Consider the following 144179-nt stretch of genomic DNA (forward strand, 5'->3'; position numbering starts at 1 on the left):
ATCTGTCCGGCTCGGGCCGGACACGTCCGGTGGCGGCGGGGTGAATTAGGGTTTCGAGGATCCTGATTTTGGAGGAGGGAGCACATATATATAGCTAGAGGGAGCTAGGAGACTCCAAACGGAGTGCGGTTTTCGTGATCGAATGACCGACAGCATGGAAAAGATTTTGGTGGGTTTTGGGCTGTTTAGAGAGGGGTTTTGCTGCAACACACAAACGGACTTTGCGGATGCCCGGTTAACCGTTGGAGTACCAAACGACCTCCAAATGGAACGAAACTTGACCGATGGTCTACCGGTGGTATACCAAGGCCACATGGCAAGCCTCGGTCGACTCCGAGAGCGTTCAACACCCGCTCACGAAAGGAAAACAAAAGGGGTGCGCCGGAGGAGATGGGAGTGCCGGATTGCAAAACGGACAACGGGGAAAATGCTCGGATGCAAGAGACGAACACATATGCAAATGCAATGCACATGATGACATGATATGAGATGCATGACATGAACAAAAATGTAAAACGGCAAACAAAACCCTACCACGAAGGGAATATCATAACACATAGCCGAAAATGGCAAGAGTTGGAGTTACAAATATGGAAAGTTACATCCGGGGTGTTACAACACTCCACCACTACGAGAGGATCTCGTCCCGAGATCTAGGACTGAAAGAACTCCGGATATTCAGAACGGAGGTGGTCCTCGCGTTCCCAGGTGGCTTCTCGGTCAGAATGGTGCGACCACTTCACTTTCAGGAATTTGATTGACTTGTTGCGAGTCTTGCGCTCAGTTTCTTCAAGAATAGCAACGGGGTGCTCATGATAAGACAGATCTTCTTGGAGGTCAATCTCTTCGAAGTTCATAGTGCGCTCAGGCCTCTTGAAGCACTTGCGAAGCTGTGACACGTGGAACACATCGTGCACGTTCGCGAAGTTGGAAGGAAGCTCAAGTTGATAGGCGAGGTTGCCTCTTTTGCCAATGATCTTGAAAGGACCCACGTATCTAGGGGCAAGCTTCCCTTTGATACCGAAGCGACGAGTGCCTTTCATTGGAGAGACGCGAAGGTAGACATGGTCTCCGATCTCGAAAGCCACATCACGGTGCTTACTATCATAGTAACTCTTCTGGCGCGATTGCGCGGCTTTGAGATTATCACGGATGACTTTACACATTTCTTCAGCCTCTCTGATTAAGTCATTGCCAAGAAGTTGGCGTTCACCAGTCTCTGACCAATTGAGATGAGTATGGCACTTTCTGCCATAGAGAATCTCGAATGGGGCCTTGCCCGAACTCGCTTGGAAGCTGTTGTTGTAGGAGAATTCTGCATATGGAAGACAATCTTCCCATTTCATGCCAAAGGAAATGACACAAGCCCTGAGCATATCTTCAAGAATTTGATTGACTCGCTCGACTTGGCCACTAGTTTGAGGATGGAAAGTTGTGCTGAAGCGAATGTTGGTGCCCATGGCCTTTTGGAAAGAGTCCCAGAACTTAGAGGTGAAGATGCTTCCACGATCTGAAGAAATCAATTGTGGAATGCCGTGCAAGGAGACAATTCTGGAGGTGTATAGCTCTGCCAACTGAGCTGCTGTGATGGATTCTTTGATTGGAAGGAAATGAGCCACTTTAGAAAGCTTGTCGATGACAACGAAGATAGCATCATTTCCACGCTTGGACTTTGGAAATCCAGTCACGAAGTCCATTTCGATATGATCAAACTTCCACTCTGGGATAGCAAGAGGTTGGAGGAGACCAGCTGGTCGTTGGTGTTCTGCTTTCACTCTTCGACAGTCATCACATTCATTCACGAATTGAGCGATTTCTCGCTTCATTCGAGTCCACCAATACGACTGCTTGAGGTCATGGTACATCTTCGTACTTCCAGGATGAATGGAAAGAAGAGAATTGTGCACCTCGTTCATAATGACTTTCCTCAGATCACCTTTAGGAACCACAACCCGGTCCTCGAAGAATAAAGTGTCTTTGTCATCAATGCGATAGCACTTGTATTTGGAAAGACCCTTATCGATACCACGTTTCACCTTCTTCACCATGGTATCCAGGAGTTGTGCCTCACGAATTTGATCTTCCAAAGTAGGAGAGACTATGAGGTTTGCAAGAAAGCCTTGAGGAACAACTTGGAGATTCAGCTTGCGGAAAGCTTCACAAAGATCCGGTTGAAATGGCTTGAGGATTAAGTTGTTGCAATAAGCCTTCCTGCGCAAAGCATCTGCAATGACATTGGCTTTGCCTGGAGTATATTCAATGCTCGGATTGTACTCTTGAATCATTTCAACCCATCGAGTCTGCCTGAGGTTGAGGTTGGTGTCGGGTGGTTGGTGCGACATATGCCAAGGGATGGCTTATCATTGTGGGAGCCAATAAAACGTCGCCGGTGCCCGGAAACGGGATGAGGCGAAGACATGCACGCCGGCGAATCTTACCCAGGTTCGGGGCTCTCCGAGGAGATAACACCCCTAGTCCTGCTCTGCGGGGTCTCCGCATGATCACTAGATCGATAAAGGGTAGCTACAATCGCTCCTAGATCTGTTGAGGTCAAGGGAGAAGAAGAGCAAGGCTAGCTCCTGCTTCTCTCTATCTATGGTGTGTGTGCTATGCTTGGGTGCGAAACTAGAAGCGAACCCTTTGCATGGGTGCTCCGGGGGGTTTATATAGGCCTACCCCCCGGGGATACAATGGTAATCCGACTGGGAACCAGTCCCAGCCGTCAGTGTCTACGCTCGCCGGCTTCTCCGCCGGCTGGTGGGTCCCGCCGGCTGCCGGCTACTTGGTCGACAGGCCGGTCCCACCGCCTAGGGTCTTGTCGGCGGCTGCTTACTGTAGCCGTGCCTCCGATGATGAGGGCTTTGTCGAGGTAAGCGTGGCTACAGTGGGCCGCCTCGGGGGCTATCACTGTAGCCTTGCCTCGTCTTGTCTCCTTAATGGGGCTCCTGCTTCGAGGAAGGGAGTAGTCGGCTTCTGGAGGCCGGCTATACTCTTGGCCGACTAGGAAAAGCCGGGCCGCCTTCACGCCTCTCTCTGACTGAAGGGGCCCGCAGTCCTTGGGCCGTACAGGAGTGGGTCGTGGATGACGTCGAGGCTAGCGTGGCTACAGTGCCGAGCCGCACGGGAGACGTCCCTCCCGTACGGCCTCCTGTAGCCATGCCCGCCTCGGGCTTCGGGGGTCGTGGGCCGCACTGTGGCCACACCCCATCACGTCACCGTTTATGGAGGAGTGGTTGTGATCTTGGCCGGCTCCTAGGAGTCGGCGTCCTTCTTGGCCGGCTTCTAGGAGTTGGCCACCCCGTAGTCGCCCTAGGGAGGAGTCGGTGAGGCTGGGTCGCCTTCCGGGAGTCGGTTTTAGTGCTAGCCGGCCAGGGAAGGCGGCCCAAATGCTTGGAGTGCTTGAAGGCCCAAAGGCCTGATAAATTTTCCGAAGAGCCAGGGGCAGTCGGTTAGGCTACCCGTGGCCATTTACTCCGACAGTAGTCCCCGAAGCTGATTGGGCTTCGAGGTGGAGTGGGGTTCAAGAAGCTCGATCAGCTTCCTATCGTGACAAGCCGGCAGCTGGGAGCCGGCCTTGGTCAGGCGCGCCGCCTTAGTCGAAATCTTCTGGAGTCGGGGGGCGGGAACCCGCAGGCACGTGCACCGGGCCGCGGGCCTTCCTCGGGCCGTCGGCGTGCCACGTGGCCGGAAAGCCTGCCAGCCCACGCGCGTGACGGGGCGTCGCCGCAAGGAGGGGGCCCGCCATGTCCGCGCCCCGGCCCAGGCGCGGATCCTTTGCATCCCGAAACCACCCGCACGTTTCGTGCGGCAGTTTCGGCTCGCACTTATGCGTAATAAACGCGAGACGTGGGAGGAGTGGGCGCAGTTAATCCCACGTCTCCTCCCCACGTCCGGCCTCTTCGGCCTCGTGAGGCTATAAGTAGGGGGAGGCGGAGGGCGGCAGGCCCTCGCACGCTCCTCCTACTTCCACCATCTTCTTCCCTTGCTCGTTCTCGCGACAGCGCCTCGCCGCCGTGCTCTTCCTCCGCACGCTCCTCAGCCGCCGCGCTAGCCCTCGCCATGCCTCCTCACGTAGAGCAGCTTGGCGGGGATTGGGACGGCTCCATCGTCCATGACGACCACATCGACTTCCTCCGCGACACCTGGCGTCTGCCCAGCGTGGACAAAGTGGAGGTCCGCCTCGCGCCGGAGAAGGAAATCAGGCCGGCGCCGCGGGAGGGCGAGTGGGTGGTCTTCCGCTCGCACTTCCTGCGCGGCTTCGGCCTGCCAGTGAGCGCCTTCTTCTGCTCCTGGCTGGAATTCTATCAGCTCCAGCCGCACCACCTCACCCCCAACGCGGTGGTGCTGCTATCGGCCTTCGTCACCTTGTGCGAGGGCTATCTCGGCGTCCTCCCCACCCTCGAGCTCTGGGGGGAGTTCTTCCAGTCGAAGCTGGGCACGCGCGTGCGGGGCGTGCCGGCTCAGACTGGCGCCTTCATCGTGTCGCGGAGATCAGGCGCCGGCAACCCCTTCCCCATCATCACGCTGATCCAATCGGTGAAGAAGTGGCAGAAGTCCTACTTCTACGTGTGGAGCATCGCTCCCCAGGGCGACTACCTCAACTTGCCGGCCTACATAGCCGGCCCACCGGCGGGCAGGCTGCCCCAGTGGTCCTTCCGGGCCGTGACGCTGTCGCAGGCAAGAAACGCCGCCATCGCCCGACAGCGGGTGATGGTCCAGTCGGAGGGCCTGACGGGGCCCGACCTCCTGGCCGCGTTCGTCATGCGCCGGGTTCTTTCGCTCCAGAGCCGGCCTCATATGATCTGTCAGATGAGCGGCCAGCTCGATCCGAGCCGAATGTGCACCAAGGAGATGCCGCAGCACGACGCCGCCTCCATGGTGAATTACCTCGCCAACTGCCAACTTTCCGAAGACTGGCAATTCGGCAAGGAGCCATATAGCCGTGCCAATCCTCCGCCTGCGATACACTCCCCTCGTTTCTTTTTCTCTCTCTCTCTCAGCCTTGTCGCCGAGTTCCTCTGGGCCGACTCTAACTCAGTCGGCTTGCTTTTTTGACAGAGTCCTCTGCTTCGGCCGGCCGGCGGGACAGACGTGGAGCGCCGCTTCGTCCCCGACCGGACCGAACACGACCAGGAGGACCCCGACCTGGGGGCGGTCCATATGGAGGGCGCCGTCGAGCCGGCCGGTGGCCAAGCCGGCAGCGAAGCAGGCGGCTCCGGGTTCACCGCTACCTTCGACGATTGGCCGGACGAGGATGAAGCCGAAGCCGTCCCGCACCGCCAGCCGGCATCTGGACACGGCGCGGGCTCCTCCGGCGCGCAGCCTGCTCGGGGTAGAGGCCAGAAGCGCCGTGCCGCCCCGGGCTTGTTCGGCAGCCGAACGAAGAAGCCCTGGGGCGGGGCGGCCGCCACCAGGCGGGAAGAGGCGGCCGCGAAGGCGGCTCGCTTCCGCAAAGTGGTGAAGCAGCCGCAGACCGTGTCGGCGTAAGTTCTCTTTCTCTATGTACTTTCTTTCTTTCTTTCCTTTGGTGGTTCTTGAACCTTCGTCTTCTTTTTCAACGGTCAGAGCTCCGCTGTCACTTGAGCGGGCGGCTGCCGGCTCCGTCGTCGAGTCGCCAGGGGGCTCTGGGAGCACCACCCGCCGCGTAGATCCCCGCGCCGCCCTCCTGGAGGCGACGAAAAGGAACGCGCGGGAGGTGCGGGAGGAGAAGGAAGCGCGGGAGGCGGAGGCACGGAAGGCAGCCGCCGCCTAGGCAGCTCGGGAGGAGGAGGAGGCGAAGACGCTCGCCGAGGCCGCAGCCAAGGCCCAGGCAGAGGTCGAGGCCGAGGCGGCGGCAGGGGAGGCTTTGATGGTCACCCCCCTGCGCACCATGGCGCCAGGGGACGTGGATCCCTCGCCAGGGGGAGCCAGCGGTTCCCAGCCGGGGCTGGGAGGAAGCGGCGACGACGTCATCATCCTGGAGAAGGCGCCGGAGCCGACTCCTCCGACTAGAGTGACCCAAGGCCGCCAGCCTGAGCCTGCGCCCGCACAGTCGGCGGAGGGCGAGCCAGCCGCGGGGGCTGAGGTGGCGGTCCGGGTTCCGCCAAGACGGCGTGCAGGGAAGGCCGCGTCGGAGCCACAGCCAGCCGTGGGCTCCAGCTCGTCGCCCCGAGACGTGGAGGCGGCCAGTGCTACCTCGGGGTGGACACCAGGCGGAGGGACAGCCGTGGTGAATGTCGCTGCACAAGACGTCCGGACCCGGCTCCAGAGCCAAGCCGCGGCGCTGAGGCAGTTCACCGACGAATTCCTCGCAACGCGGGCAGCCATTCGGGTTAGCATTCCTATCTTGTTCTTTCTTGATCTTGATTTCTCTCGTGGGGGTGCGTCAGCGCACCCACTGGGTGTAGTCCCCGAGTTCCGAGTCGGCTGCTGAGCAGGCGGCTTGGAACTTCTTGGAGATTTTGTCTTTGCTGCTTTTGTTCTCACTTCGGTCTTCTGTCCGTCTTGCAGGACTACCACAACCTCCGAGTGGCCGCCTTCAACTCCCAGGCTCAGGAGCTGACTCAGAAGACCGCCGATCTTACTGAAAGCCAAGGTATGTGACTTGATCTTTATCTCATGTGGGGGCGCGTCAGCGCACCCACTGGGTGTAGTCCGAGAGATTCGGGCCGACTGCTGAGCAGTCGGCTCGGATCTTCCTTGATGATTTCTTATTGTTCTTCTTCTTCTGCCGTCTCTGCAGCGGCCAACGCCAGTCTGAGGGCACAGCTGGGGGAGTTCCAGACTGGTCTTCGTGCCAAGGACGCGGAGCTCGCCACCTTAGTGCAGGAGCGCGACCGCCTGGTCAAGAAGCTGGCCGACCAGGAGGAAGGCCATAAGGCGGCGCTGAAGGCTGTGCAGGATCGTGAAGCCACCCTCCAGGCCGAGTTCGAGACGGAGGCGGCCGGCTGGGTAGAGGCCAGGCAGACTCTGGTCTCCGGCTATAGCCAGATCAAGGATCTGGTTGACGGTAACTCGTCTACCCCTTCGTCCTTTCTTGCCATCTGCCACTTTGACTTGTTTTTCTGATTTTGGTGTTCTTCTTTTCTTTTCTTCTTCGCGCAGAGTACTTCCCTGGCTATTCAACTGCCGCCAACCAGGCCATCGAAGCCCGTCGCCAGGCGAAGAGGCAAGCCGGCTTCAAGATCTCGCCAACCGCCGGCCGCTCGCTGGAGGAACAGCTCCTGGCGATCCAGGCTCGCATCCAGTCGGCTCACAGGCTGCTCCGCCGGCTTCAGCGTGCCGGGTCGGAGGTCTTGGCCGCCCTCTGGCCCGGCCAAGTGGTCCCTCGCACCCCCAGTCGGACCGCCGACTGGCTGGAGGTAGCAGTCGGTCGCTTCGAGGCTTGGAAGGCGTCAGCGGCTCGCTCCGGTGCCAGGCGGGCGCTGGAGTTCGTCAAGGCCTAGTATCCCGGCTTGAACCTGGACCAGCTGGCTACCTGGCGGCAGCAAGCCGACACGGAGCTGGAGCCGGCGCGGCAGGCCATCATTCGGCGGGCTTCAGCGATCGCCGACTACACCGACATCAACGTCTTCGCCCCCGAGGTGGACGACAATGGAGTCGCCCAGCCGGAAGATTGGTTCGGGCTGGACCCGGCGTACGGCGAGGACTCGGCGGAGGAGATCGACTCCAGCGACGAGGGCGAAGAGGAGGAGGAGGAGGGTGAAGACGCCGAGCCGGCTGGTGGAGTAGCCGGCCAGCCTGACCGCGCCTCCAGCACTACGTCACGTGCGAGTGCGTCTCCTGCCGCTGGAGGTGGTCGAGCCGGGACCAGCTAGGTGGCCACTCCTTCAGCCGGCGAGGCTGCCTTCCCCGACCAGCTCGGCCTTCGTGTCGCGCCTTAGTCTTCTTTCTTTTGTTTTCCTGTCTTGTTACTTTTGAACAATGTTTGGTTAAGTCTGCACAATTCCACCTACTGGGTGTATTCAAACTCAAGTCTGCTGCCGGCCTATGGGCGGCTTTATGTATATAAGTTATGAAATCGGTCTTTCCTTGTACTTTCGCTTTTTGTCCTTCTGCTTTTTCCCTTTGCCGCCCTCCCTTGGTTGCCGCCTCCCCAGTCAAATAGTTGCTCTGCAATCTGTAGCCGGGGAGTGCCTGGCCGATTGGGGAGGGGGAAGTACTTTTAGCTCTGCCGGACTTAAGCTAAGTTTTTTAGGAAGCCGGCCAGCCGGCTGTTTTGATTGGCAAGCCATTCTGGAAAGAACACTTCCATGATGAAGCCGGCTGCAAGGAGCCGGGCTATCTCTTCTCCCACGATTCTTCGCTTCTCTTCTGATAATCGGCGGAGGGGTTGCTTGACCGGCTTCGCATCAGCTCGGACATGTAATTTGTGCTCGGCGAAATCCTTCGGGACACCCGGCATGTCCTTTGGGGACCATGCAAAGATGTCTCGATTCTCACGGAGGAAGTCGACGAGCTCGCCTTCCTATTTGCTGTCCAAGTTCACCCCAATCACGGCGAACCTCTCCGGGTGCTCCGGGTCGAGAGGTATCTTCTTCGTCTCTTTCGCAGGCTGGAAGGAGCTTTGCGCATCATAGTCCTTGGGGTTGGGGGACAAGGCCGGCTGCTTGCCGGCCATGGCCACAACCCGTTCCAACATTTTCTTCTCTTCTGCCACCACGAGGGACTCGGCCAGCCGGCTGCTGGCCATGGCACACTCGATGGACTTCTTGTAGTCGCCGGCCACCATGATGATCCCCTTCGAGCTCGGCATCTTCATCCTCAGGTAGGCATAGTGGGGCACAGCCATGAACTTGGCCAAAGCAGGTCGGCCAAGTAGTGCATGATAGGGGCTCTCCAAATCCACCACCTCGAACCATATTGCTTCCCGGCGAAAGTGATCTTTGTCTCCGAAGAGAACATCCATCTTGATCTTGCCGATTGGAGAGCAAGATAGGCCGGGTACGATACCATGGAAGACGGTGCGGCTCGGCATGAGCTGCTTCGCTTTGATGTTCAGCTTGTCCATGGTATCGCGGTACAGTATGTTGATACTGCTTCCGCCGTCTATCAGGACGCGGGAAAATCTGGCAGCTCGCCTCTCCGTCGCAATGGTGACGTCCAAGACCATAGCATAGGAGCCAGGCGAAGGCATCACCTCTGGGTGGTCGGCCTGGCTCCAGCTGACGGGCTTTTCCGACCAGTGCATGAACTCGGCGGTGCTAGAGGCGACTGCGTTTACTTCTTGGTGCTGCCGGCGTCGGCTGCGCTTGTCGTCAACTTGACTTGTGAAGACGACGTAGGCATCGTGCGCTTCGGGGAACTCGTCTTGGATGGCGCCGACTGCCGGCCGGGCCGCCGGCTGCTGGGGAGCTGGAGGCGGCGGGCCGGGAGGCGGAGGCGGCACCATCCCTTCACCCTTGGAGATGCGGGTGAGGCAGTGGCATTTCCGTGTTATATGGTTGGACGGCTTCGCGCCGCTATGGAACTTGCAGGGAGCATCGAGTGCTTGTTCGTAGGAGAAAGACGGCTGCCAGGGCGGCCGGCCACCCTTCTTCTTGGGAGCGGGCCGCTCTTCGGGCTGCTCGTCTTCAACTGTGGCCACCTGCCGACTGGAGGAAGTCGGCATGGGGCCCTTGCGCTTGTCGTCGTTCTGGTAGGGGCGCCGCTTAGGGTCGCCAGCCGGCGTCTTGGGAGCCGGAGCAATTACTTTCCCCGAGGCGTCTACTCGGAGCTCGGTCTTCATGGAGGAGTCGGCAGTGGCGTACTTGTCAGCGATGACTAGTAGCTCGTCGAGGGTAGCCGGCTCGTCGCAGAGGAGTCGGTGCTTGAGGAGGGTGCCCTCTCGGCACCCGGCAGTGAAGTACTCGATGGCCTGGACCTCGTGCACTCCCTCGCAGGAGTTGCGGAGCTCGGCCCATCGCGTGAGGTAGTCGCGGGTCGACTCGTTGGGCCCCTGGACGCAGAGGGAGAGCTGGCGAGGCTTGGGAGGCCGCTTGTAAGTGCTGGTGAAGTTGCAGACGAAAACTTCGGTGAAGTCCAGCCAACTGTTGATGCTGTAGGGCTTGAGGCTATTGAGCCATGTGCGCGCCGTGCCCTGCAGCATCAGGGGGACGTACTTCACGGCAACGCGCCAATTGCCGTTGGCGATGCTGATGGCTGTGGAGTAGTCGATGAGCCAATCTTCCGGCTTCACCGAGCCGTTGTACTTGGGCGTGTCTCTGGGAAGCGAGAACCCTTTGGGAAAGGGCTCGTCGCGGATGCGGGGGCCAAAGCATGGCGGGCCGACATCGTCTTCTTCTTCTAGCGCCAAGGATCGAGCAAGGCAGTCGATCCTGTGGCGGGCGTCGTTTTCGCCGACTCCTCGGGGGCCGAGTCGGTCGCCAAGAGTCGGATGGGTGACAGGCGGTGCAGTGAGGCGTCTTTCTCTTCGAGGCGGGGGAGGAGGCAGGTTTCCCTGGTGCTCTACAGCTCGAGGGCGGCCATCCGCGTCGCGCTCGATGGTAATGCGAGTCCGGCTGCGGCTGGCAGCCGGCTCCTTGTCTTTCTTCTGGCGTGCGCCGCTCGCAGTCGGCGAGCGGGACGTCGCGGCGTGCTCCCGGCGCGGGGGATGGCTATCAGCTCGGGCGCCGGCTTCGTGCCGTTCTGCAGCCGCGTCGATCAGCTGCTGGATCCGTCTTGTCATGTAAGGGAGCTCATCGGCTCCCAGCCCATTGAGCTCCTCTGCAGCCGCCTGAGCGGCTCGCAGGTTCTCGAGCGGGGTGGCGTAGACGGGGCGATCTGCGCCCAGCATGCTGGCAACGGCTGCGCCGCGCTTCTGGACGAAGCCGGCTCGGCTCGGGCCGCTAGGCGGCGGCGGCCCGAAGGCGGCGCGGTCGACTTCGCGCTGGTGGGCCTCGGTGAGGCGTCTTATCGAGGCTATCTTCTTGCCCTCCGCGATGAGGGCAAGGCGGCGTGCCTCCAGGGTCTCGGCGTCGGCGTCGGCCGGGATGGGGACGGAGAGGTCGTGCATCGCCGCTTGCTGAGCGTCGCGGGCGTTCTCGCCCGAGTTGGAGACGTGGCTGATGACCAGCACTTCGGTGACAGCGCTGCTGCCGCTGTCAGCTCGAGGGAGGGGCTCGTCGAAGACCACCACGTCGGAGGGGTAGGCGTCGAGCGACGCGGTGTCGGAGTCGATGAGCATCGGGTCGGTGGAGCCGACCGACTCCATGTCCGCAGCGGGCTCGCTGGAGACGTGAAGTTGGTCGAGGAGGCTAACGAGCCGGCTCTCGGGGTAGTCGGTGCCTGCGTCGGACGCAGGCTCGTCGGAGATGTGAGTCTCTCCGAGCAGACCGGCGAGGCGGCTCGCTGCGCAGGCGTCGTCGATGCCATGCAGCGCGTCGAGGCAAACGCCATCGGGCGCAGCAGGCTGGCTGCGCTCGCGGGGGAGGAAGAGGGTTCCCGTCCAGAACAGGTCTCCGGACGACGGTGCACCTGGCCCAAAGTGGGCGCCAAATGTCGGGTGGTTGGTGCGACATATGCCAAGGGATGGCTTATCATTGTGGGAGCCAATAAAACGTCGCTGGTGCCCGGAAACGGGATGAGGCGAAGACATGCACGCCGGCGAATCTTACCCAGGTTCGGGGCTCTCCGAGGAGATAACACCCCTAGTCCTGCTCTGCGGGGTCTCCGCATGATCACTAGATCGATAAAGGGTAGCTACAATCGCTCCTAGAGCTGTTGAGGCCAAGGGAAAAGAAGAGCAAGGCTAGCTCCTGCTTCTCTCTATCTATGGTGTGTGTGCTATGCTTGGGTGCGAACCTAGAAGCGAACCCTTTGCATGGGTGCTCCGGGGGGTTTATATAGGCCTACCCCCCGGGGATACAATGGTAATCCGACAGAGAACTGGTCCCAGCCGTCAGTGTCTACGCTCGCCGGCTTCTCCGTCGGCTGCTGGGTCCCGCCGGCTGGTGGGTCCCGCCGGCTGCCGGCTACTTGGTCGACAGGCTGGTCCCACCGCCTAGGGTCTTGTCGGCGGCTGCTTACTGTAGCCGCGCCTCCGATGATGAGGGCTTTGTCGAGGTAAGCGTGGCTACAGTGGGCCGCCTCGGGGGCTATCACTGTAGCCTTGCCTCGTCTTGTCTCCTTAATGGGGCTCCTGCTTCGAGGAAGGGAGTAGCCGGCTTCTGGAGGCCGGCTATACTCTTGGCCGACTAGGAAAAGCCAGGCTGCCTTCACGCCTCTCTCTGGCTGAAGGGGCCCGCAGTCCTTGGGCCGTACAGGAGTGGGTCGTGGATGACGTCGAGGCTAGTGTGGCTACAGTGCCGAGCCGCACGGGAGACGTCCCTCCCGTACGGCCTCCTGTAGCCATGCCCGCCTCGGGCTTCGGGGGTCGTGGGCCGCACTATGGCCACACCCCGTCACGTCGCCGTTTATGGAGGAGTGGTTGTGATCTTGGCCGGCTCCTAGGAGTCGGCGTCCTTCTTGGCCGGCTTCTAGGAGTCGGCCACCCCGTAGTCGCCCTAGGGAGGAGTCGGTGAGGCTGGGTCGCCTTCCGGGAGTCGGTTTTAGTGGTAGCCGGCCAGGGAAGGCGGCCCAAATGCTTGGAGTGCTTGAAGGCCCAAAGGCCTGATAAATTTTCCGAAGAGCCAGGGGCAGTCGGTTAGGCTACCCGTGGCCATTTACTCCGACAGTTGGGCTGAGTGAAGATGTACTTGAGACTCTTGTGATCGGTGAATATGTCCACTTGTCTTCCCAACAAGAGATGTCTCCATGTTATTAATGCATGGACAACTGCCGCCAACTCAAGATCGTGAGTGGGGTAGTTCTTTTCGTTGAGCTTCAACTGACGAGAGGTATAGGCCACAACTTTCTTCTCTTGCATTAACACAGCACCGAGACCTTGGAGAGAAGCATCACAGAAAACTTCAAATGGCTTGGATTCGTCGGGAGGAGTCAAGACAGGAGCTGTGACGAGTTTCTCTTTGAGAGTGTTGAAAGCAACGTCACACTCAGGAGACCAGTCATACTTCACATGCTTCTGGAGGAGGTTGGAAAGAGGCTTTGCAATCTTAGAGAAATTCTCAACGAATCTTCGGCAATAGCTTGCAAGACCAAGAAAACTGCGGAGCTGCTTGACATTCTGAGGAGGTTCCCAATTCACAATTGCAGACACCTTCTCAGGATTAATAGCGATGCCCTTGGCAGAGATGATGTGACCAAGGTAAAGAACTTCATCAAGCCAAAACTCACATTTTGAAAACTTTGCATAGAATTGATACTCTCTGAGCTTGTCGAGCACCAATCGCAAATGTTTGGCATGATCCTTCTTATTCTTGGAGAAGACCAAGATATCATCGAGATACACCGGGACGAATTCATTGGTATAGGGGTTGAAGATGAAATTCATCATCCGAGAGAATGTTGGAGGAGCATTGACAAGGCCGAAAGACATGACAGTATATTCATAAGAACCAAAGCTTGTTCTGAATGTTGTCTTGGGAATATCTTCTTCACGAATGCGAATCTGATGATAACCCATACGAAGGTCAAGCTTGGAGAATACTTTAGCACCTTTAAGTTGCTCGAATAGCTCATTGATGTTGGGAAGTGGATACTTGTTCTTGATTGTCTTCTTGTTCAATGGACGGTAGTTGACACAAAGTCGTTCCGTGCCATCCTTCTTCTGGACAAAAAGAACACCACAACCCCATGGAGAAGAACTCGGTCTGATCAAACCCAGACGCTCTTGTTCATCGAGTTGTTTCTTCAATTCCTTCAGCTCCTTGGGTCCAAGTTTGTATGGATGCTTGCAAACGGGTTCAGTGCCAGGCTCAAGATTGATAACGAACTCAACTGGCCGGTGAGGAGGCATACCCGGAAGCTCTTGTGGAAAGACATCTTGATACTCACAAACGCCGGACGGTTCTCTCTCAAACGGGGCTGATTAGAGGCAAGGGTATAATGGTCATTTTCATAGTGTGGACACCTAGTGAAAATGCTACCAACAGAAAGATCTCGAGGAGACGGAGAAGTGAGCGTTGGTTTCACCTCAATCGGAGTTACGGTTGCGGAGTTATGAAGTGTGGAAGAAGAAGGACCAATCTGTGAATATTTTCATCACCAACGGGTCCCTGAGTGGATAAGGCAGAGGCGCAAAATCAGAAATACGCTTTCCGAACAGGAAAACATACTTTGGGCCGAAAGAGGAGGAATATACACTTTCCGAAGGAGAAAACGTGTTCCACAAGAATACGGTTTAGGGAGAGAAAGCGTACTCCAGAGAATGTGTGTCTAGTCACGCTGAGCTGGCAAGGGGTGGGGGCGATGGGGTCGTCTCCTTCCTCTCGCTGTTGTGCTCCCATGAGCAGAGGAGAGGAAGCAAGGGAGGGGTGACAAGTGGGGCGGCCGGCTCAGGCCACCCCCCGGCCGGGGCGAGGACACCGGCGGGGGCGGGGCGGCGAGGCGCGCCCGTCCAGGAGGGAAGCGGCCACCGGGGAGGGAAGGGGAGGCGGCGACGGGAGGAGGCAGGGAGGAGCCAGAGGCGGCGGTGGTGGTGACGGGCAGGGGTCTCCCGCGACGGGGAGGCGAGGTGGAGGGCTTGGATAGGCACGACGGATAGTGGTGGACCTCGTGGGGGTGTCGGGAGGAGGAGAGGAGACCTAGGGCGACCGGACTAGCTCGGGATCCGGTGAACATCGAAAACGAACGGCGAACTCTAGCAAGATTAGGCGACTCCATGGGCAAATGAGGAATAGGGAGAGGCTTGGGAGCTGCGGGAGGGCTCGGGCACTCCTTAAATAGGTCAGGGGAGGGCTTGGGAGCGCTTGAGAAGCTCCGGCCGACATGCCAAAGGAGGGATGCGTCACGGGCACGGCGATGGCGACTAAACCACGGCGAGTCCGGACGGGGCATTGATGCACGAAGATGTAGACGAGCACGGGCGAGCTAGAGGACATGATGTGGACGCGAGAGGCGGAGGGGAGCGGACGAACACAACGCCGCGGTTTGGCAGAGAGCGAGATTTGGCCTGTTCGACCCATGGTCACTTCGTGAGCTGGCTCAAGCGGCGCGTTCTAGCCGAACCAACCTTGTCTATTACAATGACCTTAATGCCCTGAGTTCAAATGCGGTAACAACTCGGTCCAGGGGCAAAGAAGTGATTTGCAGGAGGAGCTAAAACATTTTGGCAGCAAGGTGTTTGATGCCATTTGCAGAGGATTGGTCGGGAGGATTAGACTGAGATTTGACTGGGGTTTATCACTCACTAAGGTGAGTAAGATGGAAAGGTTTCAGCTCATATAGAGGGATTTAGCTAGTACTTGTAGTGCAATGTGCCATACTGACCAGAATAGCAAACTTTGAAGTAGCACTCACATGCTAGCTTGTATTGAGCTGAAAATTGGCATAGATGGGTTATTTGATCATATGAAGCTACTGTAAAAGTTTCATGCCATTTGGAAATACCAAAATGGTACTTGCCTCACAATGCTTCATTCTGATCAGAATTGGTACTTGCCTCACAATGCTTCATTCTGATCAGAATTTTGGAAAAATTGCACACGGCAAATGGAATAATGGATTGAGCCAAAAGTTGGTGGAGAGAGTTGATATACATATGAGAATGTCCTGGTAAATGTTCAGCTTAATTGAGGCAATATAAAATATAGTTGCGTCACACACTAAAAATCTGACCAGAAACTAAGATTTGGAGCTGGGATCACATAGATGAGTTACATGAGCTCATATTTGGTGGATAGTCATGATTTGATCATATGAAGGAGCTTGCAAAATTTCAACTCATTTGGATATGCCTAGCTAGTACTTCCTTCACAATCACTTCCCTTAGACAGGAACTTTGAAAAATTGCTCAGGAATATTTACTAAGCAAATTGAGTTGAATTTTGGCATGGTGCAATTATATGGACAGGAAAAGATGTCCAAAAGGTTTGGGGTCAATCAAGCAAAGATAAATGACACTTCCTTCTCAAACCACCACTTATGGCAGAATCATAAAAGGAATGTTTGTGAATTACATTTGATGATGCCAAGGAAGGATTTTGACATATTTGTGGAAGATATGACCCAAAAGATTTATGAGAATTATTTGAGAAGTTTGGGAGTGACAGAAAGATGGGTTGCTTCACAACCTAGGGTTTAAAGGGTTATTCCTTTAATTGAAAAAGGAATATTCCCAATAAAAAGAATATTGGATTAGGTCAAGGATGGAAATGACATGATCTAGGGATGATAATGAGGATGACAAGCCACTATAAAACCAAGGAAGACATGATCTTCCCAAGTTTTGGAACCACATAGCCACAGAAAAGCAAGTCAAATCAAGAAATCCAAGAAAATGAAAGGAAAAAAGAAAAGGGCAAAATCCAAGGTGTTATACACCTTCCCCCCTTAAATAAATCTCATCCTCGAGATTTAGTTGCTCAGGGATAAATATTCTGACTTGAAGAAACCGTTTCGCACTCGGGTTTCTTTTATTCATTCTCATATAATATTCCCACTAAATTGGATCTGACTAACTGTCCTGATCTAGGGTGGTTTGCTTCACCGTATCTCACATTCTGACATGACTTACCTCATATCTTCCTATCCATACTGACTCAAATTTTTTCCTTCACATCTGCTGGCTTAGCTGAGGTCCGAAAAATTATCATTACTGACTTAGGTGTCCTTCTCGATACTGATCCTTGCTGGAGATGTTATTCTCGTATCGAGTACCGAGAATATCCACGGAGTTGGGAACACATCTTGCCGTGGAGCAAAGAATCTCTTCTATCCAGATATCAGACTGCTTGAATATATGCATACCTTCTAGGTTCAAAACAGTGATAGGAATCATACTTGGCCTTCGGATGGATTCTGACATCTTGCGGGAGTTTCTGACTAGCTTGACTAGCTTTACTGTCTTTCATCTCCAATCTGTACTAAAAGTTTGACTGTCACTTGACGTGACTGATAGAAGAATGCACCATCACGTGATGATCACATTCACAGACTTGACTGGCGGTGATCTAGGCAAAGAATCCCACTCACGGCAGGCTATTATTTAATTGCTTCCCATATACGAGAGATAACAATCCTCAAGGTATGTGCTCTCACACTGATTTTTCATGTTGCCGGTGTATCCATGGGGATAACAGTCTGTGCTATGCTTCAGCACGGTTGCTTAGCTGAGGTCAATATGTTGAGTTGTCCTGGGTTCGAACTTGACAGACTTGAGTATTCAATGCTGACAGTTCTGAGCATACACTGTTGACTGAGCTGGTTGCCTTGCTATGAGGCCCTTGCCGCAATGAAGTAGATCTCTCAGGCGTATCTTCACTTGGTATTTGATATGAAATATCATACTGTCTTGGGCATACATACCACATTGTTCGCAAAATACTTGGCATACCTGTATTGTTGGTCTTGCTCCTTCATTATTCTTTATCTGGATCCTTAACTGAAAGAGCGGGGCCATATATATCCTTGATTATTTTTGCGGCCCTGAATATTGTCATGTGCTATATCTTGCAGTCATACCTTGGTCTGGTTCATGTCTTGAGTCTCGGTATATTTATCCGGTTCACGTGTGCTTACACAGATCTCAATCATACGAGGCAGTGACCAGATTAGTAGCATCACCTTGTCAGGTGTGCGGGGCTGGTCTTGATATTTACTACCAAGATAATTGTCTCAGTGTTTTCTTTCTTCAAGACTTGCCAATTCTTGCATCACCCACTGGATTTCTGTCTCTTGAAGAACCGGTGAGGTTGTCGGATGTGTACTATGAATTCTTCCATGTGTGAGAGACTTGCATGAACTTAGCAGCATACTCATTGTATGAACAAATATCCGATTCTCGAGGTATGCCTTTGTTGTGACTAATTCTTATTTCTGACTTAACTATTGCAGATTTGCCACTTGGAAAACACCGACATATGCCGACAATCCATTGTTTATCTTCTTGTACCAGTGCCATATTAAAGAAGACTGGGTAGCTTGCTTCGGAATCCATCTGGGTATCGTGCTGCGGAAGACTGGACAGCTGGTGCTTGAAGCTTTCTGTGGATATCTTGCTGAGGAGGACTGCGTACCGTACCTCATAAGCTTCCCCTCTTGAAGGCTTGCTAGGGAAGGCTCGGTACCTTATGCCAGAAGTTGTTGCGGTATCTTACTGAAGACTCAATATCTTGCACTGGAATCCATTCATGTCTTCGTGATGCAGACTGGTAAAATCGTGTCTTGTACGCTTTGCTGATAAGCTGTGAAGAAGGACTGGACTGGTCTTCTTTGTGAATGGAATATATATATATATTCTTGTCATTCCGACTGTTGATAACTTGTATAACAAGAATTGTCTCAATGTCCTCCTTGCTGAATTCCTCGCATATCTGGACTGACCTCGGGGTGTCGCATGTTTTAAATCTGACTCATGGTAGAATCACTCATTATGTACAGACCATATCTCTGACTTGAAATGCACTGTTGGACTTGGATCCAATTTTGTTCTCCTGCTGGTTCAATCATTGCTGCAATAAAGGTGTATCTTTGACGGGTACTTGTTACTGAAAGTCTGAGCAGAATATAACTTGTATTCAGACCGGATGTCTGCAATACAATGCTGTCAGCTGAAAATCTCATTGCTTATAACTGAGTTCCTTGGTGTCTGTCTTTACTTCTCATGGCTTCCTCTGATTCGGTGTCGGTTGATGAGCACTTTTCCATAAGGGGGTAACACTGAAGATTCAAAACAAAGAAGCACGAGAAAAGGATCGATTGCACAAAGCACACAACAAACAAGCTAAACAAAGTACACAACAAACAAGCTAAATAAGGGACACAACAAACAAACTACAAAACTACTCCACACCAGCACACACAAGCATGATACTAGAGCGAATGCACATGCACTACACGAAGGAATACACCCTATGCTTGAGCAAACGCTCGGGAGCTGACGAAGAAGCTAAAGGAGTAGCGAGTGGAACTGCTGACTCCGAAACTCCGGAGGGACGAGGCGGAGGGGTTGGTGAAGCTGGCGGAGATTGAGGTAGGGTGGCACCAAGCAATCTCCTGGCTCGAATGGCATCTCGGACTAACTTGGGAATAAGAAGACACTCGGCCGTCATGGAACGGGACATGGCGAGGATAGCCGGGTCATCTTGAGGGTTGATAGACGGGAACTTGATCCGCTTAGGATTCTCGACGATGGTGGTATAGTATTGATAGGCACGGTTCTCTTGCATCATGCTCTCTTGATGATGAAGGCCGGTGATTCCTGCCGTTGCGGCAAGCTGAACGGCACGCTCGGGAGTAGCAACGTAACCACCATGGAAACTGTAGGTGTGCTTACCAACAGGAATCGAGGCTGACAAATGGACATGGGCAACATATTCCAGGATTCTTCCTCTAGCAAAAAACTGGAATACTTGATAATGGGGTGGATCTCCATGGGGATAAATGCTACGCCACATGTCGCCAAGGAGGGTGGCAAAGCTGAGAGGTGCAGGAGTGGGATTGAACGCAATAGGAACAGCACTGGGAGCTCTAGGGAGGGCATTGAACTCATGGAAGCTAGCCGCCATCTATGCATGAATTAGGGGTTGGGGGTAACCGAATAAGACTATATCCAGCAAACAAATGCAACAATCAAATGCAGCAAGCAAGGGCAATAACCAGACCCTATACTACCATTTTCTAACATTCCAGCGGACTAGGACGCTCTACAGCCAGACCTGCTCTGATACCAAGCCTTGTGGCACCCCAGCTCAGAGAAACCGGAATGCCCCGTATTCTAGCCTAGAGATCAAGATGAAGTTTTATGGAATACGGCACTGCTTAGCATAGAACAAACCAACTCTGTTTTACAATAGATTATGGATACAAGGTCTCCGATATTATAATGAATAACATCGGCACGGCGATGCTACGCCAACCACAATTGCTCTATGCGAGCAGCATAACAACTCGAGGCAGCGGAACCTCTACTGGCAGCGGAACAACGAACGACGACGATGGACTCCAATCCGCAGGGACTCTGACTGGAACGTTTATCCTAGCTTGCGAACACAGGAACTACACCAAACAAGCAAGCAATCCAGGCACGACCTGCAAACTGGCATGACACACCAGGTCAGTACATTGAATGTACTTGCAAGCTCATAAAAACCAAAAGTAGTCAAGACAGACATCAGCATGGCAATTACAGGTTAACAAGGATTAACATGATACTATCAGATCAATCTTAGCATGAACAAGATGAACATGATACAGCTAGCATAGTATGAGCACTTCTGAACATGATGATACTAGCATGCAACACGTTAACATTATCATGCACCAACTTACTCTGCTCGGGTTACCTCGTAACCAACACGTGCATCAACTTACCAACATCGGTATCCATGATACCTCCGTGATCCTCTCATAATCACAACCAATCTCTTTCTCATCCACGAACCGGGGTTATTATTATGCAAGTTATTATTATTGTTGGCTCATAGTGTGACCGACTACGAACTAGGCCCATATCCGTTGGCGCGGCTATCGATAGATTTAACACACACACTCTCCAGAGGTAGCGCACTTTACCCACACCACGGAACCCATGGCCTCACACTCCCATTCGGGTGGACCAACGGTATTCCAACAAAACTGATCTACTGCCATGACACTCTCCCGGCCACTCCGACCAACTCCCCTTTTTGGTCTAAGTCATGGGTGGCCCCGTGCCTACCAAAGTCATCAACGGCCACGATCATGGCAAAACATAAACGGTCCCAAACGGAGACAATGGATCCATACTCAACAACGGGCACACAAGGCTTATGCCGTCCTACCCGGCCAAGGTAGCGCCCGCGCATAACCTTCCCTCGTTGGAGGCACCGGCGAGAGGCATGACAATAGACAGCATTAGGGCCATCCCATAAAAGCAAAATGTGGTTGCATTGGTCAGCTCGATTCAGTGGCACCATGACTCAGCCAACAGTTGTTCAAGTTCATTATTATCTGAGTAAACTTGAATGCAATAAGCTGACCAATAATACAAAAACATGATGCGACTACAATGCATGATCATGATATCAACATGGAGGCGCAACATAATCATCGAGCATAACCACAATGAATCAAATATCCAAATGAGCATGGCATACTGACGAGCATGAAAAACACAAGTATGACTCTACCATAAGCATAGCATGACTACTGGCATCATAAATAAACATCATGCAAGAACATAACCAGAATACTACCAAGTGAGCATGTAACCATCTAGATGCAACGGAACAAACATAGCAACGGTACTAAATAACAAACTAAGCATGCATCCAAAGAACATCACGGCTACTAGCATGTATTACTACTACCAAGCATGACTTACGAACATGATACTAGCAAGTAGTACAAGATAACAAGATGCATCGGAACATAGCATGAAGGTGAACATAAAACCACAAGCATAACTGAAACAACGACAACAGTAGCAAACAAGCAGACAGATAACGGGCAAACATTAATTAAATATTCAAGTAGAAACCATGGGTATCATGCAAGTGGCTGTTGTGGCTTGCCTGGGGGTGACGAAGACTCCGGGAAGAATCGCGTTAAAGCCGTGGAACGAAACGCCGGACGGTTCTCTCTCAAACGGGGCTGATTAGAGGCAATGGTATAATGGTCATTTTCATAGTGTGGACACCTAGTGAAAATGTTACCAACAAAAAGATGTCGAGGAGACGGAGAAGTGAGCGTTGGTTTCACCTCAATCGGAGTTACGGTTGCGGAGTTATGAAGTGTGGAAGAAGAAGGATCAATCTGTGAATATTTTCATCACCAACGGGTCCCTGAGTGGATAAGGGAGAGACGCAAAATCAGAAATACGCTTTTTGAAATGGAAAACGTACTTTTGGCCGAAAGAGGAGGAAAATACACTTTCCTACGGAGAAAACACCTTAGGAAGAGGAAAGCGTACTCCAGAGAATGTGTGTCCACTTACGCTGAGCTGGCAAGGGGTGGGGCGATCGGGCCATCTCCTTCCTCTCGCTCCTGTGCTCCCGTGAGCAGAGGAGAGGAAGTAGGGGAGGTGCGGCAAGGGGGCCGGCCGGCTCAGGCCACCCCCAGCCGGGGCGAGCCCACCGCTGGGTGCGGGGCGGCGAGGCGCGCCCGTCCAGGAGGGAAGCGGCCACCGGGGAGGGAAGGGGAGGCGGCGACGGGAGGAGGCAGGGAGGAGGCAGAGGCTGCAGTGGTGGTGACAGTCAGGGGTCTCCGGCGACAGGGAGGCGAGGTGGAGGGCTTGGGGAGGCACGCCGGAGAGTGGTGGACCTCGTGGGGTGTCGGGAGGAGGAGACGAGACCTAGGGTGACCGGACTAGCTCGGGCTCCGGCGAACACCGAAAACGAACAGCGAACTCCGGCCAGATTAGGCGACTCCTGGGGCAAATGAGGAACAGGGAGAGGCTTGCGAGCTGCGGGAGGGCTCGGGCACTCCTTATATAGGCCAGGGGAGGGCTCGGGAGCGCTCGAGAAGCTCCGGCCGACATGCCAAAGGAGGGACAGAGGAGGGACGCGTCACGGGCACGGCGATGCTGACTAAACCACGGCGAGTCCGGACGGGGCATTGATGCAGGAAGATGCAGACGAGTACGGGTGAGCTAGAGGACATGATATGGACGCGAGAGGCGGAGGGGAGCGGACGAACACAGGTCGCGATTTGGTAGAGCGCGAGATGTGGCATGTCCGACCCGTGTTCACCGCGTAAGCTGCCTCAAGCGGCGCGTTCTGGCCGGACCGACCTTGTCTAGTAGAATGACCTTAGTGCACTGAGTTCAAAGGCGGTAACAACTCAGTCTAGGGGCAAAGAAGTGATTTGCAAGAGGAGCCAAAACATTTTTCCACAAGGTGTTTCATGCCATTTGCAGAGGATTGGTCCTGAGGATTAGACTGAGATTTGACTAGGGTTTATCACTCACTAAGGTGAGTAAGATGGCAAGGTTTCAGCTCATATCGAGGGGTTTAGCAAGTACTTGTAGTGCAACGTGCCATATTGACCACAATAGCAAACTTTGAAGTAGCACTCACATACTAGCTTGTATTGAGCTGAAAATTGGCATAGATGGGTTATTTGATCATATGAAGCTACTGTAAAAGTTTCATGCCATTTGGAAATACCAAAATGGGACTTGCTTCACAATGCTTCATTCTGATCAGAAATTTGGAAACATTGCACAGGGCAAATGGAATAATGGATTGAGCCAAAACTTGGTGGACAGAGTTGATATGCATATGAGAATGTCCTGGTAAATGTTCAGCTTAATTGAGGCAATATAAAATATAGTTCCTTCACACACTGAAAATCTGACCAGAAACTAAGATTTGGAGCTAGGATCACATAGATGAGTTACATGAGCTCATATTTGGTGGATAGTCATGATTTGATCATATGAAGGACCTTGCAAAATTTCAACTCATTTGGATATGCCTAGCTAGTACTTCCTTCACAATCACTTCCCTCAGACAGGAACTTTGAAAAATTGCTCAGGAATATTTACTAAGAAAATTGAGTTGAATTTTGGCATGGTGCAATTATATGGACAGGAAAAGATGTCCAAAAGGTTTGGGGTCAATCAAGCAAAGATAAATGACACTTCCTTCTCAAACCACCACTTAGGTCAGAATCAGAAAAGGAATGTTTGTGAATTATCTTTGATGATGCCAAGGAAGGATTTTGACATATTTCTGGAAGATATGACCTAAACAATTTATGAGAATTATTTTGGAATTTTGGGAGTGACATAAAGATGGGTTGCTTCACAACCTGGGGTTTAAAGGGTTATTCTTTTAATAGAAAAAGGAATATTCCCAATAAAAAGAATATTGGATTAGGTCAAGGATGGAAATGACATGATCTAGGGATGATAATGAGGATGACAAGCCACTATAAACCTAGGAAGACATGATCTTCCCAAGTTTTGGAACCACATAGCCACAGAAAAGCAAGTCAAATCAAGAAATCCAAGAAAATCAAAGGAAAAAAGAAAAGGGCAAAATCCAGGGTTTTACATGTATAAACCTATTTGGAGGCTAGTCGATCACTGTTTGTGAGAGAAATACGAGTCGGGGTGCGAAAGCGAGAGTTTTGTGTGTGAGAGAGAGAGAGACGGTAGTCAGGAAGGGGAGTGGAAGCAGGAGTTGTGTGTGTGTGAGAGAGAGAGAGGGGGAGTTTGTCTGATCGGTAAACAAATGAATAATGTCAGTTTGATAACTGGGATGGAGACGGAAAGGAGACCGAACCAAATGTTGTGTCTGCAGGAGAGAGTAATTTTTGTGGTATGAGTCATATCTAGAGACATATAGGGTGTGTGAGAGAACCCCATAGAGAGAAAGACAATGTGAAAGGCGAGTGAGACTGTGTGTGTGGCGGTGAAAAAGAAAGCTTAGGTACCTAGTGATACCAGAGAACGGTAGAGACGTGAGAGATAATGAAAACCGTGTAATGTATAATGATAGGGAGAGTTTGACACTTCTCAAGGGAGACGTCGAGAGACCATGTTTGCAAAGATAGGAGAAACATGAAGTGAGCGTGCGGGTGAGCTGGAGAAAACAGAGTGGGCGTGAAAAAAGTCAACATAAAAGGGATTCAAATATTTGAATTCAAGATGATGATACATGTAATTCATACTCGAACCAAAATTGATCTATCAAACATGCATACTCATATGAATTCACGCGCATCTATGTTATTTAATATGTATTATTGATCCATACATTTTAGTAGAACATAATTTGGTTTAAATTTCTTGAATTCAACCTTATGATTTTGAGATCATTGTATTTGTAAACCATATTATAAATATAAAGGAGCAGAATTCTTTGTTGTGCTTTTGAAAGTATATATAAAAATGATGTAATTTTATTCCAATCGAAAATGGATCCTACCCGAACAAAAATAGAATACAAACTGGATTTGAATTGAGTTGGCACAGTAAACGTGCAATCTTGCTCTGCAAAAATTTGAATGAAGCGGGGAAAGTCGCAGTAACCGCCCACAACCAAAATATGCGAGATGGAAATTACTGCCTATCCCTGCCACGCAAAGCCTATCGGCTCGATTTCTATAGGTTTTGATAGGGGTAGGTTTGTAATTTCACTCAAACGTGACATAACCGCCTCTCACCGGGATTCATACACGGTGGGCGCCAAAACACAGTGTCTCCTCGGCCAAAATTGACTCCCTCCCCGATTCATACACGGTGGGCGCCAAAAACAAACTCTCGTCGGCAAATATTTTGTGTATGCGAGATTACCGTCCTATCCCCAACAGACTAATATTGCTGTGATGTAGGAAATTTTCAACGGGGGCTAAGTTTGTAAATTTCCTCGCATTTGAGACAAGTGCGCCCTGAAGATATGGTTCCCCCTTCCTCTCTCCCTCCATTTCCCCATTCGTACTCCGTGGGCGCCAAAACACCCTCTCAGCCCCAGCCTCCTCTGTCCGCCACCCCATCCACCGCCGTCCTCCTCCACCATGCCGGAGCTGATACCCCGACGCCATCGTCCATTACAAGAGATCGACCTCTCTCATCCACGGCTTTGGACCGGAATCCTTGCATCCCGTCCTCTCCCTTCATCCCCGCCGTCGTCCACCTTGCCGGCGCCGCACCTACGACCGTGTCAAGACCCCGATTCCAGGTCACATTGATCTAGCCGGTAACACCTCATATCACTTTGCGGCATCACGCACGGTATTCCTACGGGTGTTGCCTTACCATGGCCCGGGACCATTTGCGCCTTTTGGCTCACGTATATGATAGTGTCGCTAGCATCCATATGACAGAGAACCCGGGCCGACATGACTAGTCGTGAACCCAAAGTGGCACTAACTTACGGGGACAGGCATACATGAATCAACATCGAGCATGTCGGTCAGCAGCGTGCGAATCCGGGCTATAGCACTGGGCTAACAGGACTCCGGATGTCACCGCGTGACATTTCCCCGAAGGGACAGACACAGGAACGAAGTGAATCACATGCCGGCCAGTCAAGTGTTCCGGAGCAGTAGTGCTGGGCTAGCAGGACTCCGATGAACCGGGCTGTAGCGGACTACTATGGCTCATGGAAGCACAAGACTACATTTCCCCATAAGAGAGGCTACCAAGGATAAACAACTAGGTTGTGGGATCCCACACATACCAAGCATTTCAATCATACACACAATATGCTCGATATGTGCAAATACAACATGGCATCACAGCAAGACTCTACGACTCAGAGTATTTATTCATTAGGCTCCGAAGAGCCAGATATTACAAACATGGGTCTCATGACCCAACATTCAGAGCATACAAGTCAAAGCACATGCGGAAGCTTAACATGTCTGAGTACAGACATCTACAAATGAAAAAGGCTGCGACGCCTGACTATCTACCAGATCCTGCCGAGGGCACAAGATCGTAGCTGAGGTATCAAGCTAAACGTCGAAGTCCACACGGAACTACTAGCGAGACTGACGTCTCTCTGCAAAACATAAAATAGGCAAACGTGAGTACAATTGTACCGAGCAAGACTTACAACAGAACTATCTACATATGCATCAGTATCAAAAGGGGGTGGTGGAGTTTAACTGTAGCAAGCCAGCTTTGACTCGGTGGCTATCCTAAACTACAACTGCAAGTAACTCTTTTGAGGTGGCGCACACGAGTCCACATATTCACCATATCAATACACCACTATGGATCCGCTCCCGTCTCCCTACGAGAACGCCATCCATAGCACTCACGCTTATCTTGCGAGTTTTAGAGTATCCACTTTCACTTGTCTATGAATGCAACCCAGAAGTCCTTTTCCGCGGACACAGCTATTCGAATAGATGATCTTAACCCTGTAGGGGTGTACTTCATCACACACGCTCTTGCCACTTACCACCATGTACACGTCGTCTATCTCGGCAACCTTCAAGCAGAAGCCTGGCGAGGGAGTCGGCCACGACCTGACGAACCACACAAGTCTCTAGTCCAGGTTTATCTCCTATTCGGGTTCCATCCGCAAGGAGATCCGGCCGGGGTGTCGCTCACGGCCCCAAACGATGTGTGCAGGGTTCCCAAGCCCACCTCGACGGATGGATCTATGCTTGGTACACCATGCCACGGTGCCTAGTCTGTCCCAAGCCCACCTGTATCGGGTACCACTTGGTAGACTACTAACACAACCTACAAACACCAGAAACTAGTTGCAACTCCTGGACAGAGATCAGGTTGATTAATAAGTCGAGAGGGGTCGAGTTACCGGAACCCAATGTGTGGTGGTAACTGTTCATGGATCACAAACACAGAACTCGGTTCCTGAGGACGGCTGCGATGAGACAATCCACCATGTACTCCTACATGGCCTCTCACCGCTACCTTTACCAAATCGTGTTCACATACTTAGCTCTCACACAGTAGGACATGTTCACGCACCTCTAATTCATCCCTGATGAATCAGACCTGACTCAACTCTAGGCAGTAGCAGGCATGACAAACAAGCATGAATGAGTAGGCACATCAGTGCTCAAACAACTCCTACTCATGCTAGTGGGTTTCATCTATTTACTATGGCAATGACAGGTCATGCAGAGGAAAGGGGTTCAGCTACCGCAACATGTAACAGTTGAAACGTTGTTGTCCTAATGAAGTAAAAGAGAGCAGGAGCGAGAGAGTGGGGTTGTATCAAAATGAACAAGGGGGTTTTGCTTGCCTGGCACTTCTAAAGATGATATAACTCTTCATCGGTGTCATCGGACTCATCGTCGAAACCACGTCTACTGAGGGGGAACAACACCGGCAAACAGAGAAGAAACACGATCAATGCAATGCACAATATGATGCATGATCATGGCATGTCAATATGCTGTGATTTGGGCTAATTCAACTAGCAACAGGTTAAATGAAGTTGGTTTGAATCCAAGATTCAAATTCAAACTCCATATGTGGAAATTCAAATGCCATTTACATGATTTGTCCTAAACAGTAGCTATAAGTTGTTCTAACATGCATGAAAAAGGTACCAATGGATAGATTGGATTTTTCTGATCATTTTTCATATATAAATTATTTCATTTGGAGTTACAGAATAATTTCTATGATTTTTAGAAGTTTTGGCTATTTTCTGGAATAAATAAATAATTTCTAATTTATTTAAAATCCAGAAAGCTTTATGACGTCAGCACTACGTCATGCTGACCTCGGCAGGTCAACACGGTCAACCACGGTCGTGGTACCCATAGGTCAGCTGCACAGTGGCTAACATGGTTTAGTTGAATCCTAACTAAAGCAATTAGAAGGGAGGGGCCCACTATCAGTGTGAGGGGGCTAATTAGTGAGGTAATTAGACGCTAATGAGGCTGCCACGTCAGCACGCCGGAGTTGCACGCCGGCGAGCACGCGAACGCGGCGGCGATGCTTGAAAACGCGCTACGGGCGGCGGCTGGACGCGCTGGGGGCACCACGAGGAAGCCCTCGCTCGCCCGCATCCACGGGTGCACGCAGCTGGGCGCAGGGAGGCGGGTCGACGGCGGCGACCACTTGGGCGGCGGCCGGAGTTCGGGCATCAGCGGGGCTCGGGGGCGCGTCGGAGAGGCGAGGCAGTGGCTGTGGCCACGGCAACGATGAGCGGCGGCGACAGCGGCGCTCGGGCGCGAGAGGGAGAGAGAGCAAAGGAGGGGAGAAGCACGGGAGAGAGTGAGAGAGGGTCGGGGAGGTACGTGGCGGCTCCAGGAGCCTCTCCCGTGTCAGCGGAAGCAGGAGGTGGCCACGGCGTGTGGCTGCGCGCGGCGAGCACGCGCTCGGCGTCCTTCTAGCGCGGAGGAGACGACGACTGGCGTCCGCCAGCTGGGCTGGGCCGCACAATGCTGGGCCACAGTTGGGCCGCTAAGCTACAGGTGAGCGCCAGGTAAGTTTCTCTTTTTTCCTATTTTTCTTCCTGTTTTTTATTTATTTGCTCTATTTTGATTTAGTAAAATACTAAATCACTTCCAAAACTCCTGAAAATATTTGTGGGCACCTTTTGAATTATTTCCAACAGCCCTCAAATCATTTCAGAATAATTTGAGCATTTAGAATAATTATAGCATTTAAATGCCCAAATTCAAATACTTTATGATTTAATCCAATGATCCAAAATATTCCACAAAAATGTTCACTATTTTTGGTTTGGACTCAAAGCCTTGCCAAAATTATCAAACATTGATGAAGGCATTTTGGATTCATTGAAAACATTTGAATTTGACCCTAGTTAAGTTCATTTGGTGCTAGGGTTTGTTCATCCCCATTTCAAATTTCAATAAATTTAGACATGATGCAAGCATATCAAGCTAGCCTAAGTGCATACCAGACTAGGGATGTGACAACTCACCCCCACTAAACAAAAATCTCACCCCGAGATTCAAGCGTAGGGTAAGATGAAAGGGGAACGCAATCTAACATAATCTTCACGATCCAATTGTTCTTCTCGAAGATGTTGATTCATTGCATCATCTTGAGCTTAACATCTTTTCTTTCGAGAGCTTCATCCAACTATGATGACGGAAGAGAGGGAAACTCTACAGGATTGATCTTCTTGAAGATCGAGCTATACAAGATCAACTCGCGGAATGAGATGTTGAAACATCTCGAGTTGAGACACAAAACACATCGAGAGGGATGGAAGAACAAACGATGAGGTTTGATTTGGTGGGCAACAATCCCACGCTTAGATAATATGGTGCATGGGTTCCAAAGCAGCGAGGAGTTAATTGCCATGACTCCATAACGGGGCACCTTAGGAAAGGTGACTCGTAGAATTATTCCCTTAAGTGGCAAAAAGAATTACTTTTGATACAAAGATCGTTGAAACTCTTTATACGAGCCTAAGGCAATCACAAACGATCGTGTGAACGAATTCAAAATAATGGCATACTCATACCAAAAGGAATGATGTGGACTACCTTGTTGAAGACAACACCATGGATGATTTTCCTTATCATCGGGGATGGATGGGACCCATAGTAGGACCACTTTTGAAGATGATCCTAAACAGTAATTACTGAAGTGCAAGCTAGGAACAAAATGCAAATGCTGGGTATGATTCTGGTAACTGGGGATAACTCAACGAGAGTGATTCCACCGTTGAATGGTTCTAGCATAATCGAGGAAACCGAGAGCACAAGGACCCCTGAGGATCAACTTCTAGAATAAGTTGCACTAAATCCTCATGGAGAAGATGGTTAAATAGCTCAATCAAGATACTACAATGATCTTCCGGCTAGGTGTGTCGGCCAGAACATCAACCTTGTCAGGACCTACATCATAATCTTGGAAAAGTTCCAACCATCATATCTGCCTGAGATTCGGATCTAGTTGGTAACAGGATATTCCAGACTCATCGAGTCTAGAATAAAATGAAGGTTTGCAACACAAATCGACGAGATGATGTTGCGAGATTCTCGGGAAATGAGCTACGGTAGCAAGCTCCAAAACATGAGCTGGTTCTGCTACATACATGTGAGCACGCTGTCCCGGACAAGCATGGCCATGTAGTAGTCTTATAATAAAACACTACCGAGTTCTGGTTAGGAACCATCAACAAGGATGTTGAAGTCCTTGCGTAAGTCTAGCTCTTAAGAAGAAACTTCTTCTCCTTGAACAAATCAATCAGTGGCTTGGTGTGCTAGGGATACATATAGAATGAAGGTTGCAAGTCTCCAAACCATAGAATACTTCGCACATGTGCATGACTGACTTGGGATGATTCCAAAGGAAGCAAAAACAAGCTTTCTCGAATCCACGGCGGCAACTTACATCAAATGCAGGTGAATTAGAGGAAGTCACTACTTTCATCCAAACGTATACCTCATGAGCGAAACATGAAGGCAATGCTTACAAAGTTTCCAATACTAGCTGGATGTTCAACACGAATCATGGAGAAGGTAGCAGTGTTGCCGATGGGCCCAACAACAATTCATCCAGGTTTCCATGGAGATGGAATTCCATAATTATGTGAACAAGTGATAGCATTGGTCAGACCCCAAGGATATAATGGTGTGTGCTCGAGGGATCAACCACGAGTAAGACAACATTACGAATATCGTTGGTTCTGATTTGATTTGACGATAGCCCATACACAAATCAAAGATTTGGGTAAGACAATAGATCCAATCAATTGACACGAGGATCAGTCAATGAAGATATCATCTTTATTCAACACACATACAAGATATCCCTTAACATGAACTAAGTCAGACAAGCTTTTATCTTCCAACTCTCCAAGTGGTTGTTTAGCTTAACCAACTAGCTCAGGGTATCCAACACGGATTCTTGGAAAATGGGTGGTTTACAAGAAACCAGCTTGGTCACAAACTCAGCATAGCGGTCAGGTGACAACCTGGTAACACTTTCGAGAAGATATTCGGAAAATCACGAACCACCGGTATGTTACTAAGCTCGAGATCAATCTTGCTTTTCAGGGCAAGACGATGTGATCAAGAGAGTAAGGGTTTGACAAAATCCTAACTCATTGATCAAAGGGTGCACCAACAAAATGGACTAGGTAGCACGATCAGTCCTAGGATGGTGATTCAATAACCAACACGCTAAGGATGAAGTTATTGTCCTTTAACTACCAAGCAACACGGTTGCTAGGAGTATTGATTTCACACATCATGGTTCACTTGTCGGCATTCCGGTTGTGACAACACGGGACCAAGAAATGAATGATAATGGTGAGGAGTACCACTGCATCAGGAATTCATAAGAGTTGGTGCAATTCTCATGACACTCTTGACATAAAGATGGTAACACTCCAAGGTAGAGCAGAACAAAAACTGGATTGGCATTTTGATATGTGGAATACAACTACTTTGACCCAATCCTAGATATGGACGAGGTACCGGAGTTTGCTTCTCCTAGTCATTCGGAAATAGAATGGCTTGACAGACCACAAGAGTAATAGGCATCGATGAACACGAGTGCACGACTACTCCTGACTATCAATTGATAGATGGGGTCGGAGTACAACTAAAGAGGGACAATCCAAAGGAACATATAATTTTCTGAGTTGCAGATGCATAGATTTAGTATGTCAAACAAGTTCAACATATTTCTTCCAGATAATCCATGCAGAAAGGTAGGACTGGCAGATTCACAATGCAGAATGGAGAACTCATCAAGAGCACTCTGGTTGTGATCTTTTGGTTCAAAGGAACTTCTGCCATATTGGTTCATGGTATTGGAAGAATGATAAACCACGAACCTCGAGGACTATCGCAAGGTTACTAATATCCTAAAGGAACTAGCAAACACTATCAACATAGTAAGTACGGTGAAGCTCGGGTTCAAAATCCCAGGAATAGAATGCCTACTAACTAATAACATCACGGGATGCTTTCGAGAATAATGGCCAGAATCATCACACTGGGAACACAAAACATGGCTAGATTATTAGGTGATCCTCTAAGACACCTAGGGTCGTAATAATAACTCCAACATATATGTCGAGGCAATAGAATACCTCAACTCAGCAATTAGTGTGATCAACCTGGCCTAAAAAACAACAAAACCAGAGGAAAAGGATTTTGCAAATGCATCAGATGGTTTAGAAACCTGGGATGACTCGGACAGCATAACGGCTGTAAATGCTCAAAAAGATTTGAGACATCATGTAAAATGGTGGCATAACCACTCAACATCACAATAACAAGGTTTCGAGACCAACTATGAACATATGGAAGTAGTAGGAACTAAACTGAGGCTTAAATCGGTCAATCCTATAAGTCTACAGAGTAGTAACACGTGATCCTGATAGAAAGATGAGAAGCCTAGTTCTTAATCCCCGTAGAAAAGAAGAGGTTGACTCAGATCAGAAGGGCATAAGGTAAAGGAGTAAAAAGATCCTTAAGTTCCCTTCCACAATCAATTCCCTTATATAACTAAAGCACTTCTAGACTGAACGTCGACCAGTTTGGCTTGGTAATCCTACAGGCAGTCAGGCTCTGATACCAAAGCTGTCAGGACCCCGATCCCAAGTCACATCGATCTAGCCGGTAACACCTCATATCACTTTGCGGCCTCACGCACGGTATTCCCACGGGTGTCGCCTTACCATGGCCCGGGACCGTTTGCGCCTTTTGGCTCACGTATATGATAGTGTCGCTAGCATCCATATGACAGAGAACCCGGGCCGACATGACTAGTTGTGAACCCAAAGTGGCACTAACTTATGGTGACAGGCATACATGAATCAACATCGAGCATGTCGGTCAGCAGCGTGCGAATCCGGGCTGTAGCACTGGGCTAACAGGACTCCGGTGAACCGGGCTGCAGCAGGCTAGGCAGGACTCCGGATGACACCGCGTGACATTTCCCCGAAGGGACAGACACAGGAATGAAGTGAATCACATGCCGGCCAGTCAAGTGTTCCGGAGCAGTAGTGCTGGGCTAGCAGGACTCCGGTGAACCGGGCTGTAGCGGACTACTATGGCTCATGGAAGCACAAGACTACATTTCCCCATAAGAGAGGCTACCAAGGATAAACAACTAGGTTGTCGGATCCCACACATACCAAGCATTTCAATCATACACACAATATGCTCGATATGTGCAAATACAACATGGCATCACAACAAGACTCTACGACTCAGAGTATTTATTCATTAGGCTCGGAAGAGCCAGATATTACAAACATGGGTCTCATGACCCAACATTCAGAGCATACAAGTCAAAGCACATGCGGAAGCTTAACATGTCTGAGTACAGACATCTACAAATGAAAAAGGCTGCGAAGCCTGACTATCTACCAGATCCTGCCGAGGGCACAAGATCGTAGCTGAGGTATCAAGCTAAACGTCGAAGTCCACACGGAACTACTAGCAAGACTGACGTCTCTCTGCAAAACATAAAATAGGCAAACGTGAGTACAATTGTACCCAGCAAGACTTACATCAGAACTATCTACATATGCATCAGTATCAAAAGGGGGTGGTGGAGTTTAACTGCAGCAAGCCAGCTTTGACTCGGTGGCTATCCTAAACTACAACTGCAAGTAACTCTTTTGAGGTGGCGCACACGAGTCCACATATTCACCATATCAATACACCACTATGGATCTGCTCCCGTCTCCCTACGAGAACGCCATCCATAGCACTCACGCTTATCTTGCGAGTTTTAGAGTATCCACTTTCACTTGTCTATGAACTGTACAGGCAAGCCAGAAGTCCTTTTCCACGGACACGGCTATTCGAATAGATGATCTTAATCCTGCAGGGGTGTACTTCATCACACACGCTCTCGCCACTTACCACCATGTACACGTCGTGTATCTCGGCAACCTTCAAGCGGAAGCCTGGCGAGGGAGTCGGCCACGACCTGACTAACCACACAAGTCTCTAGTCCAGATTTGTCGCCTATTCGGGTTCCATCCGCAAGGAGATCCGGCCGGGGTGTCGCTCACGGCCCCAAACGATGTGTGCAGGGTTCCCAAGCCCACCTCGACGGATGCATCTACGCTTGGTACACCGTGCCACGGTGCCTAGTCTGTCCCAAGCCCACCTGTACCGGGTACCACTTGGTAGACTACTAACACAACCTACAAACACCAGAAACTAGTTGCAACTCCTGGACAGAGATCAGGTTGATTAATAAGTCGAGAGGGGTCGAGTTACCGGAACCCAATGTGTGGTGGTAACTGTTCATGGATCACAAACACAGAACTCAGTTCCTGAGGACGGCTGCGATGAGACAATCCACCATGTACCCCTACATGGCCTCTCACCGCTACCTTTACCAAATCGTGTTCACATACTTAGCTCTCACATAGTAGGACATGTTCACACACCTCTAATTCATCCCCGATGAATCAGACCTGACTCAACTCTAGGCAGTAGCAGGCATGACAAACAAGCATGAATGAGTAGGCACATCAGGGCTCAAACAACTCCTACTCATGCTAGTGGGTTTCATCTATTTACTGTGGCGATGACAGGTCATGCAGAGGAAAGGGGTTCAGCTACCGCAACATGTAACAGTTGAAACATTGTTTTCCTAATGAAGTAAAAGAGAGCAGGAGCGAGAGAGTGGGGTTGTATCGAAATGAACAAGGGGGTTTTGCTTGCCTGGCACTTCTGTAGATGATATAACTCTTCATCGGTGTCATCGGACTCATCGTCGAAACCACGTCTACCGAGGGGGAACAATACCGGCAAACAGAGAAGAAACACGATCAATGCAATGCACAATATGATGCATGATCATGGCATGTCAATATGCTGTGATTTGGGCTAATGCAACTAGCAACAGGTTAAATGAAGTTGGTTTGAATCCAAGATTCAAATTCAAACTCCATATGTGGAAATTCAAATGCCATTTACATGATTTGTCCTAAACAGTAGCTATAAGTTGTTCTAACATGCATGAAAAAGGTACACATGGATAGATTGGATTTTTCTGATCATTTTTCATATATAAATTATTTCATTTGGAGTTACAGAATAATTTCTATGATCTTTAGAAGTTTTGGCTATTTTCTGGAATAAATAAATCATTTCTGATTTATTTAAAATCCAGAAAGCTTTATGACGTCAGCACTACGTCATGCTGACCTCAGCAGGTCAACACGGTCAGCCACGGTCGTGGGACCCATAGGTCAGCTGCACAGTGGCTAACAGGGTTTAGTTAAATCCTAACTAAAGCAATTAGAAGGCAGGGGCCCACTATCAGTGTGAGGGGGCTAATTAGTGAGGTCATTAGACGCTAATGAGGCTGCCACGTCAGCACGCCGCAGTTGAACACCGGCGAGCACGCGAACGCGGCGGCGATGCTTGGAAACGCGCTACGGGCGGAGGCTGGACGCGCTGGGGGTACCACGAGGAAGCCCTCGCTCGCCCGCATCCACGGGTGCACGCAGCTGGGCGCAGGGAGGCCGGGGTCGACGGCGGCGACCACTTGGGCGGCGGCCGGAGTTCGGGCATCGGTGGGGCTCGGGGGCGCGTCGGAGAGGCGAGGCAGTGGCTGTGGCCACGGCAACGATGAGCGGCGGCGACAGCGGCGACCACTTGGGCAGCGGGCGGAGTTCGGGTATCGGCGGGGCTCGGGGGCGCGTCGGAGAGGCGAGGCAGTGGCTGTGGCCACGGCAACGATGAGCGGCGGCGACAGCGGCGCTCGGGCGCGAGAGGGAGAGAGAGCAGAGGAGGGGAGAAGCACGGGAGAGAGTGAGAGAGGGTCGGGGAGGTTTGTGGCGGCTCCAGGAGCCTGTCCCGTGTCGGCGGAAGCAGGAGGTGGCCACGGCGTGTGGCTGCGCGCAGCGAGCACGCGCTCGGCGTCCTTCTGGCGCGGTGGAGACGACGACTGGCATCGGCCAGCTGGGCTCGGCCGCACAATGCTGGGCCACAGCTGGGCCGGTAAGCTACAGGTGAGCGCCAGGTAAGTTTCTGTGTTTTCCTATTTTTCTTCCTGTTTTTTATTTATTTGCTCTGTTTTGATTTAGTAAAAATACTAAATCACTTCCAAAACTCCTGAAAATATTTGTGGGCACCTTTTTGAATTATTTCCAACAGCCCTCAAATCATTTCAGAATAATTTGAGAATTTAGAATAATTATAGCATTTAAATGCCCAAATTCAAATACTTTATGATTTAATCCAATGATCCAAAATATTCCACAAAAATGTTCACTATTTTTGGTTTGGACTCAAAGCCTTGCCAAAATTATCAAACATTGATGAAGGCATTTTGGGTTCATTGAAAACATTTGAATTTGACCCTAGTTGAGTTCATTTGGTGCTAGGGTTTGTTCATCCCCATTTCAAATTTCAATAAATTTAGACATGATGCAAGCACATCAAGCTAGCCTAAGTGCATACCAGACTAGGGATGTGACAGACTGTCTCGTCCAGAGCACCCCGCTGCCACCATCTACCCTCCTAGATCTGCTTCCACAGCGCTGACAGCCATCGCTACCGCAGCACCGTCAAATTCTAAGCATATGCATACACGGCGCTCTTTCGTATCTGCTCAACTTATTTATCACAGCAAGAAAATAGATCGCCACTGATTTACTCTGATTTCTTGTGCATCACTTTTTTGTTAGTTGAAAGCAAACATTGGTTGTGAAGCTGCCTTTGTCCAGTTTGCACCTACCGATCCGCCATGGCACGCTCAACACTATACTCGCAATGCTTATGGTTTTCCCCTTTTATATTCCACACTAGTTAAATGACAGTAGACTAAATTTCAAAATTGGGTCAGTCAACTTTTGAGAGCTCGCCGGAGTTCGTCGGTGAGAAGGAAGGGGCTCGGGTGGGGATGGTGGTTGTGGGGGCGGTGGTGGGGCCTCGCCGAATGAAGAAAACTCGACGCGGGTGGGGGCGGGGGTGGGGGTGGGGTGGCGGAGGAACATAGGCGGTGGGGGCCGGTGGTTTGGCCGGCGGCCCGTGCGGTGTTCTGTATAGGAAGAATCAGAGACGAGGAAGAAGAAGGGTTAGGAGACGTAGGATCTTCATCCAACCACCTGAAATGGTCGACTGACCCAAATGAAAAAAGTCACGCGACTTGCATGCAGACATGCCTTTATATTCAGTACCATCATCTTAGTTGCTTAGCACTGCTCCTGAATCCATCAAGCTAAACAACGTGCCACCCATAATTCCAAACTTGTTGCTCAAATACGAATCTGATATGATGCTGATATTACTAAAACAGCTAACATTTAATTGGTCAGCTAATGTTCCTACTTTACTTTTGAAAAGCACGTGCACCACATATAGAGAGACAGCAGGGAGTTGCATTCTTAATGCGCTCTGGTTCATCATGTGTGGGCACTGCGCAACAAACATTTTATTATCCAAATTCTGCTTGCTCTTCTTTAGCATGTTCCTCTTCCGTTCTTCTTTAATAAGTACTACCTCCGTTCCTAAATACAAGTCTTTGTATATATTCCACCATGGACTACATATGAAGCAAAATGAGTGAATCTACACTCTAAAATGTATCTGTATACATATGTATGTGATCCATAGTGGAAATCTCTACAAAGACTTATATTTTGGAACCGAGGGAGTATGATAGTAGTACAGTATGTTCCTTGTAGTGAATATGAGTAGGGACATTTGCAGCCTAGAGGTCTATACGGTCGGTTGTGATGGACACTTTGAACTCTTCGGGCCTCTTTGATTCGTAGGATTTTGTAAACATAGGAATAGGAATTGTAATGGCCTTTGAGAGTTACACTGATATTAACAGTAGCGCACCTTTAGTTGAAGAGAGTTGGTATCCGAAGCCTTTCTAGCCGTACCGGCAATACTAGCACATATATTCCAGCAAGTTCCACTTTGTTGATTTTACTCCTGATGTTTACGGTTTTCCCGTTATATCTACACTATGATCTGTGTAGCTGCTTTGTGTCGCACTAGCTGCAGTCCACTCTTGAAGCTATACAACACACCAATCATAAGTCCAAAGCTTACTTCTTCAAATACGAATTGTGATATGATACTCATATTAGTTAACAGACACACATTTAATTGTTCAGGTAATGCTCCCACTTGATTTTCCAAATGCATGTGGCCACATATAGAGAGACGGCATGGAATTGCATTTCTTTGGGCGCTGTGATTCATCATGAGTGGGCAACCAACATTGTATGCAATGAAGCGAAACCTCAAGAATATGCTTCCTCTTCTGTTATTTAACATGTTCCTCTTTTGTTATTCTGTATTTAGTACGTACAGTATGTTCCTTGTCACGAAGGAGAGCAGGGACATCTACAGTTAACAGCTGATAGAGCTGGCCTGTACGTGATCGATAGGCTTTCAATTAGTAGCGGCAATACAACACCGTATTTTCCAGTCAGTTCCACTTTCCCGATTTATATATCGTGGTTATGGTGTACCCCTTTTATGTACACTATGATCTGCCTAGTTGTTGTGTGCTCTTGTTATCATGGTTTGGCAATAAACTCTCTATACAGTATATTATGAACCTATCATCTGCCAACTATCCTTACTTACAGTATATTATGAACCTATCACTACTATTTATGTTTTCATGGTTCTCAGATATTATATGTAATTACAGTGAATATTAGAATCTGTGCATCAGAAGAATATTTTGGAACACTGCAACGACTTACAAAATTGGCACCAAGGCATGGAGTGCCATTCTGGATGCAATGAAACTCATACGCTCCCCACCTGTAGATTCTTGTTCAGAATATGATCCTAATGACTATTCTAACCTCGAGGAGTCAAAGGCAGATGGCCTGTCCTGTTCACCCATCAAGGTGCCTATTCTAATTTGGCAAGGTTTTATTGATTGTGCGTATCTTGCATATGTTTTCTTGCATTTCTTCTACTTTGTTGCACCGCCATCTACTTAGTTTACTCATCATATATGTCAAGATGCCATGCCCATCCATTATCAAGACATATTCCATCTGTCATCATATCATGTTTTTCCACTCAAATGTTGTTCTTGTGCATCAGACATCAAAAAGGAAGAGGGTGATTGCCGAACCTGATGGAGCACCAGCAAAGTCCTTGAAAAACGTGGCGGTGCCGGAGAAATCAGAAAGCACCCCACTTATATTGGTTGTACAACCAGTGACACAAAACGTAGGACCGACTCCAGCAGACTGTACCCATACTTCACTGGCCACACCACTAGCCCCACCACACAGGACCTGCACTCCAGCAAAAGGTATGCCGATTTCAGTTGCCATAGCACCAGTCGTACCATAGAAAAATCCCACTCCAGCAAAAAGTACAGCAAGTCCACCGGCCGAAGACCTATCCCAACTGCAGAGACGGCCAATTCCTCCAGATTGGAACCCAATTCCAGTTATTCCTAGTTTAAAAGACAATGCTTCAATGTTGTTAGGGACTACGTGCATATATTCCCATCATGGGAATATCATAGTGAAGACAAACACCATTTTTCACATCTTCCTGTCCCACTTACGTGTAAGTGCTATTATTCATGGTGATTATTTTCCTGATTTCTGCTGATTGAACACATCAATGATTCACATTACATTGTTGTAAGTAGGCGAGGGTTAATCTGGATAGTCATGACGAGCAAAGCTTGCTTGCGCTTTTCAAGGAAGCATTGCAGCAGTATCGGTGTTACCTGAGGAAATCACACTTTGATGGCAAGTCTATAAACGAGTTTCCGGTGAAGTCTCCTGTGCTAAATTTAGAAGACATTGAATGGAAAAACCTTGTTATGCATTGGTCTCATTCTCAGGATGAGTTACTGTCTATGATATCACATGACAATTTGAACTTCTACTTTTCCGCATGTGCCTTATGGATCTTTTTTGCAGGAAATCTACTCGAAGAAGAATTCCGGTTTGAAAGAACGACAGGATATCGCAAATATGCTTCCCGTTGCTTTGCTCTTGTTAGTACCTTTTGTCCTGTATCACTGTACTTGCATTCATACCTGGTTCATTATGTGACAACACTATGCATGATAGCTTGCTTATCAATTGTTCGTTCCAAATTATCTGATCTGTATGAATGGTTACATTAGCGTAGAATATATCCAATGCCAATGAAATTTTTTAGCTCTGCATTGTTCTTGTAAGTACCTGATGTCCTTTATCAGTGTACTTATATTGACAGGTAGTTGTTCATGTACCATCACTCTACAGCTTATTTCCTTTGCCCTCCATTTTCTACACATCAGATCTGTATTTACTCTTACCATAAGGTTGGATAACACTGATGGTACTGAAGAAGTTTAGCTCTGCATTGCTCTTGGCTGTACCTTTTGCCTGTATCGTTGTACTTACATTTATAGCTACTTGGTTATGTAGCATCACTCTTCATCTTATCTTAAATATTCTCCATTTTTTCTTATATTATCACATCTATATTTACTCTTAACAAAATGTAGAATAAAGGCAATGCCTATGAAGAAGATTATGTGGTAAACTTCTTGAATTGCCCCCCCCCCCATCAGCATGGACAAGGGCTTTATAGAGCCTGTCTTCACCAATAATGTAAGTTTGTCCTTCTCAAGCCTTCAAACTTTGTTGTGTACATTTGGTTAGGCATGACTGCAACAGCTGTTTATTTTTGGTGTTTGCATCAAATTGCATGTTTAATGTTTATTATGTAGTTCATAAACAAAAGTATGTCCTTCTCAATTTAAGTTTTCAGTTGTACAACCAAGTTCCTTCTTCATACCATGTAAATTAAACTATACAGAGCAAGTGATCTTCTTTTGCACTGCATGTATGCTTCTGTTCTTGATCCGTAATCCAGTGGTGTGGTGAACCTACCCACTACAACACAATGTCATATTCCACAATGTCTTAACTATGAACAATGTCATATCATTCTACTATTATTTAAACCGTCTCTTTATTTGCCAATTTGAAATGGGATAAATTGACAGCACACTAACCATTGATACTTATGAGTTCTTGATCTGTAATCCAGTGGTGTCGTGAAGCTTCCAACTCCTTCACAATGTCATTTCCTGCCATGTCTTAACCTGAACAATACCATATTGTGTTAATGCTATTTTAAACTGTGTAACTTTATTCGTCAGTAAGAAATGTGATGAATTGTCAGCACTAATACGTATTTGTGCATAACCTGTCATCTGTCTGCTTGTTTATCTTTCAGAGTCAGGAGGATATAAGTGTCAAACAAGTGCAGTCTCATCAGCTTGCTCAGCTGCTTGCGCTGCAGCTCCCGAGTAGGGCTAACCTTTCTTGAACTCTATTAAAGTGTTGTCTATTTTGTATATTATTTTGTCGGCGTGTTTATTTGCACAGGTGACGATCTATGATGCCCAATGTATGTAATAGTTTGTCTGCTTGTGCTTTATTATCATAGTGGCAAACTTTGATGCCCAGTGGATGTAATATGTCATAATTTCTTTATTGTATAGTCTAGGTTTTTCTTATTCACGATGCATCAGTTATTTTACTATATATATATATATATCCTGTCTTCGCAGTAAACCGGCCAAACCGTAAAATTATGGTACATAAACGGGCCGTCATGCAAATCACTATGTATGATCCGCATCATGGGCCCAGTCATCTTGGTTCATTAACATGCCTAAATGTAAACTGGCCCACTAGTAGATTCGGGCCTTTAATAGGCCGAGTAAACCGCTGGCCCTATTTTTGCAAGAAAACTCAATGGGCGTTTAGGAGGCTGAAAAGTAGGTTAGGCCTGAAACATGCCGAACAGCTCACGGGCCAGCAGCAGGCGAAATAGACCCTGGCCCATGATTGTGCCAATCACATCATGGGCCATTAATAGGCCAAAATTGTGTCGGTCTTTGTTTGGCCCAATCAGATTATCGGCTGTGAGCAGGCCGGATGCAAACCAGGCCATAGTTAGGCCCAACTATATGACGGGCTTTTAACACGCCGAAATAAATATAGGGCCGAAATGTTAAACGGGCCTTTAACAGGCAGAAACTAATATCAGGCCGAATTACTAAATGGGCCTTTAGCAAGTGGGCCCAAAAGCATAGTGTCCAGTTGACGGGCCAAATCTGACATGGGCCATAATTTAGCCCAATGCCTCTTAAATGGCCGGTCTGATCTGGGCCGTCATTTGGCCTAGAATGTGGTAAGCTTTTAATGGGCTGGATCTCATATGGGCCATTATTAGGACCGGAACATGGCAGGCTGTTAATGGACCGGATCAAATATGGGCCGGCATTTGGCCCAAAACATGGCAGCCCGTTAACCGGCCGGCCCACTAGTGTCCTCAAAATCTTTGTGGGCCTTTAGCTGGGCTGGCCCACTTGTGTCCTCAAAATCTTGTGGGCCTTTAGTTGGGCCGGCCCATTATGGTCGGCGAAATCTTGTTGTCCTTTAGCTGGGTCGGCCCGTTATGGTCCGCAAAATCATATGGGCCTTTAGTTGGGCCGGCCCATTTAACCTATATGGGCCTCTGTTGGGCCGTGCCACGTGTCGACGTATCATAGGCGCCTCTTGTCCAATGAATGGATGACATCTGTCCCAATGGTGAGCTGACACGTGTTTCCTCCGGCCAATGAGAATTTTACACGTGGAAAATCCTCATTGGTCCGGGCTGTTAGTGGGTTATCGGATCCAAAACTGGACCCGATAGCTTAACGGCGACCCCGGTGGATGCCACGAGTCGGTCACCCTTGACGAAAGCACTTCCATGACGCGCCATCTATCATCATGGAAGTGGACACTTCCGTGATGATAATTTTGGTAATGTCATGGAACACTTCTACGACAGCACAGGTATGACTATCTTGATTCTGTCATAAAATCCTCATGGATGTACTTGCTTGACAGAAATCGTGACCTACTGTGACAAACACGTATCATCACGGAAGTGTATTTTTTTGTAGTGTCCACCGCTGTATGTAATCACTCAAAGTTTCATTCGGCTTCTGGACGCAGTGCTGCAATTCAGTCAGTCCAGCGGGTCGCTTGCAAGTGCCTTCGAATGTTTTGATAAACACTCAGGCCAAGTCTTTCCAGCAATAGATGCTGGCAGGAGCCAACTGGTTCAACCACGCCTGGGTCGATCCTTCTAGCATCAAGGGTAGGTGTTTCATGACAACATCATCATTGCCTCCACCAATCTGTACGGCCACTAGGTAATCCTCCAACCACGTGTTTGGCTTTGACTCACCAGTGAATTTGTTCACGCCTGTGGCCAATCTAAAATTAGGCGGTATCTCAGCGGCTCGTATGGCCCTGCTAAAATACTCGGGCCCTGAGACAAACACACCACTTCCACTCAGACGATCTTTGTCCAGACCCTCTCAGTGAGTCCTGCCTCTATCAACTAAGCCCTGCACGAGGATGACCCTGCATCAAACCCAGGATCCTGTGGGTCGACTGGATTTCTCCGCTCGTCGCCATACGGACGGATGTCGTCATACCACCGGGGCGCGTACGGCCTGCCCCTCGGAGGGGGCGTCGGCATTCGATAGCGGTCATCACGGTGATGTCGAGGAACAAACAGACCATGGCCTTGATCCAGGTACTGATCCTGGTGCTGACCGCGATCGACGTGCCGCGGGGGCAATCTTGGGTTGTGAGCCGACTGAAATGTGTCTGGCCTTACTGACCTGCTGTGAATCCTGTTGCGTGACTGGGAAACGGCTGAATTCTGTTCCCCGGCCGCTCTAAGAAACACTCGGATCTGTCGAAGACCTTCTCCTGCTTCAGATCGGGATGGTTGGATGGAATCTGCATTCCATGCAGCAGCTGCAACATTCTGAATCGGAGTGTGGAATACTTGATACTCATTTTGCGATCCACTCAGGAAGAGTTGTCGCTGTCGTCGACTGGGATTTGGGGGTTGCCTATGAGCGCGGTCTTCCAGTGACTTCTGGAGATCCTCCAGACGTGCACGTTCAGCCAAAGTGGCTATGCGTGCGGCTTCCGAAGAGCGGTCTCCCCAATGATGGGGGTCTGAAGGGCCTACTAGTTCCTGCGCTGCAGTTCTCCTCTTTGCTCCGCAGTGAGGGCCTACAGGTAGTACTCGTCGTTGGCGTGCGACGGATCACCGCTTTAGCCCCCACCACGGGGAAATCCGGGTGGGCTATGCTGGGAGCCAATCATGAGGACTTCTGCTGCTGGATCATTGCTTTCGCACCCGGAAAGCGTATCTGAGTGACTAGACGATAGATCGAACAAGCCATAAAGGGACTCGTCGGGTTCGATCACCGCGATCTGAGGAGTGGATGACTGATGATCCACCGCGTGCTTCACCCACCGCTAGAGCCGCGGGTGACCAGATCGCTTGCGATGGCGAGCCGCGGGGAGGGAAGACGCCACCGAAGCCGACCGATACTGAGTCGACGGCTGCCGCAGGAGGACGTCATAGGAACTTGCACAGAAGTGCGCCGCCCCGCGAATAGGGAGTGCCTTGGCGTCAAGGGGGGCTTCCTGGAGCCCGGCCGAATCGTCGGTGATGAAGCTGAGTGCACCGAGACGGATCACGCGGCTCGGAGACAGTCCGCCGCGGGAAACCATGTCGATGGAGTTCGAGGAACGCAACCTCGCCGGAAGTCGCTTAGACGCCTGCCCCACGGTGGGCGCCAACTGTCGTGGGAACAGGTATGATAGTAGAGATTAGGAGTACGTAGGAGAGGGCGGAGCCTAGCCATCGCGAGGTTGCACACTCGGATTTACGATTTTAGGCCCCTCTCGGAGGAGGTAATACCCCTACGTCTCGGTGCTGCAGGAGCTTTGTTGTATAGAGTGTTGAGTTACAGGGGGTGCAAACCCTTGTGTAGGAGGAGAGGGGCGGCTTATATAGGGTCCGCTGGCCCCTCGTCGCCCACAGTTACGCAAGGGTTCAATGAGAGAGTAAAATATGAGAATGTTACTAGAAACGCCTGTATTAATGATCTTTATAGCGACGGAGTGATCGCCTGGCGGTTGCCATCCTGGGGTGGCACTAGATCTTCTGTTCTTCGAGTGAAACCAGATACTCTGAGTGAATAATGGCGGTCGAGTGGCGGTGGAGTAACCGAGTGGATCACCTGTCGAGTGACTTGCACGCTGCGGTCATTCCAGTCGGTACCTCCTTTCTAACTTTGCAAGTCTTGGAGTCTTGGTGTAGTGTCCTTGGGTAGGGCATGTAGGTCAGGCCTAGGACACTACCCAAGGTACATGTCATCGTCACCCACGTCACTTTGCCCTTCACTCCTTGCCTTTGCTTCAAAACCAGGTCGAGCGCGCCTTGGGCCCGGGGGCTACTGTCAGCGTTCTGGGATCGGGGGTACCCAGACTTGCCTACCTACGGCCCAGCGCGTGGCCCCGTCGACGGCCCCGTATGGGCCAGCCATAATACCCTGCAAGTAAGACCCTTGCAACGCCCCCGGCCTCCCGAGGTGAACAACACCAATACCTCCCGAGGAGCAGCTTCCCGAGCCTGCCTCCCGATGAGCAGAGATCTCTATGCTGGTACCCCACCTCACGAGGCTCGCGATGATGTGAGCCATGACGACCGAGGCCAGGCAGGCGCCAGCAGGCGCAGAGGAGGACAATTTCCTCTTTGGTGCTAAAGAGGCAAGGACGCAGGCGGGTTCCCAAGGAATCCCCCACGGGATTTTATTCCGGTGCAACGAGACCAAGACCACGAGCTCGGTAATGCTAGTGTCATCGCCGAGCCCACCACTGCGTCATGGCCAGAAGCTTTGCAGGCGAAGACCACCTTTCATCAGGATAAGATGTACCTCTTGTCCCCTTTCAAAATGGCCATTGTGGAATGCTACTTCTTGAGCTTGCATTGGTTTTTCCCTCGAAGAGGAAAGGGTGATGCAGCAAAGTAGAGTAAGTATTTCCCTCAGTTTTGAGAACCAAGGTATCAATCCAGTAGGAGACAACGCACAAGTCACCGAATACCTGCACAAACAAACACCAACTTGCACCCAACGCGATAAAGGGGTTGTCAATCCCTTCACGATTATTTGCAAAGTGAGATCTTATAGAGATAGATAAACGGTAAAGTAAATATTTTTGGTATTTTTGGTTTATGGAACGGAAAGTAAAAGATTGAGAAGGAAGTAAATAGGAAACTAAAATTGTAGATTGGAAACTTATATGATGTAAAATAGACCCTGGGGCCATAGGTTTCACTAGAGGCTTCTCTCAAGATAGAAAGTATTACGGTGGGTGAACAAATTACTGCCGAGAAATTGATAGAAAAGCGCAAAATTATGACGATATCTAAGGCAACGATCATGAATATAGGCATCACGTCCGTGTCAAGTAAACCGACTCCTGCCTGCATCTACTACTATTACTCCACACATCGACCGACTCCTGCCTGCATCTAGAGTATTAAGTTCATGAAGACCAGAGTAACGCATTAAGTAGATGACATGATGTAGAGGAATAAACTCAAGCAATATGATGTAAACCCCATCTTTTTATCCTCGATGGCAACAATACAATACGTGACTTGCTGCCCCTACTAACACTGGGAAAGGACACCATAAGATTGAACCCAAAGCTAAGCACTTCTCCCATTGCAAGAAAAACCAATCTAGTTGGCCAAAATAAATCGATAGTTCGAAGAGACTTGCAAAGATATCAAATCATGCATATAATAATTTAGAGGAGATTCAAATAATATTCATAGATAAGCTGATCATAAATCCACAATTCATCGGATCTCGGAAAACACACCGCAAAAGAGTATTACATCGAATAGATCTCCAAGAACATCGATGAGAACATGGTATTGAGAATCAAAGAGAGAGAAGAAGCCATCTAGCTACTAGCTATGGACCCGTAGGTCTGTGGTAAACTACTCGCGCTTCATCAGAAGGGCAATGGTGTTGATGTAGAAGCCCTCCGTGATTGAATCCCCCTCCGGCAGGACGCTGGAAAAGCCCCTAGATGGGATCTCATGGGAAAAGAAGGTTGCGGCAGTGGAAAAGTGTTTTCATGGCTCTCTCTGGTGGTTTGGGCATATAAGAGTATATATAGGCGGAAGAATTCGGTCAGGGGGTGCATGAGGGGACCACAAGGGTGGGGGCGCCTGATGTCTACTACACAACCTTCTTCTTGTAGACTTTGTTGGGCCTCGAAGTGCAGAGGTTTGTAGGACAGTAGCAAATTTCCCTCAAGTGGATGACCTAAGGTTTATCAATCCGTGGGAGGTGTAGGATGAAGATGGTCTCTCTCAAACAACCCTGCAACCAAATAACAAAGAGTCTCTTGTGTCCCCAACACACCCAATACAATGATAAATTGTATAGGTGCACTAGTTCGGCGAAGAGATGGTGATACAAGTGCAATATGGATGGTAGATATAGGTTTTTATAATCTGAAAATATAAAAACAGCAAGGTAAATAATCATAAAAGTGAGCACAAACGGTATTGCAATGCTAGGAAACAAGGCCTAGGGTTCATACTTTCACTAGTGCAAGTTCTCTCAACAATAATAACATAATTGGATCATATAAATATCCCTCAACATGCAACAAAGAGTCACTCCAAAGTCACTAATAGCAGAGAACAAACGAAGAGATTATGGTAGGGTACGAAACCACCTCAAAGTTATCCTTTCTGATTGATCTATTCAAGAGTCCGTAGTAAAATAACACGAAGCTATTCTTTCCGTTCGATCTATCATAGAGTTCGTGCTAGAATAACACCTTAAGACAGAAATCAACCAAAACCCTAATGTCACCTAGATACTCCAATGTCACCTCAAGTATCTGTGGGTATGATTATACGATATGCATCACACAATCTCAGATTCATCTATTCAACCAACACAAAGAACTTCAAAGAGTGCCCCAAAGTTTCTACCGGAGAGTCAAGACGAAAACATGTGCCAACCCCTATGCATAGGTTCATGGGCGGAACCCGCAAGTTGATCACCAAAACATACATCAAGTGAATCACGTGAATATCCCATTGTCACCACAGATAAGCACGGCAAGACATACATCAAGTGTTCTCAAATCCTTAAAGACTCAATCCAATAAGATAACTTCAAAGGGAAAACTCAATCCATTACAAGAGAGTAGATGGGGGAAAACATCATAAGATCCAACTATAATAGCAAAGCTCGCGATACATCAAGATCGTATCACCTCAAGAACACGAGAGAGAGAGATCAAACACATAGCTACTGGTACATACCATCAGCCCCGAGGGTGAACTACTCCCTCCTCATCATGGAGAGCGCCGGGATGATGAAGATGGCCACCAGTGAGGGTTCCCCTCTCCGGCAGGGTGCCGGAACAGGGTCCCGATTGGTTTTTGGTGGCTACAGAGGCTTGCGGCGGCGGAACTCCCGATTTGTTCTGTTCCCCGAAGGTTTTAGGGTATATTGGTATATATAGGAGGAAGAAATACGTCAGGGGAGCCACGAGGGGCCCACGAGGGTGGAGGGCGCGCCCAGGGGGGTGGGCGCGCCCCCCTGCCTTGTGCCTTCCTCGTTGCTTTCTTGACGTGGACTCCAAGTCCCTCGGGTTGCTTTCTTTCCAAAAATAACTTCTCCAGAAGGTTTCATTCCGTTTCGACTCCGTTTGATATTCCTTTTCTTCGAAACACTAAAACAAGGGAAAAAACAGGAACTGGCACTAGGCTCTGGGTCAATAGGTTAGTCCCAAAAGTAATATAAAAGTGCATAGTAAAGCCCATTAAACACCCAAGATGGATAATATAATAGCATGAATACTTCATAAATTATAGATACGTTGGAGACGTATCAGCGCCCTACCCCCCTGGGCACGCCCTCCGTCCTCGTGGCTTCTCCGACTTCATCTCCAAATCTCCTGGTTTCCTTCTGGTCCAAGAAAAATCATCGCGAAAGTTTAATTCCATTTGGTATTCCTTTTCTGCGAAACTCTAAAACAAGGAAAAAACCGAAACTGGCACTAGGCTCTAGGTTAATAGGTTAGTCCCAAAAATAATATAAAATAGCATATTAATGCATATAAAACATCCAAAACAGATAATATAATAGCATGGAACAATAAAAAATTATACATACGTTGGAGACGTATCAAGCATCCCTAAGCTTAATTCCTGCTCGTCCTCGAGGAGGTAAATGCTAAAAAAATATAATTTTTGATGTGGAATGCTACCTAACATATTTATCCATGTAATTTTCTTTATTGTGGCATGAATGTTCAGATCCGTATGATTCAAAACAAAAGTTTAATATTGACATAAAAACAATAATACTTCAAGCTTCTCAAAATAACATGGCCAAAGAAAGCTTATCCCTACAAAATCATATAGTCTCGCTATGCTCCATCTTCATCACACAAAATATTCAAATCATGCACAACCCAGATGACAAGCCAGGCAATTGTTTCATACTTTTGATGTTCTCAAACCTTTTCAACTTTCACGCAATACATGGGCGTGAGCCATGGACATAGAACTCTAGGTGGAATATAAGGTGGTTGTGGAGAAGACAAAAAGAGGGAGATAGTCTCACATCAACTAGGCGAATTAACGGGCTATGGAGATGCCCATCAATAGATATCAATGTGAGTGAGTAGGGATTGCCATGCAATGGATGCACTAGAGCTATAAGTTTATGAAAGCTCAAAAAGGAAAACTAAGTGGGTGTGCATCCAACTTGCTTGCTCATGAAGACCTAGGGCAATTTGAGGAAGCCCATCGTTGGAATATACAAGCCAAGTTCTATAATGAAAAATTCCCACTAGTATATGAAAGTGACAACATAGGAGACTCTCTATCATGAAGATCATGGTGCTACTTTGAAGCACAAGTATGGAAAAGGGATAGTAACATTGCCCCTTCTCTCTTTTTCTCTCATTTTTTTCTTTTTCTTTTTTTTCTTTCTCCCTTTTTTCTCCTTCTCTTTTTTTTCTTTCTTTTATTTCCTCACATGGGGCAATGCTCTAATAATGAAGATCATAATACTTCTATTTACTTATAACTCAAAAATAACAACTCGATACTAGAACAAAATATGACTCTATATGAATGTCTCCGGCGGTGTACTGGGATGTGCAATGAATCAAGAGCGATATGTATAAAAATGATGAAAGGTGGCTTTGCCACAAATACGATGTCAACTACATGATCATAAAGCAATATGACAATGATGATGCGTGTCTTAATAAACGGAATAGTGAAAATTTGCATGGCAATATATCTCGGAATGACTATGGAAATGCCATAATAGGTAGGTATGGTGGCCGTTTTGAGGAAGGTATATGGTGGGTTTATGGTACCGGCGAAAGTTGCGCGGCACTAGAGAGGCTAGCAATGGTGGAAGGGTGAGAGTGTGTATAATCCATGGACCCAACATTAGTCATAAAGAACTCACATACTTATTGCAAAAATCTATTAGTCATCGAAACAAAGTACTACGCGCATGCTCCTAGGGGGATAGATTGGTAGGAAAAGATCATCGCTCGTCCCCGACCACCACTCATAAGGAATACAATCAAAAAATATCTCGTGCTCCAACTTCGTTACATAACAGTTCACCATACGTGCATGCTACGGGACTCACAAACCTTAACATAAGTATTTCTCAAATTCACAACTACTCACTAGCATGACACTAATATCACCATCTTCATATCTCAAAACAATCATAAGGAATCAAACTTCTCATAGTATTCAATGCACTTTATATGAAAGTTTTTATTATATCCCTCTTGGATGCCTATCATATTAGGACTAAATTTATAACCAAAGCAAATTACCATTCTGTTTTAAAGACCCTCAAAATAATATAATTCAAGCAAGAGAGTTCATCAATTTCTATAAAATAAAGCAATCGCCGTGCTCTAAAGATATACAAGTGAAGCACTAGAACGAAATTGCCTAGCTCAAAAGATATAAGTGAAGCCCATAGAGTATTCTAATAAATCATGGTTCATGTGTGTGTCTCTCAAAAGGTGTGTACAGAAAGGATGATTGTGGCAAACTAAAAAGAAAAGATTCAAATCATACAAGACGATCCAAGCAAAACACATATCATGTGGTGAATAAAAATATAGCCTCAAGTAAAGTTACCGATAGACGAAGACGAAAGAGGGGATGCCTTCCGGGGCATCCCCAAGCTTAGGCTCTTGGTTGTCCTTCAATATTACCTTGGGGTGCCTTGGGCATCCCCAAGCTTAGGCTCTTGCCAGTCCTTATTCCATAGTCCATCAAATCCTTACCCAAAACTTGAAAACTTCACAACACAAAACTCAACAGAAAATCTCATAAGCTCCGTTAGTATAAGAAAATAAATCACCACTTTTGGTATTGTTGTGAACTCATTCTTTATTTATATTGGTGTGATATCTACTCTATTCCAACTTTTCCATGGTTCATACCCCCCGATACAAGCCATAGATTCATCAAAATAAGCAAACGACACAAAGAAAACAGAATCTGTCAAAAATAGAACAGTCTGTAGCAATCTTGATATTTCGAATACTTCTGTAACTCAAAAAATTACGAAACATTAGGACGACCTAAGCAATTTGTTTATTAATCTTATGCAAAAAGAATCAGTATTTTATCACGCTTCTGTGATTTTTAACAATTCTGGGACTGAGCGCAAAAAGTTTCTGTTTTTCAGCAAGATCAAATCAACTATCGCCGTAAGCTATCCCAAAGGTCTTACTTGGCACAAACACTAATTAAAACATAAAACCACATCTAACCAGAGGCTAGATGAATTATTTAATGCAAAACATAACCTAAAAAGCAAAAACAAAAATAAGATTGGGCTGCTTCCCAACAAGCGCTTTTCTTTAAAGCCATTAAGCTAGGCATTAATAATTTCAATGATGCTCACATAAAAGAGAAGAATTGAAGAACAAAGAGAGCATCATGAAAACACGTGACAAACATATCTAAGTATAGCATACTTCCTATGCATAGGCATTATATAAGCAAACAAATTATCAAGGTAAGCAAAAACTATCATATGCAAGGAAGAAGAAAGAGATGATAGCAATCTCAACATGAACAGAGGTAATTCACTATCATGGAAATTTCCAAAACCATATTTTCCTCTCTCATAATAATTACATGTGGGATCATATTCAAATTCAACAATATAGCTATCACATAACACATTTTCAACACGATCCACATGCATGCAAACTTGACACTCTTCCAAAATAGTGGGAGTATCATTAACTAAAGTCTTGACCTCTCCAAACCCACTTTTATCAAAAACTTCATAAGATTGATCAAAATCCAAATATGTGGGATCTAAAGTTGACACTCTTCCAAACCCACTTTCAATGTTATTGCAAACATTATTATCAATCTCATATTTATCATGGGGCTTAAATAAATTTTCAAGATCATAAGAAGAATCACCCCAATCATGATCATTGCAACAAGTAGTAGACATAGCAATCTTAGCATCCCCAAGCTTAGGGTTTTGCATATCATTAACACAATTGACATCAATAGCATTTATAATAACATCATTGCAATCATGCTTTTTATTCAAAGATCTATCATGAATCACTTCATAAAGCACTTCATCACAATTTTCAGATTCACGAATTTCAAGCAAAACTTCATAAAGACAATCTAGTGCACGAAACTCACTAGCAATTGGTTCATCATAATTGGATCTCTTAAAAAGATTAACAAGCGGATGAGAATCCATAAATCTTAGGTTCTCTGATTTGCAATAAATACACAATTATTCCAACCAAACGAGCCAAATAAGACATCAAGGCAAACGAAAAGACGAACCGAAGAAGGGCGAAGAAAGGGCAAATCTTTTCAAAAATTGTTTTAGAAGTGGGGGAGAGGAAAACAAGAGGCGAATGGCGAATAATGTAATGCAAGAGTTGAGAGTTTATGATAGGTACTTGGTATGTCTTGACTTGGCGTAGATCTCCCCGTCAATGGCGCCAGAAATTCTTCCTGCTACTTCTTGACCTTGCGTTGGTTTTTCCTTGAAGAGGAAAGGGTGATGCAGCAAAGTAGAGTAAGTATTTCCTTCGGTTTTGAGAACCAAGGTATCAATCCAGTAGGATACAACGCACAAGTCACCGAATACCTGCACAAACTAACACCAACTTGCACCCAATGCAATAAAGGGGTTGCCAATCCCTTCATGGTTATTTGCAATGTGAGATCTGATAGAGATAGATAAACGGTAAAGTAAATATTTTTGGTATTTTTGGTTTATGGAACGGAAAGTAAAAGATTGTGAAGGAAGTAAATAGGAAACTAAAATTGTAGATCGGAAACTTATATGATGGAAAATAGACCCGGGGGCCATAGGTTCCACTAGAGGCTTCTCTCAAGATAGAAAGTATTACGGTGGGTGAACAAATTACTGCCGAGCAATTGATAGTGTCGGATTTCGGGCTCTGCGGACCCTTGAGAGATTCGAACTCGGGGCTGCGTGCGAAGAACTCAACCTCCCCAGTCTACCTACTCGCCAATCTCATGGCCTAGCTCGATGAACGGGAAGGAAATGGAACACAGCAGTTTATCCAGGTTCGGGCCACCTTGCGGTGTAAAACCCTACTCCTGCTTGGTGGTGGATTGGTCTCGAGGGGCTAAGGATGAACTAGTACAGTGGGAGAACGACCTCAGGAGGAGGTGTGTTCTTGCGCTCGAGTGAGCTAGTGGGTGTGAGGATGGAATGGATCTGATCCCTCTCTACGGTGGTGGTGCTGCTCTACTTATAGTAGCCTTGGTCCTCTTCCCAAATGAAGGCGGGAAGGGATCCCACAACGTCCAAATTCGAAGGGAGACAACTAGTACATCTTATCCTGACAAAAGTAGTCCTCACCTGCAAAAGCCTCTAGTGTGACGCCGTGGTGGGCTCAGCGATGACCTCCGTCCTGCCGTTCTGGCGGTCTTGGTCTTGTTGAATGGGAATGGAAACCTTTGGCTGATTCCTCGACACTTCGCGCCTACCTTGCCTCCTTAGCACCAAAGAGGAAACTGCTATCTTGCGCCCACTGGCACCAGCCTGGCCTTGGTCATCATGGCTCACGTCACCCGAACCTCGCGAGGTGAGGCTTGCATACAAATCTCCGCTCCTCAGGAGCCAGCCTGAGGAGGACGCTCCTTCTGGAGGTCTTGGTGTCGTCCGCCTCGTGAGGCTTGGCCCCTCGCGAGGGTCTTGAGTTGTTGATGCTGAAGGTGGGTCATACCGGGCCGTCGATGGAGCCATGCCGTGGGCCACAGGCAGGCAAGTCAGGGTACCCCCGTTCCCAGAACGCCGACAGTGGCCCCCGGGCCCAAGGCGCGCTCAGACTTGGCTTCGAGGCGAAGCCAAAGGGAAAGTGCACAGCACCGCGGGCCCTAACCGCATGCGGCCTTGGTCGACGCGTGGCTCTTGATGGGACGTGGGCGTCACCCCTTCCCCACGCTGCCTCGGCAACCGTCCCGGGCTGACTAAAAGGCTGGTGCCTGCCGCTGAGCCTTCATTTCCTTTCCTTCGTCTTGCTCCAGATCCCCTTCTCCCTCTGCTTAGAGGACCTCCAGATCTGCTGAATCATTACCCCGAGCTCGCCACTGATGGCTATCGACAAGGCGAAGTCATCGGCCCCGGCCGCGCGCTCGGCTTCCTGGTTCGAGCGGCCCTGAGCACGTCCACCGTTGCTGAGGAGAAGCACCTCGCCGCCGTGCTCCCGCTGACGGCGTGTAGCAGCAATGAGGGAGGAGAGACGGCACTTCGGGTCGGCTCCGCCAAGCCAGAAGCCTTGGGTGAAACCTTTTACCCCTTCTTTCTGCACAGCGTCTTCGCGGGGCTCGCCCACCCCCCTCTCCAACTTCTTCTACACCATCCTCAATCGTTACGGGCTCCACACCCTCCATCTTCATCCCAACTCCATCCTGCTCTTGTCGATCTTCGCCTTCTACTGCGAGGCGTTCGTGGGGGTGGTGCCTTCCGTTGCGCTGTTCCACCACTTATTCTACCTCCGGGTAAGCAGCGGCCAGTGCTCTGGGTGCGCCAGCTTCATCGTGGCTGGGAAGAAGGTGGAGGACTTCCAACACAAGTGGATCTTCATGGATGCCAGGCGCTCCCACGCTTGGCTGCAGCTGCCGACTTCCTTCCCGGCGAAGCTGGACCGGTGGGCTCACGAGAAGCTCGCCGACCCCCTTGCGGAGCGGTTGCTGGAGAAGATGACGGCTGACCTGGAGGCGGAGAAGCTGACAGGGGCCATGATCGTCAAGGAGTTCCTGACACAGCGCCTAGCTCCGCTCCAGGCACACTCGCGCCCCCTGTGGAGCTTCAAGGGTGAAGTAGACGACCTCTGGTTGTGCCCGGACGACCTGTCTGACGAGGAGCTGAGCAAGGCCGTGTGCACCTTGCTCGGGAAGGACCAAGGCGGCCCTCCAGAAGCCCATATCCCTCTGTACCGCGTCAACGATGGGGAGAAGGTGGCCGTCGCCATGCCTGTCTTCAACGAGCGGGTGCTCATGCTGCTGAAGTCTTCCCAGCCCCCGAACTCCCCTGTGCCGGTGTCCTTCGGCGATCCCTCCAGGAGCAGGGGATCGAGGACTCGGAGGCGACCCTGGAGGGGGTGGGGGAGACCTCTCCCCGCGGCAGAGCGAGCTCCTCCGCGCCTTCTCTAAAGACGATGACGCCGGCAAGCGCCTGGTCGATTGGTCGCCGCGCTCCATTGGGGTCACCACGAGGTCCGGGAGCACCCCCCTGAGGAAGCCGAAGCAGGGGTCCCCGAAGAAGGGCGGGCCCGCGTCACTTCTTGGGGCGACGCCTCCATCCTGCCGCCGGCCGCCGCTGCCGCAGAACCGATCGCCGCGCGCTCATCCGCTCCTGAGAGCGCGGCGAAGCTCGTGCCCAGGAAGCCCGGGGGCACCGTGCTCCTGGGTAGGAAGAGGGAGTACGTCGCCGAGGACCAGTAACTGTATCACCTTGCCTTGCTTCTTGGTCTTGAAGTAGTACCCAACATTTTCCTCTTGATGACCAAGCTGACGTTGGCGGTGAAGAGGAAGAAAGAGGATACTGGGGCCTCAGAGGCCAAGCGACCTGCCGCAGCCTCGGAGACTCCGGCGCGGAAAGATGAGGCTGCCTCGCGTCCTCCTACCGCAAGGTTGTCCTCTCGAGGCTCGGGGGCCCAGCCTCAGGAAAAGCCTGCCGCTGCGGCCAAGCCAACTCCGGAGGCGCTCGCCTTCAACGCGCCTGCTGATGACCCGAAGGCTCCGGAGCCCCCAGCCATCCTTGCTATTGTTGCCTCGCCAGTCTGACGCCAGTGCCTTCTCCTCCCCCAGCCAGCACGCCGGCGGGCCGTGGTTCTTCTGCCATGCCCAGTGCCCTTGAGGAGGCCTTCTTCGCGCTGGACCGGCTTCGGGATGATCTCCGGGGCCCCGACCGGCGCAGGGCATCAGGGCACCTGGAGCTAGTCTTGGGGTGGCTCCAGGCCGACTCGTCCATCAGGGCGGCCTGGGGCCAGGCCGAGGCGTCCGCAGAGGAGGGCCAGAAAGTGGTCGGCGTTGCCACAGCCGCTCGCGACGTGGCGTTGAAGGACGCAAAGGCAGCTGAGGAGCGGTGTCGTGCGGCGAAGGCCGAGTTGAAAGCCCTCTGCGACGAGTAGGCCACCCGCACCCACCAACTCGAGGAGAAGGAGGAGAAGCTGAAGGCCCGAGAGGCTACGATCGCCGACCGTGACACCGAGCTGGAGCAGGCAGCCCGGGAACAGGCCACGGAGCGCAGTCGCCTAGAGAAGCTGAAGGAAGAGGTGGAGGTGGCCCAGGCGTCCCACACCAAGCTCGTCTCCAAGGACGAAGCTCGGCTGGAAGCCAGGGAGAAACTCCTTGCCGCTGCTGAAGAGGCAGCTGCCGTGGGACGCAGCGCCTTCGACTCCCTTGAGCTGAGGTCCCGCAAGGCAATACAAGATCTCTGCAGGAGCGGGTACGAGAAGCCACTGGCGACTCCGGAGGAAGGCCCCGCCGAGCTGCTCCTCCAGCTCGTCATGGCGCTCGAGGGCATCGTCGTCAGAGTGGGCGCCATGGTGGAGGGAGAAGCCCAGGCGCTTTCTACCTCTACCACGACACGCGTCTTCAGCCACCTCTATCTTCAGGACCCCAGCTTCAAACTTGGCGCCTTGCTTGAACCCATGGACCCTGAGCTCCATGGCGTCGCTGCCAAGGCCGTGAAGGGATACGTGGAGGCCCTGCTGCGGAAGTTCCTCACCGTCGACCCGGTGACTACGGCTGATGTCAAGGATGGTGGCGACATTGTCGACGGCGGGCCTCACCAGGCGGGCGACGGCGGTTCCCAAGGCTGAGGAAGAAGCTCGAGGGCGGCGCTTCCCCCTGTTTTAGTCCTGCAACATGTATCGTGCCTCGTGGAGGTGTGAGAACTTATGCTTGGAACTTTAAGAGATGGTATGTTTTGTAATAATCTGCTAAGGTTCTGCGATTTCCTTTCCATTGTTTTAGTGTTCTGCATCGGCAGGGCCCGGCCCCGCGCATACCTCAGCCATCGTTGGGTCGTCCGAATCACCAGGATGAGACCAAGGGGTGAGGGGCTATGTGACCAGTTAGGCTCCTGAGTCGCGATGCTCAGGAGTCCCCCTTGACGTACGAACAGCCCTCCATACCTTTCCTCGTTGGGCTCTCGCTTCGGAGGGGCGCACGAAGACCAGGTCCGAGGGACCTGGCGAGGTGGCATACGCCAAGCGTGACCTGAGCATAGCCCCCCCGCCCAGCCCCCTCGTGCAACTCTCCCGAGGGAAAAGCGGTGCGGTGAGGCTTAACAGCGATCCTGGTGGCTCTCCTGAGGTTAGTGCAGCCGTTAGGTTGCCCCCAGTTGTTTATCACCAGCGTGGAGCATGGCGCTTCCACTCTTGCACGGGCATAACCGCTCCTCGACAGTGTCGCCTACTGGTGCGGAGCATGGTGCTTCCACTGGTACGTGGGTGGGAGCTCCCTCTGAGGGGAGACTCCAGGGCGTGTATAGCCTCGCCCTGACACGTGTCTTGCACGGCAGGGATAGAGGAGCTGTGTATGGGCACTCGTGAGCCAGCCGGGACTCACGAGGCCCTACATCAAGGCGGGTTGCGCCTGAATTTGATTCGTAACACTTGTGATAACCTGTGAGATGGTTAGGCAGCCTGCATCGAGTGAATCTCCTGAGGTTATCGCATGAGAAGGCCAAACACCAATGATCCCAGGAGGTGACGTGAATGGGGCCGGTCCGCCAGACAGAGCTCGGTTGTTGGGTTTGTCGACGCTGCAGGGACGGACCCAAGCACAGATGCCGTGCCCAGTCTTCTCATGCGAAAGTCCTGAAGAAAGACAACTGACGCGCGGCTCCTGCGGTGGCGAGGCACCGGGTCGCGCGCCCTAACTTATCCGCCCCCGATTAGCTCATGCGAGAACAAGGCACCAAGGACCATGGGAGGTGACGGGCACGGGAGCTGGCCTGCCAGCCAGAGCTCAGCCACTTGGGTTTAGCGACGCTGCAGGGTCGGACCCGAGCACAGACGCCGTGCCAGTCCTTAATCATGAGGTGGTCGAGGGTGGGTTTGCAAGGGCGTACGACTTTCATGGCGTCGAAGCACCGGACAGAAAGGTGATAATCATAAAGCAACTCATGATCTATGGGTAGAGCCAGTTCTTATGGATGCAAAGATGATACACACTGCAGGGAAGGGCCCATGCGGTTTGGGGATAGTGCAGCCCGAGGGGCGCCCCCAACTGAACAAACCAAAAAATGTCACATGGCACCGTTGCTGAAGAGGTGTTGAAGTAGCTGAAGATGCGCGCTGCAGAAGTCGCTCCTCATGAGTCGCCTAGGCCCTGAACTCACGAGGCTCTGAAGGCCAGGAGGCTCACGAGGATCCGTCACCACCTCCGATAGGACCGCCTAGTGCCTGGCCTCACGAGCCGCCAGGACGCCCCGCATGTGGTGCTAATGCACGACATCCCTGCTTAGGAAACCGAAAGGCATGCGAACATAGCTGTGAGGGGGGGCCTCGCATCTGCCAACGCGGGACAGCCAGAAGAGCTCTTGAGACGCGGCCCTATTGAGCCCAGGGATGTTGACGCATGCGCGCAGCTTGCTGTCCTCGCCGGGGCAGGGAGCTGCGACGAGTGGTGGGCGGTGGTCGCCTCGCATAGCTCTTGCCTCCTGAAGCTGATCGATCGCCTTGATGATGAACTCCCGAGTGGCTGGCACCTCGCGCCCTGCGCTTTTCTCACGGAAGCGCGCATTGAAGCACGCCTCCACATGGTGCCCGAGCGCGTCCCTCGTGACGCTGGACAGGTCAGAGGCCCTCCAGAGGAGAGCCCCGAAGCCCAGCCTGAGAGGGGCGCCGGGCGCGCCTTCCTATGTGAGAGAGGGAGGCGCCCTGTCAATGGGTGCAGGGCTTGAGGCAGCGCCGCCGGACACCCCACCCTCCTGAGGTCCTTGGCGGAGCAGCTGCTTCTTCTTCTTGGGGACAGCCTCAGGAGGGTAGGCAGTGCCCTCGTCATCTGGGTCCTCGATCGCCGCAGCCTGGTAGGCGTGCTCGAGAGAGCACACTGCGTCCTTCTCCTCGTAGGCGACCGTGATGACGCCACAGCTTCCTAGCATCTTGAGGACATTGTAGCCATGGTGGGTCACAGCCATGAACTTGACCAGGGTCGGGTGGCCGAGGATGGCGTTGTACGAGAGGTCAATGTGGGCGACATCGATGTCGATGAGCTCAGTGCGGTAGTTGTCGCGCTTGCCGAAGGTGACAGGGAGGAGGATCTGCCCTATCGGGTGGTGGAGCCGTCGATCTCTCCTAAGAAAGGCTTGGTCGGCTGCAGCTGGTCATAGGGCACCTGGAGTCGGTCGAACATCTCGTCGGAGAGAACATTGAGCCCCGCACTGCCATCAATGAGTGTCTTGGTGACAAGAACGTTGCTGATGGTAGGCGAGCAGAGCATCGGGAGGGCACCGGCATTTGCCGTGCACTTGAGCTGGTCGGAAGAGTTGAAGGTGATAGTGTACTTTGTCTTGTTGCATGGGAATGGAAACCTTTGGCTGATTCCTCGGGGCCCCGCGCCTGCGCTTGCCTCCTTAGCACCGATGAGGAAACTGTTGTCCTGCGCCCGCTGGCGCCCGCCTGGCCTTGGTCGTCATGGCTCACTTCACTCAAACCTGGCAAGGTGAGGCTTGCATAGAAATCTCCGCTCCTCAGGACCAGCCTGAGGAGGCCGCTCCTTCTGGAGGTCTTCGTGTCGTCCGCCATGCGAGGCTTGGCCCCTCGCGAGGGTCTTGAGTTGTTGATGCTGAAGGTGGGCCGTACCGGGCCGTCGATGGAGCCACACCGTGGGCGGCAGGCAGGCAAGTCTGGGTACCCCCGTTCCTAGGACGCCGTCAGATAGAAAAGCGCATAATTATGAAGTTATCTAAGGCAATGATCATGAATATAGGCATCACGTCCGTATCAAGTAGACTGACTCCTGCCTGCATCTACTACTATTACTCCACACATCGACCGACTCCTGCCTACATCTAGAGTATTAAGTTCATGAAGAACAGAGTAACACACTAAGTAAGCTGATGTAGAGGAATAAACTCAAGCAATATGATGTAAACCCCATCTTTTTATCCTCGATGGCAACAATACAATACGTGCCTTGCTGCCCCTACTGTCAGTGGGAAAGGATACCGCAATACTGAACCCAAAGCTAAGCACTTCTCCCATTGAAAGGAAAACCAATCTAGTTGGCCAAACCAAATCGATAGTTCGAAGAGACTTGTAAAGATATCAAATCATGCATATAAGAATTCAGAGGAGATTCAAATAATATTCATAGATAAGCTAATCATAAATCCACAATTCATCGGATCTCGGCAAACACACCGCAAAAGAGTATTACATTGAATAGATCTCCAAGAACATTGAGGAGAACATGGTATTGAGAATCAAAGAGAGAGAAGAAGTCATCTAGCAACTAGCTATGTACCCGTAGGTCTGTGGTAAACTACTCACGCTTCATTGGAAGGGCAATGGTGTTGATGTAGAAGCCCTCCGTGATCGAATCCCCCTCCGGCACGATGCTGATGTCTACTACACAACCTTCTTCTTGTAGACGTTGTTGGGCCTCCAAGGGCAGAGGTTTGTAGGACAATAGCAAATTTCCCTCAAGTGGATGACCTAAGGTTTATCAATCCGTGGGAGGCGTAGGATGAAGATGGTCTCTCTCAAGCAACCCTGCAACCAAATAACAAAGAGTCTCTTGTGTCCCCAACACACCCAATACAATGGTAAATTGTATAGGTGCACTAGTTCGGCGAAGAGATGGTGATACAAGTGCAATATGGATAGTAGATATGGGTTTTCGTAATCTGAAAATATAAAAACAGCAAGGTAACTAATGATAAAAGTGAGCGTAAACGGTATTGCAATGCTAGGAAACAAGGCCTAGGGTTCATACTTTCACTAGTGCAAGTTCTCTCAACAATAATAACATAACTGGATCACATAACTATCCCTCAACATGCAACAAAGAGTCACTCCAAAGCCACTAATAGCGGAGAACAAACGAAGAGATTATGGTAGGGTACGAAACCACCTCAAAGTTATTCTTTCAGATCAATCTATCATAGAGTTTGTACTAGAATTACACCTTAAGACACAAATCAACCAAAACCCTAATGTCACCTAGATACTCCAATGTCACCTCAAGTATCCGTGGGTATGATTATACGATATGCATCACACAATCTCAGATTCATCTATTCAACCAACACAAAGTACTTCAAAGAGTGCCCCAAAGTTTCTACCCTAGAGTCAAGACGAAAACGTGTGCCAACCCCTATGCATAAGTTCATTGAACCCGCAAGTTGATCACCAAAACATACATCAAGTAGATCAGTTGAATATCCCATTGTCACCATAGATAAGCACGGCAAGACATACATCAAGTGTTCTCAAATCCTTAAAGACTCAATCAGATAAGATAACTTCAAAGGGAAAACTCAATCCATTACAAGAGAGTAGAGGGGGAGAAACATCATAAGATCCAACTATAATAGCAAAGCTCGCGATACATCAAGATCGTGCCAAATCAAGAACACGACAGAGAGAGAGAGATCAAACACATGGCTACTGGTACATACCCTCAGCCCCGAGGGTGAAGTACTCCCTCCTCGTCATGGAGAGCGCCGGGATGATGAAGATGGCCACCTGTGAGGGATCCCCCCTCCGGTAGGGTGCCGGAACAGGGTCCCGATTGGTTTTTGGTGGCTACAGAGGCTTGCGGCGGCGGAACTCCCGATCTATTCTGTTTTCTGGAGGTTTCAGTATTTATAGGATTTTTTGGCGTAGGTCTCACGTCAGGGGGGTCTCCGGGTTGTCCACGAGGCAGGGGCCCACGCCCAGGGGGGTGGGCGCGCCCCCCACCCTCGTGGGCAGCCCGGGACTCTCCTGGCCCATCTCTTTTACTCCGGGGGCTTCTTTTGGTCCAAAAAATCATAAAAAATTGACACGTCAATTGGACTCCGTTTGGTATTCCTTTTCTGTAAAACTCAAAAACAAGGAAAAAACAGAAACTGGCACTAGGCTCTAGGTTAATAGGTTAGTCCCAAAAATCATATAAAATAGCATATAAAGCCCATTAAACATCCAAGATGGATAATATAATAGCATGAATACTTCATAAATTATAGATACCTTGGAGACGTATCAGCATCCCCAAGCTTAATTCCTGCTCGTCCTTGAGTAGGTAAGTGATAAAAGAAATAATTTATGAAGTGTGCATGCTAGCAGGTGCACAAGTTTGATCAATGATAATTTCAATCACCTTTTCTAGCATCATTATATATCATAACAGTAGCTCATCTCATAAAGCTTCTCATGATCAAGTAACAAGCTATTCACTTGTTAAAGTATAGATCATATACTTTCTTGAAAACCAACAAACTGTGTTATTAGTCATCAAACAATTACAATTCATCTTATTTTCAGGAAGAGTCTATGTCAGAGCTTTGATTTAGCAAACTCCACATACTCAACTATCATTTAGTCTTTCACAATTGCTAACACTCACGCAATATTTATGGGTTCAATGTTTTAATCAGACACAGAGAAAGATAGGGGCTTATAGATTCGCCTCCCAACCTTTTACCTCAATGGTAATGTCAACAATAATAGCTCATGATGCCTTACATCCAATTGGATACATATATCAGAATCTTTCCAACACGAGGTGCTTGCCAAAGGATAAAATGAAAAAGGAAAGGTGAAGATCACCATGACTCTTGCATAAAAGTAAAACATAGGCCCTTCGCAGAGGGAAGCAGAGGTTGCCATGCGCTTTTATAGTTGGATGCACAAAATCTTAATGTGAGGGAACGTCACTTTATATTGCCACTTGTGATAGGGACCTTTATTATGCAGTCCGTCGCTTTTATTGCTTCCATATCACAAAATCGTATAAAGCTTATTTTCTCCACACTAAAAGATCATACATATTTAGAGAACAATTTTTATTGCATGCACCGATGACAACTTACTTGAAGGATCTTACTCAATCCATAGGTAGGTATGGTGGACTCTCATGGCAATACTGGTTTAAGGGAAGTTTGGAAGCACAATTAGTATCTCTACTTGGTGCAAGGAATTTGGCTAGCATGAGGGGGAAAGGCAAGCTCAACGTGTTGGGCGATCCATGACAATATACTTTATTTCGGATATAAGAAAACATAACCCATTACGTTGTCTTCCTTGTCCAACATCAACCTTTTAGCATGTCATATTTTGATGAGTGCTCACAATTACAAAAGATGTCCAAGATAGTATATTTATATGTGAAATCTCTCTTCCTTCAATATTCTTTCATGAATTGTTCAAGTGACTAATACAATGTTTGCTAACCTTCAATAAATTTACCACCTCTACTTCTTATATGTAAAGTCATTACTCCCCATGGGATAAGCATATGAAACATATATAATTTCAGATTTATGATATTCAATTCATTCAACCATTTACTCATAGGATATAAGTGAAGCACACGAGTAAATGACAAACTACTCCAAAAAGATATAAGTGAAGATCAATGAGTAGTTAAATAATTATGTAGCTATGTGAAGACTCTCTCTCATTTAAGAATTTCAGATCTTGGTATTTTATTCAAACATCAAGCAAAACTAAAGAAAATAAAATGACGCCCCAAGCAAAACACATATCATATGGTGAATAAAAATATAGCTCCAAGTAAAGTTACCGATGAACGAAGACGAAAGAGGGGATGCCATCCGGGGCATCCCCAAGCTTAGACGCTTGGTTATCCTTGAATATTACCTTGGGGTGCCTTGGTCATCCCCAAGCTTAGGCTCTTGCCACTCCTTATTCCATAGTCCATTGAACCTTTACCCAAAACTTAAAAACTTCACAACACAAAACTCAACAGAAAACTCGTAAGCTCCGTTAGTATAAGAAAATAAATCACCACTTTTGGTACTGTAATGAACTCATTCTAAATTCATATTGGTGTAATTATACTGTATTCCAACTTATCTATGGTTCATATCCTCCGATACTACTCATAGATTCATCAAAATAAGCAAACAACACATAGAAAACAGAATCAGTCAAAAACAGAACAGTCTGTAGTAATCTGTATCAAACGTATACTTATGTAACTCCAAAACTTCTGAAATAAATTTGTGGACCTGAGGAATTTGTCTAGTAATCATCTGAAAAAAGAATCAACTAAATAGCGCTCTCCAGTAAAAAGTTGTAGCTAATCTCGTGAGCGCTAAAGTTTCTGTTTTTTACAGCATGATCATAAAGACTTCACCCAAGTCTTCCCAGAGGTTCTACTTGGCACAAACACTAATTAAAACACAAAACCACATCTAAACAGAATCTAGATGGATTATTTATTCCTAAACAGAACCAAAAAGCAAGAAACTAAAATAAAATTGGGTTGCCTCCCAACAAGCGCTATCGTTTAATGCCCCTAGCTAGCCATGATGATTTCAATGATGCTCACATAAAAGATAAGAATTGAAACATAAAGAGAGCATCATGAAGAATATGACTAACCCACTTCCTATGCATAGGTATTTTGTGAGCAAACAACTTATGGGAGCAATAATCAACTAGCATAGGAAGGCAAAACAAGCATATCTTCAAGATTTTCAACACATAGAGAGGAAACTTGATATTATTGCAATCCCTACAAGCATATATTCTTCCCTCATAATAATTTTTAGTAGAATCATGAATGAATTCAACAATATAACCAACACCTAAAGCATTCTTTTCATGATCTACAAGCATAGAAAATTTACTACTCTCCACATAAGCAAAATTCTTCTCATTTGGAATAGTGGGAGTATCATAAGAGACTCGAATACTATAAATTGTTTCCACATTAAAAGAGTAATGTTCAGAAAAAGGGTAATCATAATCATGACAAGTTTTATAAATATAATAATCACTACTTTTTATAGCATAAGTTTCATCACATTAATCATCATAAGTAGCAACTTTGTTCTCATCATAATCAATTGAAACCTCTTCCGAAATAGTGGATTCATCACTAAATAAAGTCATGACCTCTCCAAATCCACTTTCATAAATATTATGAGATTCAACATCCTCCAAAATAGTGGGATCATTACTTCCTAAAGTTGACACTCTTCCAAACCCACTTTCATCAATATAATCATCATAAGTAGGAGGCATGCTATCATCATTATAAATTTGCATATCAAAACTTGGGAGACTAAAAATATCATCTTCATTAAACGTAGCATCCCCAAGCTTGGGACAAACATTAATTGCAGCAAATATATTCTCAAAAACATCATATTCATCAAACATAGCATCCCCAAGCTTGGGCCTTTTCATATCATAAGCATAATTACTCTCATCATTAATAGTATGGATAGCACCAATAGTATAGCAATTATCATATTCTTCCAAGCAAGTGCCAAAAAGATTTTCAAGATCATAAGAAGTATCAATATCTTCCCAATCGTAATCATCACAACAAGCAATAGGCATAACGAGATCATCATCAAGTGCATCATCTTCCACAGTTATTTTTGATTCATTTTCATGAGCCACAACAATAATAGGAGCAACATTATTTGGGAGAGATATCTTTTTACCTCTCTTCCATTTTCTTTTCTTCTTCTTCACCACATCATGTGTGGGTTCAATCCTCTTTTTGGAGCTCCTTATTAATGAGATTGGTTGAATAGAAGGCTCCTCCTCGTTACCTGATTCATCATAAGAAATAATAGGAGAACATTGGGAAGCCCCTTCCCTTTCGTTAGTATTCTCTTCATCTTCTATTTGTTTTCTTCTCTTTATGTAATTGGCAATATAAGGATTTTCAATGCAATTCACCGCACAATACACATAAATTTCTTCTAGATCAAAATGAAGAACTCTATCAAGGGCAAATTCTGGAATAACCTTAGTTATACGTTTCATTTCTTCATAACCCAAGAGCAAACTAAGTTCATTATGATGTGCAAGGGAAATCAAGTCATCACAATTTTTGGACACGATACGATCATGAAACAATTTGCATTGGGTACTGAAATGATCACGTTCATTGCAAAGTTCACAAGTACGGCTAAGAAAGTTTAAATTTTCAGCACAAACATATAGCCTCTCTTGCAGCCATTTAGTTTCTAAATGCTTATGCCTCTTGCAATATCTATCTTCCATATTTGGTGTGTACTTGCAAACCCAATGCACTCCACATAAATTGACATGTTTATAGGAGACATTTTCATCATAACTAGTGCAATCATCATTAGAACTATGGATATTCAAAGAGTTCATACTAACAACATTGCAATCATGCTCATTATTCAAAGATTTAGTGCCAAAAATTTTAATGCATTCTTCTTCTAACACTTTGGCACAATTTTCCTTTCCATCATACTCACGAAAGATATTAAAAAGATGAAGCATATGAGGTAAACTCAATTCCATTTTTTGTAGTTTTCTTTTATAGACTAAACTAGTGATAAAACAAGAAACAAAAAGATTCGATTGCAAGACCTAAAGATATACCTTCAAGCACTAACCTCCCCGGCAACGGCGCCAGAAAAGAGCTTAGTTGACGGGGTGTGAGTGCCGCTTACCTAGCCTCCCCGGCAACGGCGCCAGAAATGAGCTTGATGTCTACTACACAACCTTCTTCTTGTAGACGTTGTTGGGCCTCCAAGTGCAGAGGTTTGTAAGACAGTAGCAACTTTCCCTCAAGTGGATGACCTAAGGTTTATCAATCCGTGGGAGGCGTAGGATGAAGATGGTCTCTCTCAAGCAACCCTGCAACCAAATAACAAAGAGTCTCTTGTGTCCCCAACACACCCAATACAATGGTAAATTGTATAGGTGCACTAGTTCGGCAAAGAGATTGTGATACAAGTGCAATATGGATGGTAGATATGGGTTTTTGTAATCTGAAAATATAAAAACAGCAAGGTAACTAATGATAAAAGTAAGCGTAAACAGTATTGCAATGCTAGGAAACAAGGCCTAGGGTTCATACTTTCACTAGTGCAAGTTCTCTCGGCAATAATAACATAACTGGATCACATAACTATCCCTCAACATGCAACAAAGAGTCACTCCAAAGCCACTAATAGCGGAGAACAAACGAAGAGATTATGGTAGGGTACGAAACCACCTCAAAGTTATTCTTTTGGATCAATCTATCATAGAGTTTGTACTGGAATAACACCTTAAGACACAAATCAACCAAAACCCTAATTTCACCTAGATACTCCAATGTCACCTCAAGTATCCGTGGGTATGATTATACGATATGCATCACACAATCTCAAATTCATCTATTCAACCAACACAAAGTACTTCAAAGTGTGCCCAATGTTTCTACCGGAGAGTCAGGACGAAAACGTGTGCCAACCCCTATGCATAAGTTCATTGAACCCGCAAGTTGATCACCAAAACATACATCAAGTAGATCACATGAATATCCCATTGTCACCACAGATAAGCACGGCAAGACATACATCAAGTGTTCTCAAATCCTTAAAGACTCAATCCGATAAGATAACTTCAAAGGGAAAACTCAATCCATTACAAGAGAGTAGAGGGGGAGAAACATCATAAGATCCAACTATAATAGCAAAGCTCACGATACATCATGATCGTGCCAAATCAAGAACATGAGAGAGAGAGAGATCAAACACATAGCTACTGGTACATACCCTCATCCCCGAGGGTGAACTACTCCCTCCTCGTCGTGGAGAGCGCCGGGATGATGAAGATGGCCACCGATGAGGGATCCCCCCTCCGGCAGGGTGCCGGAACAGGGTCCCGATTGGTTTTTGGTGGCTACAGAGGCTTGCGGCGGCAGAACTCCCGATCTATTCTATTTTCTGGAGGTTTCAGTATTTATAGGATTTTTTGGCGTAGGTCTCACGTCAGGGGGGTCTCCGGGTTGTCCACGAGGAAGGGGCCCACGCCCAGGGGGTGGGCGCGCCCCCCACCCTCATGGGCAGCCTGGGACTCTCCTGGCCCAACTCTTTTACTCCGGGGGCTTCTTTTGGTCCAGAAAAAATCATCAAAAATTGGCACGTCAATTGGACTCCGTTTGGTATTCCTTTTCTGTAAAACTCAAAAACAAGGAAAAAACAGAAACTGGCACTGGGCTCTAGGTTAATAGGTTAGTCCCAAAAATCATATAAATAGCATATAAAGCCCATTAAACATCCAAGATGGATAATATAATAGCATGAATACTTCATAAATTATAGATACGTTGGAGACGTATCAGATGCCAGAAAAGGCCCCTAGATGGGATCTCACGGGTATAGAATGTTGTGGCGGTGGAAAAGTGTTTTCGTGGCTCTCTCTGGTGGTTTGGGCATACAAGAGTATATATAGATGAAAGAATTAGGTCAGGGGGTGCATGAGGGGCCCACGAGGGTGGGGTGCGCCCTACCCCCCCTAGGCGCACCCTCCATCCTTGTGGCTGCCTCGTGGCTTCTCCGACTTCATCTGCAAGTCTCCTGGTTTCCTTCTGGTCCAAGAAAAATCATCGTGAAAGTTTTATTCTGTTTGGACTCCGTTTGGTATTCCTTTTCTATGAAACTCTAAAACAAGAAAAAAAACAAAAACTGGCACTGGGCTCTAGGTTAATAGGTTAGTCCCAAAAATAATACAAAATATCATATTAATGCATATAAAACATCCAAAACAGATAATATAATAGCATGGAACAATCGAAAATTATAGATGTGTTGGAGACGTATCATGGAATCCCTTACCGCCTAAGCTATGAGGGGAGAGGACCAAGGCCACTATAATTATAGGCTAGTCTCCACCGTAGAGAGGGGTCGATCCATTCTCACCCCCTAAGCCCTCACAAGGCAGCTCACCCAATATACTAGTTCATACTCATCCTTGCGAGGCAATCCACCATAAAGCAGGAGTAGGGTTTTACACCGCAAGGTGGCCCGAACCTGGTAAACTACTGTGTCCCCTCCTTCACCCGCTCGCACGAACTCGACAACGCCAAGCCATGAGGCGATGAGCTTGAGGCTGTAGCTAGGTTAGATCTTCGCGCATGATGTCTACTATGCAACTTTATTCTTGTAGACACGTGTTGGGCCTCCAAGCGTAGAGTTTTGTAGGACAGTAGCAATTTTCCCTCAAGTGGCTGACCTAAGGTTTATCAATCCATGAGAGGTGTAGGATGAAGAGGGTCTCTCTCAAACGACCCTGCAATCAAATACAAGAAATCTCTTGTGTCCCCAACACACCCAATACAATGGCAATTTGTATAGGTGCACTAGTTCGGCTAAGAGATGGTGATACAAGTGTAATATGGATCGTAGAAATATATTTTTATAATCTGAAAAAGTAAAAACATCAAGGTAGCAAATAGTAAACGGGCACAAAAACGGTATTGCAATGCTTGAAAATGAGGCCTAGGGTCCATACTTTCGCTAGTGCAGTATCTCTACAGTGCTAATATGATTAGATCATATAACAGTCCCTCAAAGTGCGATGAAGAATCACTCCAATGTTCCTATCTAGCGGAGAACATAAGACGGAATTGTTTGTAGGGTACGAAACCACCTCAAAGCTATTCTTTCTGATCAATCTATCCTAGAGTTTGTAATAAAATAACACTAAGCTATTCTTTCCGGTCAATCTAACCAAGAGTTCGTACTAAAATAACACCAAAGCAAATTCAGATTCATAATATTCAATAAAACACAAATAACTTCAAAGAGTGCCCCAAGATTTCTACCGGAGAAACAAAGACAAGAATGTGCATCAACCCCTATGCATAGATTACCCCAATGTCACCTCGGGAATCCGCAAATTGAATGCCAAAACATATATCAAGTGAACCAGTATGATACCCCATTGTCACCACGAGTATTCATATGCAAGACATATATCAAGTGCTCTCAAATCCCTAAAAGTATTCAATCCGATAACAACAAAATCTCCAAGGGAAAAACTCAATTCATCACAAGATAGAGAGGGAAAACACCATATGATCCGACTATATTAACAAAGCCCGCGATACATCAAGATCGTGACATCTCAAGAACATGAGAGAGAGATTAAACACATAGCTACTGGTACAAACCCTCAGCCCCGGGGGTGGACTACTCCCTCCTCATCGTGGTGGCCGCCGGGATGATGAAGATGGCCACCGGAGATGATTCCCCCCTCCGGCAGGGTGCCGGAACGGGGTCTAGATTAGTTTTCGGTGGCTACAGAGGCCTGCGACGGTGGAACTTCTGATCTAGGTTAACCCCGAGGGTTTTTGGAATATTTGGGAATTTATAGGGTAAAGAGGGGGTGCAGGAGGCCACCGAGGTGAGCACAACCCACCTAGGCGCGCCTAGGCCCCCAGGCGCGCCCTGGTGGGTTGTGCCCCCCTCGGGGCACCCCCAGGTGCTGCTCTGGCCCATTGGTGGTCTTCTGGTCCATAAAAAATCCACAAATGGTTTCGCGGTGTTTGGACTTCGTTTGATATTCATTTCCTGCGATGTAAAGAACATGCAAATAAACAACAACTGGCACTTGGCACTATGTCAATAGGTTAGTCCCAAAAAATGATATAAAATGATTATAAAACATCCAAGAATGATAATATAACAGCATGGAACAATTAAAAATTATAGATACGTTGGAGACGTATTAGCATCCCCAAGCTTAATTCCTGCTCGTCCTCGAGTAGGTAAATGATAAAAACAGAATTTTTTCTGTGGAATGCTGCCTAACATGGCATCTCATATTCTTTTCTTTATAGCATGGACATTTGGACTTTTATATGGTTCAAAGCAATAGTCTAGTTTTGACATGACACTTAAATACTCATATCAACAAGCAACCATGTCTTTCAAAATATCAACGCTAAAATAAGTTATCCCTAGCCCATCATGCTCAATCATTGATCCATTCATGAAACACACTCGCATATTAGCTACACCCAATGCTCAAGTACGATCATAGTGCCTCCTAGTTGGTGCTTGATAAGAGAAGATGGAGACTCAAATTAAAAATAAAAATTGCATAAAGTAAAAGAAAGGCCCTTCACAGAGGGAAGTAGGGATTTGTAGAGGTGCCAGAGCTCAAAGTGAAAATTCAGAGATAAAAACATTTTGAGAGGCATACTTTCCCCACCAACGAAAACGACTTAGAGGTCCCAATACTTTCCATGCTAGATATATCATAGGCGGTTCCCAAACAGAAAATAAAGTTTATTCCGTTTTCCACCATACTTTCACTTTCCATGGCTAACCGTATCCACGGGTGCCCTCCTACCAACACTTTCCAAGGAATTTATTATTTGAGAACATAAAGTAAATTCATTTTTCATTTCGTGACTGGGCATCTCTAATACCTTTGCCTTACTCTCGTGCAATGACAAGTGAATAAACACTCATCGTGAGAATAACACATCTAGCATGGAAAATATTGGCCACCCCTCACCACCTCGCGAGCGGTACGAGCACACAAAAGAGAAATTTATTTTGAAAAATAGCGATGGCACATAGAAATTTGCTTAGAACGGCAATAGAATACCGCATATAGGTAGGTATAGTGTACTCATGTAGCAAAACTAGTTTTAAAGGATTTTGGATGCACAAGTAGTGATCATACTTAGTGCAAAATGAAGGCTAGCAAAAGATTGGGAAGCGACCAACCAAGAAACGAATGATCTCATAAGCGAGCATTGAGTATAATTAACACCGAATAATGCACCACAAATAGGATGTAATTTCATTGCATAACTATTGACTTTCGTGCTTGCATAGGGAATCACAAACCTTAACACCAATATACTTACTAAAGCATAATTATTCATCAACATGACTCACATATCACATCATCATATCTCAAAACTATTACAAGGAATCAAGTTTATTTTGTCCAATGATCTTCATGAAAGTTTTTATTATATCCTTCTTGGATATCTATCACTTCGGGACTAATTTTCATGTGTTGCTCTTGATAAGCTCAAACAAATATAAGTGAATATCATGAGCATAATATTACTTTCTCTCAAATTAATTTAAGTGAAGCAAGAGAGAATTTCTTCAAAAATACTAAAGCACACCGTGCTCAAAAATATATAAGTGAAGCACTAGAGCAATTCCATAGAAAAGTGCTTCGTTGACGGGATGTCAGTGCCGCTTACCTACCCTCCCTGGCAACTATTTGAGGACTCTATTTTATTTAAAAACTTTCAGATCTAAGTACTTTATTAAAACAGCAAGCAAAACAAAAATAAAATGACATTTCAAGAATAGCACATCATGTGAAGAAGCAAAAAACTTAGGCTCAACCGATACTAACCGATAATTGTTGATGAAGAAAGGTGGGATGCCTACCGGGGCATCCCCAAGCTTAGATGCTTGAGACTTCTTGAAATATTATCTTAGGATGCCTTGGGCATCTCCAAGCTTGATCTTTTGTGTCTCCTTAATTCCTTTTATATCACGGTTTCCCTAAATCTTAAAAACTTCATCCACACAAACTCAACAAGAACTCGTGAGATAAGTTAGTATAAATCAATGCAATAACCTTATCATTCTCTACTGTAGCAAATCACTAAAATTATTAGTCAACATTTAATACTAAATGCCTCTGCATATTTAATACTCCTATCCGCAAATAGAATCATTAAACAAGCAAACATATGCAAACAATGCAAACATAACAGCAATCTGCCAAAACAGTACAGTCTGTAAAGAATGCAATATTCATCATAATTACCTAACTCCAAAAATTCAGAAAAAAATTACCAACTTTAGAAAATTTATCAGATCTTATTTTGCAAAAAGTTTCAGCATTTTATCACATTCTGACATTTCTAGGGAATTTTTGCAACATCATTAAACTTTCTGTTTTCAAACAGCAACATGTAGACTTGTAAAATAAGCATAGTAAAGGCTATCAATGCCACTTTTATTGAAATAAAAGATGCAAAACATTATTGTAAATAAAATCAAGCAAATCCTAACAAAATAAATTGACGCTCCAAGCAAAACACATATCATGTGACGAATGAAAACATAGCTCCAAGTGAGGTTACGGATAATGTTGAAGACGAAAGAGGGGATGCCTTTCGGGGCATCCCCAAGCTTAGTTGCTTGGATATTCCTTGGATATTAACTTGGGGTGCCTTGTGCGCCCCCAATCTTAGGGTCTTGTCACTCCTTATTCTCCTTATATCGACATCTCACTCAAAACTTGAAAACTTCAATCACACAAAACTTAACGGAACTTCGTGAGATAGGTTTGTATGATAAAGAGCAAACCATTAAACTTTGGTACTGTCAAAAACAGAACAGTCTGTGAAGATCTGAATATTAGTCATACTTCTGCAACTCCAAAAATTCTGAAAAACTAGGACCACGTAGACAATTTGTATATCAATCATATGTAAAAAAACTCAAAAAAATTCGACGCTCCGGTGAATTTAAACAAGTATGCTTCTGGAAGCAAAAGTTTCTGTTTTTGCACAGATTCAAGTCAACTATCATCCACACTATCCCAAAGGCTTTACTTGGCACTTTATTGAAACAAAAGCTATAAAACATGGTTAATACAGTAGCATAATCATGTGAACACACAAAATAGTAGGTAAAAGTGTTGGGTTGTCTCCCAACAAGCGTTTCTTTAATGCCTTTTAGCTAGGCATGATGAGTTCAATGATTCTCACATAAAAGATAAGGATTGAAACACAAAGAGAGCATCATGAAGCATATGACCAGCACATTTAAGCCCAACCCACTTCCTATGCATAGGGATTTTGTGAGCAAATAATTAATGGGAGCAAGAATTAACTAACATAGGAAGGCAAAACAAGTATAGCTTCAAGATTTTCAACACATAGAGAGGAAACTTGATATTATTGCAATTCCTACAAGCATAAGTTCCTCCCTCCTAATAATTTTCAGTAGCATCATGAAGAAATTCAACAATATAACCATCACATAAGGCATTCTTTCCATGATACAAAAGCATAGAAAACTTATTACTCTCCACACAAGCAAATTTCTTCTCATCAATAGTAGTGGGAGCAAACTCAACAAAATAACTATCATGAGAGTGAAAATTAAAATCACGAAGACAAGTTTCATGGTTATCATTATTCTTTATAGCATACATGTCATCACCATAATCATCATAAATAGCAACTTTGTTATCATAGTAATTGAAGCCTCATCCAAAATGGTGGATTCATCACTAAATAAAGTCATGACCTCTCCAAATCCACTTTCATCATTATAATCATCATAAATAGGAGGCACGCAATTATTTTAACAAATTTGCAAATCAAATATTTGGGGACTAAAAATATCATCTTCATCAAACATAGCATCCCCAAGCTTCTGGCTCTGCATATCATTAACATCATGGATATTCAAAGAATTCGTACTAACAACATTGCAATCATGCTCATCATTTATACCAAACATTCTATTGAATTCTTCTTCTATCAATTGAGCACAATTTTCCTTTCCATCATTTCACAAAATACATTATAAAGATGCATAATATGATGCAACCTCAATTCCATTTTTTCATAGTTTTGTTTTATAAACCAAACTAGTGATAAAACAAGAAACTAAAAGATTCAATTGCAAGATCTAAAGATATACCTTCAAGCACTCACCTCCCCGGCAATGGCACCAGAAAAGAGCTTGATGTCTACTACGCAACTTTATTCTTGTAGACACGTGTTGGGCCTCCAAGCGCGGAGTTTTGTAGGACAGTGGCAATTTTCCCTCAAGTGGATGACCTAAGGTTTATCAATACGTGAGAGGTGTAGGATGAAGATGGTCTCTCTCAAACGACCCTGCAATCAAATACAAGAAATCTCTTGTGTCTGCAATTTGTATAGGTGCACTAGTTCGGCGAAGAGATGGTGATACAAGTGTAATATGGATGGTAGAAATATATTTTTATAATCTGAATAAATAAAAACAGCAAGGTAGCAACTAGTAAATGGGCACAAAAACGGTATTGCAATGCTTGAAAATGAGGCCTAGGGTTCGTACTTTCGCTAGTGCAATCTCTCAACAGTGCTAATATAATTAGATCATATAACAGTCCCTCAAAGTGTGCTGAAGAATCACTCCAAAGTTCCGATCTAGCAGAGAACATAAGACGGAATTGTTTGTAGGGTACGAAACCACCTCAAAGCTATTCTTTCCGATCAATCTATCCTAGAGTTCGTACTAAATTAACACCAAGCTATTCTTTCCGATCAATCTAACCAAGAGTTCGTACTAAAATAACACCAAAGCAAATTCAGATTCATAATATTCAATCCAACACAAAGAACTTCAAAGAGTGCCCCAAGATTTCTACCGGATAAACAAAGACAAGAACGTACATCAACCCCTATGCATAGATTACCCCAATGTCACCTCGGGAATCCGCAAGTTGAATGCCAAAACATATATCAAGTGAATCAGTATGATACTCCATTGTCACCATGAGTATTCATATGCAAGACATATATGAAGTGCTCTCAAATCCTTAAAAGTATTCAATCCGATAACAACAAAATCTCAAAGGGAAAAACTCAATTCATCACAAGATAGATAGGGGAAAACACCATATGATCCGACTATATTAACAAAGCCCCCGATACATCGAGATCGTGACATCTCAAGAAAACGAGAGAGAGAGGAGAGAGAGAGAGAGAGAGAGAGAGAGAGAGAGAGAGAGAGATTAAACACATAGCTACTGGTACAAACCCTCAGCCCCAAGGGTGGACTACTCCCTCCTCATCGTGGTGGCCGTCGGATGATGAAGATGGCCACCAGAGATGATTCCCCCTCCGGCAGCCGTGGCCACCGTCGACCTCGCGCCATTCCACTGTGTCCTACAGCTCTGCCGTCGCCCACTCCTTCGAGCAAGCCGAGCCCCGAGCGCTCGTTTGCCCCGAAGCTCCGCCACCGACCTCGCCTTAGCCGCTCCCCGTCGGAGATCCCCTCCGCCGTCGCCACTGCTACAGCTCGTCTCCGACCCCGCCGCCTGCTCCGTCGCAACCGTCGTGAGCATGGCCACCTTCCCATCCTCCCCTCTCTCTCTCTCGAGCTCTGTAGCCACCGCACGAAGCTCACCCGAACGCGCCGCCATACGAGCTCGTCGCCGACGAGGCTCCGGCCATCCAACGGCCGCACCACCGTAGCCATTAGCTTCACCGCAACGCCAGGAACCCGTAGCGCCATCGCATGTCCCTCGCCGTGCTCTCTAGCTACGGTTTCAACCATGCCCGTACTCCGGCAGCCGCACGGCTCGTCGCCGGCGTCGATTCCGGCGACCCCGAGCTCCACTACCACCACCAGTCGACGCGGTTCGCCCCCAGCTACACGTAGGTACTCTCCGCCGTCCTTTTGGTCGCCGGAGAGGGATCCCGCACTCCACCGCCGTGTCTGGACGTCGCCGGCGGCTAAACGCCGGTGAGTCAACGTGGTTTGACCACGGTTTAACCCCCCCAGGGTCACTGACGAGTGGGGCCCGCCTGCTAACTAATCTGAGTTAGAGTTAAAACTAATCCTAATTAACTAATTACCTAACAGTGACACTGACACAGGGGACCCACACGTCAGGATTGACCTGGACGACCCCGTTGACCTGCTGACGTCACACTGACGTCAGGCTGACGCAGTAAAGCTTTTACTGGAATTATTCTTATATTGGAAATTCCAGAAATTATCACAAACTTCAAAAAATCATAGAAAATAATCTATAGCTCAGAATGAAAAGATTTATATATGAAAAATGATCAGAAAAATCCATTCTATCCATCTGTACTGGTTTCATGCATGATTAAGCAAGTTAACCTACTGTTTTATACAGAACAAGATAAGGCATTATTATGGGCCATTTATGAACTTGGAATTTGAATCTTTGATTCAAATTAGTCCAAACCTTTCTGACCTTAGTTGCATTAGCCCAATACATCCATTTTGCCATGTCTCATGCATGCATCATATTGTTGCACTTGCTTGGTGTTGATTGTGCTTCGGTATGCTCATCGTGGTAGGTCCTGCCGCCGAGGATATTCACGGGTATCCAACTGAAGGGCAGTATCCCACCACCACTCTGTCAGGCAAGCAACCCATTGATCATTTCGATACAAACCCATCTTCTCGCTTCTGCTCTCGTTTACTGCATTAAGACAACGCGATTCAAACTGCTGTGTGTGTTGCGGTAGTTGAACCCATTTTCCTCTGCATGACCTGTCATTGCCACAGTAACTAGATGAAACCCACTAGCATGTGTAGGAGTTGATTGAGCCATGTTGTGTTCCTACAATGCTATGCTTGCTATGCTTAGAGTTGTGTCAGGTCTGGCTCATCAGGGTGATGAACTGGAGTGAAAGTGTGTGTGTCGGTAAGGAGAGTAAAGTGTTGAATACGATTTGGTAAAGGTATCGATGGGAGGCCATGTAGGAGTACATGGTGGGTTGTTTCATTGAGACCGTCCCTAAGAACTGAGATCTGTATGCGTGATTTAAGATTCAGCTACTACCACACATTGGGCCCGAAACCAATGGACCCCCTCGGCTTCTTATTCACCCTTGTCCTCTGTCCAGGAGTTGCACGTAGTTTCTGGTGTTTGTAGTAAGCTGGAGGCCGTGGACAGCGCTGACCAAGGGGTGGGCTGTGATGCGGTAGGCTCGTGGCACGGTGTACCGAGTCGCCCGTTTGGTGTCCGGGAACCCTGCACACATCGTTCGGGGCCGTATGTGGAAACCTCGGCCGGACTCCCTGCGGATGGAACCTGAATAGGCGATAAACCTGGACTAGAGACTCGAGTGTTTAGGTAGGCTGTGGCCGACACCCACGTTGGGCTTCCGCTTGAAGGTTGCCGAGTACACGTCGTGTAGCGACGATAAGTGGTGAGAGCGTGTGTGACGAAGTACACCCCTGCAGGGTATGAAACTATTCGAATAGCCGCGTCCGCGGTAAAGGACTACTTGGTCGCTTATGCAGTTCATAGACAAGTAAATGGATACTACTAAAAGCCTCAAGATAAGTGTGAGTACCGCGGATGGCCCTCTCGTTGGATGACGAGGGAGGATCCACGGTGGAGTATTGAGTTGGTGATTAGTGGACTCGTGTGCGAAAACTATTTCACAAGTGGTGTATCGTAGGATAGCTTAGCCAAGAGTCAAAGCTGGCTTGCCGCAATAACCCCACTACCTTCTTGAGAATGAACATGTATAGTAGGATCTGTTGTAAGACTTGCTGAGTACCTTTGTACTCATGTTGTTTTAATTACTGTTTTCAGACGACAACACCGCCCCTTCTGACGGGTTCTACGTAGAACTCGACGACGACGAGTGACGCGCCACCCAGGTGGTGATCTAGGCTTGTGAAGGGCCTATGTAGATAGACAGGCTTCGTCAAGCCTTCTTTCTTCTAGTGTCTGTACCCAGACAGTTTGCTTCCGCATGTGCTTGTATGATTGTATGACTTGAGTGTTGGGTCATGCGACCCCTATCTGTATGAACAAGTTATGTAAGGCTCTCCGGAGCCCCTTAAATAAAGTACTTGAGTTGTAGAGTTTTGTTGTGATGCCATGTTGTATTCGCGCATATCGAGCATATTGTGTGTATGTTTGAAATGCTTGGTATGTGTGGGATCCGACAATCTAGTTGTCTATCTTTAGCAGCCTCTCTTATGGGGAAATGTAGTCTGGTGCCTCCTTGAGCCATAGTAGTCCGCTACAGCCCGGTTCACCGGAGTCCTGCTAGCCCAGCACTACTGCTCTGGACACTTGACTGGCCGGCATGTGAGTCATATCGTTCCTGTGTCTGTCCCTTCGGGGAAATGTCACACGGTGACTTCCGGAGTCCTGCCTAGCCTGCTACAGCCCGGGTTCCCGGAGTCCTGTTAGCCCAGTGCTTCAGCCCGGATTCACACGCTGCTGACCGACATGTTCGATGTTGATTCATGTATGCCTGTCCCCATATGTTAGTGCCGCTTTGGGTTCACGACTAGCCATGTCGGCCCGGGTTCTCTGTCATATGGATGCTAGCGACATTGTCATATACGTGAGCCAAAAGGCGCAAACGGTCCCGGGCCATGGTAAGGCGACACCCGTGGGAGTACCGTGCGTGAGGCCGCAATGTGATATGAGGTGTTACAGGCTAGATCGGTGTGACTTGGAATCGGGGTCCTGACAGTAGGCAGGCAAGTCTGGGTACCCCCGATCCCAGAACGCCGAGAAATCTTGTCTTTGACAGTATATTGCAAGTATGGTTTGGTCTATAAAATATAGGGGGGTGGATCGTATATGTGTGTATTTTGCATTCCAAAAGAATATCTAAAATAGTGCACACATCTAGGGGGAGCATGTCTATATTTTGTAGATTGTGGGGTTGCACACCTCTTTTTGCTATATCCTTTGTGCAAATCCCATGTAGTCATCAAAGAGGGGGAGATTGTTAGGGAATATTTCTCCCTAAGTGATTTTGGTGATTGATGAGAATGTGTTTGCCGACTAATCATGTGCATTGAGCATTTCATACTATCAAGTGTATGGCACAAGACGATCTGTGCCCCTCGGAGTTTCAAGTGAAGACGGTTTCCTTTCCTTCGGTTCTTTTTGGTGGTTTTGAGTCGTAGGGAAAACCATACTATCAAGAGGGGGTCTGCTTCGGAAAGGTTCGGGTGGAATCAACACGTAGACACTCATATTGCAGCCATTGCCCCTTTCTGCTTCATTGGAGTTGTCCTTCATTTGTGCCAAAGAAGGGGAGAAGAGCTGCAAGCGGTAGTACCGTGGGCAACAGCGGTAGTACTGCCTATTGGCGGTAGTACCGCTATTACTCCCACTCGTACTACCGCTCGTAGTTGGGGCCTCGACTTTTTCATGTCCGGTTTTACGGTAGTACCTCTGGGTCTCTACCGTGCTACCTGTTCGCCCCTAGAAAACTGGCAGTTGTAGCAGCGGTAGTACCGCCTATAGGAGGTAGTACCGCTCCTACCACCAAGGCTACCACCGCACGTTCCTCTGCTTTCTCCCATGTTCTTCTAATCTCCTGTGCACCCTGTAAGGAGCGGTAGTACCGCTCCTAGAATGTTGGTACTGCGCCTGGAGCGGTAGTACCGCTTGCTTGCGGGCTGAGAGGTGCATAACGGTTGGATTTGCCCCCCACTATAAAAGGGGGTCTTCTTCCTCCCCCAAACTCCATTGTTGCTCCAAAGCTCATTTTCGCCCGATCTCTCTCCCTAGCCAATCAAACTTGTTGATTTTCTAGGGATTGGTTGAGAAGGCCCCGATCTACACTTCCACTAAGAGAATTTTGATTCCCCCCACTAATCCCTTGCGGATCTTGTTACTCTTGGGTGTTTGAGCACCGTAGATGGTTGAGGTCACCTCGGAGCCACATTCCATTGTGGTGAAGCTCCGTGGTGTTGTTGGGAGCCTCCAGTCAAGTTGTGGAGACTGCCCCAACCTTGTTGTAAAGGTTCGGTCGCCGCCTTCAAGGGCAACACTAGTGGAATCACGGCATCTCGCATTGTGTGAGGGCGTGAGGAGAATACGGTGGCCCTAGTGGCTTCTTGGGGAGCATTGTGCCTCCACACCGCTCCAACGGAGACGTACTTCCCTTCAAAGGGAAGGAACTTCGGTAACACATCCTCGTCTTCACCGACTCCCCTTGTGGTTATCTCTTACCTTTACTTTGTGCAAGCTTTCACTGGTATGCATCGGTCCTAAACAAATGGTTTTTAGCCCCTTTTCGCGACGGCATTTGGAACCATCGCCAAGTGAGTGTGGGCGATAGGGGGGTCCTTCCCACATGACCCAGAAACCGTTGGGATATGCCCTCCTGGCACACACGCTCGGCAAAATGAGGTCTTTTGCGACCGGCGAGCGCTCAAATACGGAAATACGTACAGTAGAGCTATAAAATACAATTATACGGCGAAATTGTTTCCGGTCGCAAGTACATCCCACACAGTCAGTCCTCGCTAAACGTTTCCGTTCGTTGTACATCCCACACAGTCGCTCCAAGGAAAACGTTTCCGTTCACGGGTACATCACACACAATTTTCCCGTTAAATCGTTTGTGATAGCGTTGCCATTGCACACGATATTAATAATTTTGTCGTTTGCGTTATTGAATGCATCATACACGGTGCGTAGAAGAAACTGTGTGGCAAAGGTTGTCCATCACACACTTTTTTTATGTGGTAAACGTTTGCGCAAGGTGGCCTAACGCAAACAGTTTTCAAGAGAAAGTCGTGTGTGCAATGGAGATTGATCGCACACGTAGTGGATCCTAGAAACGTTTCTGATCTCCACGTGTATCACAGATGTTTCGCGTTTCGCAAACCGTGTGCAGTGTAATCCCTAATTAATCCAATTAATCCCTAATTTAAAACTCACATGTTCTGAATTTGCAAGTAGGCAATCACTTATTTCATATCCAACCATGTTTATTACAACTATAGGTTCAACCACAAATCCATAATTCGATGCACAGGTACATACACTGAAGAACTACAGAAGCACCAAGTAAAGAATGATGAACCACAATTGTACTAAAGACTATAAAGAGGGAGGCGAAAGACATTCTGGTTGCTGGAGAAGGTGAAGCGGAATGCCCATATTGTGCCCTCCTCCATGCGTAATGCGCGCACGACTCTAGGCCAACCCCTTGTGAAGGCTGCCCGTCCATCCTTCACTCTCTTCATTAGGACTTCTCGATGCTCATTGTAGTCTGGATGAAATACTTTAACCTTCATTGCGTGTCCACCAATCATGTACTTTGCGAGGTAATCTTGAGTGAACTGCTTCGGGAACCACTGGGAACGAAAAAGATTCAGACATTGTTGTCTAACAACTCATTATGGGCAGTAAAAAGAGAAGGCTGCAGAGTTTGTAGTTACCATCCTACAGCTCACTATTGTGTTGGATAGAGCATAAACAAATAATTTGCTTGCCACCATTCGTATCTTTTTCCTAATAATCCTTATCAGTTTCCTCACTTGATGCTTGTTCATCAATATCTCATTGCCCCATACGCAAAAAGGGTCGATGCTGTGACGCCCGGATAGTTAAGCTTCAGTAATCCCGTATGATCAGTGCCTTGTCATCTTGATTTACAAAGCTTAATCATGTTGGGATATTATCTCAACTCAAGTTCCTTCTCTGAATTCTATTCCAATTCAAAGCGAAATTTGAAGTTGCACAAAACTTGCTAGAAAAATGTTCATCATCTACCAAGATTCCATAACATTTAATTGTTAAGGAAAACAACATCACCATTGAGCTAAGATGGACAGTAACAATTATTTCATTGCAACTTCAACATTTTTTAGTGTCTTTTTAATTGTGAAAAATGTAAATGACATCCCCTGGCCTCCAAACCTTTTGTGGCGCTCGCTAAAAATGCCTTGGATTTTATGGGCCTAGTTCCATAATTTATTTAAGATATTTGGATGCCCAATTAACTTCCTCTCTCTCTTTGTTTTTTTAAACAAAAGAAACCCCCCCCCCCACTGCCCTTAGGCCTCGACCAACCGGCCGGCCCAGCTGCCACTGTACCCCCTCGGGCCAACCAAGCCACGGCCCAGCCTGCCGCCCCCCACGCGCTAACCCTAACCCCCCCCCCACGTACCCACTCCCCCTCTCGGTCCACTCCTCTCCTCCCCGATACACGCCTCTCCCTCGCCACTCCTCCTCCCACGATCCCGATCTGGATCGGGACCGCGCCTCCCCGGGGACGACGCCCGGCGCCTCCCGTCGCCCCCGTTGCTCGACGCCGCCGCCGTCCATCCTCGGCGCCACCACGCCGGCGCCACCTCACTGACGCCCGCAATCGCTCTGTCGCCTCCCCGACACCAAGTCGGTGCCCCGCCACCTCAACGCCCCATCCACAACCGCTCTGTCACCGGACCCCACCGGACTGCCTCGTCCACGTCGCTCGCGTCCCCGCCTCCTCCTCGCCGGCGCCATCGCGCCTTGCCGACCCTGATCCCCTACAAACGGGGTGAGCTGCGCCCCCCTCCTCCCGCTCTCTGCCTCCCCATGTCGTTCATCGTGCACCGGATGCGCCGCGCATGACGCGGCCCTGCACGCTGTTGCACGTCCACGGCCTCCCGCCGTGCTCACCCCCCTGCCTTGGCCTCGCCCTGCACCACTGGGCCGCGCACGCCTCCCCTCGCCTCCGCTGCTCGCCCCCACGCATGTCGACGCGTCGCTGCCGCCCGGTTCGCGCGCTGGCCGCACCGCGGCCGGCCTCTGCCGTGGCCGGCGTCGCCGCCCCCTGGTGGCCTTGGGAGCACACGGGCGCCCACGCCCGCACCTGTTTCGCCCGCTCCGCTAAGGCCCCCTGGGCCACTGACATTAGGGGCCCACGCCCCTGTTAAAAAAAGAAGTTTAAAAATAATAACTTCAATAGTAATAAATTAATTAATTAGTTTAATTAATAACTAACTTAATTACTTTTGTTTAATTTACCTAATTAACTGGTTTAGCTAATTAATACATGCTTAATTAACTATGCCTATGACACGCGGGCCCTGGTTGACAGCTTGACCAGTCAACTGACTAGTTGACTGCTGACATCACCCTGACATCATGCTGACGTCATAATTGCATTTTCTAATTAAATTAATTCTGTTAATTCTAAAATGAATTAAATATTTAAAAATTAATATAAAATAATCCGTAGCTCAGATGAAAATACTTTGTACATGAAAGTTATTCAGAACAACGAGACGAATCCGGATACGTAGCCCGTTCGTCCGCCCCACATCCCTAGCATAGCGAACCCGCAACTTTCCTCCTCCAGTTCATCTGTCCGAAAAAGCGAAACACCGGGGATACTTTCCCGGATGTTTCCCCCCTTCGTCGGTATCACCTCCTACCGCGTTAGGGCACACCTAGCACCGCTCATTGTCATGTCTTGCATCGTCATGCTTATGTTTGCATTATATTTATTGTTTCTTCCCCCCTCTTCTCTCGTTAGACACCGAGACCGACGCCGCTGCTACCCAGTACGACTATGGTGTTGATGACCCCTCCTTCTCGGTTGAGCTTCCAGGCAAGCCCCCCCTGATCACCAGATATTGCATATTCCTTCTCTATACTGCTTGCATTAGAGTAGTGTAGCATGTTACTGCTTTTGGTTAATCCTATACTGATGCATAGCCTGTCATTGTTGCTACAGTTGTTACCCATACCTGTTATCCTACTGCTTAGTATAGGATGCTAGTGTTCCATCAGTGGCCCTACACTCTTGTCCGTCTGCCATGCTATACTACTGGGCCGTGATCACTTCGGGAGGTGATCACGGGTATATACTATATACTTTATATACATGACACATGTGGTGACTAAAGTCGGGTCAGCTCGTTGAGTACCCGCAAGTGATTCTGATGAGGGGGTTGAAAGGACAGGTGGCTCCATCCCGGTAGAGGTGGGCCTGGGTTCCTGACGGCCCCCGACGGTTACTTTGTGGCGGAGCGACAGGGCAGGTTGAGACCACCTAGGAGAGAGGTGGGCCTGGCCCTGGTCGGTGTTCGCGGATACTTAACACGCTTAACGAGATCTTGGTATTTGATCTGAGTCTGGCCATTTGGTCTATACGCACTAACCAACTACGTGGGAACAGTTATGGGCACTCGATGTCGTGGTATCAGCCGAAGCCTTCTTGACGTCAGCGACGGAGCGGCGCGCGCCGGATTGGACTGGAACGCCTGCTAGGCTAGGTCTGCTTCCGGCCGCCCTCGCAACATGCAGGTGTGCAATGGGCGATGGGCCCAGTCCCCTGCGCCATAGGATTTAGACTGGCATGCTGACCTCTCTGTTGTGCCTAGGTGGGGCTGCGACGTATTGATCTTACGAGGCCGGGCATGACCCGGGAAAGTGTGTCTGGCCAAATGGGATCGAGCGTGTTGGGTTATGTGGTGCACCCCTGCAGGGAAGTTTATCTATTCGAATAGTCGTGTCCCTCGGTAAAAGGACGACCCGGAGTTGTACCTTGACCTTATGACAACTAGAACCGGATACTTAATAAAACACACCCTTCCATGTGCCAGATACAACCCGTTGATCGCTCTCTAACAGGGCGTTGAGGAGGGGATCGCCGGGTAGGATTATGCTATGCGATGCTACTTGGTGAACTTACCATCTACTCTCTTCTACATGCTGCAAGATGGAGGTGGCCTGAAGCATAGTCTTCGGCAGGATTAGCTATCCCCCTCTTATTCTGGCATTCTGCAGTTCATTCCACCGATAAGGCCCTTTACACATATACCCATGCATATGTAGTGTAGCTCCTTGCTTGCGAGTACTTTGGATGAGTACTCACGGTTGCTTTTCTCCCTCTTTTCCCCTTTCTATATCTGGTTGTCACAACCAGATGATGGAGTCCAGGAGCTAGAGATCCCGAGGATGATTCTACGTGGAGTTCAGCTTCGAGGAGTAGTTAGGAGGTCCCAGGCAGGAGGCCTTGCCTTTTCGATCGTTGCTACTTTTGTGCTAGCCTTCTTAAGGCAAACTTGTTTAACTTATGTCTGTACTCAGATATTGTTGCTTCCGCTGACTCGTCTATGATCGAGCACCTGTATTCGAGCCCTCGAGGCCCCTGGCTTGTATTATGATGCTTGTATGACTTATTTATGTTGTAGAGTTGTGTTGTGATATCTTCCCGTGAGTCCCTGATCTTGATCGTACACATTTGCGTGCATGATTAGTGTACGGTCAAACCGGGGGCGTCACAGATGCGTGGATCCTTGCCAAGGGCATATGTACCTACAAGCAACAAGTCAATATTAGAAGCTAACTACTGTCCAGGACTGGATCTATATGCACTACATTATGGAACGACGGGGGGAGTACAAGCCGAGGGATGAAGCTAACCTCGGCGGAAAATGGTGGCCACTCCCGTTGTTGTCCTGCATAAGTAGTGGAAAGGCATGATAAGTACAACAATCTTAACATCAAACAAATATAGCAAAGGTAAACAACATCATCTCCAAATGATAGCTTGAATGTGCTGGTTTCAGCATGCTGTTAAAGCAGATATAAAATGGAAGGCAATGTTACCGACAGCAGGCTTAACAGTTGCTACCTCTTGAGCACCGCGTTGGTTTTCCCTTGAAGAGGAAAGGGTGATGCAGCAAAGTAGCGTAAGTATTTCCCTCAGTTTTTGAGAGCCAAGGTATCAATCCAGTAGGAGGCTACGCGCGAGTCCCTCGCGCCTACACAAAACAAATAAATCCTCGCAACCAACGGGATAAGGGTTGGCAATCCCTTCACGGTCACTTACGAGAGTGAGATCTGATAGATATGATAGGATAATATTTTTGGTATTTTTGTGATAAAGATGCAAAGTAAAATAAAAGCAAAGTAAAAAAGCAAAGGAAATAACTAAGTGTTGGAAGATTAATATGATGAAGATAGACCTGGGGGCCATAGGTTTCACTAGTGGCTTCTCTCAAGAGCATAAGTATTTTACGGTGGGTGAACGAATTACTGTTGAGCAATTGACAGAATTGAGCATAGTTATGAGAATATCTAGGTATGATCATGTATATAGGCATCACGTCCGAGACAAGTAGACCGACTCCTGCCTGCATCTACTACTATTACTCCACTCATCGACCGCTATCCAGCATGCATCTAGAGTATTAAGTTCATGGAAACAGAGTAACGCCTTAAGCAAGATGACATGATGTAGAGGGATAAATTCATGCAATATGATAAAAACCCCATCTTGTTATCCTCGATGGCAACAATACAATACGTGTCTTGCTGCCCCTACTGTCACTAGGAAAGGACATCGCAAGATTGAACCCAAAGCTAAGCACTTCTCCCATTGCAAGAAAGATCAATCTAGTAGGCCAAACCAAACTGATAATTCGAAGAGACTTGCAAAGATAATCAATCATACATAAAAGAATTCAGAGAAGATTCAAATATTGTTCATAGATAAACTTGATCATAAACCCACAATTCATCGGTCTCAATAAACACACCGCAAAAAGAAGATTACATCGAATAGATCTCCACGAGAGAGGGGGAGAACATTGTATTGAGATCCAAAAAGAGAGAAGAAGCCATCTAGCTACTAACTATGGACCCGAAGGTCTGAGGTAAACTACTCACACTTCAGCGGAGAGGCTATGGTGTTGATGTAGAAGCCCTCCGTGATGGATGCCCCCTCCGGCGGAGCTCCAGAACATGCCCCAAGATGGGATCTCGTGGGTACAGAAGGTTGCGGTGGTGGAATTAGGTTTTTGGCTCCGTATCCGATCGTTTGGGGTACGTAGGTATATATAGGAGGAAGGAGTACGTCGGTGGAGCAACAGGGGGCCCACGAGGGTGGAGGGCACGCCCCCTACCTCGTGGCCTCCTCTTTTGTTTCTTGACGTAGGGTCCAAGTCTCCTGGATCATATTCTTCCTAAAAATCACGTTCCCGAAGGTTTCATTCCGTTTGGACTCCGTTTGATATTCCTTTTTTGCGAAACTCTGAAATAGGCAAAAAAACAGCAATTCTGGGCTGGGCCTCCGGTTAATAGGTTCGTCCCAAAAATAATATAAAAGTGAATAATAAAGCCCAATAATGTCCACAACAGTAGATAATATAGCATGGAGCAATCAAAAATTATAGATACGTTGGAGACGTATCAACAGTCATCAAATATTGCAATTCAAACTGGTATTGTTGAAAATGAAGATAACGTAGGTAATGCTTAAACATAACACTGGATAAATGTGTTGGGGAACGTAGTAATTTCAAAAAAATCCTACGCACACGCAAGATCAATCTAGGTGATGCATAGCAACGAGCGGGAGAGTGTGTCCACATACCCTCGTAGAACGAAAGTGTTGAGGATATAACCATTAGAGTCACCCGCCCAGGAGGGACCGGGTTACGTCATAATGGTCATCGCGTGAAGCCCAATACCAAGCTTGAGGATGGCGGATCAATAATGGGCTTAAGACCCGGAGGCGGCTTAAGGCCCGTAGTGATAACCCGCCGTTATGGCAAGACTTGTAATGTAAGGCAACAGTAGTTAAGAGTCCGAGCCGGATACTGTTATAAGCCGGCCGAGACTCTGAGAGCCGCGGGGCGTCAACCTCTCTATATAAAGGGACGACCCGGCGGCGGTTCAGGACGAGAGACAACAGATCGAGAGCCAGGCATAGCGATTAAGCTCCCTGGTCACCGAAACCCTAAGTAATACCACCTCAACTAGACGTAGGCTTTTACCTTCACCGTAAGGGGCCGAACCAGTATAACCCTCATGTTCCTTGTCCCGTTTAACCCCTTTAAGCTTCCTAGCGGCGATGGCTCCACGACTAAGTCCTTGCGCGAGGACATCTGCCGTGACAATTCCACGACAGTTGGCGCCCACCGTGGGGCACGCGCACGGTGGATTTGAGTTCTTAAAGGGCAGCTTCGAAGGGCTCAAGGGATACGCTGTGGGCCGGATGACCAAGAGTCGTCGCGGCAAGCTCTACATCGACGATGCAAATTGGGGCCCCGACGCTGGCTCAATTGAGTACGGGTACCGGGTCCCCTTCGGCGGAATCCATGTCTTTATTGGCAAGATTGGTGAGCCGGGCCCTGAGCAGGACCTCTGCGTCGATCTTATCGAGACGTCTCAACATGCACGACCCGCCCGGGCCTTGCCTGCCTTGAAGCGTGCTTTCGTGGGATGCGTCCATGGAGAGCTCTCTGAAGGATCTGGTTCTGGTGATGAGACGGCCGCTCGTTCTGACGGCGAGTCATCCACAGAGGAGACCGATTCGTTATACCAACTTCAAGATGGCAGGCTCAGGGGTTGTTCCGATGGCGACAGTATTCCGGACCCCTTTGAGCCGCCAAGCCGGGTTGGAATCTTCATGGCTGGCGCACAACCTGTTCAAAACCCCACCGCATGGGCAGGAAGCCCTGTGCCCTCGCCGGCTCAGGTGCTGATGGATCTCACCGACAAGATGACGGCCCTTTTAACCGCTACGGTTGCCCCAGCGGATCAAGCTCAGCATGACGCGGAGGTGGCACAGTTAAAATTGGATCTAGCAAAGGCCAAGGAGGATCTGGCGGCTGAAGGGATCAGGATGGCTGCGGAGAGGGTGGCTCTCGACGCCCAGACTCAGCTGATTCAGGCACAGTCTTTCCGGCTCACGATGGATCAGAACGCGTCCAATGAGGTCATGAGAAGGAGGCATCAAAAGGCCCAATCTCGACTCCCTCCGGTTTACGATCCTCGAAACCTCTTCAACTCGCCTGGTGCAGGACCCAGTAACCCGCCAGAGGTCACGACGCCCGGGGCTAGAACGTCAATTCAGCCCCAAGTGATGGGGCCTCCCCGGGTGAACGCCGCCCCGCCTTAGTATGTGCCAATACCACCGGGTCATTATGCCAACCCGTTGGAAAACATGGTCGCCGCGGCAGCGTGACTGGCGGCTCTCCACATTACCCCAGGCTGGACAGTACCATACTTGGCTTACATGACCCGGGGAGAATTGCCTGAGGATGAAACTTTGGCTAGACAAATAACCCGGCGGTCTAAGTCAATGATAATTATCAATGGCGAGCTGCATCGTCGCAGTGTCACTGGAACTTTCCAGCATTGTGTTTCCCCTGAGGAAGGTCAAGAAATTTTGCGTGAGATTCACGAGGAGGATTGTGGCCATCATGCCGGCTCAAAATCCCTTGTGGCCAAAGCTTTTCGTCATGGTTTTTATTGGCTGACGGCTCATGCTGATGCGGAGGACTTGGTCAGTAAATGTGATGGTTGTCAGAGGTTCTCGCGACGGGCTCATGTGCCGGCTCAGGAGCTGAGGATGATTCCAATTACTTGGCCATTTGCGGTCTGGGGGCTTGATATGGTTGGGCCTTTTAAAAGGTCCAAGGATAAGAAGACCCACCTCTTGGTGGCAGTTGACAAGTTTACAAAGTGGGTTGAGGCAGAGCCAGTTAGCAAGTCTGACGCGGCCACAGCGGTTCAGTTCATGAAAAGGGTGATATTTCGCTTTGGTTTTCCACACAGCATTATAACTGACAATGGTACCAATCTGTCTAAGGGCGCCATGGAGGAGTTTTGTCAACGAGAGCATATTCGACTTGATGTTTCATCAGTGGCTCACCCTCAATCCAATGGTCAAGCTGAAAGAGCTAATCAGGAGATTTTGAAGGGCATCAAGCCCCGGCTTTTGGTCCCTTTGCAACGGACGCCGGGCTGTTGGGTGGAGGAGTTACCCTCCGTGTTATGGAGCATCAATACTACTCCTAACAGATCTACGGGTTACACGCCTTTCTTCATGGTTTATGGAGCGGAAGCAGTCCTCCCTAGCGACATCCGTCATGACTCGCCTCGAGTGGCGGCTTATAATGAGGCGGATAATGAGCGGGCGCGCCAAGATGCTCTTCATTTGTTGGATGAATAGCGTGATGTGGCAGCAGCTCGCTCGGCGATTTACCAACAAGACCTGCACCGCTATCACAGCTGCCGGGTTAAGTCCAGGGTCTTCCAGGAAGGTGATCTGGTGCTCCGGCTCATCCAAGATCAAACAGATGCACACAAGTTATCCCCGCCTTGGGAAGGGCCCTTTGTGGTCAGCAAGAACTTGCACAACGGGTCATACTACCTTATCGATGTTCGGGAGCACAAAGACTCACGTAAGTCGGAGGAAGAGACCCGTCAGCCGTGGAACATAGCTCAGCTTCGGCCTTATTACACTTGAGCCGCCGACTCTCATAATGTACATATTTCTATAGCCATGTATATATTATGATAAATAATAAAGCAGGACCTCTGTCCTTTTCTCCTCCAAAGGTAAATGTGTTATTTCCATTACAACATTACATGGTCACTTGGAGGTGGGTCCGGCTTACGATCATATCCGAATCTGGCCGTTACCAATATGATCACCTGGGGGCTTCCTGTTCAAAGATAGGTCGTATTCGAACCAAAGAGAACATAGCTGTCGATACCCACTTGATTGGCAAATCGCCGAGCTCATTGGGGAGTTTTTCTTGATCATATTTGAATCATAGCTCAACCCCCTTGGGAACCGACGTGGATTGTATTCGAATCAGCGTCGTTAAACAACTCTCAAGGTCATTTGGGGGCTTCCTGTTCACACATAGGTCGTATTCGAACCAAAGAGAACATAGATGTCGGTACCCTCTTGATCGGCAACGCCAACGCCACTGGGGGCTATATGATCGCATTCGAATCTTAGCTTAACCCCTTTGGACGGTTCTCTGGTCGTATTCGAATCAGAAGCCCTTAAGTTTTGATCTTTTGGTTTGCAACAAGTTGTTTTGACCATATCAATAGTGTGCAAGGGCAGTTCTTGCTCCACCGGCTTAACTTTGATTAACAATGTTAACAGCACACAATAAGCATTATCAATGCTGGTGAACCGGAGTTGAGTTCTCAACCTCATTATTTAGGTTACATAAACCGGAAGTATACTTGAAGGCCTGTAAGTATGCTATTATGGTTACATCGAGGATATAATTGAGGGCCAGTCTTTGGTGACTTTGGTTCATATTCCGGGTTATACCTAAAGTATATGACTCTCAGTGCGGTAAGCCGCCCAGAGACTTGTGATTTGTTTTCTATGCAGGATGATTAAAGATAGCTCTTTAACTTAAGGAAAGTAGATGGTCGAACGTAACCCGGAGGAATATAAAGAAGCAGCTTCAATGGAGTTAAGTACTCAACACGTGCACGATGGCACGACAAAATTAAGTGTTTGTCCTACTCTATTACAAGACTCCCCGAGTCCAAAAGGTGAGGCATTGTTTTAAGGTGTAACCATGAGCCGCCTAAACAATCAAGGTGCTTGTTGGGTCGAAACTTCCGGCTCATCCCTCTCCGCTCCTCTGGCTGTTCCCATGACCTGGAAGGTTGATGATTTCCAGTCAATGCTGCTCAAAGCTTCAAATTGAGCCTCATCATCAATTAACCCGGCCGGGTCAACTTCTGGGGCGAAGGTGTGCTTACGAGTCGGCGGGATCAGGCTGACGGCTTCATAGCGTGGAGTTGGGATCCTCTGATTCTCTGCGTCATAGCCCGGCTGATACTTGGTAAGATCTGTGTCATTCCCAATCATGGTAGCCACCGGGCGCACGCTTTTCACACAGGCGGCAAAGTCTTTCTGGTCGAAGGGGGTCCCGTCTTCCTTCAGGCTGGGGTATCCAAGAGCAATGTCGCCGGGTCTAGCTCCGGGAGAAAGCCTTGGCCCGGCTCAGAGCAATTATAGCTCCGGCTCTTGCAGAGGCCCGTCTTAGCTCTTGGAAGCGCTGAGGAAGAACGGCAAGCCGCCTGAGTACGTCCGCCAGGTGAGTCGGAACCTCATTGTATAGAGCCACAACGGCTAAAGCACGCTGTGACCCGGTGTAGAGTTGCTCCACCAAGGTGTAAACAGCCTTCAGCTTAGTCAGAACATTCTGATTAAGGTTGGAGCTTCTGGGACCTATATAACAAAGTCAGGTGAGCTGATGGCAATGGTGGGACTTATAAGACATAAAGGATGTCAACTTGTTAAAAGCTTGCAGAATGACTTACCGAAGATTGCGGAGACCATCTGTGACACATGGCGTTTTAAGCCGGAGAGTTCGGCGGTTCTCTCAGTCAGAGCAGCCTCCGCTTGTTCGGCCTGGCTGAGGAAGGCAGTTTTCTCCTCGGCCCAAGTCTTTCTTTCTGTTTCAAATTTCTTCTTCAATTTTTCTTGTGCAACAACACTGAACTCAAATTTGGCATTGGCCTTCCGGGTCTCAGTTTCCTGAGTCTTCAGGCGGTTCTTCAGCTCAGAGATTTCCGATTCAAATTTCTTGCAGGCAGCCAGTACAAATTCCGGGTTACAGTTTGAGTAATTATCATGCAACATTAAAGTCCCAAGCACTTTGCAAGAAAAGACACTTGGCACTTGGGGGCTAATGTATGCTGAAAGATTCTATTTATAAGTGTCGGTTCATGAAGGTAAGCCGGAAGTTAAGTCTACAACATATTCTATCATAAGTAATAGACTTGGGGGCTAGCATGGTATGGATGACTATGGAGTAAGCAAGAGAGTTGTACCTCAGATTTTTGCTGTATCTGCTTTACCATGTCAATCTCCAGGTCCCGGCTGTTGTGCACTTGACCAATGTAACCTGAAACAATGTCTCCAATGCTCAAGTTAGCATAGTCAGTGATCTCCAGTCTGGCCCTGCGGGGCACCAGCAGTTCTTCTTTGGCAGAGCATCTGGCCAGCACAGTGGGTCTTCCCGGCTCAACATGTTCGGTCCGGGTAATCACCACATCCGGGTCATCGGCCGGTTGAGCTGAGCTGGGAATCTCCGAGTTGTCAGAACCCGCCATGGTTTGTTCTTCAGTTGAAGCAGCGGTTTCCGGAGCTGGTGCAGATGGCGGCTCAGAGGCAGAGGCGTTGGGTTCAGTCAAGACCGGGTCTTCGACCGGGTGACTTTTCTTTGCCCTCTTACTGAGTTTTGGTTGTGCGCTGAAAGTCAAAAGGTTAGTGCAAAAACATGAGTAAGATAAAGCACAAAATAAGCCGATTATCATTACCCGGGTGCGGTCTTGAAAGCCGGCAAGTTAGATTGCATGGAGTCACTGGAGGAAGGTGAAGTTTCCTGATAGTTTGAATCAGACGAATTGAGTGGTTGACGAGTGACGCCGCTAAAGGATGAAAAGGATATAAGTTGGAGATAACCTCAGTCCGGCGCTTCCTTGATGCTTCAGGTAAACCGGAGGAGAGGTCTGCATCCTTGTTGGTCCGGGTGTGTCCCCGGCTCTCATGAATCTGTCGCTTCAAAAGAAATTGAGGATCTTGATAAGCTAAAGGATGTGAAAATCTTACTTTCCGGGTTACTCTTCGGACTTTCAGCCTTGGCAAGGGCTCCGGGTCGGAGGAAAGTATAGTTACCTCTTCAATCACCGGGTTACTCGCTCCGGTATCATCCTGCTGATAATCAGTGTCAATAAGATGGTTAAAAACAGACGAAAAACAAAAGAAGAGCCTAAAGGATCAAGGGCTACCTCTGACTCGGAGCTGTCATCCAACTGAAGCAGCTCTGAGGCGCTAGGCTTACTCCCCTTCTTGCGGGGAGCGGCTCTCCTGGCGGCTTTTTTAGCCTTCCTAGCTTTTTTAGCAGCCTCATGGTCATACTTGACCTTCCAGAACTTGTCATTAGCCTGAAAAATGTAACAAAGGTTTCCTTGAAGTTAAAACGAAAATTGTTAAAATGGAAAGTAAAGTGTTCAGATCGGTAGCTTACCGCCGGAGCCGGGTTAGCTTGGCAGAAGGGGCTTAAGCCGGTCCTCCCGCAGTCTGCTAAGCTCTCGTTCAAGAGGGACTTGGTCATGTCGTCAACAATGTCCTCAGGTAGGTCGTTGGGGCTGTGCCGCAGAGGGTCATCCTTCCGGCCCGTGTAATCACACATTAAGCCGGGGCGGCGGCTCAAGGGAATCACCCACCAAGCAATCCAGACCCGGACCAGATCAACGCCGTTAAGGCCATTTCCCAGAAGAGCTTTAATCTTGTTGATGGTGGGGATCAGTGGTTGACGCTCAGCTTGAGATAGTTTGTCTGGCAGAGGGTGATTTGGCTCCAGACGCAGGGCACGAAAGCCGGGCAGAGGGTTCTCATCAGCCGGAGAAGTATCTTGGCAGTAGAACCATGTCTGGTTCCAGTCCTTGGGGTGGCTTGGCGGCTCAGCATAAGGAAAGAGGCAATCTCTCCGTCGTTGAATGGAGATTCCACCAAGTTCCAAGCTAGGCCCGTTGGCGCATTCATTCTGGCGGTTCAAGTAAAATAACTCCCTAAAGAGTAGCAGGCTGGGCTCTTCTCCAAGGTATACTTCGCAGAACACTTGAAAGTTACAAATGTTCGACACGGAATTGGGTCCAATGTCTTGAGGTCGCAGATCGAAGAAGTTCAGAACGTCTCTAAAGAATTTTGAGCCGGGAGGTGCAAAACCCCGGCTCATGTGATCAGCAAATATCACAACCTCTCCATCTCTTGGTTGAGGTCTTTCTTCGGACGGGTCAGGGGCACGATAAGACATAACCTCCTTCTTAGGCAGGTAACCCGTCTTCACGAAATCATCTAAAGTATCGTCGGTAACATTGGATCTCATCCAGTTGCACGTAATGGGTGCCTTGGGAGCTTTGGGCGGCATGGTGAAAGATGAAAACCTATGACAAAAGAAAATATCCGGTTCAAATATAAGCCGCAGGAAGATTTCAATTCAGTATTCAAGATGGCGGCTTATGAAGGGGCCTAATGATATATGACTAAGTGTGTCGGGTTATTTAAGCCGCTGTGGATATCATAAGTAATTCAAGTGGTTTAAAACTCTATCATGCATAAGCCGGAAATTTCACAGCGCATGGCCTCTTTTAAGCTGGAGATATGAGCCGCCATGGTTAACAGATGCAGGTTTTTGTCTAAGTGTTGCACAAACAAGTTTCACAGATCGCAGTAATTATTTTGGATCAAACGATCGTCTAGAAAGGAAAAATTTCTAGACCTAGAAAGCTGATACAGACAAGTTCGTAAGCTCAAAACGAGGTCTTTTTGCGGACAAAGTGGATCTACTAGCATAAAAATGAGTGAGAAACTACTACCGCAGGGAGTCTATACCGTTTTTACATCAAAGGGAACCTCGGTGGCGGAACTGTGAAGAACTTGAGATGAACAGCGAAGAACAGGGGAAGAACGACAGAACCCTAATACGGATCTACTGTAGGGAGGTGCAAGAACTTACCGGCGCTGATGAGATGCAGAGGTCGCCGCCGTTTCTCTGGACCAGTTCAGGGTGATGCAGCGGCCAAGGTTGAGGAAGACAAGGGGCGCGGCGGCGGCGGAGGAGCTCAAGCTCTCGGGCGTCAGAGGAGGAAGACGATGGAAGAGAGGAGTGAATGAAGGCTTATGGGCCGGGCCTATTTATAAGGATGACTGATAAATGGGCGCGAGAAACGAGGAGGCCAAGACGTGATTATCTCGCCACAGAAGCGCCTCGATTTTCGGGATGGTCATTAAAGATAAGATCCGTTGGGATATGACAGAATAAAAAATGAATTTAATGGAAGATGACGTCACGGCGGGTTACCAAGAATCCAGAAGATGACGTCACGGCGGGTGATAACTTTCGCACAAGCAGAAGCCGGAAGATTTTCTTGCAAAGGGATTGAAGATTGCCATGAACCGGTTCAAATCAATCTGGGGCCTAATGTTGAGGATATAACCATTAGAGTCACCCGCCCAGGAGGGGCCGGGTTACGTCATAATGGTCATCGCGTGAAGCCCAATACCAAGCTTGAGGATGGCGGATCAATAATGGGCTTAAGACCCGGAGGCAGCTTAAGGCCCGTAGTGATAACCCGCCGTTATGGCAAGACTTGTAATGTAAGGCAAGAGTAGTTAAGAGTTCGAGCCAGATACTGTTATAAGCCGACCGGGACTCTGAGAGCCGCGGGGCGTCAACCTCTCTATATAAAGGGACGACCCGACGGCGGTTCAGGACGAGAGACAACAGATCGAGAGCCGGGCATAGCGATTAAGCTCCCTGGTCACCGAAACCCTAAGTAATACCACCTCAACTGGACGTAGGCTTTTACCTTCACCGTAAGGGGCCGAACCAGTATAACCCTCATGTTCCTTGTCCCGTTTAACCCCTTTAAGCTTCCTAGCGGCGATGGCTCCACGACTAAGTCCTTGCGCGAGGACATCTGCTGTGACAATTCCACGACAGAAAGCGGAAGCGTTATGACAACGCGGTTGGTGTAGTTGTACGTCTTCACAATCCGACCAATCCTAGTACCGAAAGTACGGCACCTTTGCGATCTGCACAGGTTCAGCTCGGTGACGTCCCATAAACTCTAGATCCAGCTGAGTGTCAGGGAAGAGTTTCGTCAGCACGACGGCATTATGACGGTGATGATGAAGTTACCGACGCATGGCTTCGCCTAAGCACTCAATGATATGACCGAGGTGGAAATCTGTGGAGGGGGGCACCGCACACGGCTAAACAATCAACTTGTCAACTTGTGTGTCCTAGGGGTGCCCCGCTCCTCCGTATATAAAGGAGCAAGGGGAGGGGGTCGGCAGCCTCATAGGGTGCGCCCCAAGGGGGGAATCCTAGTCCTACTAGGAGTAGGTTCCCCCTTTCCTAGTCCAACTAGGAGGGGAAGGAAACGGGAGGAGGGGAGAAGAAAAGAGGGGGCCGGCCCCCCAAGCCCTAAACCAATTCGGTTTGGGCCTAGGGGGCGCGCCCCACAGCTCCCTTGCTGCCCTCTATTTCCACTAAGGCCCATGAAGGCCCATAGACCCCCCCGGGGGGTTCCGATAACTCCCCGGTACTCCGGTATTTATCCGGTGACCCCCGGAACCTTTCCGGTGTCCGAATATAACCTTCCAATATATCAATCTTTATGTCTCGACCATTTCGAGACTCCTCGTCATGTCCGTGACCTCATCCGGGACTCCGAACAACCTTCGGTACATCAAAACACATAAACTCATAATACCGATCGTCACCGAACGTTAAGCGTGCGGACCCTACGGGTCCGAGAACTATGTAGACATGACCGAGACTCACTTTTGGTTAATAACCAATAGCGGAACCTGGATGCTCATATTGGTTCCTACATATTCTACGAAGATCTTTATCGGTCAAACCGCATAACAACATACGTTGTTCCCTTTGTCATCGGTATGTTACTTGCCCGAGATTCGATCGTCGGTATCTCAATACCTAGTTCAATCTCGTTACGGGCAAGTCTCTTTACTCATTCTGTAATGCATTATCCCACAACTAACTCATTAGTCACATTGCTTGCAAGGCTTATAGTGATGTGCATTATCGAGAGGGCCCAGAAATACCTCTCCGAAACACGGAGTGACAAATCCTAATCTCGATCTATGCCAACCCAACAAACACCATCGGAGACACCTGTAGAGCATCTTTATAATCACCCAGTTACGTTGTGACGTTTGATAGCACACTAAGTGTTCCTCCGGTATTCGGGAGTTGCATAATCTCATAGTCATAGGAACATGTATGAGTCATGAAGAAAGCAATAGCAACAAACTAAACGATCATCGTGCTAAGCTAACGGATGGGTCAAGTCAATCACATCATTCTCTAATGATGTGATCCTGTTAATCAAATGACAACACATGTCTATGGCTAGGAAACTTAACCATCTTTGATTAACGAGCTAGTCAAAGTAGAGGCATACTAGTGTATTCACACATGTATTAAGTTTCCGGTTAATACAATTCTAGCATGAATAATAAACATTTATCACGAAATAAGGAAATAAATAATAACTTTATTATTGCCTCTAGGGCATATTTCCTTCAGTCTCGCACTTGCACTAGAGTCAATAATCTAGATCACATCACCATGTGATTAACACTAATAGTTCACATCAGCATGTGATTAACACCCATAGTTCACATCGCCATGTGACCAACACCCAAAGGGTTTACTAGAGTCAATAATGTAGTTCACATCGCTATGTGATTAACACCCCAAGAGTACTTAGGTGTGATCATATTTTGCTTGTGAGAGAAGTATAGTCAACGGGTCTGTCACATTCAGAGCCGTATGTATTTTGCAAATTTTCTATGTCTACAATGCTCTGCATGGAGCTACTCTAGCTAATTGCTCCCACTTTCAATATGTATCCAGATTGTGACTTAGAGTCATCCGGATCGGTGTAAAAGCTTGCACCGACGTAACTCTTCATGACGAACTCTTTTATCACCTCCATAACCGAGAAATATTTCCTTAGTCCTCTAAGGATAATTTTGACCGATGTCTAGTGATCTACTCCTAGATCAAAATTGTACTCCCTTGCCAAACTCAGGGCAGGGTATACAATAGGTCTGGTACACAGCATGGCATACTTTATAGAACCTATGGCTGAGGCATAGGGAATGACTTTCATTCTCTCTCTATCTTATGTTGTGGCCAGGCTTTGAGTCTTACTCAACTTCACACCTTGCAACATAGGCAAGAACTATTTCTTTGACTGTTCCATTTTGAACTACTTCAAAATCTTGTCAAGGTATGTACTCATTGAAAAAAAATCAAGCGTCTTGATCTATCTTTATAGATCTTGACGCTCAATATGTAAGCAGCTTCACCGAGGTCTTTCTTTGAAAAACTCCTTTCAAACACTCCTTTATGCTTTCCAGAAAATTCTACATTATTTCCGATCAACAATATGTCATTCACATATACTTATCAGAAAGGCTGTAGTGCTCCCACTCACTTTCTAGTAAATACAGGCTTCACCGTAAGTCTGCATAAAACTATATGCTTTGATCAACTTATCAAAGCGTATATTCCAACTCCGAGATGCTTGCACCAGTCCATAGATGGATCGCTGGAGTTTGCATATTTTGTTAGCACCTTTAGGATTGACAAAACCTTCTGGTTGCATCATATACAACTCTTCTTTAATAAATCCATTAAGGAATGCAGTTTTGTTATTCTTTTGCCAGATTTCATAAAATGCGGCAATTGCTAACATGATTCGGACAGACTTAAGCATCGCTACGAGTGAGAAAATCTCATCGTAGTCAACACCTTGAACTTGTCGAAAACCTTTCGCGGCAAGTCGAGCTTTGTAGATAGTAACACTACCATCAGCGTCCGTCTTCCTCTTGAAGATCCATTTATTCTCAATGGCTTGCCGATCATCGGGCAATTCCACCAAAGTCCATACTTTGTTTTCATACATGGATCCTATCTCAGATTTTATGGCCTTAAACCATTTTGCAGAATCTGGGCTCATCATCGCTTTCTCATAGTTCGTAGGTTCGCCATGGTCTAGTAACATGACATCCAGAACCGGATTCCCGCACTACTCTGGTGCGGAACGTACTCTGGTTGACCTACGAGGTTCGGTAGTAACTAGATCTGAAGTTTCATGATCATCATCGTTAACTTCCTCACTAGAACTGATTTCTGTGATGAACTGATTTCCAATTCAGGAGAAGGTACAATTACCACATCAAGTTCTACTTTCCTCCCACTCACTTCTTTCGAGAGAAACTCCTTCTCTAGAAAGTATCCATTTTTAGCAACGAATATCTTGGCTTCGGATCTGTGATAGAAGGTGTACCCAACAGTTTCCTTTGGGTATCCTATGAAGACACATTTCTCCGATTTGGGTTCAAGCATATCAGGTTGAAACTTTTTCACATAAGCATTGCCGCCCCAAACTTTAAGAAACGATAGCTTAGGTTTCTTGCCAAACCACAGTTCATATGGTGTCGTCTCAACAAATTTAGATGGTGCCCTATTTAACGTGAATGCAGTTGTCTCTAATGCATAACCCCAAAACGATAGCGGTAAATCAGTAAGAGACATCAAAGTGTTGGGGAACGTAGTAATTTCAAAAATTTCCTACGCACATGCAAGATCATGGTGATGCATAGCAACGAGAGGGGAGAGTGTTGTCCACGTACCCTCGTAGACCGAAAGTGGAAGCGTTATCACAACGCGGTTGATGTAGTCGTACGTCTTCACGATCCGACCGATCAAGTACCGAACGCACGGCACCTCCGAGTTCAGCACACGTTCAGCTCGATGACGTCCCTCGAACTCCGATCCAGCCAAGTGTTGAGGGAGATTTTCGTCAGCACGACGGCGTGGTGGCGATGATGATGTTCTACCGACGCAGGGCTTCGCCTAAGCTCCGCAACGATATTATCGAGGTGTAATATGGTGGAGGGGGGCACCGCACACGGCTAAAATATCGTATATCAATTGTGTGTCTAGAGGTGCCCCCCTGCCCCCGTATATAAAGGAGCAAGGGGGGAGGCCGGCTGCCCTTGGGGCGCGCCAAGGAGAGGGGGGGAGTCCTCCTCCTAGTAGGAGTAGGACTCCCCTTTCCTAGTCCAACTAGGAAGAGAGAGGGGGAAGGAAAGAGAGGGAGAGGGAGAGGGAAAGAGGGGCCGCGCCCCCTTCCCCTAGTCCAATTCGGACTCCTCATGGGAGGGGCGCGCCACCTCCTGGCTGCTGCCCTCTCTCTCCCCTCAGGCCCACTAAGGCCCAATACTTCCCCGGGGGGTTCCGGTAACCCCTCCGGCACTCCGGTTTTATCCGAAACTTCTCCGGAACACTTCCGGTGTCCAAATATAGTCGTCCAATACATCAATATTTATGTCTCGACCATTTCGAGACTCCTCGTCATGTCCGTGATCACATCCGGGACTCCGAACAACCTTCGGTACATCAAAACATATAAACTCATAATATAACTGTCATCGTAACGTTAAGCGTGCGGACCCTACGGGTTCGAGAACTATGTAGACATGACCGAGACACCTCTCCGGTCAATAACCAATAGCGGAACCTGGATGCTCATATTGGTTCCTACATATTCTATGAAGATCTTTATCGGTCAGACCGCATAACAACATACGTTGTTCCCTTTGTCATCGGTATGTTACTTGCCCAAGATTCGATCGTCGGTATCTCGATACCTAGTTCAATCTCGTTACCGGCAAGTCTCTTTACTCGTTCCGTAATACATCATCCCGCAACTAACTCATTAGTCACAATGCTTGCAAGGCTTATAGTGATGTGCATTACCGAGTGGGCCCAGAGATACCTCTCCGACAATCGGAGTGACAAATCCTAATCTCGAAATACGCCAACCCAACAAGTATCTTTGGAGACACCTGTAGAGCACCTTTATAATCACCCAGTTACGTTGTGACGTTTGGTAGCACACAAAGTGTTCCTCCGGTAAACGGGAGTTGCATAATCTCATAGTCATAGGAACATGTATAAGTCATGAAGAATGCAATAGCAACATACTAAACGATCGAGTGCTAAGCTAACGGAATGGGTCAAGTCAATCATGTCATTCTCCTAATGAGGTGATCCCGTTAATCAAATGACAACTCATGTCTATGGCTAGGAAACATAACCATCTTTGATTAACGAGCTAGTCAAGTAGAGGCATACTAGTGACACACTGTTTGTCTATGTATTCACACATGTATTATGTTTCTGGTTAATACAATTCTAGCATGAATAATAAACATTTATCATGATATAAGTAAATAATACTTTATTATTGCCTCTAGGGCATATTTCCTTCACATAGATCGCACCATATATAATAAAGTGCGGTTACGACGTTCGGACACACCATTACGCTATGGTGTTCCGGGTGGCGTGAGTTGTGAAACTATTCTGCATTGTTTCAAATGAAGACCAAACTCGTAACTCAAATATTCTCCTGCATGATCAGATCGTAGAAACTTTATTTTCTAGTTATGATGATTTTCTACTTCACTCTGAAATTCTTTGAACTTTTCAAATGTTTCAGACTTATGTTTCATTAAGTAGATATACCCATATCTGCTCAAATCATCTGTAAAGGTCAGAAAATAACGATACCCGCCGCGAGCCTCAACACTCATCGGACCGCATACATCAGTATGTATTATTTCCAATAAGTCAGTTGCTTGCTCCATTGTTCCGGAGAACAGAGTTTTAGTCATCTTGCCCATGAGGCATGGTTCGCAAGCATCAAGTGATTCCAAAAGCCCATCAGCATGGAGTTTCTTCATGCGCTTTACACCAATATGACCTAAACGGCAATGCCACAAATAAGTTGCACTATCATTATTAATTTTGCATCTTTTGGCTTCAATATTTATGAATATGTGTATCACTACGATCGAGATCCAACAAACCATTTTCATTGGGTGTATGACCATAGAAGGTTTTATTCATGTAAACAGAACAACAATTATTCTCTAACTTAAATGAATAACCGTATTGCAATAAACATGATCAAATCATATTCATGTTCAACGCAAACACCAAATAAAATTTATTTAGGTTCAACACTAATCCCGAAAGTATAGGGAGTGTGCGATGATGATCATATCAATCTTGGAACTACTTCCAACACATATCGTCACTTCACCCTTAACTAGTTTCTGTTCATTTTGCAACTCCCGTTTTGAGTTACTACTCTTAGCAACTGAACCAGTGTCAAATGCCGAGGGGTTGCTATAAACACTAGTAAAGTACACATAAATAACATGTATATCAAATATACGTTTGTTCACTTTGCCATCCTTCTTATCCGCCAAGTATCTAGGGTAGTTCCACTTCCAGTGACCAGTCCCTTTGCAGTTAAGCACTTAGTCTCAGGCTTAGGTCCAGACTTGGGCTTCTTCACTTGAGCAGCAACTTGCTTGCCGTTCTTCTTGAAGTTCCCCTTCTTCCCTTTTCCCTTTTTCTTGAAACTAGTGGTCTTGTCAACCATCAACACTTGGTGCTTTTCTTGATTTCTACCTTCGCTAATTTTAGCATCGCGAAGAGCTTGGGAATTGTTTTCGTCATCCTTTGCATATTATAGTTCATCACGAAGTTCTAGTAAATTGGTGATAGTGACTAGAGAACTTTTTCAATTACTATCTTATCTGGAAGATTAACTCCCACTTGATTCAAGCAATTGTAGTACTCAGACATTCTGAGGACATGCTCACTAGTTGAGCTATTCTCCTCCATCTTGTAGGCTAAGTACTTTGTCAGAGGTCTCATACCTCTCGACTCGAACATGAGTCTGAAATACCAATTCCAGCTCTTGGAACATCTCATATGCTCTGTGGTGTTCAAAACGTTTTTGAAATCCTGGTTCTAAGCCGTATAGCATGGTGTACTAAACTATCAAGTAGTCATCATACCGAGCTTTGTAAAACGTTCATAACGTCTGTATCTGCTCCTGCAATAGGTCTGTCACCTAGCGGTGCATCAAGGACATAATTCTTCTGTGCAGCAATGGGGATAATCCTCTGATCACGGACCAAGTCCGCATCATAGCTACTATCAACTTTCAACTGATTTTTCCCTAGGAACGTATCAAAAATAAACGGGGAGCTATATCGCGAGCTATTGATCTACAACATAGATATGTTAATACTACCAGGACTAAGTTCATGATAAATTAAAGTTCAATTAATCATATTACTTAAGAACTCCCACTTAGATAGACATCCCTCTAGTCATCTAAATGATCACGTGATCCAAATCAACTAAACCATGTCCGATCATCACGTGAGATGGAGTAGTTTTCAATGGTGAACATCACTATGTTGATCATATCTACTATATGATTCACGCTCGACCTTTCGGTCTCCAGTGTTCCGAGGCCATATCTGCATATGCTAGGCTCGTCAAGTTTAACCCGAGTATTCTGCGTGTGCAAAACTGGCTTGCACCCGTTGTATGTGAACGTAGATCTTATCACACCCGATCATCACGTGGTGTCTCAGCACGAAGAACTGTCGCAACGGTGCATACTTAGAGAGAACACTTATACCTTGAAATTTAGTGAGGGATCATCTTATAATGCTACCGTCGTACTAAGCAAAATAAGATGCATAAAGGATAAACATCACATGCAATCAATATAAGTGATATGATATGGCCATCATCATCTTGTGCCTTTGATCTCCATCTCCAAAGCACCGTCATGATCACCATCGTCACCGGCTTGACACCTTGATCTCCATTGAAGCATCGTTGTCGTCTCGCCAACTATTGCTTTTACGACTATCGCTACCGCTTAGTGATAAAGCAAAAAAAATACAGGGCGATTGCATTGCATACAATAAAGCGACAACCATATGGCTCCTGCCAGTTGCCGATAACTCTCTTACAAAACATGATCATCTCATACAATAAAATACAGCATCATGTCTTGACCATATCACATCACAACATGCCCTGCAAAAACAAGTTAGACGTCCTCTACTTTTTTGTTGCAAGTTTTACGTGGCTGCTACGGGCTTAGCAAGAACCGTTCTTACCTACGCATCAAAAACCACAACGATTTTTCGTCAAGTGTGTTGTTTTAACCTTCAACAAGGACCGGGCGTAACCACACTCGATTCAACTAAAGTTGGAGAAACTGACACCCGCCAGCCACCTGTGTGCAAAGCACGTCAGTAGAACCAGTCTCGCGTAAGCGTACGCGTAATGTCGATCCAGGCCGCTTCATCCAATAATACCGCCGAATCAAAGTATGACATGCTGGTAAGCAGTATGACTATTAGCGCCCACAACTCTTTGTGTTCTACTCGTGCATATAACATCTACGCATCGACCTGGCTCGGATGCCACTGTCGGGGACGCAGTAATTTCAAAAAAAATCCTACGCACACGCAAGATCCATCTAGGTGATGCATAGCAACGAGCGGGAGAGTGTGTCCACGTACCCTCTGTAACGCCCATGATGCGGCTATATCTCCCACGTGTCGAGGCACGACTTAGAGGCATAACCGCATTGTGGTTTTGTCGCAAGAAGGGTCATCTTCACACAATCCCATGTAATGACCAAGAATGGGATAAAGAGTTGGCTTACAATCGCCACTTCACACAATACATAAATATAATCCATACATCATCCAAAATACACACATAGACCGACTACGGTCAAGACCCAAATGAAAAATAAGATAAGCCCAAATGCTAGATCCCCGATCGTCCCAACTGGGCTCCACTACTGATCATCAGGAAAAGACACATGGTAATGACCACGCTCCTCATCGAACTCCCACTTGAGATCGATCCCATCATCTGCACTGGCATCGTCGGCACCTGCAACTGTTTTGGTAGAATCTGTGAGTCACGAGGACTCAGCAATCTCACACCCGCGAGATCAAGACTATTTAAGCTTATAGGAAAGGGTGGTGTAATGAGGTGGAGCGGCAGCAGGCAATAAGCATATATGGTGGCTAACATACGCAAAAGAGAGCGAGAAGAGAAGCAACGGAACGGTCGTCATCTAGTAATGACCAAGAAGTGATCCTGAACTCCTACTTACGTCATACATAACTCAAACCGTGTTCACTTCCCGGACTCCGCCGAGAAGAGACCATCACGGCTACACACACGGTTGATGTATTTTAATTGGTTCAAGTGACAAGTTCTCTACAACCGGACGTTAACAAATCCCATCTGCCTCATAACCGCAGGCACGGCTTTCGAAAGATAATACCCTGCAGGGATGTCCCAACTTAGCCCATCATAAGCTCTCACGGTCAACGAAGGATAAACCTTCTCCCAGAAAGACCCGATCAGCCTCGGAATCCCGGTTTACAATACATTTCGACAATGGTAAAACAAGACCAGCAAAGCCGCCCGATGCGCCGACAAATCCCGATAGGAGCTGCACATATCTCGTTCTCGGGGCACACCGGATGAGACATCCTACGAGTAAAACCAGACCTCGAGTTTCCACGAGGGGGCCCTGCAGTCTACTCAGTTTGGACCAACACTCGAAGGAGCACTGGCCCGGGGGGGTTAAAATAAGATGACCCTCGGGCTCGCGAAAACCCGGGGGAAAGGCTTAGGTGGCAAATGGTAAAACCAAAGTTGGGCCTTGCTGGAGGAGTTTTATTCAAGGCAAACTGTCAAGGGGGTACCATAAATCACCCAACCACGTAAGGAACGCAAACTCAAGGAACATAATACCGGTATGACAGAAACTAGGGCGGCAAGAGTGGAACAAAACACCAGGCATAAGGCCGAGCCTTCCACCCTTTACCAAATATATAGATGCATTAATTAAATAAAAGATATTGTGATATCCCAAAATATCCATGTTCCAGCATGGAACAAACTTCAACTTCACCTGCAACTAGCAACGCTATAAGAAGGGCTGAGCAAAAGCGGTAACATAGCCAAACAACGGTTTGCTAGGAAAGGGTGGTTAGAGGCTGTCATGGCAATATGGGAGGCATGATATAGCAAGTGGTAGGTAGCGCAGCATGGCAATAGAGAGAACAACTAGCAAAGCAAAGATAGAAGTGATTTCGAGGGGTGGTCATCTTGCCTGCAAGGTGCTCAGAGTTGACGAAAGCTTGATCCTCGTAAGCGTACTCAACAGGTTCCTCATTCACGAACTCGTCTCCCGTCTCTACCCAAGACAAGAACACAAGCAACGAAACCACAATCAATCACGAGAAATGCACAAGCAACATGATGCAAAACATGTATGATATGCGAGATATGATATGCGATGCATATGCGTGCTCCGGGAGGAAAATGATGAACAAGGCAGTAACTTGGCAAACCAAGCATGCCACTGGAAAGATGAGATGATTTCGGTCGAAATCGATATAAAGATCACCGGAAACGGATGCACGGTTTGCAAATGGCAAGCAAAACAAGAATGACATGAATCTACGATTAGCAGCACGATAGCACTTAGAATGCAACAAGTAACAATGTTATAGCACTTCAACATAGCAACGAAGGATATGACAGTAATCTACAGGAGATGCTTGACAAAAGATGAACACTGAGCTACGGCTAGATCACAACATAACAAGCTCAAACAAGTATGGCAAAAGTGCAAAAGATAACAGGTTCACAGACTTGGTGAAATTACTGGACATGGCAGAAAACAGCATCAGGTAGCAATGTTCAGAGCACGAAAACAACATGCTACAGGAACTTAACATGGCAAAACAAGGCATGGAAGTGTTCTACTAAATGCATATGACAAAAGTCCCTTACTGACCATAAGCCAAAATGGACCAGAAGATATGATGGCAAGCATGTAAACATAGTAAGTTCCGTTATCAGGTTTCAGACTTGGTAGAAAACAGAGCATGGCAGAAATAATAATATGAAGGCATCTTGGTGAGCTTGATGCACTCACCACAAGGAAATGCATGACAAAAAAAGCATACCTACAACAAGATGGCATGTTTAGGAAGCTACCCATGGCAAGAACAAAAGCATAGCATGTATGGATCAACTACAACAAGCTTGGCAAAATTGCATATCATGTTAAGAATCTGCCAGAAATATTTTATAGCAAACGTAGAGCAAGATTGAGTCATGCTATGGCACTCCATAATTGTAAACAAGGGCCGGAATGGATCAATTGCAACCATATCTACAAAACATCCTTACTGAACATCTCCAAAATATGCATGGATCTCTCTGTAGCATCAAGTTTACATGGCACCAAAATAACAGCAGACAAGGACTTAGAGAAAACACTAAGTCTCTGAAATCAGAAACATTACGGAGCCTAGTTTGCATGCTTGTTCTAGTCACCACAGAGATCACAAAAATACATGGCATACACCACTGGAAATATGGCATGGCATAAAACAAAACACATGTAGAGCTCATGCCCACAAGATGCATAGATTAAATGATACAAAAATAACAAATCTCCAAGTTCTGCTAAGAACCAGCAGATAACAGCAACTAGCACTCTTCCAATAGAGATTTGGGCATCAAGATGGACTCAAATGAACATGGTGCGATTGAACAAAATGAAGAGCATCATGAGACGAACAATTTGACATATTACACGCGCGAAACGGAGCTATATGCAGAGAGTTATGCCATGATGAACAAGGGTACTAATTGTAAAAATCAAAGACAGAAATTTCGGGGGAGCTCTCGGGTCAACCTCGTGCGTTGATTGGATCGGATCGAGGGAGCTCGGGGCTCCCGACGGTGGCGCGACTCGCTGGAGTTGCGGGGTAGCCGGGGCTCGGCCGGAGGGAGAGACGGCGAGGCGGCGCCGGCCGGAGGGGGGGCGAGCTCGCCGGCGCGGCGGCGCGGCGACGATGGCGGCGGATGGCGGCGAGGCCGCGGGCGGCGAACGGCGGCGCCGGCCGGTGGAGAGGCCACGGTGGCGCGGGCGAGGTGCGGCGGCGGCGCACGGGAGCAGGGGAAGGCGCGCGGGCGGCGGAGGCACGCGGGCCCGCGGGGCCGGCCGCGGGCCTGGCGGGCCGCGGCGTACGGGCGCGGGCGGCGGTGAACCCGGAGGCGACACGTGGCGGCGGCGGTGCAAGACGGACGTGTCCGTCGGTGGACGTTTTCATCCGGCGGCGCGGAGGGGACGAAGTTAGGGTTTCATCGGCGAACGTTTTTCGGGAGAGATGCCTATTTATAGGTAGAGGGAGCTAGGAGAGTCCAATGAGGTGCGGTTTTCGCCCACACGATCATGATCGAACGTCCTAGAGCATGATCTATCACTTCAGAGGTGGCCTTAGAGAGGATCTGCAGTTAGCTCTCGTTCTTGTTGAGCCTACTCAGTTTGATCAATTCTATAATATGGCACTGAAGCAAGAGGCTGCTCAGCTCAAGTGTGAGGCTTCTAAGAAGAGAGTCAGGGACGCAGTTCAGTCTTCTTCTTCCTCACTTGTGACTGCTAAGCAACAGAAGTTCTGGTTGCCTCCTCCTCCTCCGTTTCGTCAGCCTTACCAGCAGAAGAACAAAGGTGGCCATGGTTCTTCCCACTCTTCCAGCTCTGGCTATCAGAACAAGTCTCGGAATCAAGCTCCAAAGTCCAATGCTCCTTATCACCATCCACTCTCAGAGGTGACTTGCAACAAGTGTCAGCAGAAAGGTCACTATGCTAACAAGTGCTTCAACCAAAGGCGTCTTCCGCCTCCTCCTCCTGTCAGATCTTCCAGCAATGCAATGGTCAAGCATAATCCAAAGTCTGCAAAGGTGAACATGATGAATGCAGCTCAAGCGGAGGAATCTACTGATGTGATAATGGGTAATCTCTCAGTTAATGATATTCCTGCAAAAGTCTTATTTGATACTGGTGCATCGCATTCTTTCTTGTCATACCCATTTGCATCGAAGCACAATGTTGACACAGAGATTTTATCCAAAGTTATGCAAGTTGTTTCTCCGGGAAAGCTTTTGACTTCTAGTTTGGTTGCCCCGGATGTTTCCATCAAGATGGGAAACTATAAATTTCTGTCTTCTCTAGTTGTTCTTGGTGACTCGGATATTGATCTAATTCTCGGCATGGACTGGCTTTCTAAGCACAAGGCTCAACTTGATTGTGCCGCCAGGGAAATTCAATTGACACACTCTTCTGAGGATGTGATTATTTATGCCGCTCGTGATGAAACCATTCGGTTATTTTCTCTCAATGAGAAGGGCGAATTGAATGCCATCTCGCAAATTCCAGTCGTTTGTGAGTATCAAGATGTCTTTCCAGAAGAGCTTCCGGGTATGCCTCCTCATCGGCCAGTTGAGTTCGTTATCGAACTAGAGCCTGGCACTGAACCCGTTTGCAAGCGTCCATACAAGCTTGGACCCAACGAGCTGAAGGAATTGAAGAAACAGCTCGATGAACAAGAGCGTTTGGGTTTGATCAGACCGAGTTCATCTCCATGGGGTTGTGGTGTTCTTTTTGTAAAGAAGAAGGATGGCACGGACCGACTTTGTGTCGACTACCGTCCATTGAACAAGAAGACAATCAAGAACAAGTATCCACTTCCCAACATAAATGAGCTATTCGAGCAACTCAAAGGTGCTAAAGTATTCTCCAAGCTTGACCTTCGTATGGGTTATCATCAGATTCGCATTCATGAAGAAGATATTCCCAAGACAGCATTCAGAACAAGCTTTGGTTCTTATGAATATACTGTCGTGTCTTTCGGCCTTGTCAATGCTCCTCCAGTATTCTCTCGGATGATGAATTTCATCTTCAACCCCTATACCACTGAATTCGTCCTGGTGTATCTCGATGATATCTTGGTCTTCTCCAAGAATAAGAAGGATCATCGAAATACACCAGAACAAATTCATTGGTATAGGGGTTGAAGATGAAATTCATCATCTGAGAGAACACTCGAGGAGCATTGACAAGGCCGAAAGACACGACAGTATATTCATAAGAACCAAAGATGTTCTGAATGCTGTCTTGGGAATATCTTCTTCACGAATGCGAATCTGATGATAACCCATACGAAGGTCAAGCTTCGAGAATACTTTAGCACCTTTGAGTTGCTCAAATAGCTCATTGATGTTGGGAAGTGGATACTTGTTCTTGATTGTCTTCTTGTTCAATGGACATTAGTCGACACAAAGTCGGTCCGTGCCATCCTTCTTCTTGACAAAAAGAACACCACAACCCCATGGAGAAGAACTCGGTCTGATCAAACCAGACGCTCTTGTTCATCGAGCTGTTTCTTCAATTCCTTCAGCTCGTTGGGTCCAAGCTTGTATGAACGCTTGCAAACGGGTTCAGTGCCAGGCTCTAGTTCGATAACGAACTCAAGTGGCCGATGAGGAGGCATACCCGGAAGCTCTTCTGGAAAGACATCTTGATACTCGCAAACGACTGGAATTTGAGAGATGGCATTTAATTCACCCTTCTCATTGAGAGAGAAAAACCGAATGGTTTCATCACGAGCGGCAAAAATAATCACATCCTCAGACGAGTGTGTCAATTGAATTTCCCTGGCAGCACAATCAAGTTGAGCCTTGTGCTTAGAAAGCCAGTCCATCCCGAGAATAAGATCAATATCTGAGTCACCAAGAACAATTGGAGAAGACTGGAATTTATAGTCGCCTATCTTGATGGAAACATTCGGAACCATCGAGTTGGCTCTCATTGCCTTCCCCGGAGAAATAACACCCAATGGTTTATCCAGATAAGACCAGGAAAACTCATGCTTGGCAAAAAAACGGTCTTGACATGAAACAAAGCGATGCACCAGTATCAAAAAGAACTTTTGCAGGAATATTGTTAACAGGAAGATTACCCATTATCACATCAGTAGATTCCTCCGCTTGAGCTGCATTCATCATGTTCACCTTTGCAGACTTTGGATTATGCTTGACCACTACATTGCTGGAAGATCTGACAGGAGGAGGAGGAGGAGGAGGAAGACGCCTCTGGTTGAAGCACTTGTTCGCATAGTGACCTTTCTGCTGACATTTGTTGCAAGTCACCTCTGAGAGTGGACGGTGATAAGGAGCATTGGACTTTGGCGCTTGATTCTGAGACTTGTTCTGATAGCCAGAGTTGGAAGATTTGGAAGAACCATGGCCACCTTTGTTCTTCTGCTGATAAGGCTGACGAAACGGAGGAGGAGGAGGCAACCAGAACTTCTGTTGCTTAGCTGTCACAAGTGAGGAAGAAGAAGACTGAACTGCATCTCTGACTCTCTTCTTAGAAGCCTCACACTTGAGCTGAGCAGCCTCTTGCTTCAGTTCCATATTGTAGAATTGATCAAAGTGAGTAGGCTCAACAAGAACGAGAGCTAACTGCAGATCCTCTTTAAGGCCACCTCTGAAGTGATAGATCATGCTCTTCTCATCAGGAACGTCTTGTTTAGCGAAGCGAGCAAGTTTCCGAAACTGAATGTTGTATTGATACACAGACATGTTGCCTTGCTTGAGATTGCGGAACTCCTCACGCTTGCTCTCAACAACACTTTGTGGAATGTGGTGCGCTTTGAAGTCCCGACAGAAGTCAGTCCAAGTGATCACACGACCTCCTCTGGAATCTTTGTATTGCTGAAACCAATCAGCAGCTTGGTCCTTGAGCTGGAAAGAAGCTAACTTGACATAGTCCTCAGGCCTGACATTACTACATTCAAAATGCTTGTTGATGTCCACGAGCCAATCATCGGCATCCGTGGCCTCGGCACAGTAGCTGAAAGACTTGGGCTGATTTGCGAGAAACTGGTTGAGAGTGGCGAAGTGAAACTGATTGTTGCCTTGACCTTGATTGCCTTGATTGCCTTGCCCTTGAGTACGTTCTTGCAAGAGTTGCAGAATCATCTGAGCATTGGCGTTGGTGGCTGCCATGATTGCTTGCCATGCCTCCGGAGGCGGAGGTGGTGGCGGAGGGTTCGCTTGACTCCCTTCATTGCGATCCGGATTCTGACGCGTTGGCGGAGCCATCCTGAAGAGGGTGACATCCGTTAGCATCTTGATAGACAAATAGATAAGTAGAATCAACGGATAGAAATTGCAACATATAGTCTTCACAATAAACATTTGAACGAAGATGAACGAATGAATTCCGTAGTAAATCATCACACTTCCATAAGTTGAGAAGCCACTTGAAAAAGATATGGAGTGAACATAAGAATTCGAAGCAACTCGAATACCACAATACAAAACAAAACAAGTATTGGCTTGCAGGATAAGCCGGAACAAACATATGATAGATATTTCGTCCGAAGTTTTTGTGGTGGGGCCCACACGGGCTCAATCGTACAGCACCATCATGTACAAGGCTGTGCACATGACATACGAAGCGTCCCCGAGTCGGCAAAGCTATGGACTCTTTAAGACACAACGAGACCACTGTAAAATCAACCGTATACAGGCGGACCACTAGACGTCGAACCCCAATCTCATATCATGCGTCTGTCGGAAAGATATCCTAAGGCTACTAGAATTCCCACTTATAAACTCCCGAAACTTTCTGGTTATGCAATCTGGTGTAGGGGATACAGGGGACACAAAATATATCACCCAAACTAGCAATCCCTAGATCCAGCTGTATCCATCCGTCAACACATAACCAAGAAATCTTCGGAAATCGTTTACCTCAACCTTCGAAAAACATCCGTTATACAAGTTATGGCAATTCTCCCGAACTCCCGCCCCAGTACTGGGTGGCGTCGAGGTGATCTCACCAACAACTGCATAAAAGAGATTTCGATGTCGGCGAAACTCAGGTATTCCAGAACTGCAGCGATAAAATTGTGACGACAACACCTCGGAGCTCAACTCCCCGGGACACTGCCACAACCCCTAAACGTCAGGAGGCACCAAGAACAATGTTCTCGTCACAAAACCATCGGAACGATTCCAAGATACCCGCGTGATCCAAAAAAAAATTTAGTGAAATTTGAGGGGAGAAGAGTCAAAACTTCTACGTCAGGAGACCTCACCAGAGCGACGAAGGGACTGAGGAGTAAAAAGAATCCTACTCTCCGATATATATAATCCTAAGACTCAAAACAATTTTTGTTCTAGACTCAACAACGCCAGCGATTCGATCAAGCAGGGGGCTCCTAAGTCGGGGATGGCTCTGATTACCAACTTGTAACGCCCACGATGCGGCTATATCTCCCACGTGTCGAGGCACGACTTAGAGGCATAACCGCATTGTGGTTTTGTCGCAAGAAGGGTCATCTTCACACAATCCCATGTAATGACCAAGAATGGGATAAAGAGTTGGCTTACAATCGCCACTTCACACAATACATAAATATAATCCATACATCATCCAAAATACACACATAGACCGACTACGGTCAAGACCCAAATGAAAAATAAGATAAGCCCAAATGCTAGATCCCCGATCGTCCCAACTGGGCTCCACTACTGATCATCAGGAAAAGACACATGGTAATGACCACGCTCCTCATCGAACTCCCACTTGAGATCGATCCCATCATCTGCACTGGCATCGTCGGCACCTGCAACTGTTTTGGTAGAATCTGTGAGTCACGAGGACTCAGCAATCTCACACCCGCGAGATCAAGACTATTTAAGCTTATAGGAAAGGGTGGTGTAATGAGGTGGAGCGGCAGCAGGCAATAAGCATATATGGTGGCTAACATACGCAAAAGAGAGCGAGAAGAGAAGCAACGGAACGGTCGTCATCTAGTAATGACCAAGAAGTGATCCTGAACTCCTACTTACGTCATACATAACTCAAACCATGTTCACTTCCCGGACTCCGCCGAGAAGAGACCATCACGGCTACACACACGGTTGATGTATTTTAATTGGTTCAAGTGACAAGTTATCTACAACCGGACGTTAACAAATCCCATCTGCCTCATAACCGCAGGCACGGCTTTCAAAAGATAATACCCTGCAGGGGTGTCCCAACTTAGCCCATCATAAGCTCTCACGGTCAACGAAGGATAAACCTTCTCCCGGAAAGACCCGATCAGCCTCGGAATCCCGGTTTACAAGACATTTCGACAATGGTAAAACAAGACCAGCAAAGCCGCCCGATGCGCCGACAAATCCCGATAGGAGCTGCACATATCTCGTTCTCAGGGCACACCGGATGAGACATCCTACGAGTAAAACCAGACCTCGAGTTTCCACGAGGGGGCCCCGCAGTCTACTCAGTTTGGACCAACACTCGAAGGAGCACTGGCCCGGGGGGGTTAAAATAAGATGACCCTCGGGCTCGCGAAAACCCGGGGGAAAGGCTTAGGTGGCAAATGGTAAAACCAAAGTTGGGCCTTGCTGGAGGAGTTTTATTCAAGGCGAACTGTCAAGGGGGTCCCATAAATCACCCAACCACGTAAGGAACGCAAACTCAAGGAACATAATACCGGTATGACAGAAACTAGGGCGGCAAGAGTGGAACAAAACACCAGGCATAAGGCCGAGCCTTCCACCCTTTACCAAATATATAGATGCATTAATTAAATAAAAGATATTGTGATATCCCAAAATATCCATGTTCCAGCATGGAACAAACTTCAACTTCACCTGCAACTAGCAACGGTATAAGAAGGGCTGAGCAAAAGCGGTAACATAGCCAAACAACGGTTTGCTAGGAAAGGGTGGTTAGAGGCTGTCATGGCAATATGGGAGGCATGATATAGCAAGTGGTAGGTAGCGCAGCATGGCAATAGAGCGAACAACTAGCAAAGCAAAGATAGAAGTGATTTCGAGGGGTGGTCATCTTGCCTGCAAGGTGCTCAGAGTTGACGAAAGCTTGATCCTCGTAAGCGTACTCAACAGGTTCCTCATTCACGAACTCATCTCCCGGCTCTACCCAAGACAAGAACACAAGCAACGGAACCACAATCAATCACGAGAAATGCACAAGCAACATGATGCAAAACATGTATGATATGCGATGCATATGCGTGCTCCGGGAGGAAAATGATGAACAAGGCAGTAACTTGGCAAACCAAGCATGCCACTGGAAAGATGAGATGATTTCGGTCGAAATCGATATAAAGATCACCGGAAACGGATGCACGGTTTGCAAATGGCAAGCAAAACAAGAATGACATGAATCTACGATTAACAGCACGATAGCACTTAGAATGCAACAAGTAACAATGTTACGGCACTTCAACATAGCAACGAAGGATATGACAGTAATCTACAGGAGATGCTTGACAAAAGATGAACACTGAGCTACGGCTAGATCACAACATAACAAGCTCAAACAAGTATGGCAAAAGTGCAAAAGATAACAGGTTCACAGACTTGGTGAAATTACTGGACATGGCAGAAAACAGCATCATGTAGCAATGTTCAGAGCACGAAAAAAACATGCTACAGGAACTTAACATGGCAAAACAAGGCATGGAAGTGTTCTACTAAATGCATATGACAAAAGTCCCTTACTGACCATAAGCCAAAATGGACCATAAGATATGATGGCAAGCATGTAAACATAGTAAGTTCCGTTATCAGGTTCCAGACTTGGTAGAAAACAGAGCATGGCAGAAATGATAATATGAAGGCATCTTGGTGAGCTTGATGCACTCACCAAAGGGAAATGCATGACAAAAAAAGCATACCTACAACAAGATGGCATGTTTAGGAAGCTACCCATGGCAAGAACAAAAGCATAGCATGTATGGATCAACTACAACAAGCTTGGCAAAATTGCATATCATGTTAAGAATCTGCCAGAAATATTTTATAGCAAACGTAGAGCAAGATTGAGTCATGCTATGTCACTCCATAATTGTAAACAAGGGCCGGAATGGATCAATTGCAACCATATCTACAAAACATCCTTACTGAACATCTCCAAAATATGCATGGATCTCTCTGTAGCATCAAGTTTACATGGCACCAAAATAACAGCAGACAAGGACTTAGAGAAAACACTCTGAAATCAGAAACATTACGGAGCCTAGTTTGCATGCTTGTTCTAGTCACCACAGAGATCACAAAAATACATGGCATACACCACTGGAAATATGGCATGGCATAAAATAAAACACATGTAGAGCTCATGCCCACAAGATGCATAGATTAAATGATACAAAAATAACAAATCTCCAAGTTCTGCTAAGAACCAGCAGATAACAGCAACTAGCACTCTTCCAACAGAGATTTGGGCATCAAGATGGACTCAAATGAACATGGTGCGATTGGACAAAATGTAGAGCATCATGAGACGAACAATTTGACATATTACACGCGCGAAACGGAGCTATATGCAGAGAGTTATGCCATGATGAACAGGCGTACTAATTGTAAAAATTAAAGACAGAAATTTCGGGGGGGGGGGTCTCGGGGTCAACCTCGTGCGTTGACTGGATCGGATCGAGGGAGCTCGGGGCTCCCGACGATGGCGCGACTCGCCGGAGTTGCGGGGTAGCTGGGGCTCGGCCGGAGGGAGAGACGGGGAGGCGGCGCCGGCCGGAGGGGGGGCAAGCTCGCCGGCGCGGCGACGATGGCGGCGGAGGGCGGCGGAGATGGCGGCGAGCCCGCGGGCGGCGAATGGCGGCGCCGGCCGGCGGAGAGGCCGCGGCAGCGCGGGCGAGGTGCGGCGGCGGCGCACGGGAGCAGGGAAGGCGCGCGGGCGGCGGAGGCGCGCGGGCCCGCGGGGCCGGCCGCGGGCCTGTCGGGCCGCGGCGTACGGGCGCGGGCCGCGGCGTACGGGCGCGGGCCGCGGCGAACCCGGAGGCGACACGTGGCGGCGGCGGTGCAAGACGGACGTGTCCGTCGGTGGACGTTTTCGTCCGGCGGCGCGGAGGGGACGAAGTTAGGGTTTCATCTGCGAACGTTTTTCGGGAGAGATGCCTATTTATAGGTAGAGGGAGCTAGGAGAGTCCAAATGAGGTGCGGTTTTCGCCCACACGATCGTGATCGAACGACTTAGAGAATGGAAGTGACTTAGAGGAGTTTTGGGCTGGTTTTTAGGGGGGGTTTTGCTGGAACACACAGAAGGCATCTGCGGTTACCCGGTTAACCGTTGGAGTACCAAACGACCTCCAAATGGAACGAAGCTTGACCGGTGGTCTACCGGTGGTATACCAAGGCCACTTGACAAGCCTCGGTCCATTCCGAGAACGTTAGACACCCGCTCACGAAAGAAAACAAGAGGGGTGCACCGGAGGAGATGGGAGCGCCGGATTGCAAAACGGACAACGGGGAAAATGCTCGGATGCAAGAGACGAACACGTATGCAAATGCAATGCACATGATGACATGATATGAAATGCATGACATGAACAAAATGCAAAACGAAAGACAAAACCCGACCATGGAGGGAATATCATAACACATAGCCGAAAATGGCAAGAGTTGGAGTTACAAATATGGAAAGTTACATCCGGGGTGTTACACCCTCGTAGACCGAAAGCGGAAGCGTTATGACAATGCGGTTGATGTAGTCATACGTCTTCACGATCCGACCGATCCTAGTACTGAAAGTACGGCGCCTTTGCAATCTGCACACGTTCAGCTCGGTGACGTCCCACGAACTCTAGATCCAACTGAGTGTCGGGGGAGAGTTTCGTCAGCACGACGGCGTGATGACGGTGATGATGAAGTTACCGACGCAAGGCTTCGCCTAAGCACTGCAACGATATGACCGAGGTGGAAATCTGTGGTGGGGGGCACCGCACACGGCTAAACAATCAACTTGTCAACTTGTGTGTCCTAGGGGTGCCCCCCTCCTCCGTATATAATGGAGCAAGGGGAGGGGGCCGGCGGCCTCATAGGGTGTGCCCCAAGGGGGGAATCCTACTCCTACTAGGAGTAGGTTCCCCCTTTCCTAGTCCAACTAGGAGGGGAAGGAAAGAGGAGGAGGGGAGAAGGAAAGAGGGGGCCGGCCCCCCAAGCCCTAAACCAATTCGGTTTGGGCCTAGGGGGGCGCCCCACATCTTCCTTGCTGCCCTCTATTTCCACTAAGGTCCATGAAGGCCCATTGACCCCCCGAGGGGTTCCGGTAAATTCCCGGTACTCCGGTATTTATCCGGTGACCCCCGGAACATTTCCGGTGTCTGAATAAAACCTTCCAATATATCAATCTTTATGTCTCGACCATTTCGAGACTCCTCGTCATGTCCGTGATCTCATCCGGGACTCCGAACAACCTTCGGTACATCAAAACACATAAACTCATAATACCGATCGTCACCGAACATTAAGCGTGCGGACCCTACGGGTTCGAGAACTATGTAGACATGACCGAGACTCACTTCCGGTCAATAACCAATAGTGGAACCTGGATGCTCATATTGGTTCCTACATATTCTACGAAGATCTTTATCGGTCAAACCGCATAACCACATACGTTGTTCCCTTTGTCATCGGTATGTTACTTGCCCGAGATTCGATCGTCGGTATCTCAATACCTAGTTCAATCTTGTTACCGGCAAGTCTCTTTACTCGTTCCGTAATGCATTATCCCACAACTAACTCATTGTCACATTGCTTGCAAGGCTTATAGTGATGTGCATTACCGAGAGGGCCCAGAGATACCTCTCCGAAACACGGAGTGACAAATCCTAATCTCGATCTATGCCAACCCAACAAACACCATCGGAGACACCTGTAGAGCATCTTTATAATCACCCAGTTACGTTGTGACGTTTGATAGCACACTAAGTGTTCCTCCGGTATTCGGGAGTTGCATAATCTCATAGTCATAGGAACATGTACGAGTCATGAAGAAAGCAATAGCAACAAACTAAACGATCATCGTGCTAAGCTAACGGATGGGTCAAGTCAATCACATCATTCTCTAATGATGTGATCCCGTTAATCAAATGACAAAACATGTCTATGGCTAGGAAACTTAACCATCTTTGATTAACGAGCTAGTCAAAGTAGAGGCATACTAGTGACACTATGTTTGTCTATGTATTCACACATGTATTAAGTTTCCGGTTAATACAATTCTAGCATGAATAATAAACATTTATCATGAAATAAGGAAATAAATAATAACTTTATTATTGCCTCTAGGGCATATTTCCTTCAAAATGTGTAAAACTGAAATAAAGGGCATGTGTTAACTACACCAGGAGTAGCTGGAACCCAATATAGCCGTTCAAACTGGTATTGATGTAGTCGAGCGGCACAGTTCCAACTTGCACATAATGAACAACACATTGTGAATGACTGAAATAAATAAGACATAAATGACCAGTATAAAAACCAAATATAGCCATTGAAAACTGGACAGAGTCTCACTGCAACCAACCTAACAAGCAAATACAGATAGACAGGGCATATGCTTGAAAACTGGACAAATGCTCACTGCAACCAACCTAACAGGCAGATAAAGATAAACAAGGCATCTGCTTGATAACTGGACAAATGATAAAAAAGCAACCTCACAACCAAATACAGATAAACAAGGCACCTGCTTAATAACTGGACAAATGCTAAAAAAAAGCAACCTAACAACCAAATATAGATAAACAAGGCATCTGCTTGATAACTGGACAAATACTCATTGCAACCAAACTAAGAACCAAATACAGATAAACAAGGCATGTGCTCGATAACTGAAAAAATGCTCACTCCAACCAACCTAACAACCAAATACAGATAAACAAGGCATCTACTCACTATAAACAACCAAATATAGCCATTCGTGAAACTAAAGTGGACAATTCATACTTAAACATCACATAGACCTATTAAACAATACATTTTTGCATAACTGAAATAATTAAACATGTCATAGTTAAAGCACCGCACGGCAAATGCTACTACAACAAAGGGTACGGGTTGGCAAGCTAGAAAAGGTAAGATTTACTGATAGAATGTTGCCTCACATTTCATGGACGGGATCCTTCTAGTTGGAAGAGCACAGACCCATGGTGTGCTCTCTGATGTCACAGATGGGCTGTTTCACCTTGGAAGAACCTTCGTGGGTGCTCTCCTCGTGGTCGTGGTCGTGGTCGTGGTCGATGAGATCTGACTTGGCAATTGAGGATCCCAAGCCGCCGCCGTAGAACGTGTCCTTCAGAAGTGACAAAATGGGCTCGATGGTGTATAAAGCTCGCAAATCCTTGACCGCTTGGCAGAGGAGATCAGCGGCAGGGCCGTCAAAGAGATCGACGGCGGTTGAACCAGAGGGGTTGGGGATGGACCACTTAACCTGTGACATGGCCCGTGTGAAGCCGTCAGTGTGGACGAGCTTGATGTCGTAGCCAGCTTTCCTGAGATACAGTAATACGCTAGCCCGCTGACATGAAGCCTTCGGCATGGCAACATAGTCAACGTCTTAACCAGCTTCCGCGGCGACGTGTTGCTCCGGGATCGACAGGTCGGGGCGAACGGCGGCCACCTCGCCAACGTCCGCCGGAGAGGCCATGATAAACCTCTTCTTGGCCGAACGCTCGTCGGGCTCCCCGGGATACGTAGTCGAGCATAGGCTGCGACATTCTGGAGCAGTGGATGTGGATCTGGCGGGGAGGGACACCGCAGGCCTCATCTAAAAACTCAGGGGAGTGGGGCGACGGTATGGGAATCGCTGGGTAACAAGAACTTTATTATCTAAGCTAGGAGGAACGGGTAGACCGGCAGGGTTGGTGGCGGCGGCGGCGCCGGCCGCGAGATAGGGTTCGAGGGGGGAGGGGGCGGGTGGGGGACTGTGGAGGGGGGGTGTTTGAGGATACGTCGCGGCTACTGAAAATTTTAGGAATGGTGGGTAGAGATGGTGGTGGACGAGGGAGGGCGACGGTTCAAATGCCTCAGTTACTGCAATTTTACTATAAGGTCGGTGCTGGAGGAGTGTGGGCGATGGTTGAAGTACGGCGGCTACTAAAATTTGGGTAAAGGAATTGATGTGGGGCGGGAGTGCCCAAGATCGCGCACGGTCCAATAACAATATGTGTGTATGATAATAAGGAAAAGTGGCGCGGATCCGCCGATTTTTGCAATGCTCAAGGCGGGTAGTTTGTTTTTTATATTTCTAGCTAGCTGGTCTATCGCACACAGTTCGTCCTAATTTCCAAATAAACTTACCCGCCTTTAGCTTGCACAGGTGGTGGTTTTACAGCGCACTTGCATCGCACACGGTTAAGCCAGTACCTCCACCCTTTGCTCGCGCTTGCGCAGTCGTGGTGATTTCAGCGCACTTGCATCGCACACGGTTGAGCCAGTACCTCCACCCTTTGCTCGCGCTTGCACGGTCGTGGTGATTTCAGCGCACTTGCATTGCACACGGTTGAGCCAGTACCTCCACCTTAATTTGCTCGCGCTTGCGCGGTCGAGGTGATTTCAGCGCACTTACATCGCACATGGTTGAGCCAGTACCTCCACCTTAATTTGCTCGCGCTTGCGCGGTCGTGGTGATTCACATCGCACTTGTATCGCACACGGTTAAGGTATTATACCCCGTGTCCGTTGAGGGTCATCAGAGTCTTTGCAGCAAAAAATAACGTTAGAGAGGGTCAAAAGACAGCCACACCAGCATGTGGCCCAAATATATATGAGTGAAAAGGGTGGTTTGTGATGTTCAAAATTCCAATGCACAACTTTTACCCTGCGGGCCCACGGTTGGGCGCGTCGTTGAAGATCGATGAGAGGGGCCAGAAGTCATGAACCACCTGGAAGTGGCCAAATATACGTACGAATATTGGGGATGTTTAAAACTTTAAATACACAATGCATAAATTTGGTGGCACCTGCCTCGCAAACCTGAAAGCACCCTAACAACCACCTAGCTAGGATATATATAATGACACAATGTCGTACCTAGCTAGTATGCTTGGCCCACCACCTCCCACTTCGTGTCAGCGGGGCGGATGCACGTAACGATCGATACTTTGGTCATACATGCATGTCGCCATGACCTACCATAAGACAGACCAATGAATCTTTCGTTTGGCCAAATGACAGTTGTTGTTGTCGATTAACCGCTTGGGCCAATAGATTGAACCATCATAAAAATCGCACGAGAGGGACCACAAAACCAGCACCTCTTGCATGCGGCCCAAATGATGTACGTTGGGAAGGGCTGATGTGTGTTTTCAATATAGAATAATGTACAATTTAGATGTGGTGCCTACCTCTCGATACAGACAACAACCATGAAGGCAAGGTAGTTAAGGACGAGATACGTACGCAGGGTTTGATGTAGGTTGAACCCAGCAATCCGAGCATCTGGGAGGGAATCCTCACAATGCATGAGCTCGAGCTTTGGTTGACCGACATTTGACGGTGACCGGCCCTAACACGAACTAGGATGAATCCATTCATGGCCAACACATACCCCTCATTATCGGTCAAAGGGATGATATATATACACTCAGGGAGCCCACAGATATCCGTGTCGTCACAAAAAACTGCACAAGGGAGACGTGGTCGATCAGAAGACCCCGTATACACTGCAGGCGGCCCGAAAATATGTATGGGTACGATGGTGTATGTCACAACCCTAGTTAGTGTTGCATTAGAGTGATCCATCATGTCTAAATTTTTCCCAGAAACATGAAATGGGGATGATCTAACCCCCAGCACCACCTAAACCAACTAGGGTTACTAAATAATTTTCTCAATGAACCTGAAATGCCCTTCAAAAATGTCCATCAGTTTTGTCTTGGTTTAGAACCTCTGCCAAAATTGGTTCACATTTTTCTAGGACACCTAAGGTCACTGAATTAAATCATATGCTATTTGCAATTGGGCATTTAAATGCTATATATTATTTTAAGTGTTCAATTAATTCTGAACTTAAGTGTGGGCTGTTAGGAATAATCCTAACAGAGCCCACAATTATTTCCAGGATTTTTGGAAACGTTGTGGTATTTTTAATAAAGCTCAGAAGTTACAGAAAAATAGAAAACAGAAAATAAATAGAAGAGAGAGAGAGAGAGAGAGAGAGAGAGACAGAAGGCCAGAGGCCACTTACCTGGCTGGCACGGTCCATCTGGCCCGTGCCAGTCATCACCTACCTCTGCCAGTAGGCAGAGGAAGGACACCGCGACGCCGCCGAGCTCGCCACGCCACCTCCCTGCCTGCCCGCCCTCGCTCGCGCTAGCGCGACGCCTCGAAATGCCTCCTCAGTGCCGCCCGACCTCACCGACACCCCATTCGCCCCCCTCCAGCTCTCCCTCGCCCTCTTCCACCATGGCCGACGCAGCTGCAGCCGCACCGCCGACGTAACCGCGGCCACCGTCGCCCCCTCGTCGCCCCACCGTGTCCAGCAGCTTCGCCATCGTCCTCTCCGTCGAGCAGACCGAGCCCCGAGCGCTCGTTCGCCCTGAAGCCACCGCACCGACCCCATCTTCACCGCCCGTCGCCGGAGATCCCCCTCGCCGTCTCGTCGCCGTCCGACCTCCTCCGAGCCCGCCGTTCGTAACCCTGGAACCGCCGTGAGCTCCTGCCCCTTCTCCCCCTCTCTGGTCGCCCTGCCGCGCACCACAGTGACCGCACCAAGCTCGCCCGCACCCGCCGTCACCTCTGCACGTCGCCGTCGTGGACACAGCCACGCTGGCTCGAAACCGAGCACACCACCGCACTCAATGCATCCCCAGGAGCCCGCAGCACCACTCCACGCACCTCGTCGTGCCTCCTAGCGACGAGCCCGAACTCGCCCGAGCTCCGACAGCCGCCAAGCTTGTCGTCGGCGTCGTTTCCGGTGACCCCGAGCTCCACCATCACCACCAATCAACACGGCTCGCTACCAGCTACGCGTAGGAGCACTCCGTCGTCGTTTTGGTCGCCGGAGTGCGCAACCCGCACTGCCCTGCCGCGTCTGGCCTCGCCGGCGGCTAAACGCTGATGCTTAGCCCCGATTTGACCAGGGGTTTGACCTCCCCTGGGTCAATGACAGGTGGGGCCCAGCCCTGCTAATTAACCTAGATTAGGGTTAACTAAATTTAGTTAGTTTAATTAACCACTGACACACGGGACCCACTGGTCAAGTTTGACCTGGACCGCGCCGTTGACCGCTGACGTCACAGTGACGCAATGCTGACGCAATAAAGTATTTTCTGGATTTATTTATATTCGGGAAATTCCAGAAAATGTTATAAACTTCAAAAAATCATAGAAAATAATCTGTAACTCCAAATGCAAAGAGTTATATATGAAAAATGATCGGAAAAATCCAATCTTTCCATCTGTACTGGTTTCATGCATGTTAGAGCAATTTAACCTTGCTGTTTAGATGGAGTATGATAATGCATTTATATGAGCTCATAACTTGAGTTGGTATTCGAATCTTTCATTCAAATAAGCTCAAACCACCCTGTTTGTAGTTGCATTAGCCTAAACACATTCATTTTTCCATGTCATATGCATGCATCATATTGTTGCATATCGCCATGTTTTGATTGTGTTACCGGTGTGATCTTCGTGGTAGGTTCTGCCTCCAAGGATATTCACGAGTATCCAGCTGAAGGGTAGTACCCCTCGACCACTCTGCCGGGCAAGCAACCCCCCCCCCCCCCCAATTGATCATATCGATACAATCCCATCTTCTCGCTCCTGCTCTCATTTACTGCATTTAAGACAACAACGTTTCAAACTGCTGTGTGCTGCGGTAGTTGAACCCATTTCCTCTACATGACCTATCTTTGCCACAGTAACTAGATGAAACCCACTAACATGTGTAGAAGTTGATTGAGCCATGTTTGTGTTTCCTACCATGCTATGCCTGCTATGCTTAGAGTCATGTCAGGTCTGGCTCATCTGGGTGATGGACTGGAGTAAATGGTTGTGTCGGTAATGAGAGTGGAGTGTTGAACATGATTTGGTAAAGGTATCGATGAGAGGTCATGTAGGAGTACATGGTGGGTTGTTTCATTGAGGTCGTACTTAAGAACTGAGATCTGTATGTGTGATTTAAGATCAGCTACTACCATGCGTTGGGCCCAAAACCAATGGACCCTCTCGACTTATTAACCACTCTTGTCCTTTGTCCAGGAGTTGCAAGTAGTTTCTGGTGTTTGTAGTATGCTGGAGGCCGTGCGCAGCGCTGACCTTAGGGGTGGGCTGTGATGCGGTAGGCAAGTGGCACGATGTACCGAGTCACCCGTTTGGTGTCTCGGGAACCCTGCACACATCGTTTGGGGTCGTTGAGGACACCCCGGGTGGATTTCCTTGCGGATGGAACCCGAATAGGCGATAAACCTGGACTAGGGACTCGTGTGTTTAGTCAGGTCGTGGCCAACACCCGCGCTGGGCTTCCGCTTGAAGGTTGTGGAGTACATGTCGTGTAAACGGCGATAAGTGGTGGAAGCGTGTGTGAAGAAGTACACCCCTGCAGGGTAACAAAACTATTCGAATAGCCGCGTCCGCGGTAAAGGACTACTTGGTCGCTTATGCAGTTCATAGACAAGTTAATGGTTACCCTTAAAAGACTCAAGATAAGTGTGAGTGCCGCGGATGGCCCTCTCGTAAGATGACGAGGGAGGATCCACGGCGGAGTATTGTGATGGTGATTAGTGGACTCGTGTGCGCAAAATCATTTACAAGTTGTGTCAATCGTAGGATAACTTAGCCAAGAGTCAAAGCTGGCTTGCTGCAATAACTCCACTACCTTTCTTGAGAATGTGCATGTATAGTAGGATCTGTTGTAAGAGTTGCTGAGTACCTTTCTACTCATGTTGCTTTAATAATTGTTGTAGAAGAGAACACCGCCCCTTCCGATGGGTTCTATGTAGATCTCGATGTTGATGAGTAACTTGATGCCCAGGTGGTGACCCTGAGCTTGTGAAGGGCCTTTGTAGATAGACAGGCTTCGTCAAGCCTTCTTTCTTTCTAGTTGACTGTACTCAGACAAGTTTGCTTCCGCATGTGCTTGTATGCTTGTATGACTTGAGTTTCGGGTCGTGTGACCCCTACCTGTGTGGATATGATATGTATGGCTCTCCGGAGCCTTTAAATAAAGTACTTTGAGTTGTAGAGTTTTGTTGTGATGCCATGTTGTATTTACACATATCGAGCATATTGTGTGTATGACTGAAATGCTTGGTATGTGTGGGATCCGACAACCTAGTTGTTTATCCTTGGTAGCCTCTCTTATGGGGAAATGTAGTCTGGTGCTTCCACTGAGCCTTGGTAGTCTGCTACAGCCCGGTTTACCGGAGTCCTGCTAGCCCAGTACTACTGCTCCGGAACACTTAGACTGGCCGGCATGTGATTCACTTCGTTCCTGTGTCTGTCCCTTCGGGGAAATGTCACGCGGTGACTTCCGGAGTCCTACTAGCCTGCTACAGCCCGGGTTCCCGGAGTCCTGTTAGCCCAGTTGCTACAGCCCGGATTCACACGCTGATGACCGACATGTTCGATGTTGTTTCATGTATGCCTGTCCCCGTAAGTTAGTGCCACTTTGGGTTCACGACTAGTCATGTCAGCCCGGGTTCTCTGTCATATGGATGCTAGCGACACTATCATATACGTGAGCCAAAAGGCGCAAACGGTCCCGGGCCAGGTAAGGCGACACCCGTGGGAATACTGTGCGGGATGCCGCAAAGTGATATGGGGTGTTACATGCTAGATCGGTGTGACTTAGAATCGGGGTCCTGACAGCGTTGGCATCAGAGTCGGACTGCCTGTAGGTTCGTTAAGCCAAACTGGTGGATGTCGAGTCTAGAAATGCTTTAGTTATATGAAGGGGAATTGATTGTGGGAGGGACGTAAGGCTCTTTTTACTCCTTTACCTTATGCCCTCTGATCTGAGTCATCCTCTTCTCTTTCCACGTGGGTTAAGGACTAGGTTCTCATCTCTCTATCAGGTTCACGTGTTACTAATCCGTAGAATCTTAGGATTGTTGGTTCCAGGCCTCAGTTCAGTTTCTACTACTTTAGTATGTTGTCAGTTGAACCAGAACCTTGATATGATGTTGTTGAGTTGCTTTGCAAACTGTTGTGAATGTCTCAAATCTTTTTCTGAGCATTTACAGCCGTTATGCTGTCCGATTTCTCCTAGAAACTCTAATGCCCTTTGCATTACATCGTGTTTCAGATGCCCTCCCGCACCCAGAATCAAGTGGTTCGTTTGACTCGGTGCCTCGATGTACCTGGTCACACTGCCATGCTGGTCCGTGTGATGATCGAGGCTGGCTATCGATGGTATCCTGAGTATACCGTCGAGGAGCAGCTTCGAGATTTCAATCAGAGTTGATACCTTTGCATAGTCAGGATATACCCTTCCTATCCTGGAGCTACTGAATCCCTCCATTGCTCATATGGACTTGGGGTTACCATCGACATGTCCGTGCAGGACGCTGCTTACTCGATGATGACTATTATGCGGGCTAGGCTTGCCTTGCTTCGGAACACCGAGTTCCGCTATATGCCAGCATCACTCCCTGGGGTGGAAGGTTACTACCAGGCTCTTTATACTGACTCTGCCCATGAGGATTCACTACTCCGCACCACCACAGAGTTTCTTGAGGACAAGGACCGTGAGAATCGTGCCTTGCGAATGGAGCTCTTCAACACTCGTTCTGATCACTGGGCCACTCTGACACGGTTTGCACCTGCCGTGCAGGCTGGGTATATGGATATGGTGGATTCGTACCCCGTGCGGTCTGGTCTACCGGATTGTATGGACTGGCGTGATGTAGGAGGCATCACTCCTCCCCGTGGACCCCGTCTGCCGCCGTTTGTTGGACCAAGGCCACATCCGAGTCCTTTTGGACCGCAAGCTCCACAGGACCGACTGTTTCCAGACGATCACATCCAGCTCCCAGGACATGGGGGTAATCTCTATGAAGATTACTACGGAGATGTCTGAGCTGATGGTAGCACCTCTAGTATTGTAACAGTTGTATCATCCACAGTCCTGCATGACTCGTGGGATATGACTTAGTGTGTACTGAATTCCGGAGGCGTAGATAAATAATGTATAGGGTGCTTGGAATGCCTCTGATGAGATGTATCGTCTTTCACCGCAGTTGTACTTAGCCTGGGCTTGTACTAAACTATGTATGGTGTGTATGACTGATGGTATATATATGGCAGTTTCTATATTACCATGTCATGCAAATGAACGTCTCTGCATTCCGTGTCATCCTTACATTCCGCACCTCCTTGCCAAGATTTTGCCATCCTTGTCTAAACCGTTTCCTTGTTTTCCTAGGATGGTCAATACCCGAAGCAACCCTGCTGCCCAGGAGCAGGGTGAAGCCAGTGGAGTTAGGGATGGGAATCTGCCTCATCCGCCTTCCTTGGCTGAGGTTATGCTGGAGGCAAAAAGGAATAAGCGTGAGACCAACCGTCTGCTGGAACGCATTGAGCAGAACACTGCACATCGCCAGAGGAACGACTTGGTGTCAATCAATGACTTTATCAAGTTGTACCCATTGACCTTCCATCATTCTGTCGAGCCCCTCGATGCGGATGATTGGCTTTGCAGCATCACCCATAAGCTACGTTCTGCCAATGTAGCCGAAGCTGATAAGGTTACCTACGCCGCCTATCACCTTGAGGGCCCTGCTAGCCTTTGGTGGGAAAACTATGAGGCTATGCGCCCGGCTGGCCAGATCACCACTTGGGCTGAATTCAGTGAGGCTTTCCATGAGCACCACATTCCAGAAGGTCTCATGGATCATAAGAGGGAAGAGTTCTGCAATTTCACCCAAGGCAGACTGACCGTGGATGCATACAGCCGTGAGTTTGGAAATCTGGCATGCTATGCACCTGAAGAGGTATCCACCGACGCCAAGAAGCAGGCGAGGTTCCGCAAGGGACTCAGCGCTGAGCTTCGCTCCTTCCAGAAGTTAGTGAATAAGGACATCAGTGCTGAGACAGGCCAGACTGACTACGAAGCTACACACAAGCACTCCCGTGATTTTGGTTCTTCATCCGGTTCTGGCTCTCAGAAGCGCCGGGTGTGGATTCCAAACACAGCTCTACCACCCAGGTTCACTCCAAGGCCATCCTTTGAGGCGCCTCGCCCTAACCAGCAGTATGCACCGCTCAAGGCCTATGGTGGCCCTGTTGCTAATGCTGCTCCACGCACCAACGTTGTGACATGCTACAAGTGTGGAGAGACGGGTCACTACCTGCGTGAGTGTCCCCATAACAACAACCCCAACCAGTCTGGAAAGTCCGTTGGCCGTGGCAAGCCAGCGGGAAAGGTGTACTACGCCAAGCCGGCCACCACTGCACGTGGCCATGGCAACTATGTCTCAGCTGAGGAGACTCATGATGATGCCAACGTCGTCCTTGGTATGCTCCTTGTTAATTGCCATCCGGCAACTGTTCTTTTCGATACTGGAGCATCTCATTCATTTATCTCTGAGAGCTATGCTCGATTGCACAACACCACATTTTGTGATATGCCCACCTCCATGGTAATTCAAACCCCTGATTCTAAATGGAAAACCTCTAAAGTAAGCCATGGGAATGAAATCCTTGTCGATAGATTGGTCTTCCTTGCCTCACTAATAGCTCTCAAGTCCTCAGATATAAACATCATCTTGGGTATGGACTGGATGTCAGCCCATTATGCCAAGATTGATTGCTCTACTAGAACTGTTCAACTCACCCACCCGTCGGGCAAGATAGTAAATGTTTTGACCCGGGTGTCTGAGCGTCAGCTCTACTCTCTAAATGCCAACCCTCTTCCAGACCTTTAAGATGTTCCGGTAGTCCGTGACTTTCCGGATGTCTTTTTGGAAGAATTGCCAGGTGTTCCACCTGATAGGGATGTCGAGTTCGTGATAGACCTTGTACCAGGAACCGTCCCAATCTCTAGAAGACCCTATAAGATGGCTCCCCTAGAACTAGCCGAGCTTAAGAAACAACTCGATGAGTCCTTGAAAAAGGGTTTCATCCGTCCTAGTTCTTCTCCATGGGCTTGCCCCGTCCTCTTCGTCAAGAAGAAGGATGGAACAGATCGGATGGTTGTAGATTACCGACCTGTCAACTTGGTCACCATCAAGAACAAGTATCCGCTCCCCAGGATCAACCACCTGTATGATCAGCTCGCTGGATCCTCAGTCTTTTCCAAGATGGATTTGAGGTTGGGCTACCATCAAATCAAAATCAAGAACGGGGATATTCCTAAAACGGCTTTTGTTACTCGTTATGGCCAATACGGGTACACCGTCATGTCCTTTGGTTTAACCAATGCTCCAGCCACCTTCTCTCGTTTGATGAATTCGATCTTCATGGAGTACTTCGATAAGTTCGTAGTGGTATATCTGGATGATATACTCATCTACTCCAAGAACAAGGAAGATCATGCCGAGCATCTAAGGCTAGTATTGACGAAACTTCGAGAGCATCGCCTTTATGCCAAATTCTCCAAGTGTGAATTATGGTTGCCAGAAGTGACCTATCTAGGCCACGTAATCTCTGGTAAGGGTATTGCTATCAACCCCGAGCGAGTTCAGGCTGTTCTTGATTGGACTCCACCTGAAACTGTCAAGCAAGTTCAGAGTTTCCTTGGCTTAGCGAGCTACTGTCGCCGCTTCGTCGAGAATTTCTCCAAGGTTTCTAAACCTCTAACTGAACTCCTCAAGAAAGATAAAAAGTTCGAGTGGACCCCATAGTGTGAGTTCAGCTTTCAGGAACTGAAAAGACGCCTGACATCTGCTCCCGTACTCGTACCACCAGATTTTTCTAAGGACTTTGTTATCTATTGCGACGCCTCACGACAAGGACTAGGTTGCATACTCATGCAAGATCGTCATGTGATTGCCTACGCTTCTCGACAGTTGCGTCAACATGAGGATGACTATCCCACACATGATCTAGAGCTTGCAGCTGTAGTCCATGCACTCAACACATGGCGACATTACCTTCTCGGTAATCGTTGCGAGATTTTCACCGATCACCAAAGTCTGAAATACATCTTCACCCAACCGGATTTGAATCTCAGGCAAAGATGTTGGGTTGAGTAGATCACAGATTACGACTTAGGAATAACTTACACCCCGGGCAAAGCCAATGTCATGGCTGATGCGCTAAGTCGTAAATCTTATTGTAACAACCTAATGTTACAACAAAGTCAACCACTTGTCCATGAGGAATTTCGTAAGCTTAACCTTCACATTGTTCCTCGAGGATTCCTTTCCTCCTTGGTGGCGAAACCTACCCTTACAGATCAGATCATCAAAGCACAAAAGGTAGATCTGGGAATCTCCCATATCAAGAGAAACATCAAGAAAGGAGTCGCGGATTGTTTCTCCGTTGATAATCAAGGTGTTGTGTTCTTTGGAGACCGCCTAGTGGTTCCCATGGTACGCAACCTGAGGCGGCTGATCCTTAAGGAAGCTCATGAATCCCCTCTCACCATTCATCCCGGTAGTACTAAAATGTATCAAGACCTACACCAGAGGTTTTGGTGGACTAGGATGAAGAGAGAAATCGCTCAATACATTGCTAGTTGCGACGTCTGTCGTCGTGTTAAAGCAGAGCATCAACGGCCTGCTGGCACCCTTCAACCTTTGGCTATTCCTGAATGGAAATGGGATAAAATCGGTATGGATTTCATTACCAGGTTTCCCAGGACCAAGAGATTGAATAACGCTATCTTCGTTGTTGTCGATCGTTTTTCCAAAGTAGCCCATTTCCTACCTGTTTGTGAGAGTATAACCGCTAGCCAGCTAGCTGACTTGTACATCTCCCGAATAGTGTCTCTTCATGGTGTTCCATTGGAGATTAACTAAGACCGTGGAAGTCTCTTCACCTCTCGATTTTGGGAAAGTTTCGAAAATGCTATGGGAACTCGTCTTTCCTTTAGCACCGCCTTCCACCCTCAATCAAGTGGTCAAGTAGAACGAGTCAATCAAATTCTGGAGGATATGCTCCGAGCTTCTATCATCTCCTTCGGTATGAATTTGGAGAAGTATCTTCCATTCGCCGAATTTGCTTATAACAATAGTTATCAAGCTAGCTTGGGCAAAGCCCCTTTCGAAGTTCTCTATGGACGAAAGTGTCGAACGCCTCTTAATTAACTGGTCAGAAACCGGGGAAAGACAACTCTTTGGCCCGGATATGATTCAGGAAGCAGAAGAGCAGGTTCGCATTATTCGTGAGAAGTTGAAAACAGCCCAATCTCGTCAAAAGAGCCAATATGACCGTAAACATAAGCTCATGGCTTATGAAGTTGGCGAGAAGGCTTATCTTCGGGTTACTCCTCTGAAGGGAACCCATCGATTCGGTATCAAAGGCAAATTGGCTCCTCGTTACATTGGACCCTTTCGCATTCTTGCCAAACGAGGAGAAGTTTCCTACCAATTGGAACTACCTCCGCATCTTTCCAGAGTTCATGATTGTCACGCCCAATATGCGACCTTATCCGCGAGGAACTTGAAGGTCCCACCAAGGATAGACCAGCATATTGAAACGCTTTTGCAAGGTGGATATCATTACATCAACATTACATAATAGTTCGGGATACATACAAGGCATACAAATGCCGCAAGAATACATCAACATACATGAGAACAACATCCGACTACGGATGAAACATAAACAGAACCCAAACGACATCCACCCTGCTAGCCCAGGCTGCCGACCTGGAACCTATCCCCTGATCGAAGAGGAAGCAGAAGAAGAACGCCAAAACAAGTAACATCGCTCTCGCGTCATGATCATCGCAAAACCCTGAACGTGCAACTGTTGTTGTAGTAATCTGTGACCCACGAGGACTCAGCAATCCCATTACCATGGGTATCAAAACTAGCAAAGCTTAATGGGTATGGAAAAAAGGATAAGTGGTGGGGTTGCAGCAGCGACTAAGCAAAGTATGGTGGCTAACTTACGCAAATAAGAGCGAGAAGAGAAGCAAAGGAACGGACGTGAAGCTAGCAATGATCAAGAAGTGATCCTGAACTCCTACTTACGTCAAACATAACCCAGAAGCCGTGTTCACTTCCCGGACTCCGCCGAGAAGAGACCATCACGGCTACACATGCGGTTGATGCATTTTAATTAAGGTCAAGTGTCAAGTTCTCTACAACCGGATATTAACAAATTCCCATCTGCCACATAACCGCGGGCACGGCTTTCAAAAGATAATACCCTGCAGGGGTGTCCCAACTTAGCCCATTATAAGCTCTCACGGTCAACGAAGGATATTCCTTCTCCCTGGAAGACCCGATCAGTCTCGGAATCCCGGTTACAAGATATTTCGACAATGGTAAAACAAGACCAGCAAAGCCGCCCGAATGTGCCGACAAATCCTGATAGGAGGTGCACATATCTCGTTCTCAGGGCACACCGGATTGTCCAAGCTTCCGGTAGGCTAGCCCAGAGTTGCCCTGGTGGCCACCGGCGACTGACAGGTTGGGGCAACACTCGAAGGAGCACTGTCCCGAGGGGGTAAATAAAGATGACCCTCGAGAGCGCGACTCCCAAGGGAAAAAGGCTAGGTGAGGCAAATGTAAAACCAAGGTTGGGCCTTGCTGGAAGAGTTTTATTCAAAGCGAACTGTCAAGGGGGTCCCATAAATCACCCAACCGCGTAAGGGACGCAAAATCAAGGAACATAACACCGGTATGACGGAAACTAGGGCGGCAAGAGTGGAACAAAACACCAGGCATAAGGCCGAGCCTTCCACCCTTTACCAAGTATATAGATGCATTAATTAAATAAGGGATATTGTGATATCCCAACATAAACATAATCCAACATGAAGCAATCTTCATCTTCACCTGCAACTAGCAACGCTATAAGAGGGGCTGAGCAAAAGCGGTAACATAGCCAAACAACGGTGTGCTAGGAAGGGTGACAAAGGTTAGAGGTTCATGGCATTTTGGGAGGCTTGATAAGCAAGTGGTAAGGTAACGCAGCAAAGCGATAGAACGAAGCAACTGGCATAGCAATGATAGTAATGAGATCCAAGGTGACAGTCATCTTGCCTGAAATCCCGCTAGGAAGAAGAACGAGTCCATGAAGAAGATGAAACCACGAAGACGAACGAATCCTCACGATCGCAACGACACGGGAACTATCGAGAAGAAGCACACATCATGGTAAACACACCACACATGAACAAGGCATGAAGCTCAATCAAGTATGATGCATGACAAGGCTACATGAGGCTACTCATGGCAAGAGATGATGCATACAAGAACAACACATCAAAGCAAGTTTAAATGAGGCCGGAACTAACATATAACAATTCCGGTAAGTCCTCATATGCAAATTTCGAAATTGGTCCAGATCTGAATAAACCTTATGTTCAAGTTGTTAAACAGCAAGTTAAGATGCACCAAAATGATCCACACGAAATTCTAGTCAAGTTACATATAAAGTTCATTAGATTCGGAGCTACGGCCTAGAAGATATGAGCAACACAAGCCAAACATGGCATTGATGCAAAATGCATACAAACATCAAGCAAACACACTCAAAACATGGATGCAACAAGGTAACATGAAACTACATGTAAAACTAAGCAAGTTTCATATAGAGTATGCTCAAAACGGAGCAACGGTGCAACACATACACTCCAAACAAGATATAGCAACAATCTGTCCAAAACAGCAACTAGGCATCTTGCAAGCATCATAAAAATATGCTACAGCACCTCAACATGAAAACAAAAGGCGTGGGCATGATGTACAAGTAAAGCACAACAAAACATGAACACTGAGCTATCTCCAGAAATCACTAGAACATGCTCAAAAGGACCTGGCAAGATTGCAAATAATAACAGATTCACAGACTTAGCAGAAATCACTGGACATGGCAGAAATAACATCAGGTTGCAAAGTTTAGAGCTATCAAACGACAAGCTAAGGGAACATATCATAGCAACCAAAGGCATGGAATGACTCTACTAAAAGCATATAACAAATGTCCCTTACTGAATACAAGCCAAAAAGGCACAGAAGATATGATGGCACCCATGTAAACATAGCAAGTTATATGACAGATTCAGACGGTGAAAAAAACAGGACATGTCAGAAACAACCATAATTAGGCATGTTGGTGAGCTTGAACCACTCACCACAGAGCAATACATGGCATAACAAGGTAACCAACAGTAAGATGGCATAAATATGAAGCTAAGCATGGCAATAGCATAGTAATAGGGTATATGTATCACTAGTAGCAACCATGGCAAAATTGATTAACATGTAAACAATCTGCCAGGAACATTTTATAGCAAAAGTAGAGCAAGATTAAGACATGCTAGAGAAATCCACAATTTCAAACATGGACATGGATAGATAGAGCATAACATGTATAACAAAACATCCTTAGTGAACATATCCAGATTATGCACAGAATGACTTGTAGCAGCAGGTTTACATGGCATCACAACATAACAGACTCAGACTTAGCAGAAATGACCAAGTCACAGAAATCAGCAACATTATGGAGGCTATTTTGCATGCTTGTGCTAGTCACCACAGAGATCCCAAAAATACAAGACTAGCACCACTGTAAAGATGGCATGATGTAGAACAAAACACATGTAGAGCTCATGCTCATAGGATGCACACACAAAATGCAACAAAAATGACAAAACAACAAGTTCTGTAAACAGACAGCAGTTAACATCATATAGCACTCTTGCAATGATGATTAGGGCATCAATATGGACTCAAACAAGCATGACACAATGGAACAAAATGAAGAGCATCTCATGACAAATATTTCGATATATTATATGCATGAATCGAAGCAGCACACATAAAGATATGGCATGATGAATATGGGTACATAATGCAGAAAAAACTTAGGGACTTGGCAGAAATTTACCCTCGTGAAAAGTCAACGCAGGACGAGACGGAGCGGGACGGAGGGATCCGGAACGGGTGGATCTCATCCACCCCGACCCGGTCCGGCGAGGAGGCGGCGCCGGCGAGCTTGGACGCCGGCGACGGAGGAGGTCCGGCGGCGGGGAAGGCCGGGCGGCGCGGGGCGCGGGAGGCGGCGAGGGTCGGCTGGCAGGGCGCCGGCGGAGGCGCGCGGCCGCGGGCAGATGGCGCGGCGGCTCCGGTCGCCGGCGGGAGGAGCAGGGCGGCGGGGGAGGCGCCGGCGGGGCGCGGCTCGGCGAAGGGGCGGCGGAGCGGGGCGCTCGGGGGAGGCGCGCAGGAGCCGGGCGCTCGGGCCAGCGGCGGCGGCGGACGGGCCCCGCGGGCCGGCTGCGGGCCGGCGGCGGCGGAGGAGAGATAGGCGGGGTGAGGTGGCGCGTGCCGGTTGGCTGAGGCGGCGGGGAAGGCGATGTAGCGGCCTCTCATTGGCCGGAGCGACGTGGCGGCGGCGGTGGACACATCCGACGCGGAGGCGGACATGTCCGGCGGCGGGGAGAGCGGGGCTAGGGTTTCGACTGCGCGAAATTTCGGGGAGGGTCACATATATATAGATAGAGGGAGCTAGGAGAGTCCAAACGGGGTGCGGTTTTCGCCCACACGATCGTGATTGAACGACCGAGAGCATGGAGGGGGTTTGGATGGACTAGTGGGCTGAGGTGAAGGGGTGCTGGGCTGCAAAGATAGAGGGGTTTCGGGCTACGCGGTCAACCGTTGGGGCATCAAACGACCTCCAAATGGAACGAAATTAGACCGGTGGTCTGTCGGTGCTATACCAAGGCCACTCGGCAAATCTCGGCCCATTCCGAGAATGTTTTTCTCCCACTCACGACACAAGGTCTGAGAGGAGCGACAGGCGCGGGTGAGAGTGTCGGATCGCGAAACGGACAACGGGGAAAAGGACCGGATGCAAGTTTTGAAAAACATGATGATGCAATGCAGATGATGACATGGCAAAATGCAACACGCAAGCAGCTGACAAGGCAAGGACGGCGAATAACTGGCACACCTGGCGCATCGGATCCGGGGCGTTACAATAATGTCTTCCACGTTTCTCAACTCAGGCGTTGCTTCTCGGATCCTATCCGTGGAGTGGACCACGAAACACTTGATCTTCAAGATAATCTCACATATCGGGAATATCCTGTTCGCATCCTTGATCTAGCCAAGCGTACCACTCGACGCCAAAATATCAAGTTTCTCAAGGTTCAATGGTCACACCATTCCGAGAAAGAAGCTACTTGGGAAAGGGAGGATCGTCTTCGACTTGAGTACCCCACCTTCTTCCCAACGGACCCTAAATCTCGGGACGAGATTCTTTTGAGTGGGGGTGAGTTGTCACAACCCTAGTCAGTGTTGCATTAGAGTGATGCATCATGTCTAAATTTTTTCCAGAAACCTGAAATGGGAATGATCTAACCCCCCAGCACCACCTAAACCAACTAGGGTTACTAAATAATTTTCTCAATGAACCTGAAATGCCCTTCAAAAATGTCCATCAATTTTGTCTTGGTTTAGAACCTCTGCCAAAATTGGTTCACATTTTTCTAGGACACCTAAGGTCACTGAACTAAATCATATGCTATTTGCAATTGGGCATTTAAATGCTATATATTATTTTAAGTGTTCAGTTAATTCTGAACTTAAGTGTGGGCTGTTAGGAATAATCCTAACAGAGCCCACAATTATTTCCAGGATTTTTGGAAACGTTGTGGTATTTTTAATAAAGCTCAGAAGTTACAAAAAAATAGAAAACAGAAAATAAATAGAAAAGAGAGAGAGAAAAGGCCAGAGGCCACTTACCTGGCTGGCCCGGCCCATCTCGCCCGTGCCAGTCATCACCTACCTCTGCCAGTAGGCAGAGGAGGGACACCGCGACGCCGCCGAGCTCGCCATGCCACCTCCCTGCCTGCCTGCCCTCGCCCGCGCCAGCGCGATGCCTCGAAATGCCTCCTCGGTGCCGCCCCGACCTCACCGACACCCCATTCGCCCCCCTGCACCTCTCCCTCGCCCTCTTCCACCATGGCCGATGCAGCTACAGCCGCACCGCCGACGTAACCGCGGCCACTGTCGCCCCACCGTGTCCAGCAGCTTCGCCATCGTCCTCTCCGTCGACCAGACCGAGCCCCGAGCGCTCGTTCGCCCTGAAGCCACCGACCCCGTCTTCACTGCCCGTCGCCGGAGATCCCCCTCGCATTCTCGTCGCCGTCCGACCTCCTCCGAGCCTGCCGTTCATTCCCTTGGAACCGCCGTGAGCTCCTGCCCCTTCTCCCCCTCTCCGTTCGCCCTGCCGCGCACCACAGTGACCTCACCGAGCTCACCCGCACCCGCCGCCGCCTCTGCGCGTCGCCGTCGTGGCCACAGCCACACTGGCTCGAAACCGAGCACGCCACCGCACTCACCGCATCCCCAGGAGCCCGCAGCACCACTCCACGCACCTCGCCCTGCCTCCTAGCAACGAGCCCGAACTCGCCCGAGCTCCTACAGCCGCCAAGCTCGTCGCCGGTGTCATTTCCGGCGACCCCGAGCTCCACCACCACCACCAATCAACGCGGCTCGCTCCCAGCTACGCGTAGGAGCACTCCGCCGTCGTTTTGGTCGCCGGAGTGCGCAACCCGCACTGCCCCGCCGCGTCTGGCCTTGCCTGCGGCTAAACGCCGGTGGTTAGCCTCGGTTTGACCAGGGGTTTGACCTCCCCTGGGTCAATGACAGGTGGGGCCCAGCCCTGCTAATTAACCTAGATTAGGGTTAACTAAATTTAGTTAGTTTAATTAACCACTGACATGCGGGACCCACTGGTCAAGTTTGACCTGGACTGCGCCGTTGACCGCTGATGTCACAGTGACGCAATGCTGATGCAATAAAGTATTTTCTGGATTTATTTATATTCAGGAAATTCCAGAAAATGTTATAAACTTCAAAAAAATCATAGAAAATAATTTGTAACTCCAAATGCAAAGAGTTATATATGAAAAATGATCAGAAAAATCCAATCTTTCCATCTGTACTGGTTTCATGGATGTTAGAGCAATTTAACCTTGCTGTTTAGATGGAATATGTTAATGCACTTATATGAGCTCATAACTCGAGTTGGTATTTGAAACTTTGATTCAAATAAGCTCAAACCACCCTGTTTGTAGTTGCATTAGCCAAAACACATTCATTTTTCCATGTCATATGCATGCATCATGTTGTTGCATATCGCCATGTTTTGATTGTGTTACCGGTGTCATCTTCGTGGTAGGTTCTACCTCCGAGGATATTCACGAGTATCCAGCTGAAGGGCAGTACCCCTCGACCACTCTGCCAAGCAAGCAACCCCTCCCCCCAATTGATCATATCGATACAATCCCATCTTCTCGCTCCTGCTCTCATTTACTGCATTTAAGACAACAACGTTTCAAACTGCTGTGTGCTGCGGTAGTTGAACCCATTTCCTCTACATGACCTATCTTTGCCACAGTAACTAGATGAAACCCACTAGCATGTGTAGGAGTTGATTGAGCCATGTTTGTGTTTCCTACCATGCTATGCCTGCTATGCTTAGAGTCGTGTCAGGTCTGGCTCATCTGGGTGATGGACTGGAGTAAATGGTTGTGTCGGTAATGAGAGTGGAGTGTTGAACATGATTTGGTAAAGGTATCGATAAGAGGCCATGTAGGAGTACATGGTGGGTTGTTTCATTGAGGCCGTACTTAAGAACTGAGATCTGTATGTGTGATTTAAGATCAGCTACTACCATGCGTTGGGCCCGAAACCAATGGACCCTCTCGACTTAGTAACCACTCTTGTCCTCTGTCCAGGAGTTGCAAGTAGTTTCTGGTGTTTGTAGTATGCTGGAGGCCGTGTGCAGCGCTGACCTTAGGGGTGGGCTGTGATGCGGTAGGCACGTGGCACGGTGTACCGAGTCGCCCGTTTGGTGTCTCGGGAACCCTGCACACATCGTTTGGGGTCGTTGAGGACACGCCAGCCGGATTTCCTTGCGGATGGAACCCGAATAGGCGATAAACCTGGACTAGGGACTCATGTGTTTAGTCAGGTCATGGCCGACACCCTCGCTGGGCTTCCGCTTGAAGGTTGTCGAGTACATGTCATGTAAACGGCGATAAGTGGTGGAAGCGTGTGTAAAGAAGTACACCCCTGCAGGGTAACAAAACTATTCGAATAGTTGCGTCCGTGGTAAAGGACTGCTTGGTCGCTTATGCAGTTCATAGACAAGTTAATGGTTACCCTTAAAAGACTCAAGATAAGTGTGAGTGCCGCGGATGGCCCTCTCGTAAGATGACGAGGGAGGATCCACGGTGGAGTATTGTGATGGTGATTAGTGGACTCGTGTGCGCAAAATCATTTACAAGTTGTGTCAATCGTAGGGTAGCTTAGCCAAGAGTCAGAGCTGGCTTGCTGCAATAACTCCACTACCTTTCTTGAGAATGTGCATGTATAGTAGGATCTGTTGTAAGACTTGCTGAGTACCTTTGTACTCATGTTGCTTTAATAATTGTTGCAGAAGAGAACACCGCCCCTTCCGATGGGTTCTATGTAGATCTCGATGTTGATGGTAGCTTGATGCCCAGGTGGTGACCCTGAGCTTGTGAAGGGCCTTTGTAGATAGACAGGCTTCGTCAAGCCTTCTTTCTTTCTAGTTGTGTGTACTCAGACAAGTTTGCTTCCGCATGTGCTTGTATGCTTGTATGACTTGAGTGTCGGGTCGTGTGACTCCTACCTGTGTGGATATGATATGTATGGCTCTCCGGAGCCTTTAAATAAAGTACTTTGAGTTGTAGAGTCTTGTTGTGATGCCATGTTGTATTTACACATATCGAGCATATTGTGTGTATGACTGAAATGCTTGGTATGTGTGGGATCCGACAACCTAGTTGTTTATCCTTGGTAGCCTCTCTTATGGGGAAATGTAGTCTGGTGCTTCCACTGAGCCTTGGTAGTCTGCTACAGCTCGGTTTACCGGAGTCCTGCTAGCCCAGTACTACTGCTCCGGAACACTTAGACTGGCCGGCATGTGATTCACTTCGTTCCTGTGTCTGTCCCTTCGGGGAAATGTCACGCGGTGACTTCCGGAGTCCTGCTAGCCTGCTACAGCCCGGGTTCCCGGAGTCCTGTTAGCCCAGTTGCTACAGCCCGGATTCACACGCTGATGACCGACATGTTCGATGTTGTTTCATGTATGCCTGTCCCCGTAAGTTAGTGCCACTTTGGGTTCACGACTAGTCATGTCGGCCCGAGTTCTCTGTCATATGGATGCTAGCGACACTATCATATACGTGAGCCAAAAGGCGCAAACGGTCCCGGGCCAGGTAAGGCGACACCCGTGGGAATACTATGCGTGAGGCCGCAAAGTGATATGAGGTGTTACATGCTAGATCGGTGTGACTTAGAATCGGGGTCCTGACAGCGTTGGCATCAGAGCCGGACTGCCTGGTCGATGTCGAGTCTAGAAATGCTTTAGTTATATGTAGGGGAATTGATTGTGGGAGGGACGTAAGGCTCTTTTTACTCCTTTACCTTATGCCCTCTGATCTGAGTCATCCTCTTCTCTTTCTATGTGGGTTAAGGACTAGGTTCTCATCTCTCTATCAGGCACAAGGGTTGACTTGTGGAAGTTAATCTTTAGACCAACAGATGTTGCATAATCGGTGAGGATTTTCTTGACAAGTGTAGCTTGGTCAGAACATGCCGGGAGCAACATGATTGTATCGTCGGCATACTGGATCACAGGATAGTCCGATTGGTTTGGGCGGTAGAAGGGCAGTTGAAGTTCGTTTCTTCGAAAAGAGTCATTTATTGCAGCTTGCAACAGGTCTGCCGCCAGGACAAAGATGAGGGGAGACAGTGGGTCACCTTGTCGAACTCCGGAAATACAATTAAACTGTCTGCCCGGGACACCATTAAGGAGAACAGAGGATTTCGCTGAGGAGAAAATAGTTTTTATCCACCCCAACCATTTATCATTGAAGCCCATGTGTTTCATTATTTCCAGCATAGCATCATGTTCAATAGTATCAAATGCTTTTGCAAAATCCAACTTGAGAAGAACAATTGGTTTTTTTGAGGTTTGGCATTGGTGAATGTATTCAAACGCCCATGCGAGGCAGTCCTGGATAGACCTCTTTTTCAGAAAACCATATTGGTTACGGTGAATTATCTTCAGAATGAGCTTTTGTAGCCGATTAGCAAGCAGTTTTGTAATGACTTTGAGACACCAGTTTAGCAGTGTAATTGGTCGAAAGTCATTGACGCCTTGAGGTGCAGCAACTTTTGGAATGAGTGTGATGTAACCATCATTGATGCTTTCTGAGTTTAGACCTCCATCAAAGAACTGGTCACAATGGGCATAAAAGTCTTCCTTTATTATGTGCCAACAAGATTTGAGGAAAGCGCCATTGAAACCATCGGGGCCCGGTACCCTATCCGCAGGCATTTCTTTAATAACTGAGTCAATCTCATGTCTAGTAAAAGGGAGAGTGAGATCATCCAACCCCTCAATTTTTTTTTATGATGGTTTCCAGGTTAAATTTCATCTCATGCTTGGAGGAGGTCCCAAGTTTTTCTTTGAAAGAATGATAGATGACAGATTCTTTGCTCGCATGGTCATCAATTATGGTTCCATCCTCCAAAGTTAGGGAACCAATATTGTTTCTTCTGTAACGCTCCGAAGCCATAGCTTGGAAAAACTTGGAATTATCATCTCCAAATCGAACCCAACGAATTGTGCAATGTTTTTTCAAATATTGCTTTTGATATGACAAAAGACGCAAAATGTGAGCCTTGAGGATCAACCTAAAATTTGCCTCAGGAGTGGTCAGGCGCTTTTTGTTCTCGATCGTCTCAAGATCGGCCAGAGCCTTGTTGGAGTTATT

The sequence above is a fragment of the Triticum aestivum genome, chromosome 7D (genome assembly GCF_018294505.1).
Source record: "Triticum aestivum cultivar Chinese Spring chromosome 7D, IWGSC CS RefSeq v2.1, whole genome shotgun sequence".
Classification (NCBI taxonomy): domain Eukaryota; kingdom Viridiplantae; phylum Streptophyta; class Magnoliopsida; order Poales; family Poaceae; genus Triticum; species Triticum aestivum.